This window comes from Tauraco erythrolophus, chromosome 4 (genome assembly GCF_009769465.1).
Source record: "Tauraco erythrolophus isolate bTauEry1 chromosome 4, bTauEry1.pri, whole genome shotgun sequence".
NCBI classification, from domain to species: domain Eukaryota; kingdom Metazoa; phylum Chordata; class Aves; order Musophagiformes; family Musophagidae; genus Tauraco; species Tauraco erythrolophus.
This window is the reverse complement of record NC_141468.1, coordinates 53,152,485-53,296,663: the sequence shown is the minus strand read 5'-3', so window position 1 is coordinate 53,296,663 and position 144,179 is coordinate 53,152,485. Positions and strand designations below refer to the sequence as shown.

The 144,179-nt window shown below is 41.8% G+C and overlaps 2 protein-coding genes across 2 annotated transcripts; one reads left to right on the top strand and one right to left on the bottom strand.

Moving 5' to 3' along the window:
- The first annotated feature begins 14,808 nt into the window (after window positions 1-14,808).
- On the top strand, window positions 14,809-34,909 carry CEP83 (centrosomal protein 83). Its single transcript, XM_086610027.1, is given in 16 exon segments — window positions 14,809-14,969; window positions 15,329-15,479; window positions 16,692-16,784; window positions 17,075-17,206; window positions 20,284-20,535; window positions 21,855-21,990; window positions 25,148-25,258; window positions 26,706-26,850; window positions 26,986-27,135; window positions 27,835-27,910; window positions 29,049-29,206; window positions 31,921-32,050; window positions 32,916-33,019; window positions 33,664-33,841; window positions 34,552-34,620; window positions 34,622-34,909. Coding segments are annotated over 16 exon segments (2,151 nt in total). The 5' UTR covers window positions 14,809-14,820; the 3' UTR covers window positions 34,739-34,909.
- Window positions 34,910-39,950: 5,041 nt separating this feature from the next.
- Window positions 39,951-114,323, bottom strand: PLXNC1 (plexin C1). The gene is given in 39 exon segments (XM_086610025.1): window positions 39,951-40,078; window positions 41,783-41,857; window positions 41,942-42,082; window positions 43,939-43,982; window positions 43,985-44,018; window positions 44,020-44,084; window positions 44,501-44,576; window positions 44,578-44,630; window positions 44,633-44,669; window positions 46,599-46,706; window positions 46,795-46,826; window positions 47,932-47,986; window positions 52,227-52,289; window positions 52,291-52,316; window positions 53,531-53,563; window positions 53,566-53,707; window positions 65,879-66,025; window positions 67,428-67,626; window positions 68,188-68,312; window positions 68,795-68,836; window positions 72,718-72,821; window positions 73,201-73,302; window positions 74,275-74,374; window positions 77,908-78,099; window positions 78,212-78,418; window positions 79,326-79,413; window positions 80,703-80,775; window positions 80,778-80,881; window positions 82,016-82,155; window positions 86,600-86,653; window positions 86,773-86,848; window positions 88,201-88,270; window positions 91,644-91,680; window positions 91,682-91,789; window positions 92,784-92,898; window positions 98,148-98,248; window positions 100,264-100,398; window positions 101,780-101,902; window positions 113,376-114,323. Coding segments are annotated over 39 exon segments (4,479 nt in total). The 3' UTR covers window positions 39,951-39,973.
- Window positions 114,324-144,179: the final 29,856 nt, after the last annotated feature.

The window sequence follows — 144,179 nt, the reverse complement described above, 5'->3', positions numbered from 1 at the left end:
TTAAAAAGGATGCGAAGGGCAAAAACGTGCTTTTGGGTGAAACTGCTGTAGTTTCGCAGAGTAAGGCTGCAGTGCCAGGAGCTCTGCCACATGGAAGGCCACCCAAAGGGGAGGGGGGCCTCCCCTCCTGCCTTTACCCACCACTTTCTTACCTTGTGCTGGCACTGGTGTGCATTGCAGAGCACACCAAAGAGCTGTGTTAGCTCCCTAGGCTGGAAGAAAAACCTAGAGGAAGAGGTGAATAATTCTTCACATCTAGAGACGCAAGGGGCTGATGGAAAGGTCTCACGAGTGCAAAGCGGGTACAAGAAGGGAGACGAACCTTTTTCTTTCTTGCTGCAGTGAATGGTTAGCTGCCCCTAAAACCATGTTCTAGGCAGACTCCCTGCAGAATGATAGGGCAGCTTCAGCATAAGAAGGTTCTTCCTAGCTTTTGCCTGGAGGGAACTGATACAAACAGCACCAGGATGTGGTAGTACAGGCTCACCAGCTGTGTCCCTACCTGAGATCAAGAGCAGGCTGGTGGCTGGGCTAGCCAGGGCTGACGCCTGTGCCAGACTTCGGTATTGGCATCGCTGCTGCTGCTTAGGCTGGGATTATAGGAGCGTACGTGTCTGGGATGCCGTCAGAGCTCTGCTCCTGTGGAAGTATTCCTAGGCCATCCCAAACAGTTGCAAGACCTCTCTTAATGAGAACTTTGTTCAGCTTCTCAATCAATTAACCATGTTGTGTTGGGATACTGTTTGCATTTATGTTCTCATACAGCACATGAGACATTCTTAGTGTTCTCCTTACGCTTACTCATCATGAGCTTCTAAAACACTCCCACTCAACAGAAGTTGCCAGACAGTCTCTGTTCTGCTTGGTGCTGCCTGGTAGTCAATTTTTTCACTTCACTTTGACAGTAGTTCTCCAACTGAAAAGCCCTTCAGTTAGTTGTTAGTACCTGTTCTGTACGGCTTTAGGCAGCTTTTTTGGTCAGAGTTTTCTGGAGATTTAGTTTCTCAGGAAGGTTAGCACAATTTTCTCCATCTCTCCCATTTCAGCATTTGGGTCTAAATTAGGTTTCCTCTGAAACTTGTGTGATGGATTCCTTCACTAGCTTCAGCTGTAACTCCATTATTGTTGAACATCCAATTAGTCATTGACAAGGCTGAATGAGACCCAGTTTAAATTTCTTCTCCTTTCTGCTTTCTGTTATATGTGTTTGAGCAACTTCTTATTTTACTGCGCTCTGCTATATCTACTTGTTCTGAATTCTTGGAGAAGCACTATCAAATCTGACTGGGAAGTAGAAATTCAATAGGTGGAGGCAATTTGCTGGAGGGAAGATACATGATCCACTGGCTAGACTTTGAAGCTAGATAAATCCAGTGTAAGCATAAGCTTCGGTTTCATAATCATAAGAGTTACAGACTAATTAGTAGCTACTGAATAACATAAACAAGGACTCCAGTATTTGAAGTTGAATGCTGCTGTTCAAAGAGGAATCAGTTCAGGCTTATGTTTGATACAAAATCAGCTGCATAAGCACAGGCAGTACTTTCTGGAGTTAAAATCAATGAACAAGAAATAATTTGGAAAAAAACCCAACCCACCCACAGAAGCTTGTGGTTCATTTAGGTAGTATGGAAATCAGTTTTGGAAACCAAGCCCCTTTCCACTATGATATAGACATTTTACTTCTGTATTCAAAGGTACAACAGAAGGGAAACACAGATTAATGTAATTAAACACTTTAATTTGGATAACAGAAATTAATCACTTCTCAAAGTCCATCTAGGAATAGCAATCAGGCAAGTTTATTCTCTTCCTTTTTAATCAAGCAAATATTTATCTGCTTTTTTCATTAACCATCATGTCAGAATGTGGCCTTCAATTAATTATATTGCTCCCCTTTAAAACGCAAGAGATTATAAAAGGCTTCTTTTCAGACAAGGTTGGAATGGTCTCTCTGATGCCGAGTAGAATCCAGCATAAAGAATCAGACAATTTTACATTACAGCAGTGAAAGACTAAGAAAATTTCAATTTGAGTTAATAGAATTGCTTATTTTCCCTGAAAAAGCAAACTGGGCTGATGCTGTGTATAAAGATTGCATGAGGGGTAGTCAAACTATCTTGTACGGTTGGTTTGCTGTGTGTTTAGCGTATTAAGGTGTACCGTTGTCAGAAGGTTTTGCACAGAGCCACCTTTCCTTTTCACCCAGGGAACCTGGGTCTGGTAGTACGGATTTGTAGCAAAAGTTACCTGTTTTTATTGACTCAAGTTAATTGTCTCAGTGTGTAATCTACAATGTTTCTCATACCATTTTCATTTTGTGCAGCGATGTGGAAAGATGCAACTACAGGAACGTAATTTTGTATATTTTGTTGTGTAGTCATGACTGCCTCTAAGGTGCCATTAACATTTTTTTAAATAAAAATATTTACATTTATTTGATGATGAACATTGTTTCTTAAACTTGCTGTTACTGACAAAGAAAAACTGATAGGGGTTTGAGTGATCAAAGTTACTCAGTTGAGCAGAAGCCCAAGCTTTAAAATACTGATGAAACTGAGCATTCTACTCTGCTGTGGTTTTGACCAAAACTGGTAATTTGAATTTTACTTACAGCTATGATATGGCAAAACTGCAAACATCACATTGAGGTATCATCAGTGCTCTTCTCCAGAGCTTGTGTGAACATGCTACGTGATGCTATTGTGCCAGCAGCTGGACTCGCTTTGGATTATTTTTGTCAGAATTAGAAACCTAAGCTGAATTTTTACATTGGTAAAATTTATCTTGGTCACATGTGCCAAAAATGTAATACTGACATGCCCAATGGTTAACATAGCTGACAAGTGAAATATTTGCATTTATTTTTCACAAAGCAGAGGCCTTGTCAGCTGGCACCAGCAGCCATTGGGAACGATACTATTTTTATACCAAGAAAAGAGTAGAAACATCGTGGTAACAGTGTATTGCTTTGCAATTGTGCCGTACTTCCTATTTCCTCCTATTGGAGGAAATGGCATACAGCAGCTCCCACGTCATCTGCAGGCTTTCCAAGGTCTTGTCGTGCTGAGTTTCACGTGGGTGCCTGGAACTCAGTCTGTATTCAGGCTTACTCCAGCCACAAACAGCAGGTTCCCCCCCAGCCGCCGATAATTTTTGCCCACCTCTGGCATCGGCTGAACAACCCCTGCTAACGCGCTGGAAAACCAGATGTAAAAAAAAGAGATCTCACTCATCATCACTTCTCTTAGTTGTTCCTAACTCTGGCTTCGGAGAGTGCGTAACACACCCTGGTAACTGTTTTAGCACCCAGAAATAGAAAGGTGGAGGGGAAAACACAACAGTGCTGTTTAGCTTGGCACAGAAAGAGAAGTGTCTCTCATGGCCAAGCAGCGGCCACTGTACAGTGTTAGCAATCCCTGGGCGAGACGTCTGACAAGTAACTCCTACCAGCAGCGTACACTGGAAATGCTTCGTGTTGGTGCCCTCAGTATCTCTGAGAACCAGGGTTGTACGAATGCACCAGAAGCTGCCTGAAGGCACCCAAGACTTCATTTGCTACTACACTGCAACTCATTTAGACGTGCCAAAAACTGCTTTGAACTAGCTAGTCCAGACACTACTAGCCATGCAGCTTAAACCTAGGGATAAATGCTTCCTGAATGCCTGGTGTGCCATTGCTCCTTGTGCTACTGTGGAAGAGCGCAGCAGTCAAACGGCAGGTTCTGCCTCCCACAACAGCTAGCACAGAGCTGTGGTAATTGAAAGGAGAAATTTCCACACTGTGTCCTCCTCAGTTCAAGTTTGGACTGTGAACTTGGGTGGCAACTCATTAGTTTTGTGAAGTTGCCTAGTGGATCGATGCTATGTTACCTTTTATGTGCAGCCTACCAGATTCTGACAGAAGTAAAACAGAGAGGCTGCACTCCCCTGCCTCAGGGCACGCTGGAAGCTGGCCTGTGCTACGCTGCTGAAAGAAGCATGGATGCGCTTTTGACAGAAACTTTAGGAACCGAGCTTGCATTTGATGTAGCTGTGATCCCTTCAGTGGGCGGGCGTGTGGTTCTACCCATCTGTGTGTGTAAATCCAGAAAAACTCTCTTCAGTTAGTGGAGCTAGAATGGAGTCAATCTAACGGAAATGAAAGCACAATCAGGACTGAGGCCTGTAATATATGAGAACAATATAAATAAATGTGAAATATCCCTGCAGCCAAATAAATTCCCTGTGTATCTTTCTGTTGAATAGAATCATAGAATGGGTAGGCTTGGAAGGGACCTCAAAGATCATCTAGTTCCAATCTTCCTGCCATGGGCAGGGACACCTTCCACTACACCAGGCTGACCAAAGCCTCATCCAACCTGGCCTTGAACACTTCCAGGGATGGGGCATCTACAACTTCTCTGGGCAACCTGTTCCAGTGCCTCACCACCCTCTGAGTGAAAAATTTCTTCCTTATATCTAATCTAAATCTGCCCTCTTTCAGTTTAAATCCGTTGCCCCTTGTCCTATCACTACATGCCCTTGTAAAAAGTCCCTCTCCAGCTTTCCTGTAGGCCCCCTTTAAGTACTGGAAAGCTGCAATAAGATCACCCCAGAACCTTCTCTTCTGCAGGCTGAACAGCCCCAACTCTCTCAGCCTGTCTTCATAGGAGAAGAGAATACCATTTAAATAAGTTGGTACTGGTATGGGGAACATCTTTTATCCCCATCACCACAGACACATGGTTAAAGGGGAAGGATGCAGAAGATGAGTGTTTATAAGCACAAGATGCCCTATGTATTTGCTGAACAGAAAAGCAGAGAGCACAGGCCTGTGTGATCAGCAGTCTCACGCAACACATTTGCCTGAGTACTGGCTTCATAAGCTGCCTGATGCTGCAATCTACTGATGTCCTATGTGCTAAAAGTTACATTCTGGCCCCGCTGAGCTCAACAGTAAAAACTCCTCTGAGTTTAACTGGGAAAGACTCCTACCAGAGCACTATGGCACTTAAAAGCATCTTCTGATTTTGCAATGCCAAAATTACTGTTTTTCTCAGGCAATCTACACACAACGATGTATGGTTGTAACTCTCCGCCACAAATAACAAGCTACTTGGTCACAGACATCTCTGCTGCAATTGTATGAGATGATGAAACTATTTGGACGCTTTCAGGCTCTGCTGACTCAGAGGCCAAACAGAGCTTGTGCTCCCAACACTAATTCCCACCTGGCCTCTATCCTGCTAGGTTGGATTCGGGTCAAGGAGACATAAACTAAGCATGGATTAAACTATAGGTATGACCAGCAGCATGTGTGTATAACAGCAAAACCCTTCTCTAAAGATGTGCCACTGGGCTACAGGAGCTTGAGGATTTACCTAATTTAGCAACTATTTTCAGCTTGCTCAACTGAGGCAGCAAGTAAGTCTAAACAAGCTTTCAAACTCATCAAGGCATTTTCTGACCATTCTTACACAGTATCTTCCTCCAAAAAGTGTAGTGTATCTGCAAAATGTGTTGAAATATTTTCCTGAGCTTCTTTATGTCTTTTACGGTTCTTTGTATGTTGCTTTTCTTTGTGCGAGGATGAACCTTGCTGCTCTGTGAAATGCTGACTTACCCAGAACTAATATAAAATGACATTGAAAGAGACATAAACAATTTCTAATACTGTCAGCCAAAAACCTTGAGGTCTCTGAATGAAATCCCTTTACTTTTACTTGAGCCTCACAGTGAATTTGAATAGTCTACCTTAACGAGACTTGACTTCTTTGTAAAATAAACTACTGAGATCTGTAGCTGCTTACGTTTCTATTTCTTAAAAAAACCTGTGTAGTGGGAGATGTTTCAAAAATGGAAATTTGCCACTATTGGAATAATCCAACATATTATAAAGGTGTTATACCTCCTTCCTTTAGGTACTGACTTAATTAGAAGAGTAAGACTGACATAAACAAAGAAACAAACCCCAATATCTGTTTCCCCTCTCTCCTCAACAGGATGGCTTCATTTCATATTTACTTCTTTCACATTTTTTTTTCATTTGTCTTGTAATATTTATAGACTTCATTTTCTAGCTGTTTCTTCCTCTTGCTCTCTGGGCTCATCTCTTGTTTGAGCCTCTTCTCTCTCTGCTAAAAACAGAAAGCTAGCAGAGGTAGGAGCAGGTTTTCAGCACTGCTGTTCGCATTGCTGTGAGACATGGAGAGAGTCCATCACCGTGACGAAGAGGAGCATCATTACCACTCGTACTTCAAAAATGCTGGCTATCAGGTGATTAACTAGAATTACCCAACTCAGTGGGTGTCAGAGGGAAACAAGCACCCTTTTTTGATCAATGTGAAAAACATGGAGGCAAAAGTAAAGTAGTACAATTTCCACCATCTTGAGTCATCCTCTTAAAACAAGATTCCACCTTGGAAATGATTACAAAAAAAAAAAAAAAGCACCATTATTCAACAAATTAGCTGATAAGAGACACCAACCCTGTCTGTTGATTTTAGTTACCTAAATAATTTTAGATTTTGTGAGTTTTTTAATGTGTTCTCTGCAGAGCTCACACTGAGTGACCTACATTCTTGACTTCACATTTCTCATGTAAATTATTGTTTTCCAATAGATTACAGCTGTGTAATCCTGATGTGAACAGACACCAATAGAACCAAAGAAAGAGTCTGGACCATGCTACCATTCCTGTTAATGAAGCTGCACAAGGGAGGAAGACTTCTGTTCGACCTTAGTTAGCATTAACATTTGTAGAGCTGATAGTTAAAAAAAAAAATTAAAATGAGCAAATTTGGTACAGGAAACCAAAGAGACAGGCATGCAACTTCGTAATACTTTCAGAAAAAAAAAATTTGCATTAGAAAACTGTATAGAACTATGTCTATTTTTTTTTTTTTCACTTCAACAAAATCTGTTTTGCATCAACATTAAATTTGAGCTCATTTTGGAAGGTGAGGTTTTACATTGTTGTAACGTTACTTACTGCAGTGTAGGTGTACATTGGTACAGCTTGAATGTTGTTGATATTTCACTTCTAATATTGCAAAGCTGCTGACCACAAGCACAACATACATGTAGAACTGTGCCGCGACGTCAGCCTGCACAGTCAGTCTTCCAGTGAAGTACTAAACTCCCGTCACTGCGGCTATGGAGGTGGCTGTAAGATGTTTTAGACACCTTCTTATTAACTAAGCTTACAACCACCTCTAGGGGAGCCAACCGTAATTGTAGCCTCCAGGTCTGGATAATACTGCTGGCAAATTTAACGTTTGGGGTTTTTTTCTCTTTTTTTTTTCTTTTTTTTTTTTTTTTCTTGGGGATATGCGTGTGTCATCAGTAATAGCCACCTTCTAGCACACTAATGAAGCCAATTTTCGTCCTTGTTAAAGGACTGTCAATCTTATTATGGAAGTGTCGACGCCGGTCTGGATGATCAATGTCCTGCTTTAGTCAAAGAGATTTTAGAGAGAAACCGAGGAAGTTTACAGGAAGATGGTGTTTGCAGTATTCCAACCGCTCTTACAAGCTGATGTCAGAAAGCGGCGACCACCGCCAGGAACGCCTGGAATGATTTTTCTCCGTACACGGCTGAGCGCTCAGCTCGGTACCAGCCACCGGACCACCGCTGCTTCGCGCCGCCGGACGCGAGCTATGGCGCGCGCTTTTCCCCTCGGCTGGAGAGCGTCAGGCTCGGGTGGCTGCTACGGGAAACGAGCGCGAGCTGCCGTTTCCATCAGCGCCGTGCGGTGCCGCCTTCCCCCGTCCCGCAGGAGCGAAACCGCCACGTCTGGCGCAGGGCTTCGTGAATGTGGTACGGAGACTTAAATTTCCTACACAGCGGCACGAAAAAACATCACTTTAAACACGCTGCGTTCACCAGATGGGTGTTATTTCGGCACCTCTCCCCTCCCCTAGCTCCGGCGGCCGAGCCGCCGCCGGCGCCAGGCACCGGCCCTCGCGAGCGCACGGGGCAGCGGCAGCGGGCTCGCGGGCGGGGCAAGCGCGCGGGCATCAGCCAGCGCATGCGCACGCGGGGCTATGAGGTCGCGCGAGCCCGTTTCCCCCGGCAACACTGCCCCGCCTCCCCCCCAACCCGCCTGCTCCCATTGGCCTTCCCCGGCGCGGCGCTCGTGCGCTCCCAGGGTGCTCTGCGCCCTGCGGGGCTGCGGCGGGCGGAGGCGCCGGTGGGAGGTGAGGCGCCATTTTTAAATTCCTCGAACCGGTGGCCGTCACTGTCGGCTGGGCTGGGCGAGTCGGGGCGTGAGGGGCAGGGTGCCGCTAAGGAGAGAGCAGCCGGCCGAGTGAACTGGGGCCTTCCTGCCTGGGTCTTCACCTCGCGCTGTACGAGGTGGGAGGCCCTGCGGCCTTTGTTCCGGTCCTGCTCGCTCCTCCTCTGGGCTGTTAGTTACCGAGCAGGGGGCCGTGAAGCCGGAAGGGGTCGGCAGCCTATTACTGAGTGACCACTCTGGTGGTAACACCCTGCTGCGGCCTCCGTGGGCTGGTGGGTTTGGGAGTTACCCAGTACGAGCCCGGGGCAGCAGAGTTCAGGGGTAGGAAGAACCTGCTCCTGCCAGGCTTTCATATGTTTACCTTTGCATCCTTTCTTTTCCACTAGTGAACTTCTGCCGTGCGCAGTTTGAGGATAATGATTATTTTTCTTCACTTTTGGATGTGTGACACCTGTATTAGTGTTGTTCCTCTGATCAAGCTCCTATGTCCATAAATCATAGGAAAATTAACTAAAAATGTCATGGTAACTTACGTGGTTCACCTGGCCTCTCACATGCTCTTTGTCTACGTACTATAAGGTGCATATAATGATATTTCTGCCTACAGGAGGTGTAGGATGCATAATCTAATGTGAAACCTATGCCCTGCCTGAACATCCCTATTTTTAAGTCAACATGAAAGAGAAGAGATTTTTCAGAAGAATTTTGATTGTGGGCTATAGGACTATTTGCGACAGGCAGCCAACTATATGCCCAAGTAAAACTTTGAATGAGATTCTAATGAGCAAAAGTTTCTCATGTGTGTTTGAAGGTCTCTTGTCATGAAAACGTGTGGAAAACATGTGGCATATGTAGACTAACTGTTCGTGAGTACAGCTAGATTTACCAACTGTAGCTCCTGTACAGAATTTCATTTTGATCAGTAACTGTTGTCAGTTTGACTTAGTAGTGTATGTGGCTAAAGCAAAAATTCTAATCCTGAGTTAAGATATGACCTTGTTTGTTGCTTTCCACCTAATGGATACCTGAAAAGGAAATTGGACTTTCCAAGACTCGTTTTAAAGTTTTAGAAAGCAGGTATTCTTTATTGCAGTGCTGGGTGCACGGGGGATTTCTCCTCCTAGCGTGCACACCTGCCGTAGCAGTTTTCTTGTATTTATACAGACACACTCATAACCCCCTCCCCAAAAGGGCAGTCTCTCTCTCGGGAGATCATTTCCATAGTCCTCGCCTCAGGATCCGCCTCAGGCTCCTCCTTGACACGCCTCCTGGTGGTCGTGGGCAGGGGTCTTTGGGATGAAGGCCGCAGGTCTTCCTCGCTGTGTGTTTTTCACTTCTTCCCTAAATCTCTAAAATTCTTGTTTTGGCTGGGCCCGTAGAGCCAAACCATTTCCCTGGCCTTGAGTGGACACCTGGCTGTCTCCTACTTGTTATTGCTTGAAGACAAATGTTAGTTCTTGTTAGTCCTTATCTCTCCTCTTTGTCTGTTTTTCTCCCTATGGGTCACGAGTTACAACCTTGCCATCATTTATTTTGTCTCTCTTACCGACCTTCTTTCTGGATAGCATTCCACAGCAGGGATTAGTATTTGATAACTTCTAACATTTCACAGAGCTACTTCACAGAGCTATGTATTCCAGAGTTTTATGCAGTTTTGTGTCTACTCTTATATGTATCTATAGAAATAATAGGTATAGGTATAAAACTATATTAACTATCTATAGAAATAGTAGCTAATATAGTTTTATACCTATGCCTATCCCCCTATCATAATCATTAACTGTATCTCCAGTGTAAGACACAAATTGGAGGGGTGATAACTCTGTGCCATGTGTAGGGATGGACACTGAAATAATCAATGCTTAATTGCTGTTGGTTATTGTACAACTGTGTTGTGGAGGAAGTGATAGTAGTTTGAATGAAACTGATGTCTTCTGTAGTGTAGAAGTCATACAGAGGTTCTCCAAAGTTTCTACACTTCAGCACACAAAGGTATTAAGTGTTTATTTCCACTGAATTCTCTACAGTGATGTCTGAGCAGTATCCAAATTATGGAACTTGCTGTAATAAAGGTTTTCATGTTTCTCTTTGATATTTTTTCCCTCTCTATTTTTTTTTAATTTTTCTTTAAGGTGATTACTTTGTTGCAGGTTGCTGATGGTTGATTAGTAGAATATGGACTATTAAATTAATGAGAGGTATGCTATCATATTTCTCATTATATATAATTTTGTTTTGTTCTTTATTCATTCAATGTTCATAGGAAGTCTGATCTCTCATGTGTTACATAGTCATTTAGGGTAGGATTTATTTCACTTGACTTTGACTGTCTAAAAGCTAGATATCTAGTCCAAGGCTAGTCCATTTTGTGAACATCTGAGCTCATGATGTGACAACTCTCTGCTTCTGAAAGGAGAAAGCCTTGCTTCTCCTTCTGCCTGTTTGCTTGGCTCTTTGTTCCTTTCTCCTAGCTAGTACCAGCTGCCTACTTTCACTGATGATGTAGCTTGTTGGATATTTCCAAGAGCTAGCATGACTCACTGACCTCACAGAAAAACTATTGTTTTCTGCTTGTTTAAGTGAGTTGGTTGGCTTCTTGAGTTAAATCAGTTCATGGAAGGGTTTGATGAATGACAAATCTAGCAATGTGGATGAAGAAAGGAGGAGTGGAACCTCCCATTCCTGGTAACATTGAGCGATTGTATTGGATTACTACTTTTCATTAGTTCATTATGTAGTCTTACTGTAGACTCTTAAGCAGCAATGAGAAGGGGTAGTGTTTAAATAGTCACTTGCATGAGGCTGTGCTTCCTTTGAGTGTGTCACTTATTCTTTCAGGCAAATAGATTATTGTTTCACAATACCTTGGCCGATTCCATTAGGAAAAAAAAAAACCAAACAGAACATATAAAGAGGTCTAGAGTTCTGGCAGAAGCAGGCAAATAGATTAAACCATATATGGTGTGCAACAGCTGTTGGGCTTTCAGCAGATTTTACTGAAAAAATTACTGCTTGAACAAAACACGGCATAAAGCTAAATACTGTTAATTTTTTCATCAATAGTTGCAAAATTACATTAATTGTATCATCTAACTGTTTTAAATAGTGCTCAAATGTGGTAAATTTATGTGTTTTAAGTGTGGCTGTGGTATGGAAAGCAGAACCATGAGTGAGTTACGTATATCACCTGGGTGAATTAGCAATACATGCTGAATTCGTGTAATTTGCTTATGCCAAGTAAGCTGGAAGGAAGCCTTGTTGTTGTAAACAACCTACAATAAAAATAAAAATTGTAATATAAATAAATAAAATCATATTGATATCTTCATATTTTTCTCTAAATGCAAGTAGAGATTCTCACCATTTTAAGTGCTTGTAGCAGACAAAAAGTTAAAATGATACAGCTGTAAAATCTTGTAAAAGAAGAAAAGCTATTTTGTGATGCGTAGATATAAAGAAGAGAGATGTGAAGTAGGTCTTTAGGCAATGTTTCTCTCTGAAGTAAATAAACAATTGGAGAAGAAAGGTAAAACAAAGGGGATTCTTGGAAATGTGATTGAGTTACTTCGCTTAACTAGATATTCTACAATAAATATTGCTGGTTTAGCTGCTGAATGTACATTTCTTAGGTTTCAGGACTCTGCACCAATACCTATATATGTATACCTGCACAAAATGATGTTAAGATTTCATAGTATGAATTTGGGGCAACTGGTACAAGTTTGCAGTTCTGTAACTTGATAAAATTTGGCAAATATATAGGCGGGAAATGAATTTTAGATATGATGTGGTTTTAGTTTCTTTAAAGTATGTTTTATGGTTCTCTACTTGAACAGATCTCTAAAGAAGAAATTTTAGCTAGTGTTCTTTTAAAGTATTTCTCAAAAATTATGGGTGTAGTCTTGAGTAATTTTGAAGATTATTTAAGGTCTGTTCATTCACTATGAACGAGTACTGCAAGCCATTAGCACAGAAGAAATTCTTGTTAGTAATACACTTACAATATTTGTAGCCCTTAATGATGTTGACTATTGACAGCTCACTGCCAAAAAAAAGGAAAAGTTTTTTATTTGTAAGAATGTGAGTAGGTTAAATATTACAAGTTGCTATTAATGATTTCAAGGAAAGAGCTCTCGTGAAGTAATGAAATCTCTATGTTATTGTCGTTTGTTTCAGTTGTCATCAGGAATGCAAATCATGAAATTTGCCACTAGATGTCCCTGCAAGCCAGAGTAGTTGTGTTTCCTTAAATACATACTCCTTAGGTTTGTGCAGTCTGAAACAATTGGTTTGTAAGCTACAATTTTTCTCTCTGATCTTTCCTTTTTTCTTTTTCATGAAATCTTCATGCAGATGAATACATGACCAGTTGTGTGTCTTGCTTTATAATTTGTGCACTTTTCGATAGTAACAAAAGCTGTGAGAATACACTTCCCACCTGCAGCTGCTTGGAAATGAGAGTACAAGAGACTGAGTTTCCATTTATCTTTTTATTTTGGTTGATATGCTCTCAGAAAAGGCTGTGCGTTTTTTGATGTCTTTGGCTTTATTTCTGTTGTGTCACTTCACAAATACTTCTTACTCAAGTAAGCTGCAGGATTCAGACCTGATTTTAAATCCTGTGTTCCTAATTCTGAGCTTTGGCTTACAGTTTGATAGTTACATTTGTTATCTGTAGCTTATGAAAGCAAAGACCTGAGACAGAGCAAAGTGCTATTGGCTTGTGGTTGAGGTTTTGTTTATTTGTTCATGGTGTTTTATTTTATTTTTTTTTTTTTTACAGTGCATGATAACTCTGTTGTTATGTTAGAAATTCTTATGAATATGCTGCCTTGGGTTTTCTCTGTGTACCAGAACTTTCTGTCCTCTAACATCATTTATTGTCCTTAGGGTCACTGGCCAGTTCTCCTCATACAGCTGTTGGTTTAACAATTGAAAATGTCTTTAGATTGAGTTTGGCTATTGCTGTAGTCCTTTGTTTCTCAACAACCAACAAAATTCAGGAATGAAAAATAGATACTATATTGATTAGAAGGTTCTTTAGAACTTGTGCTGTTAATGTTTGAAATGGGTTGGGCATATAGGACAGTCACTGAGGAGAATTTTTTTAATTCTGATTTCTTCCCCCTTATTGTCTCAGCACATTTGGGTAAAGCAGAATAAAAAGTTGCTGTTGTCACTTTACCTATACTAGTGTTGTAACTCTGGTAGATTTTCCTCTGACCTTTTCCCATCTTAGTGATGGAGGGAGAAAAAATGGGAAAGAAAACTTAAATGTAAGACTTTCTTGACATTACTATGTCTTTTAGTGGAATGGGCACTGACATGAGTTTATTTTCCTATAGGAAAGCTAGATTTTTATCTTGCTTGTGTTCAGGGGTTTATAAAATCAAATGGTAGGTGTTTAAGATAGATCCTTGAAAGATTTAAAGAGTGGAAGAGTAGAAAACATTGTATATTTGACTGTGTAGGCAGAGAAGGTGAGGTATTGCAGTGATGGTGGAGATTTAACGTTTTTCCTGTTTGAGTTTTACTTTGTACAAAGTTACACTTTGTAGCTTTGAACTACACTTTGTACACTGCAACTATGAAGTTCTTGGGCATCAATCCAGTTATATCAAAAGCTAAAATGGCAGAGTAGTTGGTTTCAAAGCTTTGTAACTTCCCTAAAATTCAGGGACAGTCCTCCCTCCCCCAGATCCTTTAGAAGTGTCAGTAATGATCAGATTAATGCATCTTGCTTCTAATATCAGAAAGAACTAATGAGGCATATCATTATACTTCCTCATTTCTCAGCATCTGTTGATTTGCAGCTTTCTCACACCAATTTGATATTGTCGTATTTAGCAAAACTTTTTCTGGAAAGGTCACAAGAAACCACGAGATGAACTTTGAAAATGAGGAAATTACATATATCAGTGATATATTTCAGGGCAGAACTTTGGCTGGGTATCTTCCAGACTGTCCATGAAACCTTAACTCTTCTCCAGAGAGCTTGATAGGAATTCAAGAGTAAGAATTATCTGCTCTTCTTCCAGCTGAAATGATGGTGTATTGAGTAGTACAACTTGTTAGGATCGTGTGACAGACTGTGATAAGTAGTAGTAGAAGCTGTATGTGTCCGATGTCTGCGGCCTCTGCTTGACCTGTGGTTAACAAGGCATAATTAGGGCATTGCTAGCATCACAGGTTGATTCTCAGTGTACAGCAGAAGTAAAAATAACCTTTCTTGCAATCTGTCAGAACTGCTTGTGCTTTTTTGTATTGTCTCAAATGATCTCCATGTTTAAGTTGATCCCGTGCCCTGGAAGGGCTATTACTTTTCAGGGCAGGCAAAATGAGGAGAGAGGAGTTGCCCTTTCAGTAGAGGTTTCTAACCTGAGTTGCATCAGAGCCAGGATTCTCCTGTACTGAAAGCAAAAGCAGCACGTGAAATCTTTGAACTGTGAGTGTACTTGATTGCTAACTGCATGTCCCTGTGTTTGTTCAGGTAACTTGATGATCTGGGATGTGGGCAGAAAAAGTGGATGGCGTTGTAGATTAGTTACAAATTGATTTTTATTTTGTCTTCTCCATGCTCATTGTAAACAGTCATCACAAAATGGATACTTTGGGCAGTGTCCTTCCACCCGTGGCCGGAAATGGTGATACAGCTAATGCACAAGAGTTACAAAAACTTCTGATTGATGAAAAAATGCGATGTGAACACCATAAAGTGAATTATCAAACTATAAAGGCAGAACATCTAAGGTACACTAATTTAAACAAGTTTCTTCATTAGAACTGTTAAAAGGGCAAGCTAAATGTTTGGCAGAAAGGATTTGTGTGTGTGTGTTGGCTATTTCTGTATTTAAGGACAGATTTGAGCATTGTTCATGTTAGAAAATAAACAATTCAAAATCCCTTAAAACATTGCAGATCATGTTTCTGCAATACTTTTTATGCTCGTAAATATGAGAGAACTTTTCAGGATATTACAGGAAGAGGATATTAATAGCTTAGTTCTAGCTTGATATGTGTATGTTTGCTTCTGCACGTGAGTTTTTTTTAAGCTTTAAGATCTAATTTTAAAGGATCTATATAAAATAAATATGTATTTTATCTTGCAGATTACAGGAGGAATATACAAAATCACAAGATGAACTGAAGCAGTTGTTAGTTGAAAAGCAGACTGTACATGACAAATTTCAGTTTCTCCTTGCTGAGTACCAAGAGGAGTTGCTGGGTAAAACACAAGAACTGGAAAAACTGAAGATGCAAGTGAGAGAATTTACTGGCAGGACTTAAAATGAATTGTAATCCTGTTAATAGGGCCATGCACGTATTTCTGTTTATGTAACATGTATACACCTAGCTTGAGTCTATTTCAGATATTTTGAAATTCACCCCACCTGAGTAATATTTCTTCTTGAGAGTGACTATGGGTTGCAGTTATTGTCATCTTGTTTAAATGAATCTGCCAAATCCTGTTGTTATGTGCTATGTTAAGACCCTCAGTCTCTGTGTGTGGTCTCCTGTTATGGAGAGAATCATCTGCCAGGATAACTTAGATGCCTAAACCTGTTAGGATAAGTGACTAGAAAAACAGATATTTGTTTCTCTTTGTGGTGACAGCTTTCTTCATCTTAAAAAAACCCACAAAAAACAAACACAAAACAAAACCAAACCAAAACCCCCCAACATTTAAGATGTCTTGGATGACACTTTCTATAACTGCTTGTTTCCTTAAAGTAATGCAGGACATGTTCTTAGGAAACAAATACAGCATCTAACAAAGGATTCCAGACTCTGAATGGAGGAGATGTGCCTCAGTACCATATCTGAAGTTAGTTTTCGGGGACCAGATAAGTGGAAGACAAGCAGAATAAATTAGAATATGTAACAGGTTGTGGATGAAATTTTTTTTAACACTTTTTCTTGACAGATTGTTTACTGTATTAGCCATACCCAGGAAAACTTAACAAAATACCATGCAGCTCAGAGCTTAAGGCAGGCAATCTTTCCTGATCTTTGCTTTGTTTCAAACTAGTACCCATGTATCTGTTGATGGATGTGCGTCTAATTTACAAATAACTGGTTTAGTATTGCTCATTTTGATTCTTCGAGGTTGGTTCACTTACTGTTTTAAGTTTTTCCAAACGCTAATTCTTTATCTTTTATGTGAGACCACTTTTCCTTCCCCCCCCCTCCCCTACAAAGGAGATAGCTAAATTTCTTGGCAATTCAGCTTGACATTTGTATTGCTTCTACCAGTAAATACTGACATTTTAAATGCTTCTGTTATCATCCAGAACATTTTTAGTTCATTAATATCATGGTTTTTTGCTTCTGTAACTACTATTGAAAATTCTTTTAGAAGAACATAGAAAATTAAGCAAGATTCCTAAAATCTTATTTGAAATACTTTATTCCTGGCTGTTTGTCCTATCACAGTGTAAATAAATGAATGTGACTTGTTATTTTTGTCTTAAGGTGCTAACTCCTCAAAAATTAGAACTGTTAAAAGCACAAATACAGCAGGAATTGGAATGTCCTATGACAGAACGTTATCGGAAGTTAGAAAATGTAAGTATTGAAATTCTCTTTCATTTAGAGTAGTGATCACCAGTTCATAGTTGTTCCTAATACCTTAGGAAATTAAAAAACTGAAAGAGGAGCAAATTATGACGTTCTTTATCTGGTACCGTTGCCCCAGGCAGTGAAGGTTGAAACGCTAGAAGAGGGAGAAGGAGGGATTCAGTTCCTCAAATATAACTTGTGAAATGATAGGAACATTGCATGGACATCTGCAAGGAAAGAAATCTGAAAACTTTTCTGATTGATGTTTTGTTTTGTTTTTTTTTTGTCTAACTTAGGAAGTGGAAAAATACAGAACAGACTATAACAAACTTCGTTATGAATATACTTTTCTGAAATCAGAATTTGAACATCAAAAGGAAGAACATGAACGTATTTTAGAAGAGAAGAAAATAAAATATGAGGCTGAGGTACACAGAATGTTACAGTAGCTTAGAATGTATCTGGTGACAAAGCTCCTTGAACATTGTGAGAACGTTGGTGCTTGATGGTTGTTAGTTTGACACCGTTTCATAACATAGTGTTTGTTTCCGTTCTCTGAAGTCTCAAAATGCTGTTATGACTTAGCGGAAAGCTGTGTAGGTTCATTCAGTGATGTGTCGCAATATCATTTGTGCTATTTTGAGTAAGAATAGACTTGCCTTCTGCTAAGTGACAGCCAGTAGCTTTGCTTAATGCTTTTTTAAATCACATTTGTGATGGAATTTGAGACGTTACGCTAATCTGAAATTAATCAGTTATCTGAGCAACCGATGTTAGATTTTAAATTTCTTATGTGGCAACTAAGCCAAGAAGAAGGCAGCAGAAAATATTGTTAATACCAGACAAGGGTACATTTTGCAACTAAGTTGGATCATGACAATGGTGGTCAAAAGGATACTGAAAACTTTGGTAAGTTTATTTCAGTTGCATTAACTCTTGAATAAACCATTCATGAATTTTCTGTTTCAGAATTGGACTTTCGAAAGTGTAGCTAACTAAATTGCCAGCTTGTTTATGTTTTAAATATATGCAGCAGTGTAAATGAATGTTGCATATGTTATTTGCATATTCATTTAAGTATTTGTCTGGGAGCATATATCCTAAGATACCAGATTTGAATGTATTAGTCCAAACATGAGACACAAATCAAAGCAATCATCACTTTCAAAATCACTCCGAATTTGCAAATGCAATGCATTAAAAACAGAACAGTTGTCCTTCCTGGAGCTAAACCCACATGCTGCTTTACAGCCTGCCTCTCTTGTGGGCTTGTTGAGTTTGTGCTAGTCCTGCAGCTAATTAGCACACTTACAGAGAATGAAACTACCTTGAGCCCAGGGCACAGTGTGATCTAGTTTCTCTCTCTTAGAGCCTTTTTAACCTTCCATTCCTCCTTAGCATAAGGAGGCTATAAAAACATCCTAATTCTTAAATGATGGCTTGGGCATGTCATGCAGTAAGTGTTTGAATCTCCTCATGAAAGGGATTTGGAGGGCTTTTGTTGCAGAAATTGGCTTTGCTCCATAGAGATCACTGGTGCAACTTCTAAAAGCACTGCTGCAGATCAGAGTTTGGACTAGTGTGCAAATATCAAGAGAAATCTTACATAGCTTACTTTCTTACTCTTTTGCCTCCAATATTACATTCTTTCCATGTAACTCATTTTGAAACACTAAAATCTATATATTTATAATACGTTTGTTAGTTACAGTCTCAAGATTAGTTTGTACCTATAGTATAACCTTGTAATAGAGAGGTTTTATGGGGTTTTTTTTCTTTATTTTCTCTCTGACAGGGCCCATATTGGCAGTCTTGAGTTACTAGCAGATTTGAGTTCTGCTGTGGTTATAGAATTGTGGAATCATAATATAAATTGGAAGAGACCTCCTTCTAGTCCAATATCCTGCTTAAAATATTGAAGTGTAATGAGATTGGGTTGCTCAGGGCCATGTCCGGTTGAGTCTTGAACATCTGCAGGGATAGAGATTCCACAGCCTTTCTGGGCAAACTATTCCAGTATTTAACCGTCTTCAAGGTGAACTTTTTTCCTAATATCTAATTGGAATTTCACATGTTCCAACTTGTGTCTGTTGCTTCTTTTCCCATCACCATGCATCTCCTTCTCTTCTCCAAGCTGAAGAGGCATAGCTCTCTCAGCCTGTCTTTATATGTCATGTTTCCCAACCCCCTGACCGTCTTGGTGGCCATCCACTGGGCTTGCTCCAGTTTGTCATTGTCTTTCATGTACTGGACACAAACTCTAGATGCAGTCTTACAAGTACTGGAAAGGGACAAAGAATCACTTTCCTGGATCTGCTAGCTATCCTTCTGCCAATCTGTCAGGATGCAGTTGGTCATCTTTGCTGCAAGGGTACTCTGCTGACTACTGTTCAACTTGTCCACTAGGACCTCCAGATCCTTTTCCATGGAGCTGCTTCCTAGACAGTTGCCCCCTGCCTGTAGTGTTGCATCGGGTTACACCATTCCAGATGCATGACTTGCTCTTGTTGAAGAGGTTCCAGTCAGTCTGTTCCTTCAGACTGTCCAGATCTCTCTGAATAGCAGTTCTGCTTTCCAGCACATTGACCATTTTCCCCCCACTTTGGTGTCATCCACAAGCTTGCTGAAAATGCACTCCGTCCCATCATCCAGGTCACTAACAAGGACATCAATCAGTATTGGACCCTGTGCTGATCTCAGAAAGACCCTGCTAGTTGCAGACACTCAGCTGGGCTTTGCATCACTGATCATCGCTCTCCCAGCCAGTTTTCCAGCCCATATCTTACCAATTTGGTGACAGATATGATTATGTATCAGAGGCCTTGTTAAAATCAAGATATACAGAATTCACTGCCCTCTCCTTGTCTGCAGTGCCAGTCACCTCTTTCTAGAAACTGAGAAGTAGATCAGGCATGATTTGCCCTTGGTAAACCCTGCTTTCCGTCTCCTTGTCTTTTATGTGTTTAGAAAAGACTTTTAAGAGGTTTTGCTTCAGAACCTTCACAGAGACTGATGGGAAGCTGACTGTCCTGTAGTTATCTGGATCCTCCTTCTTGACCTTTTTGCTCTTCTTGATGATGGGTGTGCTGTCTGCCTCTTTCCAGTCATCAGCAACCTTCTCTGATGGCCATGACTTTTCAAGGATGATAGAGAATAGCCTTGCGATGATACCAGTGAGCTCCTTGAAAATGCTTGGATCCATTCCAAGGACTTGTGTGTACGTTTTCTTTCTCCACTCTGCGTACTGCTTTACTCCCACAGTAAAGGGGGCTCAGGGATGCCTGAGGACAAGCCTTATCAGTGAAAACTGAAGCAAAAAAGGCATTGAAGAATGGGTCTATTGATTTTCCTACTCTAAGGAAGAAAATAAATGTGGATGTAGCTTCTTAATATTTGAAATGCACACTGCTGCTCTTTCCTGAATTGTCAACTGCTGTATTTGTTGCTGCCTGACACCTAACCAATGTAAAAGCTTTTTTTTTTTTTTCTGATTTACAACTGTCAGATTGCAAGGCTGGATAAAGATAAAGAAGAACTCCATAATCAGCTGCTTAGTGTTGATCCCACGAGGGACAGTAAACGTGTGGAGGCACTCTCTAGAGAAAAGGCACAACTGTGTCAGAAATTAAAAGGCTTAGAAGCAGAAGTCGCAGAACTAAGAGCAGAAAGAGACAATTGTGGTGTGCAAGCAGAAAGTGTTCAAAGAGTACAAGTCAGACAGTTAGCTGAGATGCAGGCTATGACAAGGTCTCTAGAGGTAAGATTATTTTCCTTTTTTTTCATTTTTTTCTTGTTTTTTCTTTTTTCTGTGGTTTTTTTTTTATTTTGCCTCCTTCTAGAGTGTAGTGAGAATAACACTTAGCCTGATGAAACTGTCACTGAAGTCACTGATAATTTTGCCATTGACACCACAATTTGAATTTGTACATTTCAGATTTAAAAACAAATTGTAAGTACATTGAGAGTCATGTAGTGGCAATTGAACTTTGGAAAGGTGGACAGCTCAACTGAGAGATTCTGTTGAATGATCTCCTTTCTAAACTCAAGAGTGATACCTGTGTTTGCAGTCAGTACGACAGTCATATCAGCATTTGTCAGCTGGCTGGAGTTAGAAACCGGTGACAATATGTTAATAATCTGCTACAGTAAATTTTTTATTCTTTTCAAAAATGTCATATGATGGTCCTCTGTTTCTTTAATTCTTTCCTTGTGTGTTGTCTTCTTTGTTGCCTATCTGTGTCTCTCTTCTCCCACGCATTACTGCAATTGTTTAGTTCTTGGTTGTTGCTTTCCCTTAAAGAACCTTTGGTATTTCTGGCCAGTTGTATGTTTCCCAGGGTTCCACTGTATTGCTCATCTGTGGTCTTCATTCCTCCTGTCAGTTCTTGCTATCTCTCTAAGTAGTGAGTCTTTCTATGTATTTTTCTCACACAGTTGCAGCACACAGATGGTTCATTTTCCTTTTTACTGTATACCTTTGTTACAAAACGTTCTGATCGCAGCTTAAAAACAAAAGTGCTGTAATATTAATTTAGAAAACTTTAAAAAAAAGTCCTGCTGCAAATAGGTCAATTTGGAAAAAGGAAGGTCAAATTGTAGGTTAGATTACCTTTTTGATACTTAGTAAACCTCAGGGTCTTGAGTCTATAATACTCACAGTAATTGCGTTTTATTTCCTCTCCATGATTAATTGTTCAGTTAGTATAACTGCATAGGCCAACATATGACATCTTTTTGAGCACCACTCATAGTCGTACTGGTGTTTACAGCCCAGTAATTTACTGATAGGAATACCTGCTGCCTCCTAGCCAAGTCAGATTACCTCTGCCTCTTGTGAAGCAGGATTGAAAATGTGTGTGATTCTGTGCAGGCAGCGTTAGGAAAAACGGTTGTGACGTTTGAGTAAAACTCAAGACCTTTGTTGTATTGGAACATATTGTTGAGCAAGGAGAAATATTAATGTAATATAATATAATGTAATATAATATCTGAAAGCCCAGATCAATCGAACCTTTCAAGTGAATAGCAAGACACAGCCTTGCTTCAAAAATCTTACAAATACCTCCTCTATTCAAGGCAGAAAAGAAATCTGCTGAACTACAGATTGATCGAATTGAGAAAGAACTGCGGATGAGTCATGAACAAAACATTCTCTTAACTAGCAAACTTCACAAATCTGAACGAGAAGTCAATTCCTTAGCTGCTAAAGTAAGTACTTTTATAGTATCGGAAATGCGTTTTTCATATCCTGTTATATTTAAGTTTTTCTGTTTATATTTTACGTTAAGAGTAAAGTAACACTGTCTTCTGCTGTGACTTAAAATTTTTGAGTTTGGAATTTTTTTCCCAATTTCAGTTGGAAGATATAGAATATGTGATTTTACAGGAAAAACATCATCCCTAAAAATATCTCCAAAGATTGAGGTTATGCTCTTTTTATTTCATTTGCTAGATCTTTTTTCTAAACAGAACAGAGCTTGAGGAAATGTCTTTATATTCATGTTTTTAGTAGTCATGAAAATAGCCAGCCTTATTTGATGGAAACGAGCATTACTTTTTCATAAAGTGCATAAAGTGCAACAGAGCTTTAAATTGATTTTGGTTTTCCCTTTTTTTTTTTTCTTTTTTTCTTTTTAATGGAGCTATGGCTTCTGGAGATCTTAAAAAGTATCCTCTGAATGGGCTGTTAGCTACAGGAAGCAAGCTACATTGGAATCACCTGCAGAGATTTAGGTTATATTATAAGCAGGATAGTCATATTAGCATAGCTTATACAGAAACATTTCTGTTAACAGCACTGCATCATATCGTTTTAAGCAGACCATTGTCTTGCAACATGTTTGAGTATCTTACTTGTTGGGTTGGCACCAGATGTTAGAGGTTTTGTTCTATGTTTGTATGCTTTTTTTTTTTTTTTTTGACATCTTAGAGAAATTTCTAGAAAAATACCTAAGGAAAACAAGGTCCGAATGCTTCAACTTTAGGGAAAACCTGGAAGTGCTTAAGAAGCTTGACATCACTGTTTAGTATTTCAGAATAATTAGGTTAGTAAGGATGCCAGATTCAGAGCTTTATTGGGTTGCAGTGACTCCTCACCTACACAACTTAAAAAAGACAGATCCATTATGCAGTTTTGTGTGTCATTATTTGAATAAACAAGGAAAATCGAAACACTGGTAAACCATTTTGCATTCAAATGTTGCAGAATACTTACATTGCTTGATGTAAGTTTGAGTGAGAATACTAGTCCTGATGAAATAGTTATTTGGGTAAATATTAGCTTTCTGCTGTCTCTTATTCCCTCCTTTCTGGAGAGCACACTGCATAATAAATTTTTATTACATCTGTCACTTCCTGGTAGCAAATTTAATCCCCTGTGTTTGCTTACCTTTCTGGAGAGGCTTTAGGTAGTTCTGAACTAACTGTAAAGCCAGTAACTTTGGTCTTGGATATTTAGCTGAATGCAGAATTATTTTAAGCTCTCTGTTGACTTAGTTATCCTGCATTTCTGAATATACTTTCCAAAATAACACTGACATGCACTTTGTATGGATACAGCAGTTAGTATTGTCATAACGTGCCTCAAGAAAGAAACAATACAGGAAGAAAAACTTTAAATTCTACCATAGTTGTTCTTTAACAAATCTGAGATTTAATTCAAAACAGGTTTTACCGTGCACGTTTATGAGTGTGAAGTATTTAATTTTTGGTCCTTAATCCAAAAAAGTTCTAGTTTACCATAAGAATAGCATATACCTACACCAGTATGTAAAAGCCTCTTTATACAATATGTCGTACTTGTCTCAAGTGAATAATAAGTAGTAGTAGGAAAACTTCTGTTAAACATTTTTTAATCAATTGTCTATGAGAATATATAGGAGATTGTTCTGGTCTTTACTTTTCGTATCAACTGGTGTTCTCTGCTGACCTCCAGAAGTAGGAGAAAATTTAAATGTTCAGTGGTGTTTCTTGAAAGGAGGAAAGTAAAAACTAATTTCTATACTAACCTCCACCCACTTCTCCACCCACTCAAACTTATTCCTGATCACAGGTGCACACATTTGTCTTCCGGAATTTGTGCCTTAAAAAAGCCACCTTAAATCATTGCAAGTTGCCCTGAAATGTTCTCAACTTAGAATTTAAGCAGCCAAATCCACCATGTAGTTACTTAATAAGCTACTATGTCATTCTTAACCTTTTGCCACTTGTATATGCTAGCAGGTTGTAATTACATTTGTCATTGTGAATGGATTTTCATTATAAGTGCTTTCCTCTAGATACTTAATTCTCATTGACCATGTAATTACTGCGTACAAATGCCTAAACTATAGAAAGTTTCCGTGCAAGCAGTAATTGTCTTTGATTTGATGTTCTTAAAGCTCCTGCTTTTACGAGGCCATTTGATGTGTATGTCACAGTTATGGAGAAGTATTTGATTTACAATGCACTTTAAAACTATGAAAACCTGGATTCTGAGAAAGTAGCGTAGCACTGCAGGAGGTCAGGGGACTATAAGTAGCTACCAAATTGAAATCACTTGGGGGAGCAATTGATAATCTGGTTTTGCATATCGCTGTGTTGTTTTACTTATGAAGATTAAATTTAATTTCATTTTTGCTTGACTCCAAAAGATCTTTAGTCAGAAGTGAAGTATGTGTAAACTAACCTGCTTGAGTTAGCGAGGCATCAGGGCCTTAGGCAGTTTGGATCAGTGTCCTAGCAAGGTGTTTCGAATGAGCAGTCTTTTCAGAAACACCCCAGTATTTGGAGGCTGTCTTGTAGAGTGTATAGTCTTTACTCAGAAACCAAGTTTTCACAGGCAATCCTGTGCATCTGTGCATGTATCACCCAGGCTTCTTAAGAGAGTAACTTTTCTACACTGTGGTTTGTAATAACTGGCTAGTTAGAGATGAAATACATGTCAATAGTCAGACAGCCTGGTTCCTGGAATGTATGTTGTGTTTGAGCACTTCATTTTTTTGAATTAAGGAATATATAAAACTTGCATTTCAAGGTGACTGACAACTCTTTCGATAATCTTCAGTGTGTGACTTGAGGAATTAATAAAAACCTGTAATATCACTGATTATGATCTGGGGAATCAAATCATGTCAATAGCTTTAGTGTTACAGTATCTATATAATCGCCATTAAAAATTAGCTACAAGAGTGGATATTCTGGATTGGCTTCAGGAAAGTAGTGGATGAATAAAAATATTTAAGATATGTTTAAAATAAGTGTAGTTGGTGATTGTTTGGCAGATTTTCTTGTTAGCAAAGTATCGCAGGAAAAACTTGCAGTAAAGCTGCAAATATATATATTTATTTTAAGTTGATTTGTTTTTTTTTTTTTTTCCAATTCATAGGTAGAAGAACTTAAACATTCACATAAATTAGAAGTAACAAATGTCAAACTGGAGGCAGCAAAAACAAAGAGTGAGATAGAAAGAGAAAGAAACAAGATTCAAAGTGAAATGGATGGTAAAATGTGCAATTAATTTCTAATGATTTCTCTTGTAACTTCTGATTAGAATGCTACAATTATTTTTGCTCCAAACATTCCCTGGCAGCCTTCACCTTCTACTTCTGGTCCAGGTCATAGATCTGGCAATTCATTTTGTTCCTGAAATAACTGTTATTTTCACTTGGTCTACTAGGTTAAGAACAATTTTGTATTTATGTAAATTAGTGAATTTGTGACACAATTTGAGCATAATCCATTTCAAATCATGAACTTCATATGGTTATTTTTTTCTATTATTGCCAAATTCTAGAGGCTTTCACACTGCTTGAAACCTTAACGAACCATAAGGCTTCAGTGGTTTGGTTTTGTTTTCTGCTTCTGTGTCTGTGGAATTGATAACAATTGGGTAAGGCTTCCATGTGAGATAAAATACAATTTCTAGCTCGTTCTTTGAAGAAATAGGCAATGTTCTAAGCTACCTAATACAGCTGAGTATGTAGGCAACTTGAAAGAGCTTTCTAGAGTGAAAAGGCCGAAGCTTTCTGGTATTAGTTGTGTTGATGATTTAAATCACTACACAGCTTTTAAGTGGACTGTCCTCACTGACTTGCCATAACCCCAAAATAGTACCTTTGTCTTCCTGGAATACTTGTTTCTCTTCACTTGCTTTAATATTAAGTTCTCTAAGAGCAACCAGTAAGTGATGTTTTCTGTATCGACAATGCACTTAAAGTATATCACAAACTAAAAATATGGAACTCTATGAACACACGAACCTAAACACAGACAAGATTTATGCTAACCTGAACTTGTCACTGAATTAACTAAATAACCAGGAGTGTGATAGCATTTGGCTTATTTGCCAGTGAACACAGGTGTCTTGGTCGCAAGTTTTTCATTTACATCTTTTGTCCTGGTCTGTAGTGTCATAATTTTAGAATTGCCTCATTTGGTAACATGAGTGGATTAAAATGTGTGATTTCTTGTAGCCAGGTTACTACAGTTTCACTGGTAATCAGTTACTGTTTACCGTAAACTTTTCCATAAAAAGAAAATAACAAATTTTGTTGCTTGACCTTTTTGTAGGTGTTGTGGATCACTTCGTTCTTTTTTCTTTTTTTTTTTTTCATCCAGACACAACTGATTAGCAGAAATTGCTTTAGAATTTAAATCTATAATATCAACTGTTTAATTACTTATATATGTCAAAATAATAAACCATAAACCCTCGTAGACAGAGATTCCATTGTAATGGTTGCTCTTCAAAAGTTTTTGAAATGTTGCTGTTAGTACTAAGAAAGGCCATGTCTCTTTTGGTTTTCTAGGTTTTTTTCCCATTCATTCTATTGTGTGCATTGTGAGTTTTAGCTCCCTTTTATCAATTTATAAAGTTATTTTAATACTGGATTTCATCAGCTTGATATCAATAATGACATTTTAACTTTGTTTCAATGTATAATGCAGGATTGCTGTCAGACAAGGAAATTCTTAAGGCAGCTGTTGAACGTCATAAGGTGCTCTTAGTAGAAAAGGATCGGGAGCTAATTCGTAAAGTGCAAGCTGCCAAAGAGGAAGTTTTTGAAAAAATTGCAGCCTTACAGGATGAAAAGTATGTTCGTTGATTTACTGCTCAACTTCTGAAAGAGGAGTGTTTTGAGTAACTTTTACAAATGTCACTCTTGGCTATTAAACACTTCTGGCATTTTTGTTGTGATTGTTGTGTGCATGTTGAATAACGTCTCAGGTTAGAACTCGAGAACAGATTAGCTGATCTAGAGAAGATGAAGCTGGAACAAGATTCTTGGAGACAATCTGAAAAGGATCAGTATGAAGAGAAACTACGTGTTGTACAGATTGCAGAAGAATCTAGCAAAAAGGAACTTCAGCGTTTGCGGTAGTGTGGCTTTTCTAACAACACAAATTTCTCTCCCCGCCCCCCCCAAGTTCTTACACCAGTCAGTATAAAAGTTTACTATTCATAGATACACAAACATTCGTTATGGTGAATTAAGCAAAATTCTCTTTTGCATTGTGTAAAAAGAGACCAGAATAAAAAAAAAAAAAATTTTTTTACTTTTTTTTTAAAAAGATCAACATTTTTCATGCAAACCTTTAAAAATTGTATTATTTTAATGAAGATTTTTAAGACATAATTTTGCAATACCTATATTTGTTGTATTTGGGTCCATGCTGGCTGCTGGCGTAGCCCCAGCGTTAAAGTAAACTGTTTCTCTTTCCACAATGGCACCATGTCAGTGACTGGCAAACTGGGACCCTCATACGATATCTCTGAGTTGGTTGTTATAGTTCTCTGTGAAGCTGTTTTACTATAGTATTTGTATGAAGGTCAGTATGATAAAATGAGCAGAAGTCACGCTCCAAAAGCAAACAAATCAATGTATTTCTTACTCCTATACAAATTCTAAATCAATAAAATCAATAAAAATATGTTTTTAATCGTTGTTTAGTTAAATATAAATATTTATCAGCCTTTCCAATTATGCAAAATATCCTATTGTCAGACTGATTTGTCCTAACTTCAAACATCGATATTTTAGTTAGATAAAAATAAGGATGTCTTATACAATTTTAGATTAAAAATTCAACAGCAAGCTATTCACACAGAGGAGTTGGAAGAAAAGAAACGTGAAAGTGCTGATCTGAAACAGGTAAGGTTTTATTGCCTTGTAATGTTTTACAGAGAAATAACAATCTTTCCAGCAGTTACCATGTCCAGTGCTTGAAGATTAGATTGAATTTTTAAGGCTTTTTTTTTCCTGAGGGACAAAATGCGTACGACAGATATTTAAGAGTGAAGATATTTAAGATAGATATTTAAGACAGAAATCAGTCATGCTTTTCTGGACCTTTATAAATGGATCACAGCTTTTTGCTTCATGCGTTGTGTGGGTACCAAGGATTTCAAAGCTGAATGTTTGTAGACTGGTATATTGAATACGGTTATGCACTATTTAACTGGAGATTCAGTTTCCATGGAGACTTATAAATTGTTTCTAGGTAATGCTTTGCATTTACACTGCATCTCTCATCTGAGGTTCTTCAAGTGCTTAGCAGATGTTTCCTAAATGAATAAACTAGTGTAAGAGGTATATTTCTATTGCAGAGTGAATTGATGGCAGTGTTGAAAATAAAACCTAATTATTTTAACTCCTGCTTGCCCATCATGTTATTTAGTAGGTAAGAACAGAGCTGTGCATCAAAGGAGTCTGCAAGCTGTGTGCATTTGAAGTTCAAGGCAATTTTCTTTTTTTCCTCCTGAAATCAGAAATTGGGATATCTAAGTGTCCATGTGGGGAGCGGAAAGGAAAGGGAAATCATCCTTTGTATGTGCTGCCTGCAGCAACTGGACTTTTCAGACTCCATACTTGGTTTTGTGAACTGGTTGATACAGCCACTGCTGGCTGTAAGGTGTTGCACGTTACAAGAGGCTGGGTGGCTCCACAGCTCTGCTACTAAACCTTGTGTGGTGCCCTAGTTCTGCTCCGCCCTGGGCTTCATGTTGGATTTCTTAAGTTCTGGGGGACACGTCAGTGGCTGGAGACTCTTGCCTCCCTTTCCCTTTCTCATCTTAACTACAATAGAAAACCTTTGTCTAGTAGTGATTTACTGTAAAGCTTCTGGAGAAGCTGTTGAGTAAGGAGAAAAGGGACAAATAAGAAAGGCTTATGAAAAGCTAATGCAGCCAGTTGGTGTCTGCATTTTGCTCTATCTCAGTATCTCAAAAGTAATTGTTAGTTATTTGCATACCTTCTCAAATGGAAAAATGTCTTTTTTTTTTTGTTGTAGCAAATTCACGACATGCAACTCCAGCTTGCATCTCTTTCTCAGTCAGAAAATGATTTGCTGGAGTCTAATCAGAAGATGAAGGAAACAATAGAAAGATTGAAACAAGAATGTCAGCATGCAAGGACTCAGGCAGAAAAAGCACAACTGGAAACAGAGAAGTAATTTTTTTCTTCCTTTGTCTTTACTTTTCCTTTTTGTATTGCTTATGTTACTTTCATGTGGATTACTTAACTATGGATTGCAGATTCTGAATAAAGTCAGAAATCAAAAAATGAACAGGAAGTTTTGGATAGTTGTAAAAAACAGCTATACCTTGTTACGCAGTATGTGTAAAAGCTTCGCTTGTAGTAAATAGGAGTTTGTTTCCATTCATGTCAGTTACAATTAATTATTGACTAGTGAAATACACTATTTGTAAAAAATGAAATCCGACTGTCCAAACATATTAGTTTAGGTGGATCTAGAGTTTCACATGCAGTTCTTTTATGAGTGTTTAAGCATTAAGGGTGAAAAAGAGCATTTAAGCATTGTGTTATGCTTTGATAAGGTTTCAGGGACCCAGTCTGTATATGTGTGTATATTCTTTCTTTTTGCCCTCCCATTAGATCCTTTTAACTGATACGAGGCAAATAAAAGCTTATTGGATATCTTCTTCTTGTTCTCATCAAAATTAATCACTTTCTGTTTTTGCCCAAGTTTGACCATGTACCATCAAAATATGCTAATAAATGCTGAAGGAAACCAAATCTTGTTCAGATTCCATATAGCAATGAACACCTTCCTGAAATTTAAAGATTAATTTGTCAGTCTGAAATGGCCATTTAGTTAATTTCCTAGCCTAATAACCAAACACATGTCTAACTTGTACTGGATTATTGTGTAGTGGGTTTTTAAAAATTCAACGTCTCAGATTAAACCGAAAAATTTCAAAAGATATAATGTGGCATTTTTAGTTTTAACTTCTCTTTTGCTATGGATTGGTACTGCGATTGCTTTGTTTGTCATTAGTTTAAGTATTGGTTTTCAGTTTAACGTTTGAAGAAATTATTGTATTGGGACTGCAGAGTATGTTCAGTTGTCAGTAGCATGTTAAATACTTTCGATGTTTACTTTAGGAAGGTGTATTCGTATTTTAAGTGAGATTGTCACGGTTATTTCAGTGAGAGTGTCAATGCCATTTATGTATTTACAGGCCATAGACCAGTCAGGAGTAGGTTTTCCTGGGAAGGCAGTGGAAGGAACTTGGCAGCCCTCAGAGATCATTGTATAAGTGTGTAGATAAGAAGAGGTGCACCAAGGCTGATACTGCAGAAATTAAGCAGCTTTGCAGCCTACATGCAAGTCCTCCAGGTCTGTCCTACTCTTAACCCTGGGAGCCTTGGAACAGGTTTCTTTTCTGACGCTCTGGGTGACAGGACTTCCTCCCGCAGTTCAGTAATTCTTACGAGCTTGAACTGCAAGAGTTAAGTTGCACCAAAGCAACTTGGCTTAAAGAGGAAGTGCAGTAAGGACCAAAAGATAAGAAAGCCGAAGATAAAAAGCTTCAGATAAATAAAATAATGCCACTTGAGCCATAAGTAGGCAAAGCCACTGCCTGCCTGGCTGTGTCAATCTTAGGCTTGGAAATGAAAACATGAAATGAGAAAAAGGGCTGAAGACAAACTATGAGATGATACAGATCGGAGATGAGCTCAAACAGGCACTTATTAGGCATTTCAGGAACAGCATCAGTGGCATTTTAAAACAAAACCAAAATGACAAAAAAAACCCAAACAACTCATGGCATTTTTAACCACTGTTTCAAATGAACTTCTACTGTTAAGTGGTGCTTTTTGAGAGAGCTCTTTGTTTGCTGGGTACTAGTAGTTATTTACAGTCAACTGCAAGGTACAAACCACACTGGGTCTACTAAAAGAACTGTGATGAGTACTGAGTGGGCCAGGATCCTGGTTCTGATAGGAGAGTGGATGATTCCTAATGCTTCTACTGTGGGGAAGAGAAAGGCTGTTGGGTGAGAAATTTATGGAGATTCATTCAGAGTCCCTGTAGGGAAACAGCTTCAGCCCAGGTTTGGAGTGGTATGGATGCACTGATACCAAGCCTTGGACTGCGGTTCTTAAAAACTCCCGCACAGAAATGCGCCATTTGATTTTTTTTCCATAGTTAAATACGCAGTCGGTTCTTGTCTGCTTTGACCCGCAGTGCAGATAGCACGAACAAACAAGGCAGCAGAGAGAAGCTGTCTCCTTTCCTATCTGCTGCTAGAGAACACAACCTGATTTTATTATGTTTTGGCTTCACAAAGGCCCAAAGAGATAGCGTGTACTGTTGGTGGCGTGTGTTCAGCTGGAATGGTGGGAGCTTCCTGTTGTGTTGGTGTTTGTTCTGGTCAGGAGCACATACTAGTCAAGTCTGTACTTCACTGTTACAAAGGTGTAGTAGACTGCACAGGGCAGCAACCTGTTCTCTTACATCTCACCTCCCAAACAGAGAAGGTAGTTGTCAGCTTTTCTGAAAACTGATGTTTGGCTTAGGTGTCCACTGTTGTGTTCCAGTGTGATTGTCTGATCTGAATTTAGAAATTTTCCATGGATGATTTGGCAGCATGCCAAACCAACAAGCAGCCAACGATTAACTAGCTTATTGGAATCAGTTTTCCAAATTTGCCTCATACTCAAACAAAACCTAGGATGACATTAATGCACAGGTTCAAACGTTGTCACAGATTGTCAGCACAATCAGATTTAAATCAGATCCTTCAGGTACATAAAGGTAGGAGTTGTGAAAAGACGCACCTATTTTAAGAGCCTTAAGGCATGAATCGAACGCGTTGTCCGTATAACCTTAATCTTTTAACCCGATTTTTTCAAAGGACTTTAGAATACAAACGTATGGAATGGCTGGAGGAGAAGCATGTGCTTACGCAGCGCATCACGGAGACAGAAGACAAATACAACCAAGTGAAGAACAAGCTGTGTCGAGCTGCTGTTGCTCAGAAAAAGGCATGTTGGCTCTTCCTTTAGGAACAATCCAGCTTATCGAAAGTTCAGCTTTACTTTGGCCAGCTAGAATTGTTTTAAGAGTTAATTTGCAGTTTTATTTATTAAGAGTTTATTTGCAGTCTGCTGTATATAATAACAAAATTTATCAGGTTCTTCACCATTTGTATAGAAATAGGTTGAAGTGATACGCAAAAGAATATTCCAGCCAAGAGCTTGGTTATAATGCCATCAGAGATTTGTGAGGCTTTTTTGCACGTATGTGTGTACAGTTATTTAAGAGATGTACTCACTTGATTAGTAAGAATGATGTTTTGGATACTAGACTGATGATATTCTGCTTTTCCTTGATGGAATATTAAGATTTTATATATTCTCCTAAGCTTGCTTTTTATGAAATAACTTGAAAGGAAAACCTGATTAATTGTTTATAAGAGCTCAAGATTAATTGGAAGTTTTATACATTGGACATACACAGGTTATGAAACCTACTGCTGTCTTTTAAGGTTGTAAAAAATTGAAGTCAACATGAGGAAAAAAAAAGAGCAAGCATACTTTTATTTTTGTCATGTTCATACTTATTTATACGTGGTCATTTACAGAGTGAGGTTTGTAATTCTTAAACACAGTGAGTGTTTGTTCGTACAGTTAGACACTGCGTGTCTTTCAGTCGCAGCTATGGATCGTTCACCATCTTCTGTTTCCCATCATGGGGATCCAGAACCTTCAAACAACACAGCACCTCTTCTTAAGGAAGGAAAATCCTAAAAACTATCTCAGCTTGAAACTGTGTACAGTGTAGATTTAATTTTTACGGGATCTAATCTATCAAGGCATTTCTTAACTGTTTGAAATGTCTGTTTGACAGAGAAAGACTCTCAATGATAATAAACAAAGGAGGATGCGAGAGAAACTAGAGCTCTTGGAAGCCAAGATAGAAGAACTAGAAAAAGAAAATCAGGTGTTAAATAGGTAATAAACTTTGCTTTTTCTTAGCTTGAAAAATGATAAATGCCCAAGATCCGACTTACAAATATGAAGTATTTTTGAAGATACGTGACACTTAGTTTAGTAACCAGAGTCTGGTCTAATGACATTGTCAGCACTCGAATTTATTGAATGGAGCCCATTTAAGGTGGGCAGCTGAAGAGCCTACAGGACAACCTCAGGGCTGGCTCTTCAGGAAGAAATAGAGGAAAAATATCTGATAGATACAGTTGCAGGAATCCCTTAAAAAGAAGGAAGTCAAAAAGACTTCAGAATTGCAAGAGGAACAGACTCTTTGAAAGACAAACTCCTGGTTTTTTCTCTTCATGTACCTATGGAGGGTTTGATTCAGGTAATTAATGTGGCTCCTGTGACTCACTACTGTGAATCCTATTAAAAGCTTAATTTATTCCATGTAAATGCTAATCTGTAGCACAGCAGGTAGCTTAATATGTAGAGGGGCTTTCAGACAGACATTTAGGCAGAAGAATATACACAGGTCTTCCACCTTCCAGTTCTTCTGGTTTATAGTTTTCCTTCACAGGGATAGTAAACTGCAGAGTAATCACGGAGAGGTATGCTTCTGTGTTGGGATATTTTGAGCAATGAGAAATCTCTTTGTTTGCTAGGCAGAATGTTTCCTACGAAGAATACGCACGCCTCCAGAAGAGACTAAAGGACTTGCAACGGAGGCACAATGAATTCCGGAGTTTAATTCTGAATCCTAACATACCGTCACTCAATCCAGTTGGTATAATATCATCTGCCTTGCCTCCTGGGCCGGAAGTGTCCTTCTCCCTTCTTCAGGTGGTGATGTATTACAAATTGTGAAAATAACATAGCAAACGAGGGTACTGGGAGCAGTCCTTCATTACACACCTTAGTCTTAAGGACAGAGTATTTGGTCTTTGAACAGAGGAAGGAAACTTTAAAGAATACTTCTAGTGGTGTTCCCTCCTTGCAAAAGGAGGGAGTTCTTGAAAGACAAACGATACATTACAGAATGTAACAAATGGGCAGTTTTAACCCAGTTCTCTGTACTTTGTCCTCCTCCCGAGAGGCTTTAAGTGGCTCCTCCTGGGCAAGAAATACCATGGTGGTGTTCTCACACCATGGTTTCATTATTCAAAAGCAGTGTTGCTGCTCTTGATTTCTTATGTAGTTAAAAGAGTTTTACTTACTCCGAGGAGCTTCTGAGGGTGAACATGTCTCTGGCTGAGGTTGACCAGGCTGACTTTACAAATTCTTCATAACTGAGAACCCTGGGGCCATGTGCCTCTTCATCTGAGGAGGAACGCCTGCACGCATGTTTCTTGCTGATGCTGTTCATCACGAATGCCAGAACAATATCCACAAAACATTGAGGAGTAAAATTTAATGAATAAGGATATTTTGGACTTCACAATTTTTATTTGAAAATCATTAATTAAAGAAAGTGAAATTATTGCTCATTTTGGGCTCTTGTAAATGTAACAGAACCACTTTTAATTTTTTTGTTTGTTTGTTTAAATTTCAAGGAGGAACAGCATCAAAGAGAGCTTTCCTTGCTTCGCAAGCGGTTGGAAGAACTAGAAACCACACAGAGGAAAACAGCTGCAAGATCTTGGACCATCTAGAGAGCGAGTAACAGCAGGCACGTACGGGGACTTGGCTAGAAACAAGATCGCTGGAGAAGACAATGCACAAAGTGAGGACTCCGAATAACGCCTGCAAACTCTACACCCCGTTAGTTTTCAATAGCTTATCTTTTGTACGTGCTTTTAATATTTTGCCAAAAACATGCTTGTGTGTGCCTGAGTAGCATAAAACATATCCTGGGTAGTTTTGTATTATTTTTGATAGACTGTCATAAATTATCAAATACAATGGTTCCAAACAAAAGCATTGAAAGATTAATTACATTTGAAATGGTTTTATATAAATGATGTAAAATTGTTTGAAAGACAAAACATGAAATAATCTCATCACACAAAACTTACACATTTATCAAGGTTTGGATTGTGCTGATATTTAAAAATTAAAATAATTTGTGTTTTTTTTTATAAATCCTTTAATACGTATTTGATAATATCCTCTTACTCCTTCAATGTAGAAGCTACTGTATGGGTGTGGAGTTCTGCTGGGTTTCTGTTTTGATTGTTAACAATGTGATAATCCACATTTGGATTGTTATTTTGAAGTTCCCATGCAGGCAGAGAGGACGAAATGAAATGGAAGAAGTGCTGAAAACGTTTGTTTTCTACCCTTGACAATGTGCCTCTTGTATTTTTGTAACGGGAATAAGCAATAATCAGTTTTTTTTAATATAATGTAGTAGAGATGAAGTGTAACAAATTGCCTTCGCATTATGAAAATGTAAGTTTGTATCTGTTGGTACTGTAATTTGTTTACTTAACTACAGTAAAATTATTTATTGAAGGTTGAATGTATTCATTGAAAATATTTTTTTTTTTATCCTTTACTACCAGTCTAGTAACAGAAGCTTGTAAAGGATCAATTCATTGTTATGACTCGATAGTGAAAACTTTCCTGGAAGTGTAGGAATGATTTTATCCAGTTTGCTTTTTGTTGTGGTGGGTTGTTTTTTCCAAACACTGCAGTGAAAGTATGAGACCTGCTGCATCTCGCACGGATTTCTCTCGATGGCTTATTTGGTACCGTTACTGGGCTGCAGTAACAGGCAACCGAGTAACTACGTTGCGGCATACGGCGATATTGCCATTGATTCAACTTTTTCTCTCTGTAGGCTGCATTTTTGATTTTTCCCTACCGAACATCAGTGTAAGGATTGTACTGTACTCTCTGGGGGGAATTTGATAGATTTCTCTGAGGAAAACAGTGTTACTGTTACAAGTAACAGAAGCCATTTCTACTGTCTGCTGGAGGATTAATTTGGAAAAAGTAACTGTCTGTGCCTGAGGCAGCTTTGTCAAGTGTTTACCAGTGTTCACCAGTATACAGCGGTTGCAGAGAGACAGCTCTGTGCAGCCTGGCGTTAGTGTCCCTGGCTCCGGTTACGTGGGCTTCAGCAAGACTTTTATCTGATGTCAGGGCAGGGTGGGGGGTGGTTTACACAAACTAGGGAAGCCTTGGGGGGGCAGAAAAAGGGCAATAGTAGGAGCAAGAACGATGGTTATCTGCTGGTTTGTGGCTCCCTTTCCCAGTTCCTCTTGGGCTCTTTGCACAAGAGAGGTCATGTCCTGTCCCTGCACCCTCTCCTGAAAGAATGGTTATCAAGTTATTCTCGTTTTTAACATTTTTAGCTTTCAGCTAGATTTCAGTATCATCAGCCTCAGAGACTTGAAGCAATGAAGTTGCTGGAGTAAGCGGAAGGCTGTGTGGGGGTGCAGCAGGCACCGCACTGCTTCCCACAGGCGGGAGGGCCATGGGAGTTCCCCCACCCCAAGGTACCCCCCTCCACCCCTGGGAACCCTCCTCCCTTCACCACCCCTCCTGGGCACCGCAGGGACATCGCTGCTTGTCAGCTGCTGGGTTTCAGGCCAGTTCCCCTCCACCCCCAGCACGGCCTGACGTTGCATCGGACCTTCCTTTTTTCGTACTTCCCAACTTCAGGGTGACGGGCGCAGTTTGTAACACGCAGCATTGACGTGCCTGGCTCTGCCCTGGAGCCTCGCGGGGCCGGAACGGCGCCAGCCCGTGTCCTACACGCCGTTCCTTGCGTGACCTTGGCGCTGCTACAAGCTGCGCTCGCTTTCTTTTAACCGCTTTAAAGTACACAAGTTAATCGAAATAACCTCCAAATGCATTTTATTCTAGATAAACCTATACAAACACTGACATGTATTTGTCATTTGCACTTTTTAAAACCATTTTAAACAACAGGTTAACTTCTGTACCACAGGAATTACTTCACACGTTAGTTAAGATTTGACTTGAAACTAGGTGACTGCAAAATAATGCTCTGTAAGCTAGTGTTAGGAAATACGCTGTTTGCCGTAGCAGTTTGCCTGTAAACATGTGACATCATAAGAGAAGGCTGCTTTCATTTCAGAGAACCGCTGCCAGAATCGTTGGGTTGCCATAATCCTGCTATAGTCAGAGGTGGAAACAGTGGCAGCCAATGGCAGATACGGAAGGCGTGCCAATGTTTTGTGTGCTGACCCAAACCTACCAAAAGAGCCACAATCACTTCATTATACTTCACACCACTTCGTGAGATCCACTTGATGGGTTACAACGTCCCAGCATGACTTTAAATGGTTTACTAACAGAGTGACGCTGTTTAGGAGGCTTGAATAAAAGGCAATAACCCTACTGCAGGCTGTAGGCTAAAGCTACGGGGCCTGCTTCAACACATACTTAATCTCTAGAAATCATTAAAGCTATTGTAGCAAACAAGCAGTAGTACAAATACAGAATAGGACTGATTTTCTTTTCCTCATCATATAAACACATATAGTGAAGTTCACAGGATCAGACCCACACAAACAGACTCTATTTTACAGCTTTTGAAGCAGAAATGTTGTTTGTTCTTTTTTTCTGCCTGTACAGAAGGTTACCGTTGAACAAAATTATCACAGTTCATTCAAATGCACTGCCAGCAAGCACCTGAAGTGGAATGGAACTGCTGAGATGTCTGTCTAACTGGAGAGAGGAACCTGCTCATGCCTCTCCTTTAATATGAATTACTGTGCTTTTTTTTTAAATATATTATTTGATGCTGCTTTAAAAGGTTAGGTTAAGAAGGATTAAAAATCAAGCCCTTAAGTACAGGTATTCTAAGCTTAAGTGTTACTCAAGCCATGGTCCTCTCCTTTAGGACAGAGGGCAAGCTAGGTTAGGGTTGGGGTGTGTTGGTTTTTTTTTTTCCGAATAAAATTAAACTTACCACATATATTGTGCCAGGCAGAGAACTGCTGAAAGTACTGCAACACCGTAGTGCAGTTTCCTGAACAAAGCCATACATTCCATCAAGTATAAAGTGTAAACGCAATAGCAAGTGTAAGACTTGAATTAAAAAACAAAACGACGAACAGAATGCCATCACAGTATGGGTTGGCGGCTCCCCTCACTGATATGCAAGAGGTACGACTTGTGCAATCACAGGGTAGGGAGGGGGCAGGCCAGTAGGCAACGTGGTTTCATGTTTGCTGTTTCCCCACGTTAACAGGCAGCCTTGCTTCTACCAAAGCGTGGCTACGGCTAGCATTTGCCAGCGCTGGCCGGCTGCGTGGCGTGGGACTGCACCAGGCACCAGCTTCTGGTGGCTGCTGCAGCCAAACCTGCCAGCTCGTGTACGGCTGCAACCGGCCTCTGGGCTCCTCCAAAGCAGCGGCACACGGTGGCAAGTGTCGAGAGCCCTCCGCTGCCTGGAAGCCCCGCGTGGACGTCTCCAGCTGGTCACAGCCCCAGCATGGGCTTTCTATGCTAAATCTGGGCCATGCGTGCCATTCACAGCCCGTGGCACCCTTGCTGCTGCCGAGGCAGGGGACAGCTCTTCCCTCCCCTGTGGGCCACTGTGCTACGCCACTCGCCTCCTGTGGTGGGTGCCTCTGGAAACATGCGGAACTGTATCTCCAGCCCATCAGCGCCTTACCTCAAACCTAAGGGCAGGCTGAAGCAGAGTCCATGGCGACAAAACGTTTCAGCTCTGCAGTGGAGGGTAGGACTGCGCTGGTGTGGAAGCAGAGCCAGAGCCACAGCTGCTTCTTCATGGCTTTGCACGGTAGCCACTGCACTAGCCTCGTCCCAGCAGCATGGCCACACACCTGCTTTCCTGTCAGCCACCAATGCAAATGTAACAGACCACCCCACACACTTCTGAAAATGCCCAAACCGCAAAAATCAGCCCAGCAGGGCTAAGGCAGCCCTGCCCACCCCAAACCCTAGCTGTCACCTTTGTATCAGTCTCTCACACACAGCCAGAGATGACACCAGCCCTCCTGTTCTTACCTGTTATTAAACAAACTAACCCTGTTTTGACAAAGCCTTTGCGTGGACAACCTGAAAAGTATGCTGGCTTTAGCCTTGTGAGGCCCTTGCCGGCGGCTGGGCTGGGCTGGCCCGGCAGCACTGACGCACGGCCCCCCTCACGCACCTGAGTCCAGGTTTGTGCACCAAAGTGCAGCCACCATCAGCTGCCTTTGTCAAACCACAACGGTGTTCGGGTGGGGCGCAGCTGCACCAAGGTTTCACGTGTGAAGCTGCTCACAAGTGTTTCACAGCTTATTTAAGGATGGACAGGTAAGAAATGTAAACACGGACCAATGCCGGTCCAGCGCCTTTCTCCAAAAGCCTCCCCCTCCCGCTCAGCGGCTGGCTTCACTTTGCACGTGGAATTTCTAACCTAAGGAAAAGAAGTCCTGTCCTGTGGCGTTTGGCCTTCAAACCGTAGACCCACTTTTTCTGCTAAACACACTTGTCCTAAGTGTCACTTTGGTGCTGTTTTTTAATTTTTTTTCCCCACCAGGAGCCGGTGTACATTTGTCTGAAGGAAGGAAACTGCAGCTGACCCGTATTCTGAAGCCGGAGCTCATCCTCATAGTTTGCCAAGGCCGCTGAAAGGATGTGGCGAGACATCAGCTTTCTCTCTTAAAAAAAAGAGAGCTAAGGAACTTACAGGTTCACACAGGCAACTTTGAACTTGCAACGTGTTTTACGCATCTCGTGCAAGCTTGTTTTTAAGTAAGCAGAAAGCTTACTTGGGCAGTATTTTTGAACCAAAAGGTACATGTTCAAATACCTAAAACTGCTGGCCCTGCCAATGCTAGACTCACTTTCGCTTTCACGTGCCCCACGTTTGAGTATGTAACCCTGCCCATACTTCATTCCCAAACGTAGCTATTACTTGGAATGGTCAGAGTGGAGAAGAGTGTCCAAATGTTTCAAACCCTGTACATATAGTCAGTCAAAACAGTTTTGGGAGCAGTAGCACTTATTTAAAATCCCCCACGGCGATGCTGTGAGTCAGTGCTCTGCTTAAAGCCATTTGCATTTTTTCTTTTCATCAAATAAGGCTTTCACTTGCTGGAGCTGTTTCTGGACTTCTTCAAACCCCCGTTCTCGCTCGAGTTTGCTGACAATCTGTTAACAATTAGCAAAAAAGAGAATCATTTTTTTAGTGCGTATTTACTTGCTGTTTTTTAAAGCCTGCTTTTCTGCATTCCAACAACTACTGGCAGAAATATCCATCTGAATGCCTGCCTATATGTAAACAGTCTTTTCTGATTTTAACACTTTATTTTGGTAGTTTTCCTTTCAAGACATTATGATTACAGGCTTTGCAACACTTCCGCAGAAGAATGACAAAGAGCCAAGCAAAAAACCCAAAACAAATTCAACACATGTTCATCTCTTGAAGTGTGAGGCAAGGCGGGTGCTCCAGTTTTACCCTAGGGCAGATTTGCAAATGATGTTTTATTTCTCTTCCTCTGCCCTATAACTGAGGGCAATAAACTGCCTCTCTTCTTCTAACTGTCCCACTTGGCACCGGCCCAGGTGACAGGAAGGTGCATTACTGCTGTCTGAAAACTCTTTGCTGGCAGCTCTACAAAGCAACTGAGGTCTCAGCAAACAGCAAATGAGGTTTAGCTGCTCCCACTCACAAGCCAGAGGGGGAAAGAGCAGTGGGAGAGTTTCCTTCTAAGGATGGGGTAAGTTGAGCGAGCACTAGCTTCAAAAAAAGCCAAAACGGGCACTAAGATTAGACAGTACTCTGAAGTCTCCTATGTCAACAACAATTTTAATGAGCTCGATAAAGTGTAGTGCCATTCTGAGTATGATCCCAAGCTTCTTTTAAGAGACCCAGATTTGATGCCAAGCTCAGATAATTTGAGATGTTAGAGATCAGAAGGGGCGAGCTAGCTAACAGGTGCCTGAGAGCTGAATGATTACAGCAAGTGCTGATGCTGTGCTGCTGGGGATGAAAGAGAGAAAGGTCTGGTTGCTGGGAGACCCAGACAACCTGCTGGAAGTGGGAAGGAGGCCTTCAGGCAACGCACCCCAGCCAGCTCTTATCTGCGCCCCTGCGCAGGCACACGCAGCCTCTGTTAAGGACACTGAGCAAAATGGAGTGGAGAATCCTACCATGCAAAGCAGAGGGCAGGGATTTCCTGACAAAGCAGCTTAGAGGTAGCCTGTGACTAAGTGCTTTCAGCTGAGAAAAGATTTATTCTGCTAGCAATAGCAGAACCTGGAAGCTACAGATTCTTTTCTTACGAGAAATACTATTAGAGCAGAGCGTAGAGAGGGCTATGATGGGAAAGGAGCAGACACCTCTCGCTGTAAGGCTGAGTGTGCCCCTCGAGATGTTTGGCTGACTGTTAAATCGAGATCCCTGGTGCTACAGTCTAATCTGATTTCTGACTCCCCAGGGAAATGGAGCGCATGCACAGGAGGTGCGACAGGCATTAGCAGATACTCTGCAAACACAGTGAAACAAGAAATCTAAACTATATAGGAACTTTCTCAAAACCGGAGGGAGAATTTTGTTGCTACTATCCCTGCGAAATCCTGCGGAGACAGTGAAGGTGCATTTACAAACCTTCCGCCTGTGACGCCCCTGAGAGGTGCGGGCCTCCAGCTGCCCCGGGGGCTGCACTGCTCCAGCCCCACGCAGCTCAGCAGGAGGAGCAGCCTCGGCTGCGTCACTGAGGGGCTGCCTCTGGAGCGGGCACCCAGCAAGTTGCACACCAGGCCAGCCCTTGGTGACTTTGCCAAGCCCAACTTTCAAGCCTGAGGTAGCAAGTTAACACTAAGGGGTTAAGCAGGAATAGCAGACGTGCTTACCTCATCATAGTATTTCACTATGTATCTGCAGATTTCAATCAAGGCCACTTTCTCATTGAATTCATTTTCATGTTTCTAAAACAGAACACAGTTCTGGTCACATAGTTCTCCTTTTTAAAACACTTGGAAGAAAACGAAGTTCCCAATTCTTAACCATACCTTAGATTCCTGAGTTAGAAATTCTTCAACCTCTGAAGTGGTCAATGGAGGCAGATCCCTGATGGCTTTATAGTATGCTTTCACCTCCTTCTTGTAGAGCGGAATGTCCTTAGCATAGAGAAGTTTATTTGTTGGTGCTTCCTTAAAAGAAAATATTTGAAGCCTTGTCAATTTTCACAGCACAGATTTCCTAAGGTTCCACCTCCACATAGTTAATTGCATCTAATTGTGTCTGTTCTCTGTGTGACTCATGTCTCTTTGCAGTGGTTATATGCAAGGAATCAAGGTTATGAAATAAAGATGAAGAACAGAGGCAGGACATCAGTAACAGCGCATTGTGTTTCATGACAGGTGCCACAGAATTATTTCTATTGGCATCAGGAGTGATGAACGTTTGTCCTTTAGACATAGCTTGCTTTCTTACTTCCTCGTCACCCCTCCCCGGATCTGAAAGATTGTGAAAGCTGAACCACGGGGCTTGAGGCTGATACTCTATTTACATACAAGATACAGCACTGCTGTGGAAAGTTCCCCTAGGGTAACATGCCAGAGAACCTGGCTAGATCCTGTCCCCCGGCAGAGGTTGCCCTAAAACTCTTTGGTCTCTACTACTCCTTTCGCTCAGGGGTTCATGGAGGGCTGACTGCCAGGTAAGCAGAGCAAGAGGATTAATTTTTCTTCCCCAGGGCTTCAAGAACCCAGGGCAGCATTGACCCTATCAGGCAGCTTTAGGCTCATCCGAGGAAATAATGCTGATGTTTGTGTAGGAGCTGAAGCCCCACCTGGAAACGATGTTTTCAGAATATAAAAGTGGGGGCTGGTAGCTTCCTGTCACTGCTCTAGTTTAAATTCTGGGGAATAAAGGACATAACCATGTGACATCTTGTCACTACTGTTTCCACTATGTGATGAAATGATTTAAATATTTGCTTTCTGAGTGGCTAAAAATGTTTTAAGACAAAAGTCTAAAAATCGTGAAAGCAAATACATTTCAGTACTAAAAGGCCACAAGACGTTTACTGCATTGTAAACCTTTATCAGGTTTCAGCATCCCTTTTCAAATGGCTGATGGAAGCTGTTGTATCAACAGTGCTTCATAATGGATGTTAGCATAGAAACCTAACAGACCATGCTCCTTTGCGCTTTTTCCATCAAGTAAGTGATGTGATTAGTTTTAATTCATGACACTTCGCTCCTAAATAAGATAAGTAGCTCATTATTTGTTATTTACCTTTAACAGATAAGCAGTTGATTCAGATCACATAGGAAATCAGTCCATTTTTATGTAAAATTTTTTTAGGCTAAAAAAATCTCTAGCCTGTTTTTCTTAGTAGTATAAGCCTGAGCAAATGCTTCCTATTTTGGTCCAAAGAAAAAGGAAAATATCCTCAGGAAAAATGAACTATTTCTGATCCTCAGAGTTCTGGACACTATACTAAAGACCTTTTGAATGTAAGCTTTCTGGACTTATTACTCCAGTGAATAATTTTGCATATAAAAAGGGAGCAGCTAACAGGTGTGAAAGAAACTGTTTCAAACTTCAGAGCTCTTTCAAGTATTCTTACAGCTCTCGGTAGCTTTACTATGCGTGTTTTCTGCACATTGGTGTATGGCAGACAAAGTTTGGGCTACTTATCGAATAATGTTAATACTTTTCAGACTTTGTTTAAAAAGTCTTTAAAACTTCATTAAAGTCTTACAATTTTCCACCCCTCTTCCACATATTCTATAAATACACTGTGCAAAAAAACTAACCGCAGAGAAAACAAGCAGAAGTTAACTATAAATATGGAATTCTAGTACCTGTACCTGTCTACTCTAGTAAATTCTTCAGTCTTGTGAGACAGAGGAACAAGAAATGGAAACCTGACTTAATTAGGCCACTGACAGTTTTGCCCCTGATGTCAGCAGATCCAGGACTTCATCCCTTAAATCATGATACAGTTGAAAAAGACACCGGTTGAGAAGATAGCGAAAGACTGGAAGGGCGGCATTACCTTCCCCAGTGTCTGTTCTGCTAGAGAAAAGGCATCCATGAAGCTTGTGCGATTACAGACAAACAGCCATCTATATGGGAAAGTCTTCTTAATATCAAAGACAAATTGAGGATTCTTCAGTATGTTCACCAGAGCGAAGAGGAAGACTAGACAAAGAAAGGACAAGCGTCTTTAATCACTCAGGTCGCACAACTGCTTTAAAACTGTAGTTTAATTGCACTGCACTCACGGAAAGAAGCACGTTTCTGGGCTGCTTATTCATGTTAAAAAAAAGGGATCAGGGAACAAAAGCTATAGAGTAAACACATCAGTCAGTCACCCCTCTATCTTCCAATAATGCTCTCAATCTGTAGATACTTCTTTCTGAGTGTGAAGTCCTGGAAGCTACAATGGTTTGTACTGGTATCCAACCAATACACTAAAATTACTGGGATTTCACAAAGCCCAACCACATCTTCACTCAGACATGTCAAATCTTAACCTTCCGATCATGGGTGACCTGTTCCATCTTTGCAACTACGCTTTCAGAGGGTGCATGCACTCCTGTGCGTACCATATGGACATACCTGTTTTGTTTTCCATATATGGACCACGTCGGGGTCAGTAATTTTTTTGCTCTCAGCCTGGGCATCCAGAAAGGTCGAAAAAGTACTTGATGGCAACGGGTGCTTTATTGTTGGGTAAACTCCAATGCTCCTGAAGAGCTTTTCAACAACCGAATGAATTGCAACCTGAAGAGTAAGAAAAGGCCAGAGCGTTATTATTACACAAGAACAGAACAGGATTTCTTTTCTCAGAGATCTGAGTGTGTCCCAAGGCAACCACACGCAGAAGCTACAACAGGCTTGTAGCAAACTTCTAGGCCACAGGTTACTGGCGAACAAGACTGTCAATAAAAAAACGAAACTACGAATACACCATAACGAGCTGCTTCCAAATGTCATGTGTCCTTATCGCTTTACCGACAGGAGAGCTGTGGTGAACCTTGTGATAAAGTGTAGGTGGAAGGAATCACTTGCTGAGTTTCCTGCACAAAGACAACATCAACTCTTCGGATACTGTTGGCACTGTTGCTAAAGGCATTTGGAACTTGTGACTGGAAGTAAGAGGGAGGTGAACAAAAGGAGTTTAACCAGTTTCCTAGGTCTTCATGGTGCCAGCTGGGAGACATGTTGAACACATGTGCTCATCAACATTTCACAGTCAAGTGACCGTGGTGCTTGACCTAACTCTAGGATAACAGTTTTGGGTGGTATACAAAGACACTAATATTAGAGAGAAGAACTGAAAACTGGGTATTTCTGATCCAGAAGTGAAGATATTTGCTCACAAAAGCAAGGGCTTGGTTGCTGATGAACTCACTGACATCATCACAGAGTATTCATAAGTAGAGGCAAACAAAGCAAAACATTGTTTTGTGCTCTTTTTTTTCACATCTGTTCTGAAGCTCAGTCCAGCCCAATCTTCTCTCAATAAGAAGGAGTTAAGTGTATCCCAGGGCCTTGATGTGTTACTGCCAGTTCATTTGCACATGGCAAACTCTGCAATTGTGTCTGTGTGCGTATGGGGAGAGAGAGAGACACAGAGAGACATGGTTCAGTGCAATTTCCTTTAGTGCACAGCGTATCATGGGTGGAATTTAACAGTGAAGGATATCACAGCACTCTTCTTCAGAGCACTATCCTACTTTGGAGAAAGAGATGATTAATTTAAAAGACTGTTTCTTAAGAGCCTCATCTTTCCTTTTGTACTTCAGTCTTCCACCAAAAGATATTACTGGTTTACTCCAGAAATTCCTAAGGGCTTATGTTAGTTTCCACAGCTAATGAGAAATGACCAGTCTTTCACTCTCACTTTGTGTAGTGTCCCAAATTACTTCAGATGCTATCAACAATCTAATTAAACAATGATTGATAGATTTTTAAATGCGAGAAGGCCATAATCATCATGCCTTCAGGCCTCTTGTATCGCACAGCTCTCAGTGTTGTGCACTGATTAATATTTTAAGTAATATTCTGTTGCAAAGAGTTTTATAACCCTTTTGAGTAAGTCCGAAACAAGACATTACCAGAGGGAGTGAGCAGGGGTTATTCCCAAGGAATGTGCATTGCATAAATTAGGTAATTGTATTATAATCCTAAGGATTTTGTTTTTTAAAATTAATCTTGTTATTTTGGATGCTTAACTTGAGACCCTAAAATATTATTTCATTTCATGGGCAGTATTTTGTGAAACTCAGGCTTTGGAACTTGTCTCTAAGCTGAGCAAACTGCAATAGAGAGTGAGGAGATCGCTAATGAAAGCTGTCTCTCCAGAAGGGATCGTTCTCACTCTATGGGACCCAGTGGCACAACTGACTTTCTATAAGCTCAATAACTAGCTTTTTTCTTTAACTTGAGCAAAAAAGGTTGTGCTTACTGAGGAGACAGAGAGTGCAAGTAACAGACAATTTCAGAACTCTAGTATTAGAAAACCTGAAGTGTGGCCGATTTTGCAAACGGTCATAATCCATAGTTAGCACAGTGATTTTTACAGGCTACCTTCTTATTTAACATTTGATATACATGCAGGAAGCCTGTAACTTCTGCTTTAATTTCTGTTGTGCTGAACTAGCTACGCCTAACATGAGCCCTCCCTCAAAACGAGCCTTTACAGTTTACCTTGGTTGACAGAAGCTTTGTCAGATACATTTCTTTCACTTTGAATTTTTGCTTTCCTTTGTGACCTGCTCCTTTCACATCTTTGTTTGCTTCAGAGTCTGGTAAAATCTGTCATGAAGAGATTAGAGAGATTACACAGATACAAATGCAGCTCAGTATTAAATCTACCACTTAACAGTGTAATGACTGAACTCACCAAATGACAGTGTTCATCTGAGTAGTCCACATCTAAACAACAGAAAGCAGAGAGCAAACAGCCATTAATCAAAGACTCAACTGCAAGCTTGTGAATTCTGCTGGGCTCTGGGCTTGTGCAGCAGGTTGCACGTCAGGATGCAGAGCAAGCAGGCTCGGTGTCATGCTTTCCTGCCTGCAGTTTGGGGAAGCCTCTGAGAAATGCACAGGTCCTTGCTCACCTCTCCAGTGCCAACCTGTAGCTGTGAACACTAAGCTAAGGCATCATCATCTGCCGCTGGGGTAAGCCGGCAGCAAATCACAGCTCCTCTGAAAGGAGGACAACAGACAGCAGAGGAGATGATTGCATTGGTTTAGTCTCTGTTAAGAGCACTCAGCGCAGGTGAGTTGAGGTCAGGCTTGCAAGCAATGCCTGAGAATGGACAACCCTCTTCTTGCCAAGGGAGAGAGCAATGCCATCCCAGCGACTTGTACCTCAGGGACACATCTCTCCTAACTCTAGATGTCCACTTTGACAGTGAGGTGAATCACACACTAGAAGTGTCTTTTTCTCACCAGGGACTACAGAAAGTCCACCTCCCCCAAGACACCTGCTGGGTTGGAGTAACCTGCATCACAGGGGTAGCTGAGATGAACTGATGAAGGTATTCAGTCTTTAACTCCTGACCTGCTGTTGAGATAGCCAGTCAAAGCTTTCAGAAACACAGCCAAGAGAATAAGGAAAATTCCAAAACTGCATTTTTTTGTTATGCCTCTGGACAGCGCACCACTATGTCTGTGATGCACAACGCCGGGCACTGGAGCAGGTCATGTTCCCTATGGCGGTCTCACCAGCCAGCACTTTGTGCCACTCAGGCTTCCCTGCCCAGCTTTCCGTCTATGAGTCTGTATCTTTAAGCACTCATTTGCTGAGCACTCTAAGTCCTTCTTTCCTTTGCCTTCTTCCCTCCTTCTAGGCCCACTGTGCCTGCCAGAGGCCCAGAACGAGGGTAACACGGCTCTAATTTGGCTTAGCTATACTGAAGTACAATTTTTCTGACCACCTATTGACCAAGATACAATCTGTCATAGCTCAGCTCTCTGCATTCCCAGCCTGTTCTCCACGAAAGATTAAATAGATTTCAGTTTCCTTCATTACCTGATCGAGTATTTGTCTTCTTTTTAAAGACTTTTATGGTTGCTCCATTTGAAATCTGAAAGCAAAAAACAAATGAATCTTGCTGAACAAAAGTGTCTAGAGTTTACAAAACTCTCAGTTTCATTTCCTCTGTCCTTAAATCCATGGCAGTGCAGGAGCACGCCAGCCCACTTCTTTCTTACCCCAGTGCACAGTGGCTCGGCAGGCAGCCAAGGCTGGGCTTTCAGGCACGAGCAGCAGCTGCAGTTTGTCAGCCTTACCTGGTAAGGTGGGAAGGCAGCGCTTCCGACAAGCTGGCCTTTAAGGCCTTTCCCTTTCTTTGATTTTTCTGGTTCAGCCCCTACTTCGACATTTTCCTTTTCACGTACTGCTTTGTGCTATTCCTTGCACCCATCTTTCTACAGATTGCCTGGCCTGAATTCTCTGGTGCCAGTGCAAGCGGATCTTCTGGTAAGGTGAGGCAGGGAGGGGAACACAGGGATGACTTCCCTTCTGGCCCCCTTTCTTCTAGCTCAATCCATTCCAGAGCTCTCCCCCCCATGCCCCACGGAGGGGCCATGTTGAGAGTCTAGCCTGGTGCTATTGAAATAGTGCCCAAGAACAATTTTCAAACTTGAGCTCCCAAAGTGAGCAAAATCTTTACGCTCTGTGGACTGTAAAGTCAAGATCCACACCTAACCACCTTGGGATTTCTAGGAAGAATCTTCCCCCTCTCCTTCCCTGAATTTATAGTGCTGCCAGGATAGTAACTATTATCTTTAAAAGAAACCAGCAAGTCATGCTTTGTGTCAAAGAATAACTCAAAACCAGCTCCCGCTGAGAACTACACCACTGCTCTGCTGTCAAATGTTGAGTCTTGCCAAGTGCTAGAATACTTCCCTCTATAATTACAAAAACAACTGGCCAGTTCTAGGAAGGGATCCCTGCCAAAATAATTGAAGTGTTTTTTAAACCTTGGCAGCCAGCCTGGTGTGAGAAACCAGTTTAAACATTAAGATACTCTATCAAAAGCTGTGTCTTGCGCCAAAGAAATCTGTGCTTACACTTGCTCCTGGAAAGTAAATGCGATCTATTTTATACGTAGATCTTTTGCAGGGTTTCTATTTATCATACTGTGTTTCGGAGCTCTTTCAGATAACACAGAGCACTTAAGTGGCAATGTGCTCTAAGGCTAGCTTGTGAGGTGACACAAACACCCAGAGAGAAACAAGAGTCCTCCTTCTTGGCCCTGAAGATAGGTAAACACGAACAGGGCTACTCAGAAGCTTACTCCCTCCCAGAGCTGCATGAGCAATGCACTGCCTCCACTCCCTCTCCAAGAAGCAGGAGACCAGCTCAATGCTGAAATGTGTCAGTTCCTGTCCTGAGGGAGATGGGCAGAGCTCAGAGCGAGAACGGTGCCTCCCTCCAGGAACCAGAGGCGTTGGTGCAGTGCAGCCACGATCCAAGCTCCCACTTGGGTTTATTTCTGGGACAAATGCTGCTTTTAGCACTGAGTGGAATGTGCTTTCCCTTCTTTATCATTACTGCACTGGCGATACTCACTGTTTCTTTGAGACCAATTAAAAACAAAAAGCCAAAAACCTCTTTTTGGGTCCTACTGCCTAAATCACATTTCATGGTGAGCTCCTCCCATGGGCACCTCAAATACCGTTACTTTGCCAAATGCATTACTGAGGGGGAGATCTGTTCAGGTGCACACAACATGGAGTACAGCTACTTTGCAAAACAGAAGATGTAATAGCGTGGCTCTATGCCTCTTCCTTGTTATCTAGACCTCCTGTCCTCCTATAACCTAGTTCTGGTCACATATTCAGGTTTGCTCTCTGGGGCTGTGCCTGCTCCTGGAACGTGAAATACTGCTACAGGCTGACAAATTTGAGATCTGTGACTGGACAGCAGATCTGAAGGCGGTTCTCTAGCTCTCCTCTTGTGTGGGAAACAAGACATCATGATAATCAGGAATTTTATTGTCAAGGCTTGTTGTTATTCTCATGCAAACAATAGTGCAGCCCTCATAAATCACAGCAATAACCCTACCAGGAGCAAAAAATTGGAGCAAAAGGAGCACAGAAGTCAGAGGCACATGGAAGTCTAATAAGAGTATAGTGGATTTTTCTCCCTTCAGAAACATCACACAAAAATGCAAACATCCCCTACTTGTACATTTTAAAAATCAATGTAGAAACTAAGTCTGCTTTTTCATGAGTGGCTGGTGATTCTGAGATCTTTACACGCTCCTTACTCCCATGCTCCAGTATCTTAAAAAAGATTTGACAGTACTTCCCAGTTTCAAAAATCTGGTTACTTTCTAGCATTTAAGGCTGGCAAACAAACAACAACAAAAAACATCCAGGCTTGCCACAAAACTCTAGGCACTCTTGAAATCCACGTTAGAATTCCTTAGGCAACGTTACTACCCTCATGCTGTGTGTGCAATGTTCCTTTTTCTTGCTAACTAGACATCTTTAGATCCCTTTTTGGCATTAATATGCGTACAAGAAAATAAACTAGATGTGCTGATACTTGCCACTAAGCCACCACCTAAAATGTCACTAAGCTTCTGCCTAAAAGGTACATTATTTTGTCAGTGTCAAAAAAAGTGAACTAAATACCCTAACAGAGATACCCAGCACAATTTCCATAAGGCAGTTGCTAAGCTATAATTAGTGTAGTTACAGCTTTGCAGAAACAACTGAACCTCCAACCTAACTTGCATCTGCCTGCAGAAACCACAGATGAAAAACACGGGCTTGGACAAGATATCCAGGGATGACAGTGACAAAATGGAGCAGACTCATCTGCCATGGCACCCATGAGCCATGGCACACCATGTGCTCTGGAAGTGCAAAGCTGCCAGGTAAAATTAAGGAGCACTTGCAATAGCTGTCTGCAGTAAAGAGGGCGGGTATTATCACATTAGACAGAAGTTCAAATGAGATCAAATCAAATCTAATCAGATTCAATCTAAGTTGACCTTTGCTGCATAGACTCTGACTGCAGCACTACAATGTCCTAATTTGTACAAAACCTTTACAAGTGGCGTGGAGGGAAGTTTCGTGTTAATTACAGACAAGATTCAAGCGAGGCACAGGAAAAGCTGTATTTAAGACACTGGATGGTGACTCAGGACATCTGGCTTCACTGCTGTCTCCCTGGGAGGTAAGGAGAGCAACAAATGGCTACAGAAATCTGTAAAGTGACTCCAAATGAGCTTGCTCCAGATCTGAGCAGCCTTGTGCTCTGTCCAAGCTACCAACAGTCCTGCTAGGAGTCCTTGTTCCTCTCTGTGGCTGCCACTCTATTTACTCACGCAGACAGCAACGTGTTCAGGGCTGGCTCAGGTTTCTCAACACCATGCTGCATTGCATGGCATAGACCTACACTCATCAGCAAAACTAAATAAATAAAATTGATTATCATGTTAAGAGCCAGACTTTCAAATTCAACAACGAGGCATGAAGAAAGCTCACTAAAGCACTCAGCATACTAACCTCATTTACAAAACCTATCTGTAAGCATCACAATGTGACCTACCATATCACCTGAGGCCAATCATCGTTGCACATTTTAACCTAGTCTCTCACCCTCTATTTTGACTAGTGTCAGTGGAAACTCCTTAGGCAACGCTGCTTGCTATGCTTTTGCAACATGCTACACACAGAAGGGCTCTGCCATCAACTTCAGCCTGGTGTGTTGCTGCACTGATATAAAGATTGCTGCAGCATTGAAAGGTCTGCTTTACAGGTGCAACTGGAAAGGGAAAACTTACAGTACAAGTGGCAATAGTAGATGGAAGCAGAATAGAGAGAAAAAAGGAAGGAGAATGACATAGGAGGTCTCAAGAGAAGAGTGAGCAAATTCATCAGTCCTTTTTATTCTGACTCTCAGTGAGGCTTTCACCAGTATCACTACCACCTGTTCAGATAATCAAAATATGAAGTGGGAAGAGGTAAACAATTACTCATGGTGCAACCAAAACTCAGCAGCAGAGACCAGAAAAGACTCGAGGCAATGTTCATAGCTTTAAATCAGATGCTCTTTTAACTGAAATGCTCAATAGAAATAACAGTTTACCTGGTATGCTTGAACCAAGCAACCCTGCAACCTCTGAAAAGTAACAGAAAACATATGACTCATTGGCAAGAAAGCTGCGTGTCACACATTTCTTTACTTCTGTGATGATGCTCAGCTATCCTTCAGATTTTGATCAGCCAAGTTACTTATGTGCAGACAGCATTTGGGAGTTGGGGAGAAATTGCTTCGCGATTCATTGGTATGGCTTCTGTGCTTACCTCGTAATGACCGATGGTATTTAGCTTCCTTATCCCATCCTCCATCACCTCTGAGGAACCATCGAATATCTAACAATTCTCTTTGCTGCTCTCAGACACAAGTCTGCAGTATGACAGCAACAGGAACAATTACATCCCAATGACATTCTCGCTGTACGGATGTTTTGTAAAGAAAAACAGCACCTAACCATTTTTGGACCAGTGGCTCCCAACTAAGCTGTTTCTCTCTGTGCTGTGCTAGGTCACATGAGAGTAGTTTTGCACTCCCACACTACAGCTTCCTTTTCTGGGGTGACAGCCTGGATGGCTTCCATTACTGCAGGCTATTGCTGCTTCACTTTGTGTTGGTCAAGGCAGAGTTTTTGGAGGTGCTCTCACCTAATCTCGCTATTCTTTTGCACAAGTGCGCCCTGGTGTTATGGACATGTTGGGACTAGAAGAAAGGTTTCACAAGCCACTTCTAAGAGACCACCAAAATGAGCTGTGTAAGACTGATCTAGTATTTGTGAAGGGTGGTCAGGCATTGATGGTGGGTATAACCATCAGATATAAGAGTAAATTATCATCGCTTGCCAATGCAGCCACTGAGAAGGTGAGAAAGTATCAACACCTTAAAGAGCAAGTCTGGGATGTGATGAATGCCAATAATATGGAGTTTGTTGGATTTCCTACTGGAGCACATAGGAAGTGGTGTAGTGGGAACTACTGGCTTCTATCTGACTTTGTGCTCTCAAAAACGCAACAAGAAAAGATGACTCAACTATTCTCCAGAAGGACTTTATTTACATCTGTAGATATAGTACATATCTTTGCGAGTCACACGCAAACGATTGTTATAGACCTAAACTGACTGTAAATGAACTCTATTCGTGGGTTCTCATGATCGAGGGAAATGTAGGACTGTTGGAAGGAAGGGGATTAGGAGGGATAATAGGTAGGGACTAAAGTACTTGGTAATCATGACGTGTCATGTTATCCACTGACAAAATTAATCAACTGGCTCCACTTAGGTGGAGTGGCCACCTTACTTAACCCAGAAAAGGAACACAGAAATTATATGTGTTCAATACATAACATCTGTTTGCTAACTGTGCTGAAGTCCTTGCAGAAGTGAAGCAGATGTAGTTCCAGTGTTCTACCTGGTAGCTTAAATGACCTAGAATTTCCCCAGCAACTCCTTACAAAAGCTATGTTCTGCCTAAATGCTAAAAAAAAACAAAGCCAAAGGTAGGAATTCCTAAAAAGAAAACCCCACAGACAGACCAGTGAACTCCATGAAATATAACACAGTGACACTCTCTTACCAAGACCAATTTCATCCAGCTGAAGACCATAGAGAAGCCATTCTTATTAAGGAAAGCCTGAAGGCTCTTCTCCTTGGCTTGGCCTATGGTATCGCAGTCCAGAACATTAACTTGGATAGTTTGACAGGCATCTCCACTCTCATTTTCTGGGATTTTTTCAAAGATAATGTTCACTGTCTGGGGAAAGAAAGAATAACTGTAGGTTATTTTGACCTACGGGGAACACCTGGCATGGAAAACCTACAAACTCCTGACAGCAAACACGGGAGATATTCATCATATTTATTATTAAAGGTATTTCAAACAAAGATTTGAATGAATTACACAATGAAACATTTAGGATTGCTCACGTACGAAGAATCAAAGATACACAGCTATATTTCAAAAAGTGTATTTAGTATTCTGCTTTTGTGCAAATCTATTTCAGTGAATTACCAAAAAAAAAAAGACAGGAGACCAGGAAAAATTGCAATGCATGTTCTAGAAAACCCAGATCTTTTATTTAAAATGAATGCCTTAAAAGCCAAACTGTAAGCGACTAGAGATCTGATAAGGTTGCTAAGTAAGTCGTCATGGTAAGCATGATGAGTGATCTTGAGTGGATAGGAAGCAGTGTTAAAATACATATTTACATCAGCAGATTATGCCGAGTACCTTATATCATACAAAAAAATACACCTCCCCTGGAGACATCAACAAGCTGTCTGCATACAGCCACATCTCTAGAGGCAGCAGAGACAAGGCTACTGCAGGAGCAGTGGAAAGGGAAAGCTTGCAGCAGACAGAACCCAAAGAGGTCCAGATCTGCACAGAAAAGTGTGATTTATTCTATTAGCTATTACTCCAGGTCAAACACCCACACAACCTGTTCAGTTACAACACCCCTGCCCTTTAACTCACAGATGCTCTTAGCTGGGACACAACTCATCTACTAGGCTGCACACAAGGTGAGTATGGGCTAGGAGGAGGTGCCAATGAGACTGGGTGACCATCTATCTCTGGGAAATATTTTTAGTCAGGTTGTATTTCTGGCAGATCAATTGCTTCCAAAAGGCAGGGGAAAAAGGGATGAGCATAGGATTGCTAATGCCAAGTGATAATAGCACTCATTTCCAGCGACACAGCCTGCTCCTTGCAGAGACATCACTGTTCAGGCTACATGGATACAGACATTCTGCTGCAGATGCCTGGGGACAGAATTAAAACAAGTGTTTTAGGTGTCAGTCCTTGACTGCAAGTAGCATAGGAAAATCTACATTCTTGAACCATTCTGGCTGTTGGACATTTCGGGTATAATACGTATCTTTTGACTAAAATGTGAGCACTGCAGGTGTGGCTCAGTGAAGGAGTGATCATTAGAAGAGGAAGCAACCAAAAAAAATTTTTTCCCCCTGCGGTCATGTGAAGGAAAGAACTTCTGTCCAGGTTGCTGCAGGGACAACTTTTCTCTCTTCTCAGAAAAATGGGTAGTTATTCATAGTTGTAGAATGCTATTTTCTGCTTTATTACCCAGCAAGAGTGGAAATTACGACACATCGGTGGTGAAAAAAGTAGTCCAATGAGACAGAAATTAACTTCACTGTTTCTACAGAAGCTAAAGGAGTATTAAAAACAGGGTTGCAAAACTCTGAAGATCAGGATTTAACAAAGACGAGGATGTAACTGAAGTAACTGAGAGTAATTTAATCAGGACACCGAGATGTTTAATTGTGAGGAAAATGAGTTCATGGAAAGGACAGACGGAATGGAAGAGGAAGAGATGTGGGAATAGTGCCTGCAGAAGGAGAAGCAGACTGGATGCCATGCCTCAGGTTGAAATTTCATGCGGAAAATTAGTAAAAAATATATTGGCACAGGAATGAGGGAGTCATGCTTGGTTAGGCCCACAGACCAACTGAACAGACAGCAGTCCTGTCCTTGACTTTGCCTGCCCTGAGGTCATGGTCTTGTACGATAAAAATGCGGACTGGGACTCAATTGTGTTTTTTTCTTTGGAAAACTCATTTTAATCACAGTCTTTGCTGGTCCCCGAACTGATCTTTCTGGAGTCGCTGCTCACAGTTTAACTGATCTTGATTTGTCCTCACATCCTTGGAAGCATTCCCTTCTTTAGTTGATCCTTTCCACCTAACACTGCAATATTCATGTTCCTGCTTCTCCTTCGTTTCCTCTTCCTTTCAGACTGTCAAAAGAAACTGTCTTTTTCCCTGCTGTGTTTCCTTTTCAGCACATGCTCTCACACAGATTGCACATAAATGTGCAGTCTCTTCAGTTATTAGAGAGAGTCCTCCCATCCCCACTCAACTCATGGTAGGGTGACAAGACCGTAAAAAGAGACTAGTCCTTTATGTTGGTGGGAATACAAGTCAGTTACGGTCTCCTTAATTGAAAGTATCCACAATGTGAGGATAATAACAATACTTTACAACTCAAAGAAGTGGTCAGATGGGAAGAAATATTCAAATGCATAAAAGTCTCTAAACCAAGAGAGCCAGACAGTTTTGCTGATATGATTTCCTGCACAAGTTAATCTTAAGTGATGAAGCAATTGATGGGGAGCTAGGAAAGTCGGTTATTATTATGTCTCCCCTCTGTAGCTGAACTTTTCATAAATCAGATTCAACCTGTCTGACAGCACAATCCCTGGCTTTAGAAACCATTAATCAGAGGCTGACAGTCACAATCATTGCATTTAGACACAAAGTGTAAAACTGGAAAAAGAATCAGAAATGACTGTGAAATTATGAAAGCCCTCTTATGATCAGCTCTGAAGGCTAGAAAACATTTAAGAGAAATCACAGGAGGACACATGGAAGTCATGAGGAAACATCATCAGGCCGTTCTCTAAGCTCTCTCATTTTGCAAAGGAAAAAAAAATACAAGTTAACTTAGGGGAAGATTCAGGAGGAAGTTACAGGACATGGTTCAACCTAGTAATATCAGGAGCTGAGACCTCGTACTCATTAGTAAATTAGTGGTTAGCAACACAAAGTCACAGTGCTCTTCAGCAAAGGCTTAACAGAGGTTGCAAGAATTGTTAAAGGCTACTTAAGGAAAACAAGACAAGCATCTGCAACTACTTTTATAGGAACTAACTCGGAACCTAGCTAAAAGACAGTAACAAATTTTAAAAACTTTTTTTTTTTTTTTACACATGCAGTGACGTAATAATGACATTTAAAGACAATGTTTATAGATTCTTTCTAGATTTGTAGTTTTCTTGAAAATCAATTTCAAACAATGAATTATTTAGTAAAGCTATATAATAACCATAACAAATAATAAATGAGATGTGATTTAATAAAGAAATGTGACAATACCATATTTTCTTAGAAGTAAATGAAAAAAATCAGCTGGGATATTCAAGGGCTTTTATTCATTACCCTGTTCTCTATGCATCTGAACAAAGCATATTTCCATTTATCAGACAGACTGAAAAAACAAGGAAAACTTTTGATTGGTAAAGTTAGAGACTTATGTAAGGAAGGCAGCACCATGGCACATAGCACAACGAAATTGCCTTAAACCTAATCCCCTGCCTCTGGGACTACGGAATACAATAAACAGGAAAAATCAGGCTGATCGTATGATCCTTCTGTAGCAGCCAGAACCATTACCCATGAAGAGGTTATAGAACACCTAACAAATTGGCATAGAAAACACTACAGGAGTTAAATTTAGGCTAGATGGGCACTATGCAAAGCAAGGGTTGTACTCTCGATGCTACAGAATGGTACTCAATCCGTATCTAATTTGAAGACTCCCCCGTAGCCAACATCTGCACCGCTCACTGCCTAGCAAGGGCTGTTGCGTCCTTTTCTGCTGATGAAAATCCCCATATGTCACATGCTTTTAAGAGCTTCCTTATTTCTCACAAAGCGTGCCTACTAATACCACAACCATGGCGTCTTACTAGGAAATTGGGTTCCCTGTCTCTGCTTTACTCCCTTACAGCCCTCCCACTTCTTCTAACACCCTTCTTGTAACTCATAAAGCAGTTGCACACTTTAAACAACCTTCCACCACGTGGCCTTGCTTCACTTTCAATAAAAGGCTATTGGCTGAACAAGTGAATTAGATCATTTCTTCCCATCGAAATATGCAAACTCATTTCAGCGAAGAATTCAACAGCCCAAATTCCTTTTTTTTAAAAAAAAAAAAAGCAGTGACTATCCAAAAGAATGCCAGAGCACCAAGTCTACCATATGAAGAAGTCCCCCTTGGTTTTCCACAGAAGAGATTCTCCCATGCCAGGATGGCATTGTGTAGCTTTTCTATTTAAAGTGAAACACTTCAGTGAAATGATAACACTCAGCTGTGCACCGTGCTTCTTCCTTAGTCATTGAGCAAATTATCCACCGAGGGGTGCAGCTGCTTGTCTGCCTGTGAGAAACAGGCTTGCTTGCTCAGTCTGCGAAGAGGTTCCACAACACACTCGAGCCTCTTTAAAGGCGGTTTTATTTCTCAATACTCAAATATAAGCACAGCGTGAAACCACACAGCTCCTCAGCTCACACTAGACCAGTGCTTTTAGAAGCATCTTTCCTTCAATTCCTCTGCTTGACTATTTACTTCAGCAGCCAATCTCTGTTCAATATCTGACCCTTTCCAGCACAGAGGGATAACAGTAGGGGGTTGGCTGGTCCCTAGGTCCATGACCTTTTTAAAAAAGGCATGGAGCCCAGCCAAGGGACAACTCCAATACAATTAAAAACCAACATGTTTCTTAGTTCTCTTTTTTCCCTGATACAAATGGCCTGAATTTTAGAAAACCTGTCCTGTTCTTCCTTCTTTATCTACGCCCAGTGCTTCTTCCTTCTCCTGTCTCAAGAGTTTATCTGCATAGTGGAGTGTTTAGGAGAAGATCTGTGGAGTTTCCCTTGATTTTTAGGAGCCTGTCTGTATCCTGCTTTTATTGGCTTGGAACTGAAGTCCCAATCCTGAAAGGAAAGATCGGCATGCAGAGTGCCTACACCCTTGTTTGTGCCCTGCCACTGACTTGAGAGTTGAACTCCCTACCAGATGCAGCCCTGTGTCCTCAAGTGTCATCACAGCTTAAAAATCTGGTCTGCAGATGTGCTTCAGTGTCTTTCTACCACCCTCTTATTAGCTGTGGTTTTATACTTTGCTCTGAAGAGGTAGGTTTTAATGTACCGCTATTGTGGGGCTATGGAAAAGGGCAAAATAAAATACCAACGAAATATTGCAAGACTCAGAATGTAACTGCAGTGAGCAAATCTGCAAATGTATTTGAAAACTCAGCTCAGAATTTATTCCATTTAGAAAATAAAACCTGCAATCCTTTAGGTAGAAATTTTCTTCCAAAGAAACAAGAAAATACTTAGATCCCTGACTGTACACTCACAGGTCCTGCTTGTCATTCCAGTGCATGTGAAGTGCTGTTAGTGAGAGAAGAAAAGACGACTCCTTCCACTTTAGCATCCTGTTAAATGCTATTCTTGAAGAGAAAATATCTTAGACATAGATAGCCTATATCTTAGACAAAACATCAAAAAAAGCTGTTTCCCTGTCCAGTCAGAACTAAAGTCATAGACACATAGAACAATTTGGGTTGGAAGGGACCTTAAAGACCACCTAGTTCCAACCCCCCTGTCAGAGGCAGGGACATCTTCCACTAGAACAGGTTGCTCAAAGCCTCATCCAACCTGGCCTTGAACACCTCCAGGGATGGGACACCCATAACTTCTCTCGGAAACCTGTTCCAGTGCCTCACCATCTTAAAAGTGAAGAATTTCTTTCTTATGTCTAATCCAAATCTACCCTCTTTCAGTTTAAAGCCATTGCCCCTTGTCCTATCACTACATGCCCTTTAAAAAGTTCCTCTCCAGCTTTTTCCTAGGCCCCCTTCAGGTACTGGAAGACTGCTACAAGATCACATCGGAGCTTTCTCTTCTCCAGGCTGAACAACTCCAACTCACTCAGGCTTTCTTCATAGCAGAGGTGCTCCAGCCCTCTGACGATCACTCATCTCCCGCAGTGGCCCTCCTCTGGACTCGCTCCAACAGCTTCATGTTCTTCCTAAGTTGGGGACCCCAGAGCTGGACGTGGTACTCCAAGTGGGGTCTCATGGAAGCAAAGTAGAGGGGCAGAATCACCTCCCTTGACCTGCTGGCCATGTTTCTTTTGATGCAGCTCAGGATACGGTTGGCTTTCTGGGCTGCCAGCGCACATTGCCGACTCATGTTGAGCTTCTTATCAACCAGCACCCCAAGTCCTTCTCCTCAAGGCTACTCTCAATTCATTCTACGCGCAGCCAGTACTTCTGCTTGGGATTGCCCCAATGCATGTGCAGGGCCTTGCACTTGGCCTTTTTGAACTTCATGAGGTTTGCAAAGGTCCACCTCTCCAGCCTGTCAAGGTCCCTCTGGATGGCATCCCTTCCCTCCAGCGTGTCAACCACACCACACAACTTCATGTCATCAGCAAACTTGCTGACAGTGACACTCAGTCCCACTGTCCATGTCACCAACAAAGATGTTAAACAGCACTGGCCCAAACACTGACCCCTGAGGAACACCACTCGCCACTGGCCTCCACTTGGACTGCGAGCTGTTGACTGCAACTCTTTGAGTGCGACCTTTCAACCAATTCCTTATCCACCCAGTGGTCCACCTGTCAAATCCATGTCTTTACAGTTTAGAGACAAGGTTGTCATGTGGGACAGTGTCAAATGCTTTGCACAAGTCCAGGTAGATGACATCAGATTCTCTTCCCTTACCCTCCAACACTGCAACCCCATCATAGAAGGCCAGCAAGTTTGTCAGGCACGATTTGCCCTTAGTGAAGCCATGTTGGCTGTCACCAATCACCTCATTTTCCATGTGTTTTAGCATAGTTGCCAGGAGGATTTGCTCCATGATCTTGCCAGGCACAGAGGTGAGACTGACTGGCCTGTAGTTTCCCGGGTCTTCCTTTTTTCCCTTTTTAAAGATGCTGGTTATGTTTCCCCTTTTCCAGTCAGTGGGAACTTCACCAGATTGCCACGACTTCTCAAATATGATGAATAATAGTTTAGCAACTTCATCTGCCAGTTCCCTCAGGACCCGCAGACGCATCTCATGAGGTCCATGGACCTTCAGGTTTTTGGGCTCTATCTCTGTAATTTTACTCCAGGATCCTCCTTCCTTTTCTGATGGTTTTAAATAGAACATTCAGCCATGTCTCAACTAAGTCCAATAAACCGCTGGACCTTAGTGGGGAAAAGTGTCTTATTAACCCTATAACAATATCATTACCTCCTATTTAAAAGCAGGAATACAAAGTACAAAGGCAGCAAACAACATTCAAGAAAAGCTATCTGCTTTCTCACTTCCTCATCCATCTGCAGACAGCCTTCCCCACTGATACCGAGTCCTTCAGACCACTTCCTGTCTCTCCTCTTCCCTGCAGACTGCCCACAAGACCCTATCAGTGGCTGTATGCATAGAATTAGCGTTAGGAAAAGTATTCAAGGCAGCACTCAGCAGTTTCAGTCAGCTATCCCCCACAGGTGCTCTCAATTTGAATGTGTGCTATAAATAAGAAAAGTCAATCAATTCCACAGGACTAGATGTTCCTGTGCACTCTACTAGTAACAAGCATATTGAGCTTGCTTGAAAATTGTTGCTCTGCGTAACTACTTCTTTTTGCACCCTATGGCTATATATAGCAACATATTTAAACTTACCCTGGATCCCACATGCATGCCACAATGCAGTGCACAAACAAGGAAACCAAAGATATGGTATTATGCGTTTAATTTTCAGTCACAAACTTCCTTTCCAAATGCACACTGTGGTAACTTAGCTTGAAGTACCTTCAAACGAAGCTTCCAACAACAGCTTTGTAAATAGCTGTAAGAAGATTTCACTATAGATTTGTCAGTCCAAGAGCTTTCAGCAGAAAATGACAATCCAGAAATGTTTCACAGAAAGGCTGTCATTTCAGTGAGCTTCCTATGTGACCCAGGGAACTAAGCCCAACAGATTGCTGACCAGCCAAAATTTCCAGGGTCATGTAGTCTACTCCAGTATGTGGCATCTTAGGACGTCCAGGTTCTTGCTGTAAAAATGGAAGATGGGCAGATCTGGAAGTCCTACCTGAGGCTCAGGATATGGGCTCAGAAAAGGACTGAATTGTCCTCCAAAGCCCCCAGCACTTGCAGTGTCCCTGCCATGGCAGTTCCTGCCGTGGCAGTTTCTGCTCCCAAACTCTGAAGCCCACTATTCAGTTGCACTTCTCATACTCCTAAGTATGTCGGGTAACTCTGATAGGGAGCCAGGAGTTAAGAAGGAAGCAAGCTATGGTAATGACTGGAAATGCAGATTTTTAAGTTCTGAGACTCAAAATCATGTGGAAATTCTGGAAAAAAAAAATCATAGAATTCTGGGTGTAACTGTAAAATAGGAAGCACTTTCTGGTTGCTTTGAGAAAGGTAAGCAATCTACGGTGAAGTTCGGAAACTTAGCTAGGCTTCCCCGATACCTTGTTTTTAATCAAGCAATTAATTAAAATCCACCACACTGTAACCTTGCTAATTTGGAGCTAATAACATGGAAACCCACGGCAAATTATTGCTGCCTGAAGATTAGCCACAAGTAAACACAAAAGAAAAATAAAACCTCTGCATTCCATTTTTTCATTCATTGGAAAATTGTAACAGCTTAAATTCTAAGCATATGTTTATATTTTCGTAGTACGTAGTAAGAAGGAATTTCAGTACTTTGAGACTTCATTAAGTCTGCTGCCTCCCTGGGGCGTGGGTTAAGGACATCGCTAGGAAACTTCCTAGCCTGGTACGGCCCTCAGACTATTACCCATCACTGCTCTTCCATGTGGGTGGTGACGACGCCACAATGCACAGTCCAAGGGTGATCAAAAGAGACTTCTAGAGCCATGGGATGGCTGGTAAGGGGATCTGGAGCACAGCTTATCTTTCCCTCTCTCCTTCCACTTGCAGGCAGTGACATTGGAAGAAACAGACACATCCAGTCTACTAATACATGGCTCCATGGCTGGTGCCACTACCACAGTTTTGGAGTTTTCGATAATGGGATGGCCTACACAGCACCAGGCTTTCTGGTGCCCGATGGGATTCATCTTTCTCAAAGGGAGAAAAGGGTCTTTGCTCATGAGCTAGTGGGGCTCATTGACAGGGCTTTAAACTAGACTTGAAGCAGGAGGAGGACAATATCAGGCTTGCTCGTGACAAGCCGAGAGCACCTGCAGAGCAGTAGAAAGGAATTCCAGCCACTCCAGCCAGTAAGTCAGTTCCATCGGAGGCCCAACTTAAATGCCTCTATGGAAATACACGTAGCATGGGGAATAAATAAGAGGAGCTAGAGATGTGCACATGCCTGCAGGGCTGTGATCTAATTAGCCCCACAGAGATGTGGTAGAATGAATCCTATGACCGGAGTGTTGGAATGGAAGGATACAGGCTCTTTAGGAAAGACAGGCAGGGGAGATGAGGAGAAAGGTGTCACTCTCTATGTCAATGACCAGCTGGAGTGCATGGAGCTCTGCCAGGGGATGAATGAGGAGCCAACTGAGAGCTTACGGGTCAGGGTTAAAGGGAGGGCAGGGACAGGTGACATTATGGTGGGGATCTGCTACAGACTACCTGACCAGGAAGACCGAGTGGATGAGGCCTTCTACAGACAGATAGAAGCAGCCTCATGTTCATGAGCCCTGGTCCTCATGGTGACTTCAACCACCACGGTATCTGTTGGAGGGACAACACAGCAGAGCATAAGCAATCCAGGAGATTCCTGGAATGCATAAGTGATCACTTCCTTCTCCAAGTGACAGAGCAACCAATGAGCAGAGGTGCTGCTACGCTAGACCTTGTTCTCACCAACAAGGCAGACCTGGTGGGGAATGTGAAGTTCAAGGTCAGCCTCAGTTGACCATGCAATGGTGGAGCTCAATACGCTTAGGGTGGTGAGGAGGGCGCACAGCAAGCTCACTACTCTGAACTTTAGGAGAGCAGACTTTGGCCTCTTCAGGGATCTGCTTGGTAGAGTACCACGGGATAAAGCCCTGGAGGGAAGAGGGGCCCAAGAAAGCTGGTTAATATTGAAGGATCACCTCCTCCAAGCTCAGAAGCCGTGCATCCCAACAAAGAGGAAGTCGGATAGAAACACCAGGAGGCCTGCATGGATGAACAAGGAGCTTCTGGATAAGCTCAAACACAAAAAGGTAGCCTAGAGAGGGTGGAAGCAAGGACAATAGCCCTGTCTGAGCAGCCAGGGATCAGTTTAGGAAAGCTAAAGCCCTGACAGAATTATATCTGGTGAGGGACATAAAGGGCAACAAGAAATGCTTCTGTAAGTATGTCAGTGATAGAAGGAGGATTAGGGAAAATGTGGGCCCTCTCCAGAAGGAAAAGAGAGACCTGGTTGCTCAGGATATGGAGAAGGCTGAGGTACTCAAAGACTTTTTTGTCTCAATCTTCATGGGTAAGTGCTCTAGCTGTGCTGCCGAAGTCATAGAAGGCAAAGGCAGGGATCGGGAAAATTAAGAACTGCCTACTGTAGGAGAAAATCAGGTTCAAGACCATCTAAGAAACCTGAAGGTGCACAAGTCCATCGGTCCGGATGAGATGCATCTGCGAGTCCTGAGGGAACTGGCAGATGAAGTTACTAAACCATTATTCATCATATTTAAGAAGTCATGGCAGTCCAGTGAAGTTCCCACTGACTGGAAAAGGGGAAACATAACCAGCATCTTTAAAAAGAGAAAAAAGGAAGACCCGGAAAACTACAGGCCAGTCAGTTTCACTTCTGTGCCTGGCAAGATCATGGAGCAGATACTCCCGGCAACTATGCTAAAGCAAATGAAAAATAAGGAGGTGATTGGTGACAGCCAACATGGCTTTGCCTGACAAACTTGCTGGCCTTCTGTGATGGGATTACAGTGTTGGAGGGTAAGGGAAGAAAAACTGATGTCATCTATCTGGACTTGTGCAAAGCATTTGACACTGTCCCACATGACAACCTTGTCTCTAAATTGTAAAGACATGGATTTGATGGATGAACCACTTAGTGGATAAGGAATTGGCTGGATGGTCACACTCAAAAGAGTTGCAGTCAACAGCTCGCAGTCCAAGTGGAGGCCAGTGGCGAGTGGTGTTCCTCAGGGGTCAGTGTTTGGGCCAGTGCTGTTTAACATCTTTGTTGGTGACATGGACAGTGGGACTGAGTGTCACTGTCAGCAAGTTTGCTGATGACACCAAGCTGTGTGGTGTGGTTGACACGCTGGAGGGAAGGGATGCCATCCAGAGGGACCTTGACAGGCTGGAGAGGTGGACCTTTGCAAACCTCATGAAGTTCAAAAAGGCCAAGTGCAAGGCCCTGGACATGCATTGGGGCAATCCCAAGCAGAAGTACTGGCTGCGCATAGAATGGATTGAGAGTAGCCTTGAGAAGAAGGACTTGGGGTGCTGGTTGATAAGAAGCTCAACATGAGTCGGCAATGTGCGCTTGCAGCCCAGAAAGCCAACCGTATCCTGAGCTGCATCAAAAGAAACATGGCCAGCAGGTCAAGGGAGGTGATTCTGCCCCTCTACTTTGCTTCCATGAGACCCCACTTGGAGTACTACATCCAGCTCTGGGGTCCCCAACTTAAGAAGGACATGAAGCCGTTGGAGCAAGTCCAGAGGAGGGCCACAAAGATTGTCAGAGGGCTGGAGCACCTCTGCTATGAAGAAAGCCTGAGTGAGTTGGAGTTGTTCAGCTTAGTGAAGGCTCCAGGGAGACCTTCTAGCAGCCTTCTAGTACTTAAAGGGGACCTACAAGAAAGCTGGAGAGGAACTTTTTAAAGGGCATGTAGTGACAGGACAAGGGGCAATGGCTTTAAACTGAAAGAGGGTAGACTTAGATTAGATATAAGGAAGAAATTCTTCACTCTGAGGGTGGTAAGGCTCTGGAACAGATTGCCCAGAGAAGTTATGGATGTCCCATCCCTGGAGGTGTTCAAGGCCAGGTTGGATGAGGCTTTGAGCAACCTGGTCTAGTGGAAGGTGTCCCTGCCTGTGGGAGAGGGGTTGGAACTAGATGATCTTTAAGGTCCCTTCCAACCCAAACCATTCTATGAGTCTATGTTTCACTAAACCTAACCTTTGGCTGTTAAGGCATGCTGTGAAGCAAGGCATGAGTGCTATTTGTGAAATGTATATTGGTGAAAATACCAGTTAGTTAAACTCTATTGCGTTTTGAAACTTTGTCAGCAACAACAATTTTATTATCTGGGTACTTAACCATCACCTTAGTGTCTAAGAGCTGTCCTAGAAAAAGAGAAACATTGTAGTTGTCCATGATTGGAAGGAACACAAACTGGCAAACATACCACTGTTTTGAATTCAGACACTTGCCACAGCAGCCAGTCTTCGTTGAGCGTGTACAGGGCTTTGCAAGTAATCGCATCAACTGGTCCTTTGTTTATCCTCTGATTGAGGGTTGTCACTAGCAAATAGAATGGTTCACCAATTGTCTCCTAGGACATGAAACAAACGCAAAGAACATGTTTATTTTTGTAGTCATTAAATGGGCACGAATAACTAGAAAAAAACCAAGCGTAACAAATTAAGTTGTTTCCTTTTAACCAAGTTGTTATCTTGCAATTAGAAAGAAAGTCCCTCTGAGCAGATTTATCTAGTTATTTGTTTAACCTCCATCCTTTGCTTTTCGATGTGAAAGTCTCATGCAAATAGTAAGGGACAGCTGGATCGTGTGACAAGATAGCTCACAGCCCCTTGCTGTGCACAAGCACACTACAGACAAGCTGCTCCTACTCCACCTGGCAGACGCTTCCTAGTTCCACCAAAGAGTGGGTGGGGGGTGAGACGTGCATGTGTTCACACGCATACTTCAGCTATTTCTCCCTTTTTCAGTCTTGTGAGAAAACAAGCTAACAACTAGTTTCCTTTTGAATTGGCATCTCCCCTTGTTGTCCCTGACAAAAACCCTTGGGAGCAAGGTGATGGGACATACACTGGTGTGTCAGTGAAAGAGGGAATGAAACTGGGGCTTCTCTTTCCTGCCTGAACCCCGGGCTTCAGGAAAGCACCTTAGAAAGGAAGGATGGATCTTTGTTTCCACATGACATCGTTCCTGCAGCCTGACTAAGGCATCTCCCTAGCACGGCTCTGTAAAGATGACTGCTGTATGGAGAACAGATCTCTGACAGTTCCTTGGTGCTCTCCTGGGGTTTCAGGAAATTGGAGTGAGCTGCTGAGCCTCAAACAATTCTGCTGCTGTATTAATGCAAGGACTGAGATGAGTGAAACCAACAGTGCGATACCATCACACTGGTATAGAGAGACGGGAAGCATAACCAAGCACTGAAACCAAGAACGAAGTGCTATGAAGTGGGCTAAAATAAACAAACAGTAAAATGAAAGAAAATGCTTATTTTGTTTCCACTTGAAGTCATTTAGTTCTTGAAGTCTGCAGTGCTGTTTGGAGGTTAAAAAGTTTGGAAAGAAGTTTAGTTTTCTGAAAGACAGTATTCCTTAAATCTCCACTACATTGTAGCTTTCCAACAGCCTGCATAGAAAGGTGCAGCTGCATTTTAACAAGTGTGTCAGCATTTAGTACGATCACAATACATCTCATGGAAATTAAATAATGTCTGACATGAGAAAAGGATAGGCTAGTACCGCAAAATTACCCAAATCTCAGCCAAATAAATGACATAATCATCGTTTACAGATACGCTCTTTTCTTACATCCCCTTGATGATAGCTAGCTAAGTCACCTAAACTAGAAGAGTGCAGGCTAATAATGTTTAAAGCATTCAGTCTAACATTTAACTGATCCCTCTAATAATTCCTATGAAAGAAAGCAGTTAAAAAGATTTTTTGTGTATCTTACATAGTGAAAAGATGTACACGTACCCGGAGAAATCCAGAAAGGCAGACAGACATCCAGTTTGTCAGCAATTTTTCTACCACAGATTCGGTTCGTCTGAGCAGGAGCTTAGGCTGCACATTGCTTGATTGCTCCATCAAGTCCTTTGTCAACACTTCCAAAATATGGGTTAGATAAACTAGCTTAGTTTGTAGTGCAATAGTCAAGAAGGATGCAAACAAGCACCTGTTAAAAAAAAGAAAGGAAAAAAAAAAGAATGGTATAATATTTGGCATTTTTCTTCCCAGTCATCTTTAATAAATGAAACACACTTTAGTGCAGTTCATATCCTAAGTTTTGCCTCCTCAGGCACAGAAACTGTCCACTGATCTCTACAAAAATAAAAAAAATGCAAGTCCATCTGCTCTTGTGATTATTTTTTAAACACGGAATTTGTGTCTCTAAATTTAATTCTGCAGAACAACACCTGCTTCAGTGACAGAACATTTCTAAACTGTAGAACTGTTGATCTAACTGCAGGAAGTGTTTACACTTCTGAAGTGAGTTTTCCTGCTCCTTTGCCTCTTTGTTTACATGTACAAACATTCTGATTTCTCTTTAATGGCTTGTTTTAATGGCAATGTTTTTTCTTCCTCAGCGTGTGCAGATGGAGAAGATGGGAAAATGCTCTGGAGTAATGCAAGCTTGTTTTTCAAGAAGTAGAAATTACATTTGTGTGCTACGATCCATGTTGGGTTTTCCTGCTATTTCTTTGTCTTGAAGATGATAAGCATAATCATACTATACCTGTCTTTCACAGAGAAATTTTTCTGCTTTTCAAGGGTGTGAATGAGAGTAACAAGAAAGTTCTTGTTACAAATTAAAGCATGCAACATGTTGAAGCTTTCGTCCTTGCTCGTTTGGTCTCTGCTCTGGAATAGTTAAACAAAAATAAGCAAACATGATGGATTCTTAATGCTCAGAAAAATGGTAAGCAACATATGGGATAAGATCCTGGCTGCATGCAAATCAGTCGTAATTTTGCATTTACTTCATGGGTCTCAGGATTTTACTGAAGATGTGTTTGCATCTGTGTACAACACAGAGTACACACATGCAGAGCATACATTTTCTGTCATACACACAAAGTGACACCAATAGTTAAGTTTGCCTGCCATTTCCCATTACTAAATTCTGGTTATTTTATTTAAATAAGTCACAATATACATTAGGTAACAGCATCTTACATATCAAATTCTTTTTACATATAAATCAACATAACCCTCCTCATGGGGTAAAGGGAACACATCGAAAATGCAATCTGGTATGTTCTAGGACAACACTGAGACAAGGGATACAATCACTCTTGAAAAAATATTTATTAATTAAGGCATATCACACTACATCAACTTACCTGTGGCATGTCTTCACTGAAGATGGATGCAAAGCCTCCTGACTAAAATATAAGACAGGTGATATTTATCATTCTTACATATACCCAAAGTTTCTAACACATGTACGTTAAACACGCCAAGCATGTTCCTGATGGCACACAACTTGAAATAAAACAATGTCAATGGCAGCTTCTAATGTAGCTACAGTATAAAAACTCTACACAAGAACTTCTGCAAAGGTGCTGCCAAGGTTCACTGAAAAGTGAACTCTCAAAGATGACCTGACATTGATTTCAGTGTTACTGTGTGTGACTCTATGCTGCTGAGCTGCACTAGCACAGCAGTGAACTAACGCTCCGCAGGAAAGGCTGTTTATCACCCTCATCTGCAATGTGCTGGCGTGCAAGGGGTGCTGCAGGCTGCACCGTTCTTGGACAGCAATGACAGCCTTTGGTATACAGGGTTTCTGCAACAGAGTGACACTTGAGTTCATCTGCCTCCATTCATTTCAAGGCACTTTATGAATGTTCACTAATGAACTCTCCAGGAGGTCCATGCTGTCAGACTCCAGAGAGGCACAGGTGCCACCACACATCCAGTCCTAGCAAAAGCTCTCACAACAAAGGGAAGCTCCCGGTTCTCAAATACCTTGTCAATGCCTCTTGTCTGACTCTTACATCCTATAAGGTCCCAACACAGCTGCATGCTCCCAAAGCAGCACCCTTGAGCAACAAATTCACACCAGTAACATCTACTGTCATCTGCTTTATCTGTGATGCTGACAGCCCTGATTTCCTTATAGAATCATAGAATCACAGACTGATTTGGGTTGGAAGGGACCTTAAAGACCATCTAGTCCAACCTCCTGCCATGGGCAGAGACATCTTTCGGCAGGTCATGTTGCTGAAAGTCCCATCCAACTGGACCTCAAACACTTCCAGGGCTAGATCATCCACAAATTCTCTAGGTAATCTGTTCCAGCGCCTTACCACTCTTAGAGTGAAGAATTTCTTCCTTATGTCTAACCCAAATCTGCCCTCTTTCAGTTTAAAATCATAGCCCCTCATCCTGTCACTACAGGACCTAGTAAGAAGTCTCTCTCTTTCTTATAAGTCTCCTTTATACTGGAAGGCTGCTAGAAGGTCTCCCCAGAGCCTTCTCTTCACCAGGCTGAACAACTCCAACTTGCTCAGGCTTTCTTCATAGGAGAGATGTCCTAGCCTTCCAACTATCTTCATTGCCCTCCTCTGGACTTGCTCCAACAGGTCCATGTTCTTCTTAAGTTGGGGACTCCAGAGCTGGACGCAGTACTTCAGGTGGTGTCTCATGGGAGCAGAGTAGAGGGGCAGAATCACCTCCCTCAACCTGCTGGTCACACTTCTTTTCATATAGCCCAGGGTACGGTTGGCTTTCTCGGCTGCAAGTGCGCATTGTTGGCTCACATCTAATTTTTCATCTGCATATTTTCATCCCTCCCTTTCCTTATTGCTTTGGATCTTTTCTCCCCTACCATACTCTTCTTTCTGTTCCTCCACTGGCCATTCCCACTTTTCGACAACTTTTCCAGCACCCCTAACACCACCTACCAATAAAACACACACACAGAGTGAAGCAAAAAGAACCACACTAAAGGTTAAAAATGCTTGTGAACCAGGAACAAGCAAGGTAGCATTGAACCAAACAATGCGGGAAATTGAGGCAAAACAGAAATAAAAATCCAAATTTAGCAAGTGAAGCAAAAATCAGGCTTAACGTAAGGCATGTTTTAAGAATACAGGCAACATCCATGTAACACCTACAAGCATTAAGCACAAAACAAAAGCAATCAAGCCAGATTAAATATAGAAAATTGAAGCAGCGGGAAACGAGAAGCTCAAAATGAAGTTGGGGTCCATCACTCTTTATTTTTAGGTATCTGACTCCCTCTTTAAGCAACTTATCCCGTCCTGAGAAAGATGTCTCAGGGAAGCGGGATGAATCACTTTCCTGAGCCGATCGTCTCTGCACTGACTTCAGGTGACGCTCAGTGAACAGCTTTGATGTCTGTGTTTAAACAGCTTACATGAGATGAGACAAAGCCCATCAAACACACTGGAAGGCAGAAAGAGTACAAGATGGACATGATTCAAACACATGAGGTTACTGAGGGAAGTGGTGGTTTGTCACCTTCTGTTAACCCTTCTGACACTCGATTGCAATCTACTACCCCATCACCTTTTCTGTTCATCTGTAATGTTTGTTTAGTAGAGCACTGCTCTCCTACAACATTCATACAGCACAAGGAGTGTTTGGACACTCCTGCAATGTGAACGACAAGTACTTAGCAGGAAAAATTGGTACACGGTACGTTAAATAACTTGCCTGACACTGCATGTCTGTAGAGAGCTAATAGTGGCAAGTTTACTTTCGTTGTATCAGTATTTCAAACTGAGACAAAATCGAATTGGAATCACCTCCAAAATCCACAGTGGCGTGAGACTTGCCAAGGCAAAACTGGAGCCCTTCACTTTCTGACCTCACATAATGCAACAGAGTAGCAGACTCCGTGCTTTTTTTTCTTTCCTTTTTACTTGTATAAAGCAAACCCTTTTTACCCAGACAGCTTCTACATATTGTTACTACTTTGACAGGGGACTATCACTAGGAAAAGATACATTCCTAAAAATAAAATTGCTATTTTAATGCTAATATGCCTGGCAACAAAACAAACCAAAAGGAAAGAGATGCAGAAAGTAAAGTTTTCTTAGTTCACTGTCTTCACACCTCCTAGTGACCCCATACAAATCAGACTGAGGGCATCACAGCAGTACCAGAAGAGATATTTCCACTTCCCTTTGGTGTGAGAACTGGACTCAAAGCATACAAAGATTTTGTATACATAATTGTTAAATATTATTCCGACTTAGTATCTGGTATCTGGTGGTGTATGAAAAAAGGCCCTGATTCTGCACTATCACATGTGCTTATCACAATGAGCTTTTAGTGGGATCACACTGGGCGATAAAGCGAAGCAGTGTGCAGATAAGACTGCAGGACTGGGCCACAGCAGTGACGAGTAACACATGAAGAGCAGTAGATAATTCGCATACATAACAGCTATACCCTAAAACACCACAGCACTAACCAAGGGTTTCTACTCATTGGTGTCGGTTACTCAGCAAACTATCACCAGCTGAGATCACAACTTCTGCCATCAGTAAATGCCAGTAAGCACTGGTTAACATCATGATATAATTTTGAAACCTGTGGCAAATGCACTTATCAGCATTATCGTAATTTGCCATATGCAAAAAAAATAGCAAGAGAACTAAAACATTCAAGAGAAGGTCTCTTCAGTCCTCCAACACAGCGGCACAAACTGCTCCAAAGAACAACAAAAATATCCACCTCTAAACTGGACAACACTTAAGTACTTATGTAATTTTTAAGCATTTGACCTGAGCCCCTTTGAATTAAGGTCTTACCATTTCTGTCAGCATCTTGGAGTAGAAAGTCAGCACGACCTTGGAGCCACTTCTTCACCCCACAAGTCTAATTAGGAAGTGTAATGATGTCAGCTAGCATGTCAGCTAGCCTAACTGTTACTTTAATTAGCTATAGCACGGAAAGTGAAAGCATGAGAACAAAAAAAGCAATGGATAAACTATAGCGTAGTTAGGATGGCGTGAAAGGCAAGTAGCTTAGTGAGGCTGGGCAAAAAAGAAATGGATGCACACACAACCCTTGAAAATTCAACAATGGTGTTACCTATAGTGTTTAGGCTTGGCTAATATAGAGATGGACAGCCTTAAGTGTTCTTTGCTAATTATTGATTGAAGAAAAGTTTCTTGTGAAAACAAAGTGTAATTACTGTGTAGTATTTACTTTAGTTATTTGATCCTGACCTTCCTAGCTTTTTCATTATTAGGCAGGGCTGACAACTGAAAGACTTGTAAATATTTACCTCTGGAAAGAAAGTTCTAAGAGCAAAGTGTTTGTAGTCAAGGAAGGGAACGGTTCCAAAACTATCCACTATGTCTAATTCATCCATCTGCAGTTCAGCAAATCCTGAAAAAGCACCCCCCCCTCCCCACCCAGAGAGTTAGTTAGTTGACACAAATCATTTTAACAATTATAACTTGGCCTTAATAGATGTTCCTTAACAAACAGTTTTCAGGGAAGAGGGGTTGATTTTCTAGCTGAAGCTCTTCGGAGTTGGAAAGTACCAATCCATTTTTTTCCCCACTTTTGCTGAAGAAAATATTACACACAATACTATTACCTCAGTACTATCTGCCACTGCAGTGCACACCAACATTAAAGAGGATACATCACAAAAATATTCTAGCAGCTATAAAATTAAAATGTTTATATAATGTGAGCTTCTTGACAGTTTCAGTTCAGAAATAATGCTGTACTCAAGGTCTATAAAGCTCTTTGGACCTACCCTCACGTATTTCCTTCCGAATCTCGTATTCCAGCAGTTCAAGTTGCTGACTCTGTTTACGAGTTAACTCTTTGGATTTGTATCTAGTAACTATGAATGCCGCTAAAAAGAAAGAAAAAAAGATTCTCAGTACAGAAATCACAGAACAGACAACTCCTATGCAGACATATTCTAATATTATTTTAAGAAACAAAAAGATTAATAAACGCTTGCACTCTCTGGGACGATTACTGTTTCTGTTGTTGTCCGTGTACCCATGAGCTCGAGTTATCTGGATCTAAATCCCAATTTTTAATAGAAACAATTCCTTTTAACAAGGTCTTAAAATTGTCAATCCAACTTTATTTGAAAGTACAGCACACCCTGCTATGTACAACCTGCATAGTGAGACACAGAATTTAATGACCACTCCTACTACTAGCAACCCACTTAAAGTAGCACTGATTAAACAGGAGAAACAGTTGTTTTGAACAGGGAATCCACTTGCAAATTTTTAACTTTTCTACAGTCTATTTTGAGAGAGTAAAAGCAGTATTTCGAGAGGGCAAAGGCATGCTATATGGCTCCTGTAAAGGTAATGCACTTTTTAAAAAGAAACCCAAACAAAAAAAAAGAACAACTATTTTAACTATTTACTCCCCTCAATTAGTAATGACCTACAAACTCATGAATGATCCAAATGAGACTGAGCAGAAACACCACAAACACTGCCCGAGGATAAGCAGTTTGTTAGGGAACATGTGCCCAAGGGACAGGAGGGGAGCCCAGCTCTGACAGCTGGAAGGGCCTAAGCTGTGACACAAGGATGTCAGTCCTATGGCTTGCCTCACTAAATGGTGGAGAGCAATCCCAGCAGAACAGTCACAACTGTTGTCTTGTAACGTGCTGTAATCTGACAAGACGGTCTTCTCCATTAGACCAGAGTTAACTTTGTCCACACTTATTGAGAACAAGGGAAAACCACCTGACTGTTTGTGACAGTCCCAAACACGTATGTGTACATGTATATGTGTTAATGTGTCATGGTTATACCCTTCGGCAAATCAAAAACTGAAAACACATGATTGTACTTACCTATAATGACACCCACTACAATAGGTAGCAAAATAAGAACATATAAATATATGTGTGATGATGTTGGCTTGACTTCATGCTCAAAATTTCCCAGTTTAACCTGATGAAAAATAATGGCTGTGTTAATAGAGGACACGTATTATATGAGTTCTTAAAATAACATTTAATGTATTAAAAAATATGGATTTGAGGCACATGAAGGACCCTGGTTCTGAAGATTATTGGGAAGACAGCAGCAATTCAGGAAAACATGTGTGAACCAACACAAACTTAGCTTTTACTGTATTTGAAGTTTAGGCAGCAAAACAGAGCAGTTACAAGAGAAAAATTTGGAGGTCCTCATGCAGCACCAAATTTTGCCATTGCTCTCGCTGCAAACTAGAGCTCTCAATTGGCAAGATCTGGCCTCCAACTGGCCAAGTGGCTCATGCACTTCAGGATCACTGCTAACTGTTCTGGCATTTTGAAGTGAGGACGGCACGTGTTGATAATTAAAAACACACCTTTGCACTCACAGTGTTACTCTGCTAAGCAGAAAAGTAAGATAAGACTCACGCTAATAATGAGGGAAGTAAAATTTTGCCTACAGCCTGGCCCACAGCCCTCTTCCCTATTTCTTTGCAGAAGTTTCAACCTCTTTATGTGGGATGTAGGGCGTTCCTGAAGGTCCGCTTAAGAACAAATACAACATCCGACACATGTATAACATCCCCCAACAGCCACCCGGCTTGTCAAAGGCAGGACAGGGACAGGCCTTAATTTTGAGGAATACACGCAAGTACTGAAGCCTGCCAGACGCCAAACTGAGGCATTCACCACTGATAATTATGGCAGAAGAAATTTCACAGAGGAGGATCTCAAAGAGGCCTGTGAAAGCACATAAATAAAGGGTAGCTAAGACTATAAACAGACTAGAAGTAAAAATACGCTTTGACACAGAAAAAGAATACCACCAAGTGCCAGGGATAGAAACGAGTTTGAGATAATTGAAAAGGAGAGTCGGGATGAAATTATTTTGGGTTACAGCAGGGAAGGCAGAGATCTGCTGATTTCAATCATTGGCTTGTCACAGGAGGTGAGCAGGCAGGGCAGCTGGACATTGCCAAGTGGATAGTCACATCACAGCTACATGGACATGCGTGAGCAAAGAAATCCCACAGGGCTAGAAGGACACAGCTTTTGTATTTCTGGGACTACAAAGAACGAAGACAAAGCAGACCAATTTCCTCCATCAAATGTATTCTTCCTCAGTTGTTTATGTGTTTACACAGTTCCTATAGAACGTACTTTCGGTCTGAGCCTTCCTAGGATCCCATTTGCCTTTTCTAAGGCTTAAACGCATTGGTGGCTAAAAATATATTAATCATCCTGTGACTAATACTCTTGACTTTCTCCACTTGTCATGTCCAACCAAAGCATTCCTAAAGCAAAAATTCCTGTTACTACTGCTTATTGAAAACTGAGGCAAAGCATTCATTTAATTTTCCGTTCGTACTTAGATTATCTTTAATCTCCACCATAACCTGCCTACTCAGTGGCCCCGTTTCCTTCCTTATCTTTCATTCTCTTGCTTATGAATCACAGACTAAATAAGGTACATTTGAATTCATCTAATTCCTATTCCTAAATTCATTTCATTCTTCCTGCATGACATTATAAAACCTCCTCTGGACTGGTAATGCCTCTGAGTTTTATGTCATCAATAAATGTTATTAGAGCATGCCTTATTTTTGTCCTCAAGTCACTAGTGACATTAAATAATACCTGTATGAAAATCAACATCGCCCAGAGTCAGCTCCCCATACACAGCATCTAGTTTTTCTAATCCCTATCGTCTTCATAATCACCATGTCAAGTAGTTTACTGAATGACTTCCAGGTACATGTGATCTACTGCTTTTTTGTTGTTGAGGAAATCACTCATCTTACCAATAAAGATATCTGGCATAATCTGCTTTTATTAAAAAGAAGTTGACAATTATCCCATTTTCCATTTACCTCCAGGCCTTTCACAGGTCCCTCATCCAAAATACATTATAAAGCTTTACACAGAGCTAGGATTAAATCAGCAAGCCTCTATTTGCCTAGTTTGTGTTTTTTTTCTGTCAAATACTTGTTTTATACTTGCTGGTCTCCAGTCATACAATACCTCTCCTGACTCTACAGTTTTATTTAAAATCCTTCCTACTAAGCCTAATACCATGTGCTATGATGGGAATGATCCTGTTTCAGCTGTCTTGAGCCCCTTGATCTATCTGAATCTTGCTTTTGTCAAAAGAAGATTGTTCTTTGACAAAAGGGTGTTCTTTGACACCCCCATTCAGACTGATTAGCCTGTCTTTGACCCCACACTTAATATCCTCTTTCTTCCTGAAAACTAAAGCAAGAGATACGTTTATTCTTATCTATCTATCTATCTATCTATCTATCTATCTATCTATCTATCTATCTATCTCTTTTATACCCAGCTTACCCTTTCTTCAGAGTGGCCCTACTTCTTCTATGATGATTTATTTATAAGATTGAAAAAACGTGATGATTTCCTACTTTTTACATTTTTCTCAATGTTGGAAAAAATAACTTTTAAGGTACCAGTAGTGAAATGTTACATTATGACTATTGCATTTGATTTGCCTTAGCGAAGCGGTGACCTTTCTGTGGCAGTCACTCCTATGAAGCTTGCAGGATGAGCATGTGACATTGCAAGGCAACGTTAATATTTAAATGCAATGCCAATCTCAGAAAGGCTTTTCCATGCCATAACTGGCTCAGACGGCAGGATCCACAGATGGGGGATCAGTTAACAGTGATATGAAATTGAGAATAGCTTCACTAATCTTTACTGTGAGCCATATGCCTTGAAGTCAATAGAGTTATTTCAGTTCTATACCACCATACACTGCAATAAGTCTGGCATCATTTTTCTCCCTCATAAATGGTGATGATTGCTTTTTAAAAAATTCATATCTTCACCTTATTCATGGAGCAAAAATCTTCAGCTGCCATTTAGCTTTGACATCCATGATAATGTTCTTATATTTGGGGCTGGCTTTGCGCCATGTGTTCACAGCATTTTGGCCTCTCCAGTGCACGCTGAATTTTACCCCCTTTTTCATCCGGAAATGCCTTTTCTTCTGTCTTAGTGGTGATCACTACGGACTGTTCAAGATCCTTATCTACTTTAGTGGGATAAAGTGAACGGGAGGATACAGTCCTTTTCCTTGGGGCCACACTGCAGCAGCAGATTGCTTCCAGATCCAAGATGAGGGGCTCTCCTGGAGCCAGTGATACTTTACCGGTGATATTTGTGCTGCAGCCAGAGGTCTGACAAGCTACTGCTCTCCTGGAGCTCAGCAGCAGTGAGCTCAGCTTGGGCTGCAAAGCCTACCCCTGACACTACAGCAGTAACAGGCAGCAAATGAACTCAGTACTGTCAGCGGTACCTAAGCCAGGCAGGCATGATTAGATGTGAGGAAGATAACTAGACTACCAAGTACCAAGAGAACAAAAAATGCACTCAGTTCCTCCCTCTATAAAAAGAGTATTCATGACCAGAGCATTAATGCTGCATTTTACTGCATTTGCATAAGCATCCAAACATTGTTAAATTGCAACAAAAGGGAATTCTACTTACAAAAACTTTCACTGCGGAAAAGTCAATCTTGTCTGTTCCTTCCCTTTTGAATTTGCACAGTATGGTGCTACGGTCTGGTTTTTTGGTAATATTTTGGACACTGAACCATATCTTTTTGTTCTGTGCACCATTCACATATGACAGATAAACCTCTACCTCAGTTTTAGAAATATTCAAGTTGTCATTTTCTTTCTAGAGGGAAAAAATTGAAGATAATAAACAGTCACTAAATACAGTAAGAAGTAAAATGATCCCAAACAACTGTTTTAAACAAGGAATTACAGTTTATTACTTTCAAACTTACATATATTTTTAATTCCAGATCAGGATCCAGCTCAGTGTGCAGCTGGTAGTTAATGAACACAGGGTCAGCGTGATAGTGCAATTTGACACATGGTATAAAGGTAGTTTCCACTTTTAACATCATATCAACAACTTTACCCTCTGTTGCATGGCTCAGGCTTGGCGTTAAGTAACAATATTCAGATTCATTTCCAGGACACCTAGAGACCTAGAAATGCAACAGCAAAGCTGTAACAGTCATTAAGCACTCAACAGTGGGTGCAATTACAAACAGAGGCACTCAAAATCATTTTAACGTCTTCCTGACTTCACACAGATACCTGCTAAACCTCTTCTCTGCGATCAGGGCTGCATGCAGAGCACCTGGGAAAGTTTCTGTGTTGAGCTTGTGTCTACCTTTAAGCGCATCTATCACACACTCTGCACGCTGCTTTAAGGCTGATTGCACACTGCTAAGGCAGCTATTTCCTGCAGGGAGACAGGAATAGTGACAGTGATTTCTCCTTCCTTCCCCTCAATGCAGGCGACAAGAGAAGAGCAGGACGCGCCCTCCAGCACCTTTGGACATTGGCTCTCCCCAGCCTAACTCCTCGTAGAGGGGAGTTGCTATGGTCACCCCATGGGTTACACCATGGGGTGGTGCTGCTGTCTTCTGGCCCCTCTGGTGCAAGCTCAGGAGGCAACAGGGTGCCCACCATCTCACAGCCTCGGAGGAAGGGTTTTGCCCCAAAATCAGCTCCAGTCTCTCGTCCCTTGCTGAGGCAGTGGCACCATTTGGGTTCTCAACACAATGCCAGAGAGAAGTACAGCCCCCGTTTCATCCAACAGACCCATATGTGGAGGCTGAGTAGGCTCAAAAAGGACAAATTTGGAGCAAGTCTCTAGAGCATAGAAAAACGGCTCAGGGAATTATGCAGGAAAGTAGCTTATGTGTATCCATGATCCTCTATTGATAATGTGTGCAACTGTAATCCTACAAGTGGTCATATTTGTTTCAGTAGGGTGACTGATGTGTGCATGCAAGTGTTTGAAAATGATGCTCCTGAATCCCTAGGAACAAAACCTAATCCCTTAAGAGACCTTTATTTGGTATTGTAAAAGAGATTAAGACTTACGGTGAGGTTTGACCTCTGGTCATCTGAAATGATCACACTGTCCACCACCTTAAAATTTCTACCAATTGTAGTAATTTTGCGACCACCACTGTAAAAAAAAAAAAGGGTGTGTGTGTGAAGGGGGGTTAATATTGTCTGTTTTCCCACAGGTAAGTCCTGTATTAGTGCTTCAGCCGTGAACAAACTACTCATGTGCATTTTGCTTTAGTAGCAGCCAATATAACAAAGTCAAACCGCAGGACAAGATAATTGGAGCTATACAGTCTACTTCCATTCTTTCCTCATAATGTAACGGTAAATGCTTTTGCTACTGCAAAATCAAATGACTTGATAGCATACACATGCATACTCCTTTTCAGGGACTCTCCACCTTGTTTTCTATTCATGCAGCCAAAGAACTAGACTGCGATTTAATATTCCGTCTTGAAGACATAGTATTTCACTGCCCCTGAGCAGCCCTGCCTGTGCTTAATTTTTGCCTTCTTCAAGACAAACCGATGGTGCCAGGCACCTCACAGGAAACATTCTTGGCAGTGTTCAGACCATCTGTCTCGGCACATACAATGGTGCTTGTGTCTGAGGGCTCTGGCTCACAATCTCTGGTGAACACAGTCGGAGTGGTTTAAGGTATTATTAATTTCCAGCTGCCTGAGCTGCCTCTCACCTGGAGATGAGGGCATGCGTCCTAGCCGCTCAGCTGCTGCAGCTGCCAGCCCAACTTATTACCTCAAATCCACACTTGCCAGTGCTTAATGCCAAGATATCAGATTAAGAACGTGACAGTGGGTAAAAACTGTGCAGGCAGAGGGACAGGTGGAAAGCTGTGCCTGAGAATATCTTAAAACCACCCTGTAAGTCTTTCACCAGAGCTGTGAGTCTCCCACAGAACACAGCAGAGGCTTGAAAAGGGCTCTTTTGGCTTTAGGGAACCCGGTCCTAAAGCAAGTCTGCATGTATCACTGCAGTGGTGATTATTTTCACTTCCTTTCCAATTCACTGATACCTTATACTGTTTCTGAGGTGAAGAGTATATTAGTACCAAGAAATCAAAGTTAACTGGAGCTTGAATTTATGCGTACTAACCATATTTTGGATTTAGCTTTAGTATGAAGAGATTATTTTTGACATTCGCAAAGGAAACTTGGGGTGGGCAGGAAGGAATTTACAGAATCCTGCAGAACACAGAATCCGTCTTGCAGCTATCATGACCCTATCTGTAAGTTAAATGTTAAATCAGTTCACTGGTGTAAATTCATCCTGTTACAGCAGTCATCCAAGTTTACATCAGCTGCAGTCTGGCCAAGAAAGGAGGCTCATATCAGCTCAGTGGGACTATACTTTAATAAATACATAAAAAAGTACAGAAAGACAATTTACCTGATCCAGGAGGTATTTGGTGTGATTCCAAAACATGATGGCAGTGAAACATAATGTAGGGTCATCAGTGGTGACACTCTTTCCCATTAGCCTGTATGCATATACTTTTGTCTTCTTTACGTGTTGGTGGGAGAGCAAATGTCATCTGCGTATCGTTTAGCACATTCCTAACTTTAATGCTGGAGGAGAAAGAAAACAGTCAGATGCTGAAACACAGATGCCACTATGCCACTCATTGGTGTTACTACACAAAGCCTATAACCTAAAGCAAAGGATGAAGAGAGAAGAGGAATGAATCTCTTTTTGAGCTGCCAGATGGAGGTGGAAAGAGAGAGCAGGGAGTCGAAAAGACAAAGTAGGGCATCTTTTGAATGAAGTTGCTGTGTGTCACAATAATGACAGAAGACGGTACAGATATTGGTCTTATGGCCTTGGGATGAGGCTGTGTAATGCAATATGTGACTTTGCTGTGAAAACCGTGTACTTTGTGGTGTACTTCTCTGTGCTACCAACACACTAGCTAGTCAAGAATAAGAATCTTCAGATTCCTTTTCTTTCTTTTTTTTTCTCTTTCCCTCTTTCTCCTCTCCTTTCTCCCTTTCCCCCCTTTCTCCCTTTCTCCCCTTCCTCTTTGTCTCTACTTCCTCTCTTTCCTTGCTTTCCCTCTCTCCATTCTTAGCTTCTTTTGTTTTCTGTGGTCTCCAAGAAATTCATGGTTGAACTAAAAATTTAACTATACCATGTGAATACTTTTTCAAATGCTAGCTATGTAAAATGGGCTTGGTAATCACAGACAGCCACTGCAGCTGCACCTGAAAATGACTGATTCAGAATAAGATAGTGTAATTATCTAGGGGGTTACACTGTGCAATCATCAACAGAGAAAAGTACGCACTGTTGCATAAGAGATTCCCTTCCCTGGCATGGTGTCTGTGCTTTCATAAGCAGAATCCTAGAATATATGGAGGATATTTTGAAGCAGAGAGGAGTCAAACAAAAGCTGAGGCTTTCCTGTGACCTAACTTCTTGTTGCCTGCTGCAAGGCACAGAAGGCCACAGGTACAGAACTGCCCTAACTACTGCTGAGAGCTGCCCACCTACCCATCCATCGCTTGTATTGTACCCAAACATCAAATTCATTTCCAGCCTTTGGGAATTTAAAGTGGAAGTACAACTAAAGGAGTGCAGAGCATCCCCGACTCTGCAGAGGAAAGGTCCATGACAACTGTTCACACAACTGTATTGCTAGGGCAAAATGGGCATAATTTTCACCATGCAAAATAAATAGTACTATTTTTTAGATCTTAACTCACATGTCTGGTTTACAGCCAGTGATTCCAGTCAGTACCAGTTCTATGCCTGATGCACGTGTAAAGTTTTCTCCTTTGACTGTTATTTCACTTTTGCCTAATGTAGAAATCCACAAAGGTTCAATGGAATGAATGCTGATATGCTATTAGAAAACAAAGCAAAACAAAATCTGGTTATCAAAAGGCTAGGCAGTTAAAAAACAGCTGCAAAACCAACCACCACTCAGGAATGTGGGTTTTACAGCACTGGGATACATTTTTCTTATTAATTTCGAATCTTGTTAAGCTTGATCCTGAGAGGTACTGTCAATCACAACTTATATGCAAACCAACTATTTTTATCTCCGTATTTTATATTTCAATTTATCTTATAACAAAGTTGCCCGAAGGAATCACAATGTGACATACTGGAAGGCAAGTATCATAAAAACCCAGCTTGAAACAATGCGGTTTGTGTGACCGTTGAAGAACTAAGAAACAACGCAAGACAAAACCCATGGTGCTGTCACTAGGAGAGATCAGAGAAACAAATGAAGGCATCTCTCAAGACCTGAAAAGGGGAAGAAGGGTCAAATCCTAGAACGGAAAGTCGAGAAAGAGCCCTAGAATTAGCTTTACTAGAAAGTTTTTTCAAATTCATACACAGAGCTAAAGGTACAACATGACTGTGGGGATTTTTTGGTATCTATTTTGAAGCTAAGAGGTTTACAAATCTATTTTCCTGCATTTAAGAATAGTCATGGTTTGCTCTGATGCTGTCACAGTCTTGCAGAAATGTGGCCAATTTTAAAAATGTGCTTTTCTTTTTGTACCTTTATATTTACTTATTCTAACTTACTAACACTACCAAGCAAGAAGAAAGATTTTTTTTCCCTAGTGTATTTACTTGATACATTTGACAGCATCTCATGTTTAATCAGTTTTGCTGCTTCCCCAGTTTTTTAATCACACAGACTGCTTCCTCTCTCTGCATCTTTCAGACAACAAACTGAAAACATTCAAAAAACCAGGAAAATACACGTGTGAAACCACAAACTGTTTGGGACCTTGTCAGGCAAACGATTTCTAGCTTGCTTTTAAGACTGCCTATAAAACTAGTTTAAAATGAGTTTTTATAGTATCCTGATTTCTGCTGTTCACCTGTGGACACATTCAGTGAGCAGTTCAGCCTTCCCAACCCTGAGAAAGGCGCTGCTGCAAATTTCTTGGAAAGTCCTTCCCACAGGGCTTTTCTCCCCACTCATCTTTTCATGTACCCGGAGCAGCACCCAGCCTTTGGGCCGGCAGCCAGAAGGGACCACCGAGGTCACGTTGCCATCCATTGCAAACACAGCGTTTGCTCATTTCAGAAAGGTCCCTGGCACATTGTCTCCTGGTGCTACCATGGCCTCCTGACACCGGAGAGCTGCGGACCAAATGTGAGACCTGTCACAACTGATTGAAAGCCGCAACTTGTGCCTTAGGAAACGGCAAGAGAGTGCAAAGGCTGGGGGCAGAGGGCCTGCAGAAGGGCCTCCAAGATGACCTCTGGTATGGATAATGGAGGAGGGCAAAGGAAACCCTTGACAAACAGCCTGAGGGGGAAAATTCTCTCCCACTCTGACCAGGGATCTGTTTAACCCTTAGTAAGCAAGCAGGACAGCTGAAGCAGAAATCTGAGAGATTAAAGCCAGCGAAGCACCAGTGCTTTTCTCCATCCACATCCCATCCCTCTGCTTGTGCCTAGCCTCCAGCAAACCAAGGACAGTCAATATCCTCACACAAATCCAGAAGCAGAAGCCAAATACTACAGAAAGGAGTAAAACACTGCTCAGGGGCTCTCCCTGGTAACCCACAGGGAGCCCTGAAGCACAGAAATAACATGGTATCACACAAACACACGGAGATCCCCCTCGGATGCACCGGGGCTGAGAGCTGCGGCGAGGGGAATGCCAGCCGTCCCCTGCCCAGGGTGCTCCTGTCCTCCCGTCGGTCTCTCCACCAGGCACCACGGGGCCATGCAGCTTAGCTTGCCTTGTTTCTTTCCTTACACCAAGAAGAAATTGCTGGAAGAATGGTTCACCATGGAAGTTTCAGACTCCCCCAAAATCATGCCTTCCCTGCGGCCACACAACACAGGCTCCCGCCACATCTGCCTCAGGCTCATGGCGCTGGGGCGAGCTGGCCTCGGCTACTGAGGAGCCTGCTTCCTGGCTTGGCTGCTGCTCTCCACCGCATCTTCCTCAGCAGCAACAGAAACCATCAATTTCCTCATGAGTGCAGGAGGGACCAAGTGTCCTCGCTGGGGTCTGCGGTGCTTGTTCCTCCAGCACCAGAGAGCTGCTGACCTTCCCGTTGCTGCGTGGCAGGGGGAGAGACGCCCGGCAGCAAGAGGGAAGGGAGACAGCGGAGAGGCTGCAGGGTACTCATAAAAATCACGAGTTGTGAGGCATGCGATGAAAGCAGCAAAAGCACGCAGAGACATGCAGCAAGCATGCGCCAGGTCCTCACGTAATGTAAATCAGCACAGCCCTGTCAACTTCAATCGAGCTCCACATTTCTGAGCTGCAGCCCCCCATCCCCTGGACAGCCCAACACTTCCCCTGGGGCGTGGTAAACAGTGGCAGCCACATCCTCAGAGGTGGTGGTTAGCAGGGCTGCAGGTCACAGCGAGATATCTGGCAGCCACCCAGGTTAAGCAGCCTCTGCCACCCCGGGGAGCTCATCCCTGCTCTGGCACAGCCTCTCCTATGGTGCTAGCACGGGGCTCCAGGGCCACACAAAGAACTGGATTGGGGAACTGGCCCAGATGAAAAACAACCTGCCGAAAGAAAACGGTTATTTCCAGCCAACTCCGTTCCCCAGCCAAGCATACTCGCACAACCACTCCAACTGCTGCTCTGGCGCAGGGAGGGGGAAAGTGCCTGCATGGAAACCAGCAGCTGGAGTCAGGAGGAGGGCTGGGGCCGCCACTGAAAAAAAAGTGTATTAATCTAAATGCTCGGCTGGGGTTGTGGGAAAACACAAATCCTCTTTCTGAGCCCTCCAATAAGTTTTCCTTAAAGCACAAGCAAAGGAGAGCAGGATTTCAAATGCAATTTCAAGCCCTCTGAATGGATCAATCACTTCTAAATAAACATCTGCCTTTGGACTGCCTCTAGTGCTTTCACTGCCTTGTCCATCACTGTCTTTCCAAGATAAGGCATGTGGAAGAAAGCCATCTCCCAGGCAATTCCAACTATTTACCAATGTCAAATTAATGCACTTGGAAGCAGAGCAAAGAAGAATTTCCTCTGTTCTTTCACCAGCCATAATGCTTTATATGCAGACAAAATCCAGAATATTAATGCCCAGAAGCATAAGTATTACAATCCCACTCGTCTCTGTGAAAAACAAAATGGTTTTGTGATTTTGTTTAAGAAACCTCAGCTGAATAGCTGAATTTAAGAGGTAATTCCTGTCTTCACAGGTAAAAGTTCGGGTAGTTCTAACGAAACATTCAGAGATAAGGACACAGTTGCTATTTATACCAACCGTGCTATCACTCACAGAAAAGCAGAAACCAAAAAGTGTAGGCAGCAAATCTCTAATGTACTTACTCATCAGTCAAATTTCTCTTCACTACTCATTTCTTTCCTAACACCTGCATGTCATAAGCAACCACTGATGACAAGATTGCTCAGTTTTATGAAAAAATAAAACCATTTTGGCACCAGAAAGAAAGAAGGGATAACCTCGTGGTTAAAAGGCTGGCCTACGAGGCAAATCGTATAGTCCATACGCTCACATACAGTCTATATGATTTCAATAGAGAACTCAACAATCAGATTCAGAAGGTACTTCAGTGCCAGTGACACTTGTTCCTTTCCAGTGATCCAGCTTGAGCAGGACAGATAGAGAGTAGCTCTGTCTCCAGTTTTATCTAGAGCTTGGAAGCAAGGAAAATTTTTCTGGAAGTGTGAACCAAGGATTTACTAACATCCAGAGATTTCAGTTCCCAGATGCCTCCTCTAGCCACTTGTCTGTTATGCAGAAATTGGGTGGCACATCCTCCCTCTCCTTCTGCTCCCCTGGCAGTTATGTTTCAGGAGAAGCTGTGATCTGGCTGCATAAAATGAGGAAGAGGTTTGAGACTCTGAAACCTAGTTTCACAGAGTTGTCTGTGACAGCAGAACTTAAACATGCATTTAGGTAAGAGATTAAATCCGAGATGTTCTCTTCTGGTTTTTTTTTTTCTGTTTGTCAGCTTACACGTCCCAGCCCTGAGCACACTGGCTCCTGTGGAGTGTTTAAATATAGCATACAGGGGCTTTGGCATTTGAAGCAATACTTTAAAATCTGCATCTAGAGGTAGGCACATGATTACTGCAGTGTTCACTGTCTCAGTGCCTGGATCTGAAATGCAAGTCTTTCTTCATACCTTTAAGCACCAACAAAGCACTAAGAAAAAATAGTATCAATCCAAGTTCTGCATTGCCTTTCTATGTAACCAACTGACTACCTCCCCATCCATATTTCTATTCTTCCTGCAAAGTCCTCTCGTTTCACATAAATTTATCCCCCAACCTGCAAAACCCCAATAATGCCAATCTTAAAATGCTAACTAACCTCTGTTTTCTGCGCAGTGGTGATCCCATTGGAAGCAGTCGCATTACAACTATCCTGAAAAAAATCAGCATTTCTCCATGTCAGGACAAGGAAGAGACAGATTGCTGATCAGATGTAAAAAATACAAGGAGAAGGCATCACAGAGGATTCTGGCCCTCTCCAACAAACTTCACCTGGCAGGTGGTGGCAGAAGAGGCACGCATCCATTTACAGCCGGCACAATCACCCTTGTTATACACCGGTGAGCAGCTGGTAACACAGAAAACAGAATTTTTTGTAAAACACAGGGACTGAATCTCGATTCAGCCATGAATGTGAAAATTTCAAGTGACAGAAAAAAGCACAATGCCAAGAGAATAACCTGGTAAACATGTAATGGAATGTGTAAACACATAACCTGCGTTTACTCTCCAAGCCTATTGTTCTGAGAACCAAATTTAGTATGGAATATAATCTGTGCTGAGATGCTGAGAGTCATACATTTTCAAAAAACACAAGCAGACGGAACACTTTGGGTTTCATTTTGCTGTGGTTTCTCCAGTACGTAAGTGGCCAGATAGTACTTTTTTAACCGAAAAAGGGCAGAAAAACCATCACTGATTCTTTCACAGCTTGCCTGAACTTCTGTTCTGTGTGTGTGGTGCTAGCAAATGTTGCTAGTTTGCTATTGCCTTCCCCTATCAACAAACATGCCAAAAAAAGTTTGTCCCTATCTTGCTTTGCAATGTATCTATTGGAGGAGAGCCAAGAGCAGCACAGGCCCTCTCCAAGTATGCTGAAAAATGCTCTGATACAGAGAAAGACAGCTCCTTCCCTGTCTTGCTCCAGGGACAGGGAAGTGATGTGCCATTTCCCAAAAAGCCAGAGTTCAATTTCATCCCAGGTGCCTATGAATCAGGCTCTTATAGGGAAGGAGCACTCTGAACAGGAACACTGTAGTTACCTGCAGCATACGTTAGCCAGATCTTTCTAAGTTTTAACAACCACGTATGATAAGGGTTAGGCCATGTACTGGGCACAAATGTTTTCTACTGCTAGTTCTCAACAAAGAGTGTGGCTCTGAAAAATAAGATGTACAGAACAATAGGTATTCATTATTCCTATTAGCAGATTAGATGTTACTTTCTGGTTTAATTGCATTCATGTTACCCGGACCACATTTAAATTGCATCCAGCTCAAATGAAAAACAGCTCCACAAAGTGACTTCTACAGAATCTCTTGACTCCTCTGATCTAGGTCTTATCCTGAGTACCAGGAGCCCACCTTTTTCACAAGGACAAAAAGGATTTTAATGTCATTGTGACATCCTTTATTATCTCTTCAGGCACTTACTTGTCATAAATTCAGTCATTGTAATGACTCTCCTACAGCTAGCTGCCAGGGTCCCATGAAATAAAAGAGTTAATCAGAAGAAGTAGCTTTCTAAGGTCAACAAAAAAAGAGGAGAAGGAGGAAAACGGCCAAGAAAAGGGATTTGACTATCTTTAGTGAAATGTATTTCCTTAAAAAATAATAATAAAAAATGATTATATTTCAGCCCCCTCCCCACACATAAACACATAAATCCCTCAATAAACTTCAACAGGAACCAGGCGCTTACTTGTTCAACCAAAATGTTTGTGTGATATTCCAAGAGCTTGAGGACAGTGATGCTTCAAGAACTAGACAATCTGGAAAAATGTGACTGTTAGACATATGCTGGATATTACAAGAAATAACTGGAAAAAAAAAATGAGTTGAAAGCTCACATGCCTTCAGCAGTTCACTATACGGTATGCACCCTCTAATACACACATTCGCTCACACTTTTGATTGATAAATATAACTAGATTTTGTCTTTCCATAACACCCTTCAGCTGAGTTATTCCAAGAATTTACACACACTCATTAATTAAGCTTGATGCCACCACTGCATGACATACAAGTGATGTTATTGTCAGGATACAGATATGGAAATGCTACCATGGAGCAGGGACATGAAATCATCTCCTGAAGAGCACACAGTGTATACTGTGGCATAGCCAGACCCGGAATCAAGCCATTCTAACACAACAGGCTGGTCGAATGAAGAGACCCCAACATACCGTACTTCTCTCTCTTTCTGTCTCAGAGACTTGGTTTTCAGAGTCTTCTTTTGTAATCTACGCAGTAGCAATTTTTCATCCTATTTAAATCTTTTATGATTGCATGAGTCAATTTGCCATTATTTCAGCTTGCAATTACTATACCGACAATTCACTGGCAGCTGTGGAATGAAAGAGTATCTTCTCCCATGAGCAGAATACCACATCGAAAAGCAGAGTTAGATATATACCACTTAAGCCATGGACCCTTTCATCTGTGTGCCTGCAGATGTGTACGTCTGTGAAATGAATGACTGTCTGAGATCAAATGAAACCCATGTGTGCAGACTCCTCTGGCTTCTCTATGCTAAGAAGCAGATGGCTTTTTAATCCAGGAAAGTTACACAGATTTAAAGTATAACTACCTTGCAAAGGTAGAGAAAGCTTTGTCTTTATCACAGGCTGGCTTGTTCTGATGAAATCCAGCTTTGGCTACATCTACATTGTTAAATCAGAAGTATCTCCTGCTCCACACATCAGCGTGGCACTTGGGTGATCACTGTAAAGGTCACCTGCACTGCTTGTTAAAAACAGCCGTTGAGACCGGTCATGCTTAAACACCTTACTAAACGGAGAGCAAAGATTTTGATTTTTAAAGGTATTTTAATGCTTGAAGATGTGGATGAGCACACATAGAAACTCTGAAATCCTTCACTAAGCACCTATTTACAACTCTAGAAATCTATGTATCTGCAGAAAGCTGACATGTTGGGCACAAAATTGCCTAAATCACTTGCCTAGGTCAGTATAAGAAGGGTCTAAGCTATGAGCTACGAAAAGCCGTATTTTACTAGAAGTCATAAATAAAAGTAAGGAATTTATGCTGCTTCTGGCAGAGCTTGTCTTCTCTTCTAAGTTGGTATAAATACTTTAAGAACAACACTGTCAAATATGGTTGCCTGATTTGTCTGTGTTGAAATTAATGGAACCTATTACTTTCTGTATGGCCTGGACTGACCTTTCAAAATGCACCAGACTGCACTGAGTAGCAGGTATTTTCAAAATGTTTTTTTCCAGAATGATATCTGAAGGAGTTTTGCAAGTGCATCTTCTTCTGAGACTGAGGTCACTTTACACGAGGTTCCGTAAACAGTCAGCATCACTTTCACACCTCCATTATCCACCAATACGTCTCAGCTCAGCTCGTAAGAGCACTTAAATGGCAGCAACGCTGCCAGACACAAGGTAAGCTCACAGCCTTCTGGTTAACACTGTCCAAAGGGCTCATTTTTGGCACAAAGCACAGGCAAGGCGAGCTAGCTTCCCTAACACTATACTCTGAAAACTTGCCAATGGAGTAAGAGAAAGCCTTAGTCTGAGAAGACAGAACAACCAAATAATTATAAGAAATTATGGCTTTTGGGACTGGTCAATAAAGGACATTTTTTCTTCTCTAATGCATTTGTCCCTCCTAAAATCCATTAATAGTGTTTACTAAAGACAGCTTAATAGACTAGAATACTCATGGATATAACCCTAGCTGTCACTTGCTAGTGACAAAGTCTTTTCTTCTCAATTCCCAAATCAATATTGGACAGGAACTTCACACAACACTCATATGATGTCAGAGGAGCTTTTCCCATACCAAGGCCATAGGATGAGCTCCTGAGCTCCTAATATTCCACGGAATCTCCTTCAGGAGCAAAGGTCCCTGAGACAGAGAGCTCTTTGCAGCACTGAGCTCTTCAGAACAACAGGTCTTTGTAAATTCTGGTTAATGTGTCATTCCTCTTTCTACACAAAGGTATCATAAGAGAGTCAGATTCATGCAGAGTATTACATGCCTTTGAGCTGTATTATCTAGAAAAAGATAAAGGCACAACATTTATCTGAATTTTATGTTTCCTCTTCAGTCACTGAAGAGCACATGGCATCCTGAGCTTGCTATCTTTGTCCCTCAGTTTAGATTTAAACTCTCTTTTGTATTTAACATGAGCAACTTAAAAAAGGTAGAAGGTCACTTGTATTAAAAAAGCTTTGTGCTTCTATACAGACCCTTGAAGCAATGCAAGAGGGACGTCTTCCGCCTATTAGTCAAATAAGACTCTGCTGTGAAGTATTATCACCCGATCTTTGAGACCAAAGCCTAGAGAACAGCTCAAAAGTCTAGACATCAGTAATTTATCACCTTGTTCTAAAACTTGTAGTCGCCCATAAGATGCACAAAACAGATAAATGCATCATACAACCAATACAAATGGCTCAGGTCTCTAATTCTGAGAACTCTGTTGAACAAAGTAGTGTAAGAACTATTGCAAAATAATTCAACCAGTAATTCAGAAAGATGAATGAAATCAAATTGCCCTGAACATGTATTTTTCTGCTAATCCTCTACATGAGAAAACCACTCTCTCTTGAGTGTCCTAAGTTAGGTTGAAACAGTTAACTGAATGTTAAGGTTATTTATCGTACAGACACTTATAATCAGATTCTCCTCTCTCTTTATGCTAGTACAGTTTCTTGCAAAAACAAATTCTGTCTGCAGATAAGAGAAGCATTAAGACGAGTTAATTTGTCAAGGCAGAGCACTGGACCAACACTGCTTCCATAGCTCCAGCCAGCCTGGCTGCCATCGCAGCTATCTTAAGTTTCCTTAGACAGCGAGTAACAGCACCATGTAAATATACTCCTAATGCTGTAAGACTGCACTGCTACAGGCTGAACTGAAGAACTGCTTCTAGTCATACGTTAACATCTTTTATTACTTCTGGAAAGGATTCCATACTAACAAATCTTTAATTATGAAGAACAGTGTGAGTATACTCAAAACATTTGACAAAAAAGGAATTTTTTTTTCAATGACTTTTAATAAAAAGCATTACCTACTCTCACACTCATTAGGCCTGTATTTATGCTCAGTTTCTCCTCAGTAATAAAGGACAGTGAGTAAGTAGTGAATACACATAATAGTAAAACGTACCATTATCAGTTATCACCAGAGTGGTAAGACTGCAGAAAACAGTCTGAGTTTTTCAGCACTACATTTTCATAAAGTATTTCAACAGGTTTCACAATTTTTATCTTACAGGAAGTAAGGATCTTGCTTACGCTTGCCGCCACAGCAACCTGCAAAACAATAAAAACAAGAATACAACAGATTTCTTGCAATACCTGTTATCACCTTGTCTTTACAGAAAACTACAAACTACGAAATGTACAAAATGAAAATTTTGTGGTGAAGCAGATAATTCACTAGGTAGCCTCTCAAAGGAGAGGGCCTCTCCCAACTGAAGAAGCAATACAAGAGTTCTGAAAGGAACAGCATTGCTTACTTTCAAAAATTAAATGGATCTGTAAGGTATATGAGGTGAGCAATCTGGAATAATTTGGATTCTTAAAACAACCATTTTGCTATAATAGTGCTACATGCTGTTACATTTGCTTAAAAACATTTGAGCAAGAATGTACCAATCCTCACAGAGAGACGACGTTGCATCCATAACCAAAGTGCACTTAATTATGAAACGAATTTGTCTTGTAATGAATTATCCTTTGTTTCTGGCTGAGAGCGCTTTACAAATATGATCACATTAGTGCATTCAATCAGGAAACCAGAAACATAGCATGCAGATTAAGTGGCCAGTCACAATCCTTGATAATCAAATGCTCAAGGCTGTGTGTACTGTGGAACAGATACCACGTAAATACTAATATCGAGCACTCACAGACGCATTTGTGCTAGCATATGTGTCTCAGTGAATGTTTTTGTAACTTGTGACAAAGCTCAGAGCTTACATAATGCACTTGATAAATAGTCACTGAAAATATTAGAATAGCTGATAAACTGATATAACGGAAATGTTGCCTTTGTCAGCATGGTGATTTTTTGATTCAACATCACGAAGTATAGCTTCAGGATACATTTTATAGGAGAGGAAAAGAACATCTATCTGATCGACACATTCAACTTACTGGGATTTCTAATACATTTGCCAATTGTTGAGATAAGAGAGACTAATATACGGAACATGGTGACAAAAGAAGGGAAGCTTCAATGAGCGACAAAATGACACATTTTAAGTCACAATAAAGAAAGATGCATAAAACTGGGTGTACATACCTGATTTATGGCAGGGAAATGTAGCCGGATTTTCAGATCTTTCTCAGGTGCATGCGAAATGTTATACCAACCCTTTATGCTGTTTGAACGTGTACAATTTTCTTTTAATGTGCACCTAAAAGAATACAAAAAATTATACCAGCCTCCTTATGATGGCTTTGACTTCAGACATTGTACTTCAACTTATTTAAGGTTATCGATTTTTTACAGGAATACCACTACAACTACAAAAAGCATCAGGAAAACAATCAGTAAAATCTTCTGCTTATCAAAACAAATTACAATGCATTGACCTATGCTCTAGGGTCTATTTGCTCAAGCAAATATTAAATGCCTGTTCAGTAACAGTGGAGTTGGTAGCCTGGGATGGAATTCATCACCCTCAACTTTTGATTGCTCCATTGTACAGCTCTAGATCTGATCCCTCAGTTCCCTCTACACTCAATGGGCAGAAATATGCTCTTTCAGGGTGCAATTCCCCTAACCTATTTTAGTCGTTCATACAGAAATTAAATTAATCACACTACAGAAGCTTCTCCTTCTCTCCAAAGAGTACAAGAGGACATGGGGTTGAAGCTCAGATGTAGAGCTGTATGAATGTGTACAGCTGATGAGATGCATCCTCCTTCCTAATTTCCTTTGTTGTCTACTGATGTGAATGGTAATTTTCCCTTTTATCTCAGTGCACTTGGTTAAAAATACTGGGTTTGAAAAGGTAGTTCAAAATAGCTTTCTCTGTCTTGAAAAATAAAATCCATTTCAGAAGTAGGATGGCACAAAGTAAATAAAGATGTTACAGATGCCAAATTGTAGGAAATAAAAACTATACAACAGAAAATTAAGGAAGAATGAGGAAACACTGGGATATACAAGTACTACAAGGATTATATGTATTAAAAACATGATAAAAAAAAGAACATAGGCATACAAATTAGATGGACAATCACTGAGTTTGAAAGGTGAATCTTTAAAATACTGGCTGCTGTGAACAGTTAAAGAACAATCCATAGATTAACTCCAAGCAATTTCATACAGCTAGCAACTAAAGACGAGTAAGTGCTATCCGCATATATCTTATTTTCAGATTGAATATTTATAAATAAATGTAACATTTAATAGTTTTGATATTCCTGCTTTTCTATCAAACGTAGAAGAATGTGTAGCTTCAATCATGTGATCAGTGACGTGCCTTAATGAACTAATCCTTTGCTAAAAACTAGAAATGAGTACCTATTTGCAAAGCATGAGCTTTTTTCATTAGGAGTTCACTGTAAAAATGTTTTTCTCAAACAATGTGTTTTTTCTCTAGAAGGAATAACACAAGAATGACTTTCAAGAAAAATATCCACCACTTTCCAACACGCCGAAACAACTCCACAAACCATAGAAACCATAATGCCATCTTCTCTGCAGATCAAGATGTTGGCAACTGGAATGCAGTTAAGCACAAGGTCACTTCCTTTGTGGTCTAACTCAGGAAACTGAGTTCCTGCTGCACAAGAACCTGCTGGGGCTTTGCATCTGAATACATTCAGATCATAACTATACTGTAAGAAATTGGGACTATGCCTGGGCATATTTCAAACTGTCTTAACTAGGACAAATTTCAGCCTCATTTATATCTCTCTTCACCTTAACCTGAGATCACAAAGGTCCATTAGCACCAGTTTTAGAACCACAGAGGACAGGATCTGTCATCAACAGATGCGTATAAACCAGATGCTTGGACACGTACAGGTGGACAACTGTCACTGGCAATGATGCGTGGGAGAGAGACATCCTATAGCTTCTGGCAGGCTGAGGATCATAATGTTGAAGATGCAAGGCAACACACTTGCAATACTTGGCACTAAATAAGTGTATGCATTTCAGTGACACTAACATTAAAATATTTAAAAAGAAAACTGTTTATAAAGCTGAATATTTAAAACTGTTCTAGGACAAAGTTATTTGCCTTCTTAGACTGCCTGAGGAACACAAGCAGTGAACCAGCTTCCCTCATCTACAATGCAGAATCTAGGAGTTTACTGGCGAAAAAAGTAATGCCATCCAGAACCCAGGGCTGTGCTTGTCTTCATGCCAGGAAAAACACATCTTCTGTTGCGCTAAAAGCTGACCTTTAACACTCAAACAATGTGCTACAGTGAATGGTAATTTTGTAGGAAGCAGCTACAAGGTGTGAAGTAGAGCATCTGATGCCCCTCAGCATAAATTCTCACAATTGCCCTGCACAGGCCAAGAGTAACATGAATTCCACTCGCCTAAAGATGAGATTATTTTGTTATTTTGTTATATTTTTGGACAATTGATATTGCTTGCAAGCACACTGGAATGAATATAACAGATAAATATTATTTACGAACTACATGGTTCTGAAAATTAACATATGAACTCAGACATCTACTAAGAAAGCAAAAAATATCAACAATGCAAAAGTAGCTGAAAGTTTCTGGAGTCTGGCTTCCTTGGAAAGGTGGACTGAACTGGACCCTATAAAAGTACAAAGGTATAAGGTATGAAACCCTAGGATCAGATTTCAGACATGCATAGATACGTGTACAGAGAAAAGCAGAGTCAAGACTTTTTTTTAATCTTTCACAGCAAGCTGGTTCTTTATGGTGCTAAAGATTCTTCTTCACAATTGGAAACAAATTTCTCTTATTTCATTATGGCAAGACGATATCTATGCATATCGGCTCATTCATATTTACTTAAATCTCTGCTTCACTAATCTTGTATTAGCTACAGATTCTACTGAGTTTGCCCTCTCTGCCTTGCTAAAGCATACTGATTTCCTTGTGAAATGAGAACATGGTTTCAGAGAAAGTTTTGGCTTCCTTTTCCAAAGTACCAGCCCTTGAGTGAAGTCCATAGATGTCACAAACACTGACCAAACTCAAAAGTAAGTCTGGTCATGTCAGATAACTAAGACATATGGTGTTATTTCTATATGGAAAATACACATAAAACATCAGTGCCTTGTACTGGAATAATTTCAGCATACTTCAGGTAAATCTGATTCATCTATAGAAAATCTATGAACATTAAGAGAAATCACACAATGCTATGACTAATCGTTTTGAATGATTGTAAGTGAAAAGGAGAATTTATATATTTGCCCTATGGAAGAAAGAGCAGAAACAGGAACAGTAGAAACATTTTGTTTCATTTAGTTTGCACTTACAATAAGATGTGTAGATTTTTTCATCAAAATACTGAACTTGAGTTCACACTGTCTTTAAAATGAAGTTGCTGTTAAGTTTTATTTTAAAAATGGAGTGCATATTTAATATAAAATTTATTTCTAAGTAAGAGTCTAAAACATACGATCCATCTCAAAATTATTATGGAATATATTGCCTTAGCGGACATGTATGGACTTTGATTAAGACACTGGCTAAAAACATGTCTTCCTCTTCTTCTAAAGCTTCACTTCAGAGCTCTCTCTGAAGTTAAATACACAAACCCAAGTATTTAATGATGCTAAGTGCTTAACAGTGAAAAATTAATGTGAGTGTTGTATGAGATTCACATTATAGTAATTCATTTTTTCTCCAAAAGAGTAAATTATTTCCGTTTCAACGAAATGGAAACTTTTGGTGATTCCCCTCATAAACAAGGGATTTACTGACTAATAACTGTTATTCACAATCTCTTTATAAGGTAACTAAAAGCCTGTAAAGCTTAGCACTGTAACATATAGAGTTTCTAACAAGGTAGCAAATGAGAGTTTGAAGAAAACATTACAGAACAAACACCTACTCTCTTCTAATAACTACCTTTGCAAACACAAAGTAGCAGGTCTTCAGTAAATTCATGTTAACATTGAAACAAACTAAACTGGGTAGTATCAACCTCCTAAAAGAACACTAGTGGAATTCCTCAAAAATCAATCTTATAACCACTTTTGTTTAATGTTTTAATCACTGATGAACTGGCATAAAAAAAGGTTTACACTGTCAACATCTAATGATGATACAAAGTTGGGAACATTACCATGCAGGGGAGGATGAGAATATCAAACAGAAAAACTTGGATAACCTTGAAATGGGATGACATTTCAAAGCATAAAGTACAAGAATATGTACCTAGAGCAATAAAAATCTCACAACCCATATGTGCCATAGACCGGAAACTCATCAGTTGGAAAGAAAACAAAGAAAGAGAAGGACCTGGGGGCATTATTTGATCACGGATGATTGTGGCCCATCAATGTGATGCAGTCACGAAAAAGACGTTTGTGATCCCAGAACACACCAAGGAAGGTGCTTCCTGGACAGCCTGACTAAAAGCCATTGAGCAAGGCACAGCTGAAATCTCTTCTGGAATACTGTGACAGTCCTGGTATCCTTATTTTAGAAGGATGCATAAACTTCCAGAAGGGCTACTGGAGTGGAGTTAAGAAAGGAGTGTCTTATGTGAGAGGATCTTAGTGAAGTTAGCTGTCGTAGTGCAGCAAAATGGAAGTGAAAAAAGAGACCGCTTTCACAAAAACATTGAGGAGGTAAGTGTGAGGGAGGGGGAAAACCTATTTAAGACAAGGCAACGTGAGCCCCAAAACAAATGAATATAACCTGTCCACGAACACACACGTGATGAAAATAAGCAGACAGATTTTAACCAGCAGAACAACGAGACTCAGATAGTCACATAACCAAGGCAGGGAGGACAACATGCCTATCTAAATTTAGGACGGTCCTTGAGTAGTTTATGAGTAGGTTCACATGATGAGGTTGCTTGCAATTGCCAAGGCTAGGCTTGATGACCCAGGAATTTTTCCAGTCCAGGCCAAAGATGCACAATAGCTTTCAAAGCTACTTCAAAGAAAGCAGCAAAACTAACAAATCAAATGCGAAGATGAAGTGTTCAGAAAAGAAAGTCTCCTCTGGCCTAAACCAAAGGCAGTGATTCCAAAACAAGGAATTATGAATACTGAAGGCACCTGAGCACCCTTTCCCTGTTCTCACATGCAAGATGCTTCTAGCTATTAAGATGCTTCAAGCACACGTATACAATTCTATCTCTCTATCAATTTGGAAACTAAAACCACCTGTTCTAAACCCAAAATAATTTATTCTTTTTAGCCCAACATGTACTTTCTGGATAAATCTCAAAAATCTGAGGGTTAAAGGGCTCTGCACTTTAAAAGGTTGGGCTAAAAAGGGTGCAGAGCTTTAAATCACTTTAAAAGGTGCAGAGCTCCCTTTCACATGACAATAAAGTGTTTTGCATTTATGGCTGTGACTGATTCCATAAAAATTCAGTAGATGTAATCTTGATACTGAGTAGTCCCAAGCCGGTCAAAATGTACACTGGCTAACAACGTATTGCTTTTATATGAAAGTCTAAAATACAAAAAAATACCTTTGATTGAAAGAACACCACCCACAGTAGGGATCCTTTGCAGACAGACATTCTTGCTCCGAAACGTATCTACCACAATTGGCAACTGGTATTCTTCTCACCTAAAACCAAAGAATGCAATAACAAACTGAATTAAAATAGCCTCTATAAACAGGGAAATTGAAGGTTAGCATTAAAAATCTGACAGCAACCAAGCACAATCCCTTCGGGAAAGTTTCCTTATGGACTCCCCTCTGCCAGAGGACCTTTGGATAGAAATATGCAGCCTATTTTACACACACTGTATTTTACCATCAGATGATGAAACTCTTCTGACAATGACAAGGCCAGCATGGACAAAGTAATGCAGGAAAAACTAATCAGCATAGTGAATTATATGTAACAACAGAAAGGAGGTATTATTTTACAAATAATGTTCTGCTTAGCAGAACATCATTTTCCTCTCATCATAACTGAGATTTTTAAAAGATTAATGAAGGTGCATCCAAAAATGCATGCGCAAAACAAAATGCAGCTGTGTTTGCATCACCATGTCAGGTAACTGCATGTGCACACTAGAACAAATGCATGCAACTACTTAGCATGCATGAAAATGCCATTTCAATAACGTAGATAATTGTGGCTAGATTGTATGTAGCTATACTTGTACATTCAGCTCGAATATCCTAGCCAGCCATTTTCAGAAAAGGAAAGGAAAAAGAAAAAGAGAAAGCTGATTACAAACACTGAATACGAATACAAATAATGTTATTAATAACACTGTTAATTAATAATATTAGTAAGAAAAATATTCCTAATTCAAACTATTTTTTTTACAAATTTGCAAGAACTAAAAGTTCCTGTATTTTATGAACATGACATAAGGCTTTTTGCAGAACTATATTTACTGGTTTTTTCAGCCATATCTCATAAAATTCAATTTATCTGAAGGTGTAAAAGATAATCATTTCAGAAACCAGCCAATGTCATAGACTACTAGGAAGTTAAAAAAGACAGTGTAGAAGACTTGTTTAAGCTCCATGAGATGATCAGAGAGATCATCAACAGCTTTTTATCCCTAAAAGCTGTTGTTCCTCTATAACAACTTGCTCTTTTACCACAGCTAAAGAAAATTCAACATTTTACTTTGAATATCTACATATATTTTTGATTGAAATTTCGATCCCTTCTGTATTTGTGATAGACAGTTTTTATCAGTCAGGAGCTCTCCTTTCAACTTACCCACTCTCCCAGACAGCAGGCTAAAACACTATGTTCATTGCAGGAAAAGTGATTTTATTGTAAATGAAAGTAATCAAGTGCTGGGTGAAATCTTGTCCAGGTAAGAGGGACAGCTAGCCCTTAGTTTTCACTGCCACCTTCCCTGCTGCTGGTGAGACAAAGGAATTTGCTGAGTTGATGCTCAGTAGCCCTTCTGCAGCATGTGCTGCAGCAAGTGCACCGGCTCCTGGGAGCTGCTCTCTGCTTGAGATGCAGCCCCGACGTGTTTGCTCACACACAGTAGCTCCCAGTGATTGCTGAGCTCCTTGGCCTCACTGTGTGTACGTATAAATCGCTTCTGATTGCATTTTGGTTTTGGTTTTGGTTTTTTTTAAGTCTATGCCTAACTGAAGACAATGAGAATTTTATCATTGATTTCAGCACAACTAAGACTTCAAACCCATCTCTCAAATGAAGAGATTTTTCTATGTTAGAAACTCCATAACTGACTAGTGAACCCTGGCCTACCAATATCTGGATTGCTAATTCAGAGGAACTCCATCTCCAAAAAGTCTACAAGTTTTGTTTGTTTGCTACCTCCAAGCTCGATTCTGCATGATGCCTCCAGGAAAAAGAGAAACAAACACTCTCTCGACAGAATGACATAAAATAAGCATGGGATTAAAGACACAGCAACAGTGGGCAGCACCATGACAGCAGAGGCTCTTCTGAGCTCTGCAGAAGTGCAGCCCAAACTTAGACAATATAAGCAGGTATTAGATGTAAAGTTAGAAACTCCAGTTTGGATATTTAAGGTCTAACTCTGACCCAAACTGATGTTTCACTTAAAAAGTGGCCGAAATCCTTAAAGCAGCAGTTTACCTGAATTTATTATTTTATTTAATGGTGTGCTTACCTTATTGACAGAGGACAGATAGATGTAGTTACTATCTACTGGATCAAGTCGAAGTTTGGGGAAAATGGAGGTTTCTTCCTTAATTTCGTATAAAACCTCTGGGCAATTAGTTTCCATATCCTCATCAAGAATAGCCTAAAACATATGAAATTAAATGATTCACAAGTCCTTTTATTTATCAGTCAACAATTCACACAAAAGCCTAATTTCAGCTACACCAGAGCTTCTGAAATGATTTACTGAGCCTTGATTCAATTCACCTACTGTACTGGCTCTCACACTGCAGAAAGGTGAAGGAAAAGACCACCAGAACAGAATTTCAACAAAATCCACGCCAGACACATTTTGCACTGAGTCTGGCACTGGTTTAGTGTATGAAACATCCCTCTCACCAAGAATGTTCGTGATTGACACAGAAACCGAATGTGGAAGAGACACCTATATCCGAAAGTCATAATATGTTAAGTAGTCCTACAAATGGAGAAGAAAGTATTAGCCTTCAGAAAACAAAATAACATCCAGACACTCATGCTGTAAAAAGGAACCTACCCAAGCTACTGACAACTTTCTTCAGGACTTGTGGCTTCTGTGAGTATACATCTGAGGTGGTATTTCTGTTTCTTACCTTGCCCAACTCTACAGCTTATCACCACCCTCCTCACAGAATTCAAAGAGAACCAGAGAAACTTTATTTTGCAAGTTAATAAGGACATCAACGTTGATATAAGGTTTTCCATAAACATGACTAAACAAGAGAGATATATTCATGATCTCCACTGCACTAAGGAGACACAGAAGACTTCAACTTCATTTTTCACTATCAAAAGCACAGTGAAATCAAATGGGCAAAAGCTTTTCAAGCTCTCTACTATATTCCTCCCCATCTGTCTGCTTAATAAAAACAAAAAATGAGAGTCATCCTTTGCAGCATAGACAGGAAATGCACATTCTTGCAAAACCCAGAAAAAAACTAAAGTATAAAAGACATTTGACTGGATGGTTGAAAAGTTTGATAATGAGATAAGAAGACTTTCACTTCCAAGCGATAGATTCAAGCTAGCGTAGGTCAACTATTTAGAAGCTAAGGCAAAATGGATCTTGACTTTTCTAACGGACAGCTATTCACATCACACAGATAGGCTAACAAACAAGTAAATACGCTCCCTTTCCATGTTCCCAAAATCTAACAATATTTAATATTTCTAACGAAAAATCAAAGCAAGGAAGGAAACAAAAGACAGAGTAACCGAGAACTCCACAGTCCATAAATTCATACTGTAGGCATTAGCAGTTTAATGAAATGTTTCCATGAATTTTAAGCAGGGTACATAATTGCTTTTTAAAGTTGTCTTGCTCTCCAAGTAACAATACAGCAGTTACTTCACAAACAAACAAAAACCAAATAGAGATGCAGGGGATTATATCTGTTTATAATACAGTGCCTAAACAAAGAAACATTTACCCCCTTGAACACAGCAGCAGTTGATGGAAAAGGGAACTGTCACATCCAGCTTACCTTCAGTAACTGTCCATCATCTGTTCCCAAAAAAAGAACTATCTGATTCAAAACAACTGTTCCATAAACAGCCACTAATCCAGAGTGAATCAAGGTAGGTAATTTCCTGATTGATGGTGCCTCCTGAAAATCAGACATAAGAGAAAGCTATTACTAAATAATTCACCTATACTGCAAAACATTAAGAAAAAGGAAGAGAAGAATTCCTGGAAAGATTCACAGATAACTTTAGACAATACTTTGGGTAACACTTTAATTCTGACACAACTTCAGAGCAACGTATCGTTGGAAATGGTCCACAAAATATGAAACTACTTTTTTATATATGGCAACTGGCCACATCTGTGACAAGAGATTACATCTACTGCAGCTAAATCATCGACCTCAGTAGGACACAGACTTGGCCTAACAGCAGCAAGTTACTCTGCAACAGAATTTCTCTTTTTTGGGACGTAATGCCCTGGGCTTATTCTGAATTGCCAGTTCTTCTCAGTGAAGCCACGCTTTGCCATCACCTGACTGCACCTACCATGAAGGCTACAGATACACTCAGCGCCCACTTTTAAAGGCATGCAAATATTCTGGAGAAAGGAAACACTTCAAGCACACATACTTTTTTTTTTTTTTGTATGTTTCAGAAAATGTGGAGCTTCATCCTCCCCTTTCTGGTTTCCTGCTTTACACTAAAGGAAGTTGAGACTTGTGTAATAACGTAAATATAAAAATGAGATAAAGCAGCAGAAATTTCATGTCAGTGAGAATGCATGTGTGTGAACTTTAAAATCAACTTGTTACCTACAATTCTCCATCTAAGCTGGAGGAAGTTAAGTGACAAACACGTGTAAAGCAGCTCATGAAAGAAAACACCATGCAGGAAACCCCTGTATCTTGTGGAAGGAAAAACCAAACCAAGTAACCCAAACTGTAGACAATCAAGTGCTGAAAGGAAGCCCTGACGTGTGAGAATAAGGTCATTCACTAGGTGGGAGATGGTCTCTGCCCTAAACTCCCTACAAGCCCAGACACATCCCTAGCAAGCAGCACCTTAGTTTTGCAGTCCTGTAGTTGCTTTAAGTCAATTTCCATGACAGATGCTGTCCAAGGTGTGATCCCATCTCCTCTCCAAATGGGTCTAACTCCAGTCAAGCTCTACTTCCCCTTCCCCTCTATTAGTATAATGCTTTCCAGTGAGCTTGGTTAAGGAAATGATGTGCCTAGAAAATGGTCTGTAAATCCACTCATCCACCTACCAACCTACCTACCTAAATTTTCATTGGAGTCATTCTTCTCATCACATGAACATGTGGCTGCATGGATGCCAGTGCTGGCACAAAGGAGCAGCAAGCATGGGGAGATGAGTGGAAGAGCTCAGGTAGGACCACATCCTTGGAAACAAGCCCCACGGGTCAGCTTACAAAGCCCAGCATCTCAGCCTCAAGGATGAATTCCTAAAGCTACAGGAACCCTCTGAGTGCAAGTACCTATTTCGCTTTAATGCACAAGTCAAAGTGTGAGAATGGACCATTAAAACTGACATTTTGGAGAAAGGTGAAGGCATTTATCAAAGTTATGAAGCGAATCCATAACACAGTAACAGCTGAATTCAACTCTTGCATGCTAGGATACTGGCTTAACCCCAAAACTCTTTCCACATAGAAATAATTTTTTTCTGAACTGCAATCCTAAGTCAATTAAAATCTTTTTCAGTCATCTGAATTATTTTAATTAGCTTGCAAGAACAGCCACTTGGAGTAAAAGAAGACTTGATTAACTTTCATATTTAGTGATTTTTTTTTCTTGCAGCACGAACAAGACACAGGAACTGTCAAGTACTGGCACAGAACTTCAGTAAAACCCACTTAGGCATGAGACTCCAGTACCATGGAGGTCTGGTTTAGATACAAGGAGTAGGGAAAGTGATTGCAAGCATTTTAAGGTAGAAAAAGTTAACTCACTTTTTTATCAGACTGCAGAGTAACAAAACTCCAGCACTGGTGCACACAATGAGCCTTCACTCAGCCTAAGGAGTGAGGAGGTGAAGCTTCCAGGCTTTGATTTCCACCAGAATTAGGAATTTTTTATCTGCAGTGCACTATATAGTAGCGTAAGGAAAACAAACTACCTTGCAGACTCTGTACAATAAGATCACAGAAGAGGGGAGGACTCACACAGTCTCTGAAAAGCTTTGCTGCCAGATTTTATTTTGACCCACATACTAGTAAAACAACTAGTGTCATATCAGTGCATCCTCCTCATCTGACTGAACAACCAATACTGACAAGTGTGGAAGCCTCCTCCCCTCACTCTGCTTGCTAGAGGGAGGGTCAACGCGACATTGAGCTAATACAGATAAGAAGAGGGGGAATTTAGACGGTGGGCAGTCACAACAAAAATTGCCTTCTCTCTTTTACAACCCACTTCTCCAGCTTGACCCTTCCCTCCAGGGTGCAGCTGCTGCTTTCACCCAACTGTCTCCCCTTTTCCATGTGCAGTTATTTTTCTAACAAGCCCTTTTACCTCTTCCACTGTGACTAATGGGGTTACAGCATTGCAGGGCCTTCCCAAGCTTTTTCTTTCACAGTTAAATCCATCCTTAAAATGCATTTACAGTCTAAACTTCCTTTATACTTGAAGAGTAACTCATCTTCACAATCATCTACCTATCCTATAACATTTTCAGGCTTGTATAAAAACAAGAAAAGCAAAAGCAAGACAATACTGCTCTAGAAGACCTTTCTTTTTTCAATTCTTCAGTTCCACTCTGTTCTATTCTATAGTGCCCCAAAATCTTCACGTGCACAGGTAAGCCTAGAGATCTTCTGAATTAACTTACATCTTGCTTTTTTAAGTTCACCTCTCTATGCTGTTTGGTTATTGGCATGAAAGATATTTACACTCATTTTCTAATTTGCATCTCATTTTCAGATTCATCTCTGTATGATTCCAGCTGCAGCAACCATATTCACATTGCTACTTTTTGTCTTGATTTCCTCCTGATTATTTCACATTGCGTGCCTCAGAGGGAAGGGCAGCATTTTTAGCTCATGCAGCACTCAACACATTGCAGCTGGCCAAAAAGTAAAAAAATTAAGGGTTTGAGCATCAGAGTGAATGATGCAGCTATACAAAAGGACAGAAGGCTTGTGAGCAGCATATAGCAATAGTCAACACCGGAACAATGCAGAGATGTTTTTCCTAGAGGGAAAAAACTTCTGGAACTGTACTCTTCTTTCTTAACTTCAACACCCTTGAACCTCCTGCATCAATTTTTGTTATATCAGAAGGTAACAGACTTAAATATTGGTGCACGAAGGGAGCCTTTATTAGGGCTATGGAATGAAGAGATGAACTGTTCCAAAATTTTATTTCCATGAGGTCTTTTAATTTGTGCACTGCATAGCAATGCTAGGTGGACAAACCATCCCAGGCAAGCAGACTCCAAAAACTCAGAGAGGATGACCAGGAAATGAGAGGGTCCTCACAGAGACCTTGCAGAGGCAAGATCCTGAGCCTCATGATGCAAGGCAGGAGGGACAGTCAGAGGCTATGCTTGAGCAGGAGTTTGATGGAGACTTCTGAGATGGGGGAGGCTAGAATGTGGCTTCTTGCAGCAGCAGAAACACTCCTTCTCTGCCCTCAGATCTGAGTTTCTAGAATTGATAAAGTGTCCTAGTAACCAATGGGGGAGAAACAAGCTCCATTAAGGAAGCCTTTGAAACCAACTGAGCTTAAGCAGAGTATTAGCCGAAAGCAAGAGGAAGTGGTGAGTAACCACGGTTGGAGATTCCCTCCTGTGAAGGATGAAGGCACACAACTGCTAAATGGTCATGCTATTACAAAGGGCTTCTTTTTTTTTCAGGTGTACGATCTACTACATCACAGAGAGTCTGCCACTGGTCTTCCATTTCTTGGACCTACCCATTGTTTCACATCCACATGGCCACCAAAGACGCTGTCTAGTACAGATCAGAACAACATGGCTCTGGAGGCAAAGTGAAGGAGAGGGAGCTCCAGGCTTTATGAACCCTACACGATTAGTGAAGCATAATGCTCTTCTGGATTTGCTACTCACAAATGAGGATGAACTGACTGAAGATGTGATTATCAATGGCAGCCTTCACTGTAGTAACTATGAAATAACCAAGTCCAGGATCCTGAGGGCAGTGAGGAAAGAGCAGAGTAGAGCCGGAGACCAGGCTTCAGCTTGTTCAGGGAACTGGTTAGTGGATTCCCCTGAGAGGCAGCTTTGAAGGAAAATGGAACTCAGGAAAGCTGGTACATCTTTCAGGACAACCTCCTCCAAGCACAAAACTCATGAAAACAGGCAGGCATATCAGGAGATGGTCCCTAGCTAACCAGGGAAGTCATGATTGAACGACAACGCAGAAAAACAGTATGAAGGAGGTGGAAGCAGAAGCAAGCAACTAAGGGGGAACTGCCTGGACATGTGTAGGGATGGTGTCAGGAAAGCTCAAGCTCACCTGGTGTTGAAACTGGCAAGGGATGTTATGGGCAACAAGAAGAGCTTCAACAACCACATTAGCAATAAAAGAATAAACAATGAAACTGTGCGCCAGCTGCTGAATAGGTCAGGTGATTTACTGACAGTGGATGCAGATAAGGCTCTGACTTTACCGGCAGGGTCTTGTGGTCCTTTGTACCTACAGAGTTCAAGGAGTAGAGAAACTAGCAGTACTGAAAGAGGATTAAGCCAGGGATCTCTTAAGAAATCTCAGCTTATAAAATTCCCAGGGGAACCAGATGGGATTCGTAGGAAGATGCTGATAGACTGTCTGATGACACTGCGAGGCCATTCTTTCATATTTCAAAAGTTGTGGAGATTGGGGGAAGCCTCCAACAACTGAATAAAGGCAAATTGACACGGAACTGTTGGAGCAGGTCCAGAGGAGGGCCACAAAGACAATCCAAGGGCTAGAGCACCTCTCCTACGAAGACAGGCTGAGAGAGTTGGGGTTGTTCAGCCTGGAGATCAGAAGGCTCCAGGGAGACCTTCTAGCAGCTTTCGAGTACTGAAAGTGGGTCTACAAGAAAGCTGGAGAGGGGATTTTGACAAGGGCATGTAGTGATAAGATAAGGGGCAATGGCTTTAAACTGAAAGAGGGCAGATTTAGATTACATATAAGGAAGAAATTTTTCACTATGAGGGTGGTGAGGCACTGGACCAGGTTGCCCAGAGAAGTTGCGGATGCCCCATCCCTGGAAGCATTCAAGGCCAGGTTGGATGAGGCTTTGAGCAACCTGATGTATTGGAAGGTGTCCCTGCCCATGGCAGGAAGATTGGAACTAGATGATCTTTAAGGTGCCTTCCAACCCAAACCATTCTATGATAAATACTGTATTCATCTTCACAAAAAGACAAGAAGGATGACCTGGGGAACTACACATTGGTCAATCTCACTTTTTCCCTGGGAAAATCATGGAGCAAGTCCTCTTCGAAGTAATTTCTAGGTACAAGAAAAGAAAAAAAAAAGTGACTGGGAAAAGCCAGTATGGATTTACTAACGATAAACCATGCGTGACCAACCTGATTGCCTTCTGTGATGAAATGATTCCATTCATGGAGGAGGGAAGAACAACGGATGTAATTTACTTTGACGTTAACAAGGCTCTTGACAACATTTCCTACAGCATCCTTGTATCCAAGTTGAGATGTTACAATTTAGATAGGGGGACTACTGGATAGGTAGAAAAAATGGATGGATCACGAGGCTCGAGGTATATTGTTTAATGGTTTTTACTCTACCTAGACGCTGGTTATAGGTGGAGTTCCTCAGGGAACCTATCCTGGGACATGTCCTGCTCAATATCTTTATCAATGACCTGGAGGAAGACACTGAAAGCTTTTGGGTTAAGCTTGCGGATGACAACAAAATGAGTTGTCATGCTTGAATGCAGGGCTACCATTCAGAGAGACCTAGATAGGCTGTAGGAATGGGCCTACAGGAACCTCAAGAAATTCAGCAATGACAAATGCAAAGTCCTGCACCTGGGATGGACTAGCTTCCTGTGATGGTACAGGCTGGGAAGCAGCTCTGCTGAGAAGGACACAAGGGTTCCGGACGACAGCAGGCTGAACTAGGTAGGTGTATCCAGGCAGCAGTGAAGGTTAACAGCATCCTGGGCTGCATCGACAGAAGAATAGCCAGATCAAGCAAGGAAAGTGATTATTCTCCTTTACCTGGCACATGTTCAACTGTGTCTAGGACAATGCGCTCAGTTCTGGGACCTTCAGTACAGCACTGATGTTGATAAATCAGAGTGAGTTCAGCAGTGGGTCACTGTGACAGTCAGAGCCTGGAGCAACTGCCCTATGAGGAAAGGCTGAGGGAACCGGGCTGCTTCAGCCTACAGAAGAGACAATTTCAGAAGGACCAGAGAAACAGAGCGAGGCTCTTGACTGAGGTGTTTGCAAGACAAGAGATAATGACACAAACTGAAACAGGGTAGGTTTCTAGTGGACAGGAGATCAAAAAACATCGCTATGAGGACAATTAAGCAGAACATGTTGTCTAGAGAAGTTGTGCAGTCTCCAGCCCTGGAGGTTTCAAGATCTGACAGGACAAAGCCCAGACCAACCTTGTTTGATCTCAGAGCTGACCCTGCCATGAGCAGGAGGCGGGACTGGAGACCTCCGCTGAGGTTCCTTCCAATCTGAACAACTCAGTGATCTCAGGGAAGTGAATCCTCTGCTCAAGAGCCCTCAGGCTCTCAAAAGTTTCTGCTAACACCTGGTGAAGCCACATGACTAAAAGCAACTCTTCTTCTTACTGACAATGTGAGAGTTTACAAGTCTCCTACAGCTTACTTCCCACAACAAACAGGGATGAACTGAAAATTCATTGTAACCAGACAGAAATATTCACTCTAGAAATGTTAACTACAGAAATCTGTCAAACATCAGATGAAACACTAGCAGTTTGGTAATACACAGGAGATGACTTTACTACTAGAAAATTAATTATAGGATCAATTTTGATACCAGATGATATTTAGAAGTCTGTAATTCTTTCCTTAAATAAAAGACCATGAATCATTTTGGAATTAGTTACCACACAAATTCAAATGTCATTCCTGCAAATTAATGGCCGTGATTAAACTGATGTGAATCTATTGACTTCAAAATCTCATTTCAGTAGAGCTTGTACCAGCTAAGATTTGTTCTAGGATTCCAAATTATGCTCGATAAATTAAGGGGCACATACCAACCCACGTATTTATCACCCACTGAAAAATGCAAAAATTCAAAGAACAGACTGTTATATATCTTTACTTGCATCAAATAGCAGATGAAAATCCAACCAAGATAGCTCAGCATTCAGTAGCTACCACAGCTACTTAGCCTTTGCACATCATAAACACCTTAATATAAACTACAGCAACTTCTCTCTGTCTTACAGGTATATACCTAACACTTTTTTCTATTTTCTCCCTGAAAAATTGTAGAATCTTTCTCTTCTCACGCAACTTTTTTTAATGGCAAACCTAATTTCCAAATTCATCATTGTGGTTAGGTAACATCCTACATATTTCTCCTGTTGATATTCTCTAGTTTGAGCACTTCTCCAACTCATCTGCTTGGCTGTGATCCATAAAATCCTTGGATCTCTGAGAGAGATCTGAGAGACCAGCAGCTCCCATTCAGCCACACAATGAAAGAAGGAAAGGCCTTCTTAAAGCTCACTAGCTACTGGAGGAATTTCAGCATTCCTCCTATGTATTGACTAAGGAGCTTTGATTTCATAACTGTGATCCACCAAAAATGTTTGTTACTGCTACGTCAGTTTCTGAAAAAAAAAGGAGAATGAGATTTGGCAATTTCATAGTTATTAACTAAGGAAGAAGGTACACTTATGTACATGCAGGATATGCTAGACAGTCCATTAACGCACACACCTCGACAGTGCGTATAGGTAGATATAATCAAAACCAAGAGACAGGTGGATCAGAGGAAAACAAGCTGAATATAAAACTGCAAAACATTTTCAGAGTAGTCTCACCTAAGACACCACTTGCCTCTTGCTAGTTTGGGATCATGTCTCTGGGAATCCAGTATTATATGTGTACAGAATAAACACATCCAACCAGGACAAAATGCTTTGTGCACACTACTGCACAAAACAAAAACAGAATTAGCTAGTTCTCATAACCAGCAATTCCATAGAATTTGTAGCAGTCACATACTTTGTGATAAGGTTGGTAAGCAAGGATCTTAAAAATTACTAATTTTCAATAACAGACTCAAATCCAGCATTAAAAATTATATGCAAATGTCAGCTTAGGCCTAAGCGGCAACGCGAGGCTGAAGAGATTACACACCTACAATGAGTTCCTACAGGATGTGGAGCAATTTGGTTCCAGTCCAGTAAAGTACTCAAGTTCATGCTTAACTTTAAACACATAGGCAGTTCCCCTGCAGATGATGGAACTACTTATACTCCTAATGTTAAATATGCCCTTAAGTGCTTTACTGGGTTAGGGCCAGAAAGCTCAGTACCTCACAGGAATAAGTTCAGAGTACAACCTGCGGCAGTAGCATAGCAGGGAATTCAGGACCACAAATACCTCGGGCTAAGTCTCTCTTTCAGTGTACTATTGAGAAGCACAGTGCCAACGCAGTGCAAATACAAGCAGCTGTGTCAGTGCAGACAGGTAAGAGGATGTCTTGCCTAAAGGTTATCAGAATAATTACAGAAATCTGAAGAATGACAAGATCAGAAGGAAAACAAACTGCTACTACTCCCTAATGTATACTCTTAACTATAAATTGTATTCCTGCAGTGAAAAAGAAGTATTTTCAATTTCTACATAAACTGACAGACCATGTTCGTGATCCATGTACCTCCTAACATCACACCTGAGCTCCAGAATTCAAGTGTACCCAGCAAAGAAGACTAAGACCCACAGCACCCTACAATACACGGCATCTGCAATGCAAAAGTCAGGCTGACATTCAGCATGGTCCACCCACCACAAACACTGCACAGGTCTTGCACGCCAGGCAATCGTAACGCTGCAACAGATTCATTTGCTCAGTACCAACGCTGTCTTTAAAAGACTGGGCTTTAAAGCACACGTTAAGTACTGCTGCTTGCTGCCATTCCTACGCATCATACTGCAACGTACTTGTGACAGCCCTGTGCTACGAGGCACTCCTTTCTAGCCAGAGCCACTGCTAACTATCGCACGCACTTCTCCGACAAGCTGTGCATTGACGGACGTGCCGCACACCATCCTCCTGCCAGTTCTGAGGCCCGCATGCTTCTGAGTCCAAGAAGAGCATGTTCCACGTTTGCAGAGACTCCTGTGATGTGGTGAGAGACAGGAGAAGGATCTGGACTAAAACAACCCAGAAGCAGCAGCATATGGGCCTGTCATCTCCAAACTTACTCTGCAATAGCCTAGTCTAACCTTCTGTAGTATAAAAAACATATTAAAGCTGAACTACATGCATTTATTACTGTGTTTCTACACCATAAGCACGTATAATTAGCTTAAAAAGGGAGCATAATTAGCCATGTAATGTTACAGGTCATATTACCGCACAACGCCCAGATGTCCTGCTATCTCACAAAATATTAAAATACCACTTTTCTGTCACCAGTAAACTGTGCCAAAATATCATGATTAATAACATCACCATAGTTAGGGACTTAATGTTAAGCAAATTGTCTTTTTAATAATTTTTATAGTTGGGATTCTTCAGCATTGTAGCCAAATACAACCTACATTTCCAGGAGGGATGAACCTTTCGGGACATGAAAGTAACTCTGGAGACACAGGAGTCTGATTTGAATCAGACCAATCCTTAAAACAAGTGGATCATTGATTTTTCATATTCAGGCACTGGGAGGCAATGGAGACAGGGGATTGAGACAAACATTGGTCAGACAGAAATACCTGCCTCACCTTATGTGCATTATCTTACTCTATGACATCCATGAGACTCTTCTGGAATTTCTAGCGTGGGGCTTTGGAAAGTGTTTAAAAAGAATCTGCTGCCCAGGGAGGTTTCTTTTTTTTTTTTTTTTGGCTTTGCAGGCTCAGAGAGCACCTCACAAAGAAACCCCATGACTAATTAGGATCATGGAATACAAATTAAAAATCCAACTAGCAAATAGGTGTTTTGGGATGAGGATGAGACTTTAAATTCATTCAGCAAATTTGTCATGTGAGGCCAGAAATTATGCAGTAAGCTACAAACTGGCCCTGGAAATCAAAGGATTGGATCCGGCTGTCACAAGAGTTTCACTGTTTACTTTAGCACGGTTGTTTCACTCGCATATGGGGTTCTCATTTATAACTACATCCTCTAACAGTGGCAATAGTCTCACAACTCAGTATGGAGATGAGCAGACTGAATCACACATGCCCTCTGGTAGCTTGTATTTGGAAGAATCTTGGCTCTGCGCTCCACTATGGGCTAGATTTGGGAAGCCAAGGAGCGACAGTAAATCTACCGCGCTTCTTTCAAAGAGTTTCCAGCAAACTCCTAACATAAAACAGCAAGGATTCAGGGGTTAAGCTGCAAACTGCCTAGATGGTGGGGGAGCTGCAAAAGGTCAGGGCTTGCTTTATGATGGCTTGCTTGATCCTCTATGGTTGTCACTGATACTTTTCAGTGTTGTTCCTTTTTCCTCAGCTCTGAAAACGCTTCTGAGTGTGACTTAAAAGCATGGATGGGCCTTGCAAAAGCACCTTCTTCTCCTGAATTACATTTTTAGCTTATTGAATTTTGATTTTAGTTCATTTCTTTACCAGCTACCGAGGCCACAGCAAAGCCGGTAGCCTTGCCCATCCTACCTTCCATGTGCACAGCTCACCCTCAAAAGGAGGAAGGAGCTGAAGAGAGAGTGTTAGAGAAGTACGTGACCAGGGGATCTCCATGGGATACCACTGCCTGTGAAAATGTAACCACTACAACAAGAAAGAGGCATTGCCTAGTGCTGTCTGCTGCACATATGGGGCTGGAAGGAGCGGCTGTGAGCCCTCACGAGCAAAGCCAGTCCTGAGAGGTCTGGGAAACACCTACCACGGAACCAGCAACCATAAATAACTGGTGAGCAATGGGGATCACAATGCACACAGCCCAGAGCACAGGAGTCAATCTGATGGGCTTTTTTTTGTTTCTGATGTAGCTGCAATGACATGAGATGTGAATGCACAGAATAAGGTAGGAGATGCTTTATCCAGGTGGTATGGAAAATACAGTGAAGTACGACCAATCCCTGACAGAAAAGCATGCATTGAGTGAGGAGCCTGAGACTCAGGCCTGACCCAGGATGCCCTCAGGTGTTCCCTCAGACATGTCTTTCCCAAGATGTAGGTGGGAAGGACACTCCAGGATCTGGTAAGGGATCAGCTTTTTAGAAACAGAAAGTGCTGGAGAAATCTTTAGGGCTGATGGAGCCAAGGCTGATGTGCAAAGCCTGGCACGGCTCTGAAGTTCTTCGCAAACTTCCTGTGCCTTCAGGTCAGGGATACCCCACGAGTCATGCACAGTGACACCAGCTACAACAACAACAGTGTCAACAACGGCGTGCAGGACAAAAATTAGCAAAATGACGCCCAGACTTACACAGCTCTTCCCGTTCATGACGAAGTGCGTGGACGCACAGGCTTGCTCCTTCATCTCCTCCATCCCGAAGATGCAGACGGCAGTGGCGTCCCAGACCTTGGCTTTATGGCTGTGGCGGAAAACACCCACCCACCAACCCCGCTTGCCCCAGCGGACAAGGCTGGAGGAAACGATGAGGCTCCTGCACCCACAGTCCAAATACACATGCCCTTGCAAAGTAAGGCCACTCTCTGAGGGGTGCAGCTGGTGCAGGACAGCCATGCTCGGTGGCTCCATGTTGCCACTCGAGTTGCCCTTCAACCTGTAGTAGGGAAAGAAGAGGTGATCCCCCCACTGGAGCGCGTCAACAAAGTGCAAAGGCACCTCCCTGCGCTTGATGATGCCCAGCTCCTCTTTGGACTCCAGGTTGTCAATGCTGCGCACGGTGATGACAGTCGCCTTGTCCGACTGGGAGGGCTCGCAGTCCAGATGGTTCTTGTCGGCGCCGGTCGAGTAGGTGGCTGCCACGGCCAGGTACCAGGTGTCGGCCAGCTGGAAGACGACGCCGGCGGTCGAGCCGTCGACCAGGCAGCTGACCACCTCGCTGCGGTTCAAGCGCTGCCGGTAGGCTGGCTGCTCCCACACCTCGCAGGTGCCGTCCTTCTGGGTCCAGCCGGCCAGCAGGACGCCCTGCCCTCCGGCCTCCTTGTAGGGCAGCAGCAGGTTGCTGCGCATGCCGGGGGGCTCCCCGCAGCCCTGCCCCGCCGCCGGTACCACGCGTCGGTGGAGCCGCAGCTCGGGCCGCAGCTCGTAGAGGCAGCTGCCGCCCGCCACCAGCACGCCGCCGCCGCTCACCTCGATGTTGTCGATGGAGGCCCCCGGCAGCTCGAAGCTCTGGGGGCCGCCGGCGCCCGCCAGCGCCGCCAGCAGGGGCAGCGCCCAGCTGAGGGCGGGCGGCGGCGCCGCCATGGGCGCGGGCTCGGCTCGGCGCCGCGGGGCGCCTCAGGCGGCGGCGGGCGACGGGCGCTGCTGCGCCATGCTGCGCGGAGGGGCCGGGCGCTCTGCCGCTGCCGCCGCTGCTGCCGCCGCCGCCGCCGCCGCTGCCGCCGCCGCCGCCGCCGCTTCTCCCTCCGCCGCGGCCGGGCTGCGCGCGGGCGGGGAGTTCTTCTTTCGGGGCGGGGAGGAGGGGGTGCCTGTACGGGAGAGGTGGGCCGGGCTCCTCCGGGAGGGCTGCCGAGCCACCTCGCCGCCGAGCGCCGCCGCTCCCCCTCCGCCCCCCGGCCCCCCCCGGCCCACCTCGCCGCGGACAGGGGGCGGCGGCGGCGCCGCGGGAGTCCACCTCGGCCGCCGGGCTGCGAGGCGCCGGGGCTGGGGGCGGCCCCTTCGCCGCGGCGTGGCGGGACGCGGAGAGCGGGGAGACCCGCCTCGCCTCAAGCGGGCCACCTCGCCTGGTCGCCGGCCGGGGCGGCGGCGCCCTGCGCACCTCCCCCGGCGGCGCCCGGTCCCTCACGGGGACCCCTCCGGGGCAGGGCGGCCCCCGCGCACCCCGGCTTTGCTTCGCTGCCCGCCCGCCTGGAGCCTCCCTGCGGCACCGTGCGGGCAGCGGGCGGGGGCGAAGGTGCTGAGCGGCGGCAGGTCCGCGGACCGCTCCGCTGGTGCGTGCGGGGTGCGGGCGCCGGGTCAGGCTCCGCGGGGCACCGGCAGCGCCCGTCTCTGCACGCTGCAAGCCTGGAAACCCGGCGTGGACGCGTTAAAACGGAACCGTCCTGCCAGACAGCACCCCCGTAGCCCGGCCGGTCGCTGCCACCGTGAGCGGGAAGATTGGGGTGTCAGATCTCCGGTTAGAAATCTCGTGGTCTTGCCCGAGGCAGAACAAAGGCTCTCGGCTGTCTCCCGAGTTCAGCAGGGCAGACAAAAAGCCCTGCCCTCTCCAGCTGTGCTGCTGCGAGATGGACGCCCTTCCAAGGCGCCTCGCGCCGTGTTGGGTGGCGTTGCTGGTACAGGCTCAGCAAAATGAGAAGTGTAGGCTGCGTGCTCGCCTAACGGTAAATTATCGTTTTGCTGAATTTTAAGTGAAAAACGGGCTTATGAAAGGTTGCAAAGATGCATTTTGGTGTTCTCTCGTGGGTGTCTCTGGAGACTCTGGGTGAGGATGGGCATAGGGGCCGTTGCCACTCTTACTGAGAAGAGGACATAATGTTCAAAACTAAGAGGTCAGTTGACCCTCCATTTACACTGCTTTTATCTTAAAGTAGCTTTACAGGGGGAATCAGTGGAACTATAAAAGCTACAACAAAAGAAACCTGCACGAGTCAAGCGCAACATTTTCAAGTAGGAAGTGCAACGTAGTTAGCAAATTTTTATTATCTTTCTCCATTACTGTACCAAGCAGCAGTTATTGCAGAAGAATTGGTGTTGCTCTGGTCAGCAAAAATATTTCACCATCTTACAGCAATCAGCATCTAGGACAAATATTACCCTGAAGTTAGTGAGTTACTACTCCACAACTCATCTGCTTATCCCTTGTACAATGACTCCAAAATGCATTCAAAATCTGCAAAATGTAGCAGAGGATGTGGAACAAAATCATTGTGCAATTTTTCTTCTCGTCATATGCAAAGAGGTGCTCTGCCTACTAATAAACACTGCCTGCAGCTCCCCATGCGGGACTGAACTTCTAGTCAACATGTAAGCAAAGTAAATCCTCGTGCCAATATCACCAAACTAGATTGTGTACAGAAATGCCATTTCTACAGCTTTCCAAAGGAGGCTGAACATGTCATGCTGGATTGCATTGTACACTGCCTTGCCTTCAGTTGCTTTTCAAGTACAAATATAAAGCTCTCGGTGATCTATGTCTTGCTCACAACCTATGAAGCTGACCAGCAAAGCACACCAACCTACTATCTGGAAGGTATCTTTGGTCTTGGCCGCAGAGCACATCCCTCCCTTTGCAAAATCACCAAGCTCTGCATATGTTGGCTTTCAGGACTGACCAGACAGCCTGTTTCTCAGGCTTTATGTTTAAACTAAGGCACGTGTACTTCACTGGATGAGTGATTTGCTTAAATGGGTGAGGCCAGACTTACACTAGTCTTAGAGAACAGCCTCCTAAGGCTGCAGGCTCCTCTGACTGCCAAAATAGCAGTGTTCTGTTTCAAATTTTGCTTATTCTGCTTCAAGTTTTGCTTATTCTAGGACTTAGGAAGGCTAGACTGCATACGGCTGCTGTCATAGGAAAACAGGCTATTTGTGTGAGGTAGCAGGTACTACCATGATGAGATGAGATGAGATGAGATGAGATGAGATGAGATGAGATGAGATGAGATGAGATGAGATGAGATGAGATGAGATGAGATGAGATGAGATGAGATGAGATGGGATAGGACAGGACAGGAGGCTGTACTCCACCTGTACCAGGGACAGATGTCGGAGCCCAACTCTGCAGACTGTTCCATGCCTGCATCACCTTCTTCCCAGGGAAGCAGTAGCTCAGACCAGAGTCCCATCTTGCAACGTTTAATTTTCCATATACTTCTGAGAGCCACCAAAGTAGCTTTGCACTGAGAATTAGTGCATGAAGTTTTGCTCTTGAGTGGCCCAAGCAGCAAAATATTCTCAATTCCTTTCAGAGCCTCTAAAGTAAATAGGGGCTTCTATCTTCAACCCATTCTGCCAGAGATACACATCAGGAAACGAGAAGAGCTGATCTTCTACTCATGTTATGGAAATAGAAACCAAAGCTACAGGTTTATTTTGTAATGCTGCGGAGTGTAGTATTTGTTATGAATAGAGCAGACCAGAAAACAGTGCAATCAGTTCATGATTCATCTTCAAAGGTCCCTTCCAACCCAAACCATTCTATGATACTTTTATAAACACTAAATAGACAATGGCAAATGGTCTTGGTGTATGTTCTTGGATGTCAGTTCCACAGTTGGTGTTTTTACCCTACTGTTGCACTGTGGTTTATTTTTCAGACACTGATGCAAGCACAAACAAGGGAGTCTGCCTGTTAACGTTAGACTTTACAAAGTGTTGCTGCCTAATTCCGGCACTCCAACCAAAATTTCTAAAAGAACCAGGAAACCAAGTTGAGCTTCCTTCACTATATGAAGCGAGCTTTATATACTTCAGTGGGCCGTATGAGATCTGAGGTTAGAATGTGAATCACACCAGGACTTGGATCTACACGTACAATTTAAAGAGCTCTCATTTAGCTTTTCATCAGTATTAGGCAGAACACATCCTGAATTAATTTACGATTGCTTTCCCACTACAGTTCATTTGCCTACTTCCCTCCTCATTTCTCATCTGTATGCTAAATTTCTTTAAATGTATGACTTCACAGAGAATCTGACAAAATATTACTCAGTAAATGAGATTTATTTTTTATGTTTAATTTATTTAGCTTAACTTTGATGTTTTCCCTGTTTTGAAACTCCAAGCCTAATTAACGTTTGATTTGATTACCTTAGCTTGGTTCTGAAATGTTTTTTCTCAAAGGGTAAATAACCTTCCAGTCATAAGGTAAGAATAGGTAGCATTAGTGTTGACATACATTTTTCTCCTCAGTGTAATACTTGAAATAACTGCTTTTCTCATGATGTAGTTAAGTGAATTTTGTAATGTGACTAAATGTTGACAAAATAAAAAGGAAACACTGGGCAGTTTTTCAAACGCTTTGCTGAGAAGGATTCCCTTCCTGGCAGATTAAGTGCATTTTAATACTGAAACTGAGTTTGCAGATTTGGATTTTATTTCTGCTTTTCAGTTTTGTTTCTATACATCATTTAATCTAAAAGTTAATGACCCTTCTGCATTTTTTTTTGGTGGTCTTCACAACGAGGAAATGGCAGATTCAAGAACTGGCGCCTTTGTGACCCTTGAGAGGAAATTCCAGTCGCTATTGCAAAAAATGAGCAATTAACTCTGAAGGGTCTGTAAATAATGCAATTGAAGGTAGAGGGCATTGATGTGAATTTGTGAATGTACTAGTCACATATTTGCCTATATTAAAATATTCACAGGTACTAATACTTTCTGTATTGTGGGAGGGACAGTGAAAGAAGGAAAGGAGGGAGGTAGGGAGAAATGAAGGAAGAAGGTTGTAATCCTATCTCCATTATAAATGCTATAAAATTTTGGATATGAAATCAGGAAACCATGGTAATCTATGTAAACCACAATTTTTTCAATCACATTTTGTTTCCTTTCTTTTCAAACACGGTGTTTTTGAGATACAGTAGCAATGTTACAGAAAATAAACTGAGGAATATACACAAAGGAAAAATACAGTTTGCTTGTCTCTACATTGAAAAATGTTCATAATCTGAATTAAAGTGACACTGAGAAGGTTGATTTTGTATCAGAAACACAAGCAGGAAACCTAGGCTCTAAGTGATCTGTGTCACAACATTCATATATAACAATGGACAAGACAAATCTCTCTCTTAACCCCATGTTTGTCTCCTCTATTTATGACAGAAGTAAAATTACTTACATTTCAAGGAAGTACTGGGAATCCACTCCAATAAAAGCGTTATATGCATGGGAAATAAAATGGCAGAATTACAGGAAGGCACACATGCCTTACAGGTAACATAACAACTGAAAATAATGTATTTTTTATGCTCAGCTTATCTTAACTTCCAGAGCTGATACCTATCAACAGCTATGTTTTACCTATTTTCTTTTTATTTATTATAAGAGTTTGTCCCACGGCATTCAGCAAAATAACATCTCCATGAATTAAGTAAGAGGAGTGAGAGTTAAGCAATATCAATCTCCTTTTTTCCTTCACAACTGGTAGGGTTCATGGATAGTGCTGTCTGGCTTGTACCGTGTTGAAACAGAATGATGCAACTGGGTAGTACTGGCCAAAGCGCGGTAATATACCTGAAACTTGTATTTGCTGGTGTATTTTCGTCTGCTGCTTGGATACACACAAATAGTACCAGGCACATAAGGACTTCTGGACAGAGAGCTTTGCCTATAGTCACTTGGGCATGGGTTTAGTGTATCAGCGTATCTTGTCAACGTCTAAGGCAATGCAGAGTAAGGAAGGCACAAAAGTTTCAAAGCCGTGGTAGGACTCTCCATCCTGTGTAGGTTTGCACATTGTTTCATTTTTCTGGTGCTGCCTGTCTGTGAAGGCAAAAAAATTTCAATTGGACTAAAAGATGCCTGAGCTTGAGCAAAAGAAAAGCTTTGCGGGTGTGATGAGGGAATGCAGAGAGACTATGAGGAGAATGCTGGGGATTACTGAAGGAAAGAGGTTGAACCATGGAGGATGGGAAAGGATGTGATACAGATGAGGAGAAGGAAACAATGTCTTTTTAGATAAGAGAGAGCAGAGTGTAGATAAATCTGGAGAGAATCATAGAATCATAGAATGGTTTGAGTTGGAAGGGACCTTAAAGATCATCCAGTTCCAACTCCCCTGCCATGAGCAGGGACACCTTCCACTAGATCACGTTGCTCAAAGCCTCATCCAACATGGCCTTGAATACTTCCAGAGATGGGACAGCCACAACTCCTCTGGGCAACCTGTTTCAGTGCCTCACCACCCTCAGAGTGAAGAAAACCTCATAGTGAAGAAGACTGATAACAGTCAATGAAGACTATGCTGTTGTAACTCCTTGGGGATCTGATCTGTGTGGGGTGATGTCAGCTGTAGCCACCAGTGATATGTCCGTGGGCTCCAGGGAAAATGTTGCTTTGCTGGGGTCTCACTAATGCATCTGAGCCACTTGTCGAGGGAGATGGTCCGTTGTGATGAAATGCTGGAGCTATGCACAACGCCTGGGCGTCTCTGACCTAGAGAGTGCTCTAGATACTGGTTAGTGCTTCCCTTCATGGGACCAGCACATTATAACTGAAAGACTCAACCTCCAGCTAACTGTGGCTGGAAATTTAGGGATGGGTTCTGACTAGCAGAATATAGTCCTTGAAAAGATTTTTAACAGGAGCAATGAGTAGAGAGAGTGGCAGTGCTTTTAGAGTGGAATTTCATGCCTTTATGGTGGGGGTATATGACATGGAAACTTGCAGGAATTTATGAGCCAGAAGACTCCTTCCAGTGCTTCAGTCTTATGTCAAACTGGCCAGGAAAGGTGGTGCCTGGTGTTACTCAAATGCTTTTAAAAGTGACCCACGCCCTTGACCTGGCTGTGTCTTCGGTCAGTGATAATATTCATGCAGGGGAGGGACCTAAGAGCTAGAGCAAGGTGTGAAGCAAAAGTGAATTTGATCAAATGAGAAAGGACAACCACAGTGTGATGCAGCCCTTCCTGTATGAGCCAAAATACAAAACAGAAACTTCCACATCAAGTTAGTTCCTCAACATTAGACAAACATGCTCTCCGTAAAACAAGGACAAATTTAATTTGCCACATCCAGCTGTGCCAGTAAAAATGAAAACTATCAAGAACCTATCCTAAACACCTCTTCATTTTTCCCCTTTGCACCTTTACACCTGCGGAGGAAATACTGATCCAAAGTCTTAGTAAACCCTTTCAAACAAACTCTGTTAGGTCAGCAAATTTACTATTTAAGCAGTATAGACCAGCCCATTAGATTCGAATGAGACAGCTGTAGGAGAGCGCAGGTTTTTCTGCTGGCAGATCTGAAGGGATGATAAATTCAAGCGGAGGATTGTGGTGGTAAACAGCTGAGTATGGGCCAAGAAGTGGTAAAGGAAACTGTGGATGACCCCCCAAGAGTCTGAGTATGTCGCTGTTAATGTCTTGTTGATGTGAACTGAGGCTGTGAGATGTGTACATCCCTTTCACAGGCACTTTCAGTGATTCTTAATTAAATTTTTATTACATTTTCTTTTTATTAAATACTCATCAGCTGTCATTAAGAGCATCTAGCACAAAAATATCACAGCACTGTCTTGCATCAGCACAGCCATTTGAAGAGTCACCATCTGCCTAGAACCTTAACATTTTCCTGTCTCTGGCACTCTTCTCTTATTCAGTTTTGTCCTATTTGTTTCTAACAAACAGCATTATTGGATATATGAACAATTTTTAATGGATAAGTTTAGCAAGAGCTTTTAAAAATAGAGCTTTTTGCACCCAAATTCAAGAAATTTTCACCTAGTAGGAATTGAAAACCCTGTGTCATTCCACTAATAATAACCTTCAAGTCATAGAAAAGTTAAAATGCATGCTCAAATTTGTTCATCAAATTTATTTCAAATTAAACTTGGAATACACACTCAGAGTTGAAAAAAAGTGCTCAAAGTTGGGGAATAAGATGCTGTAATCAACCGCAGGGACAAGCAAAAAGAATGACTGCTTCAAAGAATAGTCTTCTCAACTTTAATTACAGAACTGGTGCAAGAGCCTTTGTAGCATTATCACATATCGATACGCTCCAGGATTAGAATTGGATCTGATTGCATGAAGTACTACTTATTTCCACCATTCTTTTCTCTGATTTCCCAGAATGATACCAATTTTGTGCAATCCCACTGCAGATGTGAGTAAACACACTTACTGTTATTTGTAACTCCAGTTTTCGGTTGTGGTTGTTAATCTAGTGACAGCCAGAGTCTCATAATCTGACACAAAGACATCCCTTGGGAATTGAGTCAGATTACAGTTATATGCCACTGTAGCAGATAGATGGGAATATTTGTTAACTGTAAGAGAAGAGTACCAAGGGCTATTATAGACAAAGAAACAAATCTTTTTTATATATAGTTTCCCAAGTATTCAAATACCCTTCTGATAATCCTGATGGTCACTTAGAATAGGAAGTGTTACTTTTGCTTGCCGTTAAATCCACTTGCATCAGTTGGATCTAAACTCAGATAATATTCCAAGTCCACCCTTCAGCACTGTAACACTGACATTGCATCCTTTATTTTCCAGTATGTGGACTAAAAGATGACAGCATTCCAAACCTGCTTCACCAGGGCAGTTTTGGGAAAAGGATCCTCCGCAGTTTCTCATGTGCCAGAAATTCCAGTTCCATCCATGCGCCTTTCCTCCTTCAGCCTGGGAGTCCTACCATCCTGCAGCCATACCATCCTTGACTCCAGACACTAGCTCTGGCAGAGATCCTATCTGAAACACTGACCACGACATCCTGTCATTACCAAGTGTACAGGCCTCCACATACCCAGTTCAACAAATTAAAATACTTACCTATGCTAGAGAAAGGTCAAACATATCTGCAGAAAAGCATCTTGAATTTTTTTTCTGTAAGTGAAGATGTAAACAACACGCTGGTGCTAAATAGGTTAATACAGAGAGATGCCTAGAATTAAAATGGATTTAGAATAGTAAATACAGTGGTTTTCCAAATGCATGTTCATTTAAGGGACTGTGTAACTAAGCACCTATTTACGTATGTATCTACCTCTCCGTGCATACTGACCTCTGTGTTTTGAAATACTGTTGGTGAGAGAAAGAGAAACAACTGTATTGTTTCCCAAAGTTTAAGAACTGTGCGATTATGCTGTGAAGTGAATGGCTTATCAGGAAAAAATAACTTTGCAATTAGCTGTGTGTAGGAAGGCAATGAAAGATGTTAACTTCCCTCAGGGGGTAACATGAAAACTATTCTGGTGTTCAGACCAGTCTTGATCTTTCACTGCTGGTGCTTGACCTTTCCTCCCTGACTCCATGGCTGGTTTCCACGAGCAAGTCTTCAAGGAAAGGTAAAAGCTGACCCAAGTTTAACTCCTGATTCATCATTCTGGCAATTTCAGTCTCGCTTCCCCCTTTTTGTTTTTGCTGAAGAGGCTTTTTCATGGAAACAGGACATTAGAGGCAGACAAGCTTGCCCGATGCTGCAGGGTATTCAATGCCTGCAGGATGCGATCTGCAAGTTGATTTTTTTTTTCTTCTACAGTTTTCCTCTAAGATTCGTCTTAGAGGAATCAAAAAGACAACAGAGTGAAAGACAAGCTTGGCACATTAAAGAAAACCTATTTCTATAGACAATGTTTTTCAAAATTGTCTGGGTATCAACAATCTTTTAATAACCAGTTTTAAAAAAACATTATCAATACAACAGCAGCACTTAGTTGTTTTTTCATTGGTTTTAATGAAAGTCTGATTAATTAAGTTAGCCAAATTAATTAAGCTAATGAAATTAACCAAGAGAACTTTCAGTTTCATGTCCAGAGGCTACAAAGATGTTTTTTGCCAAATTATCTCCTCAGTGCTCCCACTCTGAGCTAATAGAAAGACCCATGATATACACTACCTTTGCCACCAGAGAGCAGTGGAATTAAGTATTTTAATTACAACGATAATTGTTTTTAATTAGTGACGCGCACTAAATGCAAGAGCTTGCCTTTCCTTGAGTGCTGTTGAATAGTGGTGTTTCTGAAAGAAACAGGGACAAACCTCTTAATTTGATACGAATTTGCTTGAAATTGTTTCTTTTTTTCCTAGTATTTCCCTTCGCTATGTTCATTCTGAGAAGGATCTGATTGAATTGTCATTGTCTCTGATGATTCACTGACAAATTTACCCAGAAGAGCTTGTTAGTTGATGGTTGTACCCCCGGTACGTCGATCTGGAATACCATTTGGAAAGCCTGTCCCCAGTCTTTTCATTGTTGGCACTTCTGCAATGAATAGTCTGGCAGAGGGATTGCTCTGCCTCTCTCTCTCTTTCTCTTTCTTTCTCTCTTTCCTTCCCACTCTCCTGCTTTCTCTTTCTCTCTTTCTCTCTTTCTCTCTTTCTCTTTCTCTTTCTCTTTCTCTTTCTCTTTCTCTTTCTCTTTCTCTTTCTCTTTCTCTTTCTCTTTCTCTTTCTCTCTCTTTCTCTTTCTCTTTCTCTATTTCTTCTTTTATTTTTCTCTTCTTAATCACCCCATATTTCAGACATGCTAGTCTTCCTGTTTCAAAAAGTGCTGCTTGGTCCTTGCAAATTCCCTCTCTCGTGCAAGTTGTTTACACTCCAGTATATGACCATGTTCCCACAGATTCCCCCTCTGTTCCTTTCCTTTCAGTCTGGGGCATTGTTCAGTGCCAGATCTGGGCAACAAATCTGCTCTGCATGCCCTATTTCCCCTCTTTCTCAAACGAAATCCACATTGTGAAGGTGAAGCCAGAGGGCTAGATGATTTTTAAGGTCTCTTCCAACCCAAACCATTCTATAGTTCTATGATTCTATGATTCTGGATTGTCAGAGGAAAACAGGGATTCTGGATTCTGTACCTGGATAAAGGTTAATGGAAGTAAGAAACCTTGATGTATATAAGATCGGTCAACGTCCCCATTACAAATGCCATTGAGCTTATTTATTATCTGTATAAGTATCTTGCTTCTTTCCTCTCTTGTTACAAATACCTGTGGCTTTTCTCATTGTCTACAAATGCATCCAGGATCCCTTATGTTCTTAACATCCCCTAACTTCAGTAATTCACCAAATAATCTTCTAGAAGATCTCTTATTCAAATAACCCTGTAAGTATTATGACACCACCTATATGAAATGAAATGTTTACTGTACAGTCTGAAACTGAAATAGAGCTTAAATTACTGAAGCATACCATGCTTTAAAACCTTCCATGACTTAATCTACATGAAAGGACATTAGATGCACTTGTTTGTTTGTGGGGGGTTGGTTTGTGAACAGTATATTGCTTTTAATATTCTAGTTGAAGTGTAACAGAGGCACGTCCTCAACTGGTATAAAATGTCACAAGTCTGATGTGGTCAGTGAAGCAATAGCAGTTTATCCCAAAGGAGGATCTGAAACAGAGGAAAATATTTAGTTTGAATTAAAAGAAAAAAAAAAACAACATTGTTTGTTTGTCTGCAAAATCAATTCCTGAAAGATGATGATGTTCTCTGTATCTCTATGTTCTCTATACACTTATCATTTTATCTCGTAATGTCTATATTACTTAATTCCTCAAGTTATCTATTGTGAGACCTCTCATCCAAAGAATCCTTCAGATTACATGACCCTAAGCTAAAAATATACAGTGAGAAAAATGCCATTCTGTAATAGTATAAAGTATGTAATAATAACCCAGAAGCTAAAATCTTGACCTTATCCATAGTTTACCCTAGTGAGAACTAGTTTTCTGCATGACCATTTCTGTTAAGTAGTTCTGTGAACATCCAACATGCACAAAAAGCCTTGGAATCATTGTCTTAAAGGAAAAAAAAAAAAAAAGAATTAATAGATATACATGCAGTTAGGCCTGGATTCAAAAAGACAGTTCAAGAATTAGATCTGTTACAGAAGTATGTGGAGGACAGACAGTGGCTCAAAAAGCAAAACAAGAAGCTTGCTTTTTACACAGGAAAGATCTGCAAGAAATACAGTCTGCTCTGGATTAACATACTTTGCCAGCACAGACGTCTCTTCCTTTAGCAGAGTCGCAGTGAATAAAGTCTTTCCCTCTTCAAGGTACTTGGAGTTTCCTAATCTAGGCTAAGGAAAATACTGTCCAAAACTGACCCATAGGTGATGCAGCTCAGCAAAAAGTCGACATTTAGCAGCTGTGTTCAAAAGTCTCCTGGGGTCATTGTTTGCAATGAGTGCTGGCAGCCACCAGGCTGGGAGAGGCTTCAAACATTTTGGAGGACAGGATTATAATTCAAAATGATCTTTACAAATTGGAGAAGTAGCCTGGGGAAAAATAGAATGAAATTCAATAAAGGAAAAGAAAAACCCACATAATTTTTTTGGCTGTAAAACCCATGGCTAGAAAGATGATACAAGTTCCTTGAAAGTAGAAGTTCTACATATAACTGAAACAACCATTGTCACAGGCACAAGATTGGGAGAAACAAGAAAACCCACTGTTTTACAGAAAAGGATCCATGGGGTATCCTGTCACAAGCTGGAATATGAATCAACAGCATCAAGCTTTTGTGCAAAATCACTTGGAGATGAAACTTCTGTATCAGCAGAAATATTGTCTGCAAGAGTGTGAAGCAATCCTTCTGCTCTACTCAGTAGCGGCAAGGCTGCAGCTGATGTGTTGCCTCTGGTTTTGGGCATTGCCCTTCAAGGAGGAAAACCAGTGTAAACCAACAAAAACCAGAATTGGCCTTTGAAGACCAGACTGGATTAATTAGAATTGTTTTGCATTTGTTTTTCTCCAGAGGAAAAGAGAAAAGGGTAAACTGAGAAGGGTCACGATGATCTTCAGCTGTGCAACAGGAAAGGAAACCGTTTGTTCCCCTTGTCTGCAGTCGATTGCATGACAGGAAAACTACAGTGAGTAATGTTCAGATATGACGTTAGGAAATGTCAGGAAAGCAAAGTCTCAAAAGGTCGATTGCTGGGCAGTGTTTAAGAATGTAAACCTTGGTCAGGAATGACAGCCAGAATTGGTCTTGCCTGGGTGGTTCTGCAGCGTCCCACCGGATTTGTAATTGATGTTCTGACTCTATCTTGCTGAAAATAACTGGGCCTGAACAGGCATGAATAATGAATAATGGGAAGAGGGAGTTGCGTGTGTCTGTGTAGAGATGACATTCTTTATTGGGGAAGATGTTATGCATTCATGTTTCATTTCTTCATACCAAACTCAGGCCAGTAACATTCTGTGTGATGTTAGGATGGCATTTGCTTCCATCTCTCATTTTCTATCGGTTCCCTGTGTTTATCATTCCTTCTCTCCCTTCAAACTATATTTCAGTTGGAAGGGGGTTGGGGAAAGAAGTTCTCACTCTCTTGTCCTATTGGAACATCCTGCATTTTACAGGGATTAGGAAAAAGCCCTCACAAGTCCACCTGGGGACACTGACCTCTTTATTACAGCTGTGAGAAAAGGGAAGGTCCCTCTTAGTGTGAGAGCTGCAGAGGCTGCCAAGCTTGAGCAAGGCAAAATAAGGCCAAGATTTTGCAGGCAGAACATTATCAAAGTATTGCCTGGGAAAACTGATGAGAAAATATCTCACTAATACATATTTATTAGAGGTAGAAGAATTATCTCAGATATGAAAGACAGCAATTACTGAAGCATGAAAAAGGGTTGTGGATCCTCTTTTAAGTACAAGTTTAAATGCAACACAAACTTTATGTCATGTATTAAAAAGTACTTTTTTAATTGACCACAACTAATCAGCAAGTATTTTTGTGTTCTTAATGAGCTTAAGACAGAATGAGACTTTACATTTGCTACAAAGAAGTACCACTGTTCTTGGTGTACTGGAGTTTCTTGTTCTTTTATTTTGTAGTGGTGTTAGGTGTTGTAATCAATGTAGAAAGTCTCTTCACATCAGTCAGAGATATCTAGATACTGAAATTTCAGTCACAACTGGAAATTACAGAAAATAGGGCTGAACAGAACTTCAAGAGGACCTCTAGTCCATCCTCCTTCTCAGAGCAACTGACATTGTCTACCTGGACTTGTCCAAAGCATTTCATACTGTCCCACACAACATCCTTGTCTCTAAACTGGAAAGACATGGATTTGACGGATGGACCACTCGATGGATAAGGAATTGGCTGGATGGTTGCACTCAAAGACTTGCGGTTAACAATTCAATGACCAGAGATGAGTGGTGTTCCTCAGGAGTCAGTACTTGGCCCAGTGCTATTTAACATCTTTGTCGGCAACATGGACAGTGGGATTGAGTGCACCGTCAGCAAGTTTGCTGATGACACCAAGTTGTGTGGTGTTGTGGACATGCTGTAGGGAAGAGATGCCATATAAAGGGACCTTGACAGGCTGGAGAGGTGGGCCTGTGAGAACCTCATGAAGTTCAACAAGGCCAAGTGCAAGGTCCTGCACGTGGGTCCGGGCAATCCCAAGCATGAATACAGGCTGAGTGGAGAATGGATTGAGAGCAGCCCTGACGAAAAGGACTTGGGACTGCTGGTGGATGAGAAGCTCAACATGAGCTGGCAACATGTGCTGGCAGCCCAGAAAGCCAGCTGTATCCTGGGCTGCATCAAAAGAAGCGTGGCCAGCAGGCCAAGAGAGGTGATTATGCCCCTCTACTCTGCTCTTGTGAGACCCCACCTGGAATACTGCATTCAGCTCTGCAGTTCCCAACACAAGAAAGACATGGAGCTGCTGGAGCGAGTCCAGAGGAGGGCCACAAAGATGATCCGAGGGCTGGAGCACCTCTCCTATGCAGACAGGCTGACAGAATTGGGGCTGTTCAGCCTGGAGAAGAGAAGGCTCCAGGATGATCTTATTGAAGCCTTCTAGTACTCAAAGGGGGCCTACAGGAAAGGTGGAGAGGGACTTTTTACAAGGGCATATAGTGATAAGACAAGGGGTAATGGATTTAAACTGAAAGAGAGTAGATTTAGATTAGATATAAGGAAGAAATTTTTCACTCAGACGGTGGTGAGGCACTGGAACAGATTGCCCAGAGAAGTTGTGGATGCCCCATCCCTGGAAGTGTTAAAGGCCAGGTTGGATGAGGCTTTGGGCAACCTGGTGTAGCGGAGGGTGTGCCTGCCCATGGCAGGGGGGTTGGAACTAGATGATCTTTGAGGTCCCTTCCAACCCTAACCATTCTCTGATTCTATGATTCATAATGGAGGAACAGCTACGAGTAAATAATTCTCAAGAGATTTTTGTCTCTCCTGTTTTTAAGAGTCATCAGTGATAGATCTACCTGCTCAGATGAACTATTCCTGTGTCATTAACCATACAGGCAGAGCCTGAATAGATGAACTAAAGCAGGTCTTCTCTGACTATTTAGGAAACTATCACCAAAGGTTTCCTGTCCCATCCTGCTGCCTGAGGTGTCTGCCCAGCAACTGGAGAGTGAAAAAGGAGAAAGCCCCAGAGCATCAAGCTCACCGTCCAGCCTGTGAAAGTATCCATGAAGGTGGGTGGCTGAGATGAATTTGCTTCTGCTGTGAGTAAAGGAATCCCTGGAAGAGGGGTGGGGGTTAGAGTTGAGGATGTCTCCAGCTGTTTGCTTCTTCCTAATTCCAACATTTTCCACTTGGAAGCGAGTGTTCATATGGCAGGATATTCTCTCAGCCAGTAGTTCCCAAAGGAGGAACAACTCCTCGCCAAAGTGAGGATCACTTCTGTACGTAGTTGAGCTGCAGGTGTGTTCCTTTCCAGTGCTGAATGTCTAACGTGGTAGGAGGGAGACTTGCAACTAAGAGAAACAACTAGAACAGAAACCAGTTTGGAAACTGTCCTGTCAGGCATTTATCTTGGTGTTCAAGGGACAGAAAAACATGGCACCTTGCTGGTGCCTGTTTTTAAAGCTCTTTTTGGTGAGTGTGCTTGGCAGCTTCCCCTTAAGCTTCACAGACGGCTTTTCCAGGGCATCGGTGATGGGTAGTTGCGACCACAAGCCGTCAGGCGAGGTCTGGGCTGCGGTGAGCTCTCAGCTCACTCTCGCTGCCTCTCTGCATCAGCCAGCTTTTCCCGTTTTCAAACAGCTCATGGCGCTCTCTGCTGCTCCCTCCCTGCTTTCCACACATCGGGTTATCCCTCCAAACTACCACGGGTGGACACATGTTTGTAACTGCCTCACCTCACACCACCTGTGTTTATTATCTTGCGCAAAGGGTGTGTTGGTGGTTTTCATATTAGTACTGATCTCACACTGCCTTGAAAATGTTATTGTACTTTTATGTGGTGCACTAAGAGCTTTGACTATTTAGAAATACTCTCATTATCACAACAAGATGTTTCTGGCTGCTGCTGTCAGAGTAGGTGTCCCTCTACAGCCAAGCACCCGACTGTCCACCCGGGGTTCAGCCTTGAGAGTCCTGAAAGAGTCCCAGCGCTCAGTCCGAAGGCCCAAGGCCATGCAGTGAGAAACTCGTGTCTCAGGGAAGTCCACGAGACTTTTACCAGCAGCAGGGATGATATGGCAGGAGAAGCCTTCCTGCACAGGCTTAAGGGACACACTTTGCACATCTTCAGTTATCGCAGGTCACAGCCCATGCCTTTGCAGCTCTGTGGCCCCTGTTACCCGGACCACGGGGGGTTGAAGCCTCCCAGGGCAGTGTGAGCATCAGCTGCCCTCCTGCCTACTCGGTGGGGACCTGTTCAGGGGGCCAGTATTTCAGTCCTGGTGTTTCCTCCCCAAACACTGATTCATGAAGTGTTGATACTGCAGAACTTCCTGTCAGCTTTTAAGTAGTGAACAACATGGACCAGCAAATAAATAGTGGACTCTTGGTGTTGGTGTTCTGGGTCCACCTATTTGGTTTCCTACAAAATGATCTGTGTGCATATGCACACTCACACACGTATATATATAAAATGATATATAACATGTCTGTACGTGTATAAATAGAAATATATATAATGTCAAAGGCAGGGAATATTATAGTGTTTTATAGCATAGACTATATATAGATAGGAGTTCACTGCAGATATTTTTCTTCCTATTTGCAATTATGTGGATCACATCCCTTCCCACAAATTGTTATATAACCCTCCCATGGCAACTGCAGTATTTGCACAGGAGAATACTGTTAGGAAAAAATGTATATTTAGCTGTTTCAGTGAAAAAGAGCGTATTCCAAGGGTAATTAGATACCTCAATGTCTCACTCTTTTAGTACTCCTGAGAGAGGCTGGAAACAGTTTCCCCTTGCTAGGATCTCCCTGGGCTTAGCTGGAAGCTTGTAACCTGCTGGACACGAATACATTGGAGTTGGGAAATCTTTGGGCTAGCAAAATTTGCAGTCTGTATTTTAGCCACTGGGTGCCGCTACCAATTCAGTTGACAAAACTAGTTTCTCCAGCAAGTACGAGATTGTAATTTTAACAGCATGCGTTGTTATAACACAGCCTGTAACACGAGGTTTTGTGGGGCTGCCTGTTGTCCAAAGGTTTATACAATAACTTTCTTATTGCAGTCACCAACGGGCTTCAGTTCAGCTGCTCTCGAGATGTTTCTTCACAAAAGAATGGCTTTTCATTAAAGTGCACATGTGAAAGGTGAACAGAATGATAGAAGTATCTAAAAGAGAACTTTAAGAGATATTTCATAAACATCATATGGTTATAGAGGATTAAAAAACCTGATTCTTATGATTTGATTTGGAGCTGCTGAAAATAAGCTATACATCTCTGCTGTTATACAAACTCATAAAAAGTGTTAGTGAAGCAAGGTGATCGGTTAATCCTATTCCAAACTTCAAGCATTCCCTCCGTCATTATAAGAAAAGTGCTATTTCACATATTTTTTTTAGTCAAATGCAGATCTTTTCAAACTGCATCATCCCATTATCCTAATTATTTTAGCGATCTTTGTTCTGTTGGGAACTGCGGGAGGCAAAAGCAATGCCGTCACAGTAGTCTAATGATACATTCAGACCTGATAACATTTATTTGCAGTCTTCAGTGGTTAGGAAAATGCATATTTTCTAACACGGGAAAAGCATGCATCTCAACACACGCAACTACTTACCGAAAAGCCCATCAGCATTTTGCAGCATCTTCAGTTAGAGGGAGAAAATGCTGTGCTGTCAAGTCATCTCTCCAACAACAGCTGGGCGGATGCCAGCTGAAAACCACTGGCAGAGCACTCACCTGGATCTCCTCTGAGAGGCAATGGCAAAAGGCAGGGAGAGAGGATGTGGTGGGAACCCTTTGTTGGGTGACCAGAGAAGAAGACAGGAGTGACGCTACCAGCAGCACTGGGAACGAGTGGCAGCAGTAAAAGGAGGAGGATTTGGGGTAAGGGGGACATGGGCATATAATATTACCAATTTTTTCTAGTGAGCCTTTCTTACAAAATGATTGAGAGCCACTGACCTACATGTCATGGTTCTGCAAGTGATAGACACCATGTCATCATCCTGGAAATTATAAATTTTTCCTGGAAATCATAACTTCTTGAATGCTGCTGGCATATGGCCAAGTCAGATATAATTTCACTGATCCTCTGCCTGAAATCGATTTGTGATAGTGTAGCGTGGCAAGATCATGACAAATAACCTCATAGAGCTGTTCTTGATTGTGGAGGGGATTTCTTATTTTAAACAGGAATTTACGTCTATTCATAGCCAGTTGCTTTCACTTGCCTGATATTAGCTCATGCAACAGTGAGTTTCAGGCATGCGTTTCAATGTCAAGCCTTTGAAAAGAATTTAACATTTTTCTATTAGTTACGTATCACCTTGTATCCCTGTATTCTGCAAGATCCTGGATTTAAAAAAGTAAATACAAGAAATTAAGGGCGACTTCATGCCATTTCCGTGCTAGGTACAGGACTGATGTTCCCACAGGAAAATAGTCTGCTCAATTCCCTAAATGTGAGCTCAGTAAAAATCCCCAGATTCTCGTTAAATGACTGGAATGTGTCAGACTGTAGAAATCAAAACACACTGCTGAAATCGTTCAGAGAAAGCTCTCGCAGTCTCCTGCTTGATGTGCACGTGAATGAGCGCATGTATGTAGGCATATACGAACTCCTGCCCTACTCTGTGGTGGCTCAGCTGCTGGATTGCCTTTGGTATAGGATCCAAGCGGCCCATGGCCGTTGTCTCCTTTCAGAGAACACGAAGCAGTTTGGTATCTGCTCCTCACCGGGAGGAAAACACCTTCCAAAATACCCAAATCCTCTTCTAAACAAATTCACATTGCTCTGGCAAGCCAAATCACCATCTTAAAACTCTTTTATCCCTAGAGACTTGCTACAATAGGGTTTTATTTGCATGAGCTATTTATTCACAGGTTCGCTAACGCCATGTATCGTTCACACCATGAACTCGTGCCAGGAGAGAGCAGATGGCTCCCAAGACCTCGTATGTCAAGGCAAGCAGCAACTTTTGAAGCTGTCATGATGGCTCCGGGGCTCTGCATCCTCATGCGTCTCCTTTGTGAGGACTTTGGTGCAAGAGACCATTTCGCTGGCAGCTGGGAGGGTACTGGTTGTTAATGGAAAAGAAGAACAGGCACTCAACCGTATTTGCAGATGTAATTGATGTTGTGTTTTCCCAGACCGATAACCGTGTCCCCTCTTCCTTAATAAAGATATCTATTTGCATTGTTTCTCACGTGCCTGCTCGCAGCAGGTGTAAGGGCAGGCGGAGCCAGTGCCTTTAGCTTTCGCAGGTCTTGGGATGTGGGCTCTAGTCCCTAAAGCCACTTGGCAGATGATTGACAATTGCATTCACAATGGTGGGAAAGAACAACATTTATTTAAAGAATTAAGCTAATGAAGAATACGGCAGAAGGGTGGAGGAGGAGGGAGTAACACAGTCCAACTGCCACAGGACCTGCCGACAGATAGCTGCAGATAAACCGAGGATGCTTGTGCTGAACAAAGACAACCGTCTTTGTCCTTCAGAGTTTTTCTAGTTAGAGCACTGGTCAAACTCGACTGTGCTTTTTTTAAAAGTTCTGTCAGGAGCAAAAGTGCAAATGCATGGAAGGAGGCCTGACAGTCAGCCGCTTTTTATTGATGCCCCACACAGGCAAGCTGGCAGGAGCAGGAATCTAAGATTTCCCACAAAAAAAAAAAAAAAAAAAAAAAAGATGCAGTGTGGTCTTCTGTAGCAAAGACTGGAGAATAAAACAGCGAGAGATCTACTAAACTCCTCAGCGGGGGGAAGAGCCTGCCCACCTTCACATGCACAGCTGAACAAATACTCTGCCTTTGCCGTGATACAAAGGTACGGTGCCCGAGCCTCTTTCCTGCTACTAGCTTTCTAAGCACAGTGCAGCAACAGCAGGCTTCAGCCGAAGCTTGCACAACTCCTGCAAAAAATCACTGCGATTGCTTCTTGGCTAAAGCTGGTTTGGCTATTCCTGAAATGCACTGCAGAAATAATCATAGTCTGACCGCCTTCTGGAGATCTTGTTCTGACTCGAAACCAACAAAAACTCAAGACTGCAGGATAATCCGAATGCTTCAAATAACATCCCTTACTCCATGTGGATGGTCTCAAAATTGGGGCCTGAACGTAACTGCCATAGCAATTAGTGGCTTCAGGGGAATGAAGAAGGGGCTCTGTTTACTACAGTGAGACTGGTAAGATGATCTATTTCCCAGCCCTAAGCTCCCACAGGTCCAATAATAACCAATAATTGGGATTTCCATCACTTGCATTCTCTGGGAGACACTTACATATCACTCTGATTCATATTGCAAGTTTCCTTGTTAGGTGACTGACATAAGCCTGGCAAATCAAAGAGCGCTGACAGCTTGCTGAAGAACGGGATACTGAGCAGAGCCGGACAGGAATTTTTCAACAAAACAACATGTCAACACCAAAGCATTTAAAGGGAGCAATAGGAGTGCCAGTGAAAGTTTAATGAGGAAGGTATTTCGGAGAGAGAGGCATCCACTTCCAATTGATGGGTACCCCTTGGAGAGGAACGTTATCTGGCAAGCAGGAACCTACTGCTCACTGAATTTGTACCCGGGTGTCTCCTTCCACATCGACCCGCCAGAGCTGCCGCCTGCAATATAAACTGCGGGCATAGTCCCTTCAAAGCCAGTGTGCCAGATGGCATCCTCCCTTCCCAAATTAGAGACGAACTGCGTTGGCAGAAACTCCTTGGGAAGCAGGAAATGTCTGCACAATGCTTCCTGCTCCCTTTGCAGCAGATCTCCTTGCTGCCTCACCGCTGCCTGAATCGGCAGCTCCCAGTCCCCGCTGGCATCAGAACTCAGAGCTCCTTAGTTTTCTGAAGTTACAGAAACAGCTCCGTATAGCTGAGCTCTCTGTTCTCACCATTTTATTTCCAGTGCTTCAAACCTCTGCTTGATTCTGTGCTACAAAGGCAGTAATAATTTTGCAGGTCTAATTTGAGATTATATAGTTGAATCTTTAAAAGTAAACTATTTTCATAGTACCTGGAAGAAAAACAATAAAATTTCTTAAAATATTCTTGTAATAAGCAACTTTCTAAGTTTTGAATTATTTGCAAGCAGTTTCCACAGTGAGATACTTGGGACTAAAAGGTTACATTTGACAGAAAACAGGAGCTACAGTAGATGTACAATTGTGGTCCTGTGGCAGTGATATCATAATCACAGTTCTAGCCCAGAACTGCACACCTGATTTCCACAGGCACCATTTGAGAGGAACGGATGGCCTATTCCCTCGTGGAAAAAACAACTTTCATATATTAACTAAAGCACTCACAACAGGTGTAAACAACTTTCCATTAGAGGTAAAGTTCTCAATACATTAGACAACATCACACTTTAACCTTCCAAGATCTAATTTAATTCCTAGGATCAATAGCTCATGTTACTAATACATTTTGCCAAAACCCTGGGATCATGTCCTACATATTACAGTAATTCTTTCCAGAAGAATTTCAATTTGTAAATAATGAAGAGCTCGTACAACTCCTTCTGTTAGCAGGGCTGCTGGGCCTTTTGCCAGTTTGTAAGCTGAAGAATTTTGGTGTTTAGTGCTCCCATCTGTTCGGAAAGCCTGAGGGTAAGTAGTTATCAAAAGCAATATGTGGGCTTTTTTTATTCAATGTCTGAGATTTTATGACACACTTTGTCACAAAACAGGCCACTGGGGAGATTTCCCTCCTCCCAAGCCTCTCTGCCTGGGGAACCTCTGAAGTCCCACATACTTGATTTTTGCCCATTCTGGATCTAACTAGACCAAAATTTGCACAAATATCTAGTAGTTCCCGTCCTGATGCCTCAGATAGAAATAGGACCAAGTGTTTCACAGTTACGAAAGAATTAAAATCTCAGGCATGTATATACTCAGTGCAGAGGAATTCGATAAACACAGCTCTGTTTGAACGACGGCTTTGAAGGCAGCCCCGCTGTCAAGGTATAAGGAAGCTTTTGTTCACCAAATATACACTTCAAATGTGTCCTTCTGCTGCACCAAGGTTTGGAAAGTGAGGACTCCTCAAGGGGAACACCTGTGGGGTGCACAGTGGGGACGACATGGGCTGTGGGCAACCTGCCTGCTCCAGGGGACTGCCAGCCTGCCTGGTGTGAGCCCGTCTGATCCACCCCTGGAACTGCCTTCTCGCTGCCTTTCAGGTGGTACGCCTCCACCCTACCAACATGAATGCACTCCAGCATAGTGGCTATTTTCCACGAGTGACCATTTCATTAGAAGTCACTCAGGACACTTAAGGGCAGGTAGTTTGGTAGTTGCATGCTCTCTACATGCTGTGCCAATGGGCTGTTTGTCATCTGTTCTTTGTCCCACCATAGGGATACCCTCCTGTCCTGCTGAAGGTGCTTCTCAGCCTCTTCCCCTGTGGTAAGTGGGTCAAGCTGCGGTAGCATTCGCATGGCATCTTCTGCAAGCTCTGGAGCTTGTGCAAGAGTAGAGGTTGTCATTGGCTTCTCCTGCTGGCAGCACAGGAGATGGTGCAGATGTCCGAGGGGCAGCTCCAGGGCTGGTGGCACTCACTGCAGAAAGCAGAAGTGGGAAATGTCAGTCTTTGTAGAAATATCTTCCTGGTTCGTCAAAACAAGTTACTGCAACCAGTGATCCTGTACTCCTGCGTGATGCTGAGGTACAGAAAGAGTAATTCCTCCCTCTGCTTTTTATTTCCTCAGGAAGACTTAACCTTTCAACTTTCCTGAATTGGACAAAATAAGGGAAAAATTCCAAGGGGCCTTAGATGACAAGTAGATTTTTAACTTTTGTTTAAAGCCTACAGTTTGAGCACACCAGCTTCTTCAGGGTTTGCTCTTGGCCTGCTTTAACTCAGAAGACTCACTGTCAAGATAATCATGAGCAGGATCCTAAATGTTTACTGAAGTTTCTGATCTGTTTGTTGTAAATGTTAAGAGCTGTAAGTGTTGTAAATGTTGATAGTTTTTGTTAGGTTCATCCACTAAAAAACTGGTGGTTTCATGGTTTCATGTAGCTGTGTTTTAGCACAGCAGAAACCAGACAAAATCCGAATGAACTCTATTACTAAAATTAAAACCAGTACTAAGAACTCAGAATTTAAACAAGCTCCACATTCGGAGAAGCCTGGCATGGCAGGCACAAGGTGAAAAAGAAGTGTCAAAACATGAGCCCGAGAAGGAGCTCCAAGGAACCATTTTTTACCACCCTTTTACCTCCAAATCAGCCAATTGCCATATTTGTTAGACATAGTGTCTAAGTATAACTCTGCAGTAACTCAGTTTCACATAACTTTGCCTGCATTTACTCTGCAATATCATCACATTTATGAAGCAATCTCCACTCAACCCTGCACACGTCTATCAAACATTTGAAAGTCAGGCCAGCTAGTCTCATTAAGAAAACCCTCATCAGTTAAAAGTGTCAGAGCTGCTTTTCTTTTCCTCAGCCACAATGCATTCCAGTCCTAACGAACCAGCACAGCAAGAGGTTTATTACCCTCCTGCTTGGTTAAGAAACAACAGGAGTCTTCCCTGACGATGCAGATCGTCTAAAAACCATTCTGCTTTGTATTTGTTATCAGATCTTCTAATACACCACAGCTAATTAGGCCTTTGTCTTTCAGACCCCGATTCTTCTCTTACTGCTGTCCTTCAGTTCCAGTTTTAGTTGGCTTACGTAGGTGCAACTGAACAAGTCTGGTTTTGTTATATTTCCCAGCTTAAGAGGGATTGTTTGGAAAGTGGTGAGAAGAGTCTAAAACCAGTACCTGAGCGAGATTTAGGCACTTATTCCTCTTTTTCATTTAAATGAGAGGCACACATTCGAAATATCCTTGAAAGTCAAGGCCTTCAGGGCAGGAAATTGTACATTTAGAGTTTTATCCTCAAGCTGGTAGAAATCATCGTAACTCCAGCCACGCGTGCGGCTGGGATAATGAGTAACACCGCAGCCGGCGGTCGGTGGCCAAGCCATCCCCAAGCGCGAGAGCTGCTGCTGCTGCTCCCCGTTCAAAGGGCAGCTCTTGGCATGGCTGGGGAGCCCGAGCTCTGCCCCTTCTGGCACCACAGTGGGTTCAAGATGCTCAGCAGTCAGTGGGGAGAAGTGGGACACGGGCAAAGTCATTGCACTCTGGGGGGTCCAGTAGACACCGGTGCTGGCTGAGGATGGCTGGGGGAGCTCCCATGCGATGTCTTTTGGGAAACGATGCTCTTGGTGTCTGCCATGAGTGCGAAGGGCATGGCTCAACGGATAAGGCACAGGCTTTGGCTGCTTGCCACGGCTAGGAAAGGTGGATAGGAAAGCAATCGTTTCAGCTCGCTGCGTGGCTGATTTAGCCGACTCGGCCGTGGTGCTGCCAGCGGGCTGCTCAGGAGAGCAAACACATGCGGCGCTGGCACGGCGAGGTGTCAATAGACATTTTATTTGCTTGCTCGTTTTATTTTTTGTTTTCAAAGGGAACCTCCTTTCCCCCTTTCTCCACAGGATTTCAGCCAGGGCAGAAAGCACGTCTGTAGAGCAGTGCGACGTGCCATGAAAGGCCTTACAGAAATGTACGTCTCTGTGATTGCGGTGATTAGGGATGGGAGCGCGGCGTGTCCCGTGGGAAAGGGGAGGGCTCTGGAGGTGCAGCTTGGTGAAGTGAAAGGGTCTCTTTCAGCAGCCAAGAAAGCGTATCAGTATGGACTGCAAGCACTAAGCCTGTACCTATAGTTTTATAGTTTAGAAACTTGGACTTCCTGGAAATTAATTGAACGTTTCTTTTCCAAGTATGAGCACAGTACTCTCTCATCAAGGATCCAACGGATGAATTCATGCTTTTGTATACTTTGCAACATGGTGCTTGCCGTCTGTGACATTTGGATACAAATTCTCTGTGAGATTTGTTGGCATTTGAAAAAACTAAAGTATTTGGTGTGTTTTTTTCTGTCTGAAGACGAGCTACAGGAACTCCAATTTTCTTCAGTGGAATACTAAATTAAATGCACATGATTTGTTTGTCTTTGGTGCCTAATATGTCAGCTTTAAATTTTACAGTTGACAGCCGCAAGGAGGCACAAAACTAGGAGCTGGTATTTCCCGGCCACCACCCAGCTGGCTGCAAGCTCAAGCTCTGCGATATCTCTTTTCAAGCCTTTCTTTGAAATCTAGAGAACTGGCCTGGCTGTTTTGTCTTAAGTGGATGCTGAGCTGTGGTGGAGAGTGCAACGGGCACAGGGAGCTTCTACAGGGAATGGCAGAGTTCCCCGGGGTCAGCCCATCCAGAGATGTGAGTTATGTATGCCAAGGTAGGCTACAGAAGTCATATTTTACCTGCAAGGCTCCCGGAAAGCTTCAGATTAAAACCCAACTGCGACAAATCTTTTGGAGCTCACTAGAGCTTCCTATGCAAGGAAGGAAGGCGTTACAATGTACTCAAAATTTGCTTTTAAAGATCATAAAGAAAGGGAACTCAAGACACAGAAATAAATTAATTACACTATTTCAGAATAGATTTTTAAAGCAGCTATTAAAGGGTCATTGCCGATTAGAAAATTACTAGGCGTTTATTAGAAAACTAGAATAATGATTTAAAATCATTTTTGGATTTTATCTTTCTATGCCTTATCAGGTTATGCAGTGAAAACATCATATTTCTCACTGTTTTAAAAAGCAGTTCCCTGAGCAGAAGACCTGATGAGCTCTGGTTACTTGCACCTCAGTGACTAATGGCATTTTGTGCCTCATACAGTCCAAACTCTGACTGAAGTGTTTCCTATGGCTGGATTATTTAAACTTCACTTCTCCTGGATGGCTTCCCTTAATGTCTAGTAATAGTGCTCAGAGCTCACAGTAAGAGCACTCTTTTAGGTCTTTCTCCTGCACTCAGTCACAAAACGTCATGAAACCTGTAGGAATTTAATATATTTAGGAATTCTACGTCTCTCTCTGATATGGCTGCAACTGGCCAAAAGTCATTGAGGAGGACAAGGAGAAAGATGGACAAAACTCCAGGCTCTGTAATCATGTGAAAAGCCAGATATCTGTAGGAAATTCAACTAAAAATATGTTCTCTGTAAGCTCTTGCTGTGTGGCTGGCCTACTCAAGCCACAGGATATCCTCATTAAAGGACTACACTAGGAAACGGGAAAACTGACTTAAAAGTCATGTCAAAGGTCCAAAACACACTATATAATGCTTGATTTTTTTCCCCCATTGTAGTCATCCTGAGTGTTGCCTGTCACTGCTGTAAGTTTGGAAGAAAATCTTTGAAATCACCCTGTCATCTCGCTCTTGGTTGTTTTGCTAAAGTTCCCTTTCTCTGCCTTTTCTTCAGGCTCACACAGGCATCTATAAAATCTACTGTCTGTATGAACGTCGCGTAGGCACACGCACAAGGACACGCGCACTTGTTGGAATATAAAATCCACACTAGTAAACTCTTGGTGCTAGGTCACTATTTCCAGCATTGCTAACAATTTGTACTACGTACATATATATAAAACCAAATACATATAAATGTACCTATTTGGTAACTGTTCCTTTAAGGTGCCAGAAATGAGGCAGCCAGGGTTCAGTTTAGGCAACGTAGTAGGCTGTGCGTAGGCAGTGGGAAGCAACCTAGAATATGAATCCTGGCTCAGCTTTGATGTAATCTCCACTGAAGTTGAGGGAGTTGCTCTGGATTTACGCTGCTGTTTATGAGAGCAGAGCTTGGCACAGAGCCCTGTGGCTCGGTCTTTATGATACATATAAAATATCATCTAATTGTACTTGCTTCTGCAAGATTAACCCAGCTGGTGGGATTTCTGCATGTAAATGGCTATGAAATACATTGTGTAATCCCTGTGATTGATGTTTTGAACACGTTTTGGGCAGCGCTGCGGTGGCTGTCTACACCAGATTCATTATCCACCGGAGGGCTGACGGTATCAGCACAAACTCTGGTTTGCGATGTCTCCTGCACCATCAAATCAAGCCAAAACGAACCACTTCAAAGCAAGGACGTGTGGAAGGCAAAAATTTCTGACTCACTCTCCCCTGAAGGAGAAGGCGTAATGCTGGCATGTGTGTGGCTCTTCTCCCACGTGCCTTCCTCTCCCCACCTTTCCTTATTGCTACATTAACGAGCTTCCTGACATAGAAATAAGGATTTATGTAACTATACAAGTTCAACAGCTCTCGCTACTCGTTCCTCAAGCGACTGAGAAGTCTTTTTGTAACATCACGGCTTCTTACTGTAAACGCGATCAGAGATTAAGTTGACACATGGGAAGATTTACGGCCCAGGCGAAGATGGGTGGTTTTAATGGGAGGGTTTACTGCGATCTTAATCTGTGCTGGTTTGTTCCCAGTTAACTTTGCATGGAGTCCCCAGCTCGTGTGAACTCAGAAATCACAACTGAAAAAAACGAAGTCATGTACTACCATGCCCTTCTCCCTTGGGTTAACCCAAGACTCGAAAGCTGCAAGTTTGGCATTTTTTATCTAGAAAGCACACCATAGATGCAAACAAACAAGAGGGTGCGAGGCTGTGATGAAAGCTGGCTTTATAACACAAGCCCAGCAACAGGTGAGCTCCATAACGAGCTTGGTTAGAACTGAGAAGTCTAATTAAGCAGCAGCCAAACAAAGAACAAATAACTCAGCTTTGTACTCATAATGCTCTGCTGAGAAAGAGGGAAGAATCCACCCAGCTCCTACCAAAATTAAAGACATATTTAAAAACAGAATTGTTTCTAACAAGCAGACAAATCTCATCCTTGTGTAACTGTCCTGAGGTCAATGGAGAACCCCAAGGGATTAATTAAAATCAGAATGTTCATAAAAGTCTTCTATGATGTGCCAGCTGCTCTTATACAGGGAAGCACGTTAATGGTTTCTCAACAAACATGTTGCGAGATCAGTTCCTTTTATTCAGCAATTCTGGTGTTTGGAAACTTTTTTTTTATTTACAGAAACAATATTCGACAGTACTGTTGGAAAAAAGATAATTAAAAACTAATACTCTTTGGATGGGTTCTAAATCTTTAATTTGTTCTGGCATTGTTTTGGAAGGTTTTTTTTTCTGGTATCTTCTGTTGTGGTTTTTTTTGTTGTTTATTATAATTTGCGGAATAATTCTTGATCTGTAGAAAATGATAAGGGTGTTTTAAGTCATTGATTAAAAAACTTCACTGTTTTGGTTAACTGTGTCTAGACAAAAAAGTCAGAATAAAAATTGTCTTAGTCACAATTAACTTAATCCTTTGAGCCAAATTTCCAATGCAAGGGTTCATGTTTATACATTTAAAATGATTTTGAAAAATGCTTCGCAGTTTCAATGGAAATTACACTGTGTCTTTAAATAATTATCTCCAGCAAAATCATTTTTAGTTTCTTTTAATTTAACACAGAAAAGTATGTATAAAGTCTACAGAAATCCATTAAAATAATTCGCATAAAGAAATGTAGTCATTTGAAGGAATATTCTCATGGCTTCTCTTGTTGGTTTTAACAGCTTTAAGAAATAGCTCGTTATAAATTTGTTGTATATCAATAATCCTGCTCCATATGTGACTTTCCTTCCAATTTTCTTTACCTTTTAAGAACATTAACTTTGCTTGTGAGACTCTCCCTGTTCCCTGAGCTTCCAATAAAAAATTGTTTATGTAAAAAAAACCATTTTAAAATCTATCTCCAGTTCAATATGTTATAGTATCTTGCTATTTATTTTAAATCTGAGTGAATGGTATTAGATTAACATTTTCTAATAGCCCTTCATTCCTAAATCTCAGATTTTTTCCTAACTCAAAGTAGAATATGAACATAAAATACAGTGAAGCTATATGTACAGGAGTAAAAGGGGACAACACAAGAACCACTATAGGGAAACAAAAGCAGGTATCATAGAGCTCGGATTTTATTCCTCCAAAACCTGAAAATTTCAACTTATTTTTCTATCTCTACTGTCCATCTTTTGAAAGAGACAAAGACATCTTTAGAAAATACAAAGGCACCACTGTACTATATGACAGAGAGATATAAGGATTGCAGAAGAGGGGACGCCCTGCTGTACATTTGTAGACCTATTTTGTGGCACAACAAAAGATCTCTATAGAAACATTATATCCTGCAGCACAATTCCTGGAAGTTTAAGAACTGGCTGGAAACCCTTATAGCTGGTTTATTACGTAAAGTCATAATGACTTAATACTGACTATTAATCTTAAACTGCAAGAAGCTCTGTTTTAGGAATGTCTTGACTGGACTTCCAGAAGCTTATTTGTACAGACAGAAAGCAAGCTTCTGAACTTCGGCCAAATTCAGAACCATCTTAGGCTATATAAGAACTTCAGGCCTTGCTCCTCAAAGCCGAGCATTTTGCATATGAAACCTTTTCAATACGTTGGTGGTTACGTTCCTGCTGGCTTGATGCAAGCCGCAGTCCATTTTTCTCCAGGCAGAGCCCATCTCCTTTTTGGAGTAGCAGAGTATGATAAACAGCAGTCAAAAAGGCCTCGATCCAATTGCCAGGGATGTTTGGTGGGACTCTTTTATGCCACCAGTTTTGGGTGGATTTGATCAGAAACAAAAGGATTTTCGAGACCACTCAGCCTTGGCATAACTCTGTTTTTTCCAGTACCTGTACCACCAACCTCAGAGGCGGCAGACCTGAAGACCAATCCTTTGACGGTGCCTCCATGGCATTCCAACATGGATAACATATTGCCCAGTGTTTCATGCAGCCGTCTGCTTAATGGGCACCAGTGTTGCTTTCTCTCTGTCAGCAGTCAGCAGCGCAAGGATAGCAACCACTGCCCAGTCGCGGTACCAACACAGCTGTCCACAGCTGTAACGATAAAATGTGTACAGGGGTTAATCAAATGAGTGCCCAGGAGGAGACGTGGAAGGCAACATTAGGAAACACTCCTCACCTCCTGAAGCACATCTGGGGGTATCTCAGCCCTAAATGTCCTCTTATCTCTTTCCTCCTTTTGTTTCTTACCTTTCCCATGTATATACCCAGGTTAGATCCTTCGAGACGCCATAGGAATAGGTACCTCTTTCATCTTCACGTAGGCTGTTTTCATTGGTTCTGCAATCACACAGTGCATGAGGAAAGACTGCGAGCA